The sequence below is a fragment of the Parasteatoda tepidariorum genome, chromosome 1, assembly GCF_982258835.1.
Source record: "Parasteatoda tepidariorum strain Cologne lab strain chromosome 1, Ptep-v5.0, whole genome shotgun sequence".
In the NCBI taxonomy this organism is placed as follows: Eukaryota; Metazoa; Arthropoda; class Arachnida; order Araneae; family Theridiidae; genus Parasteatoda; species Parasteatoda tepidariorum.
This window is the reverse complement of record NC_141755.1, coordinates 25,127,113-25,271,291: the sequence shown is the minus strand read 5'-3', so window position 1 is coordinate 25,271,291 and position 144,179 is coordinate 25,127,113. Positions and strand designations below refer to the sequence as shown.

The 144,179-nt window shown below is 30.2% G+C and overlaps 6 protein-coding genes and 1 pseudogene across 17 annotated transcripts in view; 3 read left to right on the top strand and 4 right to left on the bottom strand.

Moving 5' to 3' along the window:
• Asciz (ASCIZ zinc finger protein) overlaps positions 1–2,435 on the bottom strand; it is a 12,397-nt gene extending 9,962 nt beyond the window's left edge. Inside the window, exons 1-3 of one of the 5 annotated variants that reach the window (XM_087160423.1) lie at positions 2,036–2,353; positions 1,835–1,919; positions 125–170 (exon numbers count right to left, since the gene is read on the bottom strand). In XM_087160423.1, the coding sequence (XP_087016549.1) occupies positions 125–170; positions 1,835–1,884 (96 nt within the window). In that variant the 5' untranslated portion in view covers positions 1,885–1,919; positions 2,036–2,353. Of the gene's footprint in view, positions 1–124; positions 171–1,834; positions 1,920–2,035 lie in introns of all 5 variants that reach the window. The other 4 variants (XM_043041558.3, XM_016066049.5, XM_016066050.5 and 1 more) reach the window with 4 other exon arrangements.
• A 3,280-nt stretch (positions 2,436–5,715) lies between these two features.
• On the bottom strand, positions 5,716–8,605 carry LOC107450288 (F-box/LRR-repeat protein 6). The gene has a single exon (XM_016066046.4). The coding sequence runs from the start codon at positions 8,367–8,369 to the stop codon at positions 7,077–7,079; it is 1,293 nt and encodes a 430-aa protein (XP_015921532.3). The 5' UTR covers positions 8,370–8,605; the 3' UTR covers positions 5,716–7,076.
• Positions 8,606–18,190: 9,585 nt separating this feature from the next.
• Positions 18,191–19,105, bottom strand: LOC147816339 (uncharacterized). The gene has a single exon (XM_087150190.1). The coding sequence runs from the start codon at positions 19,103–19,105 to the stop codon at positions 18,191–18,193; it is 915 nt and encodes a 304-aa protein (XP_087006316.1).
• An 11,239-nt stretch (positions 19,106–30,344) lies between these two features.
• LOC107450277 (receptor-type tyrosine-protein phosphatase T) lies at positions 30,345–63,203 on the bottom strand. Of its 2 annotated transcripts, none has more exons than XM_087160413.1 (11): positions 62,691–63,203; positions 54,471–54,568; positions 48,252–48,339; positions 46,739–46,815; positions 45,696–45,732; positions 43,830–43,927; positions 42,384–42,506; positions 40,725–40,879; positions 38,716–38,851; positions 37,104–37,260; positions 30,345–30,437 (listed from the first exon to the last, which is right to left on the bottom strand). In XM_087160413.1, the coding sequence occupies exons 1-11, from the start codon at positions 62,806–62,808 to the stop codon at positions 30,433–30,435; spliced, it is 1,092 nt and encodes a 363-aa protein (XP_087016539.1). In that variant the 5' UTR covers positions 62,809–63,203; the 3' UTR covers positions 30,345–30,432. The 2 variants fall into 2 exon arrangements, with proteins under 2 accessions (XP_087016539.1, XP_087016541.1); XM_087160415.1 differs by lacking the exon at positions 62,691–63,203 and adding an exon at positions 57,825–57,984.
• Positions 63,204–63,448: 245 nt separating this feature from the next.
• On the top strand, positions 63,449–115,269 carry LOC107437870 (glucose dehydrogenase [FAD, quinone]). 6 transcript variants are annotated; one of them, XM_087160410.1, is made up of 12 exons: positions 63,449–63,470; positions 95,971–96,128; positions 97,036–97,238; positions 100,690–100,879; positions 100,962–101,093; positions 103,249–103,370; positions 104,445–104,612; positions 107,246–107,396; positions 107,541–107,689; positions 110,745–110,922; positions 111,801–112,023; positions 113,830–115,269. In XM_087160410.1, the coding sequence occupies exons 2-12, from the start codon at positions 95,978–95,980 to the stop codon at positions 113,972–113,974; spliced, it is 1,812 nt and encodes a 603-aa protein (XP_087016536.1). In that variant the 5' UTR covers positions 63,449–63,470; positions 95,971–95,977; the 3' UTR covers positions 113,975–115,269. The 6 variants fall into 6 exon arrangements, with proteins under 6 accessions (XP_087016536.1, XP_087016533.1, XP_071036493.2 ...); XM_087160407.1 differs by lacking the exon at positions 63,449–63,470 and adding an exon at positions 67,889–67,984; XM_071180392.2 differs by lacking the exon at positions 63,449–63,470 and adding an exon at positions 67,977–68,069.
• LOC122269275 (glucose dehydrogenase [FAD, quinone]-like) lies at positions 67,071–82,575 on the top strand (annotated as a pseudogene). The gene is made up of 10 exons (XR_015428701.1): positions 67,071–67,075; positions 69,348–69,595; positions 70,726–70,856; positions 72,612–72,779; positions 76,320–76,470; positions 76,612–76,760; positions 78,633–78,646; positions 79,291–79,529; positions 80,422–80,644; positions 82,422–82,575. The product of XR_015428701.1 is annotated as a glucose dehydrogenase [FAD, quinone]-like (transcript).
• A 5,497-nt stretch (positions 115,270–120,766) lies between the features above and the next one.
• On the top strand, positions 120,767–143,670 carry LOC147816338 (glucose dehydrogenase [FAD, quinone]-like). The gene is made up of 12 exons (XM_087160390.1): positions 120,767–120,933; positions 123,607–123,767; positions 124,804–125,006; positions 126,325–126,514; positions 127,936–128,067; positions 129,399–129,520; positions 132,267–132,434; positions 132,909–133,059; positions 136,004–136,152; positions 137,212–137,389; positions 141,723–141,945; positions 143,413–143,670. Exons 2-12 carry the CDS (start codon positions 123,614–123,616, stop codon positions 143,561–143,563), a joined length of 1,821 nt encoding a protein of 606 aa, XP_087016516.1. The 5' UTR covers positions 120,767–120,933; positions 123,607–123,613; the 3' UTR covers positions 143,564–143,670.
• Positions 143,671–144,179: the final 509 nt, after the last annotated feature.

Sequence of the window (144,179 nt, the reverse complement as noted above, 5' to 3'; positions counted from 1 at the left end):
AAAAATTCTAAATCTTGAAGAAAAAAAAACTCAACAAGGACAAAAACTTTAATATGAAGGGAAAAAAACTAAGTGATATGAACATAAGTTTTAAACAAAATAATTTTTTTAAATATTCACTCACCTCAAGAGGCATTTTTAAATTTCTCTCAGGGCATACATAGTTAATGCTATTTAAGAAATAAAAACAGAAAAATATCAGCACATGATTCAATCAAATCAATATAAATAAAAATATTTTAAAAGAGAGAGAGTATGCTTATGAACTAATTGAACTTAAACTTTAGCGACTGATTTTAAAGAAATTCAGTTTCACAAATGATCAATTTACTCTTTTACTACATATATTATTTTTAGCCTACCAGAACGAAACGAAGAGCAAACAGACATTACTATACAGTGCATAAACAAAAAATGGCACACCTTGAATAACTTTTGATCTAATGCTCAGATCTTCACACATGAAAACTCAATCTTAAAATAAATTAGTACAGACTTCATTTTAAGTTGCAAAATAAGACACAAAAATATGCTCTCTCTGAATAAACATACCATTTGAGAAGTTCTTGTGGAATTTACCTTTTAATGTAATGACTTTTTAAAAATTTCATAACTTAGAAACTACAAACCAATGATGCTAACATCGGTGTTTCAAGACTCTTTAAAATGATTAATGACACTTTTTAAAATGATTTAAAATCTTCTATACCTTAAAATTCAACTATTGTTAAACAAATATATATATACACACACATATATATATATATTAAAAATATTTTTTGCATGGAATTACCTTAAGACAAACAAATTAGCGTAAAGTCTTCGGAATTGGCAAAGTGCACAAAAAAAGTCAAATTAATATTAAGGGTTACAAGCCTTTAACCATTCTACAAAACAAATTATTGAGACCATATTTTCAAAATGGCATCTATCCTAATATTTTGTAGGGTCAGGAATCCAAATCCCTTGAAAAAATGGTAGTTTTGTTCAGAGAAAGAATTTTCCCATGTCTTATTTTGTAACTACCTAATATCATCAACACTAATTAACATATTTAGGGTGCAGCCTTCAAACCATTAAGATTTAATCTTAGTATGTGAAAATCTGATTGACAGATCAAAAGTTATCCAGGATATTCCATTATTTATTTTTTTGCACACAATACATTTTTAAATATAATTTACACCTCGTTTAAATCACAGCAATCATGGTTATTCCAGGAGATTTCCGTATCATGATCAGCGACAGAAAAATTGCTTAAACTTCTGGGTAGTGGCCCGCGAGAAACTAAAAAAATCATCACAGAAAGGGACCAACTTGAAAGATATAATTTATAGCCATGCTTAGGCAAGCATCTACATATCATTTTTGAAGAAAAAAAAATTTTGCAAGTTTTAAAATATATTTGGCAATTGCAGTTGGTGTGACAGATCACAATATGTAATATCCATGTCAATTCCACAATTTTTAAAATAGATTATTTAACTATTAACATACATGAATCAGGGGTCTGTCTAGGTTTTTCTGAGAGGTACCTATTTTGTGAAAATTTAGACACAATTTGTGAAAATTTAGGCATAGATAATTCATGAAAATTAAAAATTATATTAAAAAATCAGCATAAAAATATTGATTTATCATTTTACAAAAATTTTTTTTAAGAAAAAGTACTTTGTGAAACTACCGTTTTTCCTAAGTGTTTCAATGAGTTATCATACCGGGGATATTATCATACCTATGTATAAACTTCAATAAATATTGTTTTCCTAAAATAATAACAATATAGTAATTTTAAAATTTAAGCAGAAATAGAATAACGTTTTAATTGATTTACTTTGATAAGTTGCAATTTCCTATAACATCACAAAATAGCCCTGCAACCATACTTTTCTTCTGGGCGAAGCAATCATATTTCTTTTCTGAGCGAAGCAATCAATTATTATACATTATTTAAAATTGAAAAGTGTACTTGTAAGAACATAAAACTAGGTGAGAAACGAATAACATGCAATTAAGTTATAAATAAGATATTTACTTCTTATTATTAATTTGCTTCTTCCTTCAACAAACTATTTCACCTCGAAAAAAAAAAAGATTTATATCTTGACTAGTGTATAAGAGTTTGTGACACAGGTAAACTTTTGTTAAAACAAAAAGTGTGAAAAATATTAACAAATTACATCATAAAATATCCGGATATTCAATATAAGATAAACAAGGAACATAAATGTAACAAAATTCTTCAAGGCAAATTATTATAATTACCGCTTGTGTTTTTGAATTTCATAACAAATAAATCTTACTGCTTAAAACTCATACAACAACTTTATCCCATCTCCATCAATTATCGTCTGCAAAATTATCAACTGTTGCCAAATCAAATTGAAGATAACTGATATTTTCTGCTGCTTGCTTGCCTCAATTTTAAGGACCAGTCTTAGTGTATGTAATTCACGCACAACACAGCAATCACTTGCAGAGCGTCATCAAGCGAAAATGCAAACCTGATTGGTTGTGTACTTTCCAGCAACTCACCAATTAGGTTAGATGGGAGATTCTACATAGTTATGGAGAAGGCCGGTTCCATGTCTTAATCCTCCCCCCATCTCTCTCATTTACTCTGTTGTATGGGGATGCCCTGCGATAGTTTCGCTACCCCTATTCTTTTCGGTATGTGATTGCCGAAAATATTTTCCAAAATTTCCACGAAGCTTTATTTTAGTTGTTGTAGTTCATTTACGTCGTATTAGAGCTACACAATGGGCTATTGGCGACGGTCTGGGAAATATCCCTGAGAATGATCCGAAGACATGCCATCACAATTTTAATCCTCTGCAGAGGGGACGGCACCCCCACTTCGGTAGCCCGACGACCTGCACGCGAAGTCGAGCATTTTACGGTAGAACAGTTTAAAGAGGAGAGGACCACTACCGCACACCCTCGGTCCCTACGCAGACTGATCCAAGTGGTCACCCACCCGCACACTTACCGCAGCCAGTGACGCTTGACTTCGGTGATCTGCTTTGAACTGCGTCTTCACGATCAGTCCACACATGTGGACTGATCGTTAAGACTATATAGTTTCTAGTTTAAAAGTTTCTCATCTATATGAAAAATCAAGATAGAAACTAACGTACTTCCTTCTTTGTACGCCCATGGCCTACCCATTTCAACCCTTCGCTTAAGCGAAGGGTTGAAATGGGTAGGGAGTTCTACTCTAGACCACATGTAGACTATTTCACGAACTTCTACATTTTACAAGTGATAAACAAATGCAGAATATCATATGATATATCAAAACTACTAATTTTGAAAAAAAGGTTTGTTAGAATCTATGGTTAGAGTATACATTAACATTTTCCATTACTATAAAGATGTTCAGGCTCTTGGATCATAAAATTTTCTGTGGACGTTTTTTATCTGAGTTTTAGCATAGTGAATTTTTGTTTTTCGTTATATATTGGAACTATATTTTTGTAGTGATAGATGCACTACAGTACTCCTCCACCAAAATTATATTTGTGATAAAATTCGATGAACGGACACCACTAGTTGATTCTTTGCTGTTTCGTGAGAAGCCAGGAGAGCTGTATTAGCATCATCGTACTTTTTGAGTGATGATCGTGAGAGCTGTATGAAGTAAATTGTCGTGGTCGCTTTTAGCAGTCGAGTGTATACGTTGTACGTCGTGTGTGATCGAGACTAAAAAGCGACAGCGTGAGGAGGACAATGTTGCAGTACAAGTAGCTAATAGCTTATCAGTAAAGCTCTGGAGCAAATTTCACTCATCATTATAATTGGTACAACAGCCCGTGGAGGGATTTGGTGGCCTTCCCTAGAAAATTTCTTCTCGAAACCAGGTCTTGCTAGTTAAATTCAACAAATGTTTTGAAAATAGTTTTAATGGAGATCAGTAATCGAAGTTATGTAGTTCCTCTAGTTTTACTAGTTTGCGGATTTCAAGTGTCTGTGTGTGGTTAGTTGTATACAAAATAAACTCAATCGTTTCTACATCTATAGCAAGATGTAGAAACGATTTTTAAAACTTTATCCACAGTCAAAAATTTATATCTAGCAGTGAGTCTTACCTGCTTAACATTACGTGCTCTTACATATAAAAAAATTTGAATATGTTAAGATGAAAAAACAATAAAAGAAAAAAGAGAGTCGATTTCACTAACTAGAATGCTTTCAAAAGTAATTTTATCCTTTGAGATTGTTGCATTCCATTGTTTTTCCCCTTAGTTTTATATATTAAAATATTTATTTCTTAGTATAGTTTGTATATTCTTTTATAAATATTTTTATTTGATTTTTTATCTTTTCCTTTACGATAAGCAAACTCATCATCAGTGTATGGATTAGAGACAAGGTCATAGTGAAAAATAGACATTTATTAGTAATAATAATTTAATTAATTATGATATATTAATAGGAAGTGTGAACCATTGACTGGTTTGCATTTGACCAGTATTTCCTACGCTGATGTTTTATAAAATTATTTTATCATGAAATTATCTTTGAAACAATGTGTTTCATAAACAACTGCAAAGACATGGTAAATTACACAAAAAGTTAAATTAACATTAAAGAAAGCAAATTTTCATCTGCTCTTACGACAAAATTAGTGAGCCCGAAACCTTCAAGATTTGGGCTTCAAACTCCACTTCATCCCCGATATTATGTAGGTCAAAAACTTAAATCAATGAAAGAGTTGTATTCTCACTCTGAGAAAAAACGCTCACGTATCAGAACTAAAAAAATCATTGTCTACACAGACTATTAGCAAATTTAAGAATAGAGCTTTGAACCATTAAGAGGTCTCTTTATTTGTCTAGTACAATATTTGATTTTTGTTTTCTGGGTGTTTTTTTCCCAAGAAAATGTTAATGAGAGTATCATTTGACAACATTATACACTCTAAAAGACGAATAATAATAGAGACACTAATTTATCAGAATAGCAAATTCATAATTTTAGAACTTCTACAGATTTTTGTCACAAAAATGTAGGGCAACTAAATTATGCGGTTAATAATTCAGAGAAAGTAATATTGCCTATTTTAAGATTCTCTTAAATATTGTTTTAATTTCTGAAAACCTAATTTTCGGCTTAAATATTATTTTAACACTTGTGAAGCAAAAAGAAAGATATTCATCAAAAATTTAAAAACAGACAATATAAGCTATTTTTAAAAAAATGTCTTATGATAAATTGTATTGATACTTAGTGCTAAAAAATCTATTGAATTTCTACAATAAATTAAGCTATATTTTCCTCATTCTCATTATTTTAGTTTTTGTATTATTAAAATAGAAATATTTTGTTTTTGTTAAAATTTATTTAATATTGGTTATTCTTATTTAATAATCATTACATTTGAAATTTTTAAGTCTTACAACTATTTAAAACATTGGATAAATTTACTAACAAATTTGTAAAAAAAAAAAAAAAAAAAATTGTGAAATTTTTTTTGAAGGATCTGCGAAACTTTTGTAGAAGAATCTTTTCTTTTATAAAGTAATAAGACAATTTTTTTCCTTGTTTTATTATTTTATATGTACATATAAAAATATATATAAAAGTATAATTATAACATATATATAACACATATATATATATAAAAATAAAAACATAAAGAATAGATTTTTTTTTTCAGCATTGAAAAAACAAAACAAAAACATATTGGGCATTTAATCTGTTTTTTACCAGCCACTCTGCTCTTTTGCTTGCTTCTGGTACCAGCATTTCATTGCCACTATATTGTTCTACTGGTTTTTTAATCAGCACGAGTTCAGTATTTGTAGCATAATGTAATCTTTCATTCATATAATTAGTTAAAAAGAAAATTTCCAAAATTGAAAACAAATAATAAAAAAAATAACAACTCTAATTTGAAAAATCTAATTTCAAACATCAGATGAATCTGTTACAGCATTAGAACCATAAATTGTTTGGTAAATTTGTCACTATATTTATTTAAATAAAATACTTTAATTAGTTTATTTAACAAAGCTACACACAAGTAAAGTAATTTGATAAAAAATTGGTTATTTTGTTTTTATCCAAGATTACAACCAAAAAGTAACAAAATTCAAAAAATTGTTAATCCTGCTGAAAATAACAAAGAAAAATTGTAAATATCAGAATTGACACAATTTTATACTCCATTGCATGTTAAGAAAAGACCATTGCAGTATAGGATTTAAGTAATCATCTGCGACTGAATATAGTTCTGTTTTAATTTGTTATCAAATTATACAAATATGCTTCCATGCTAAAACATGAAAACTTTTGTGTTAAACGCGTCAGGCAGAAGTTTAATTTGTGCTATCTTTTAGGATATCAGAGAAATATTAAAAAAAGGTTCTAGTTTTATGACCTTACTGGAATTCAATACTTGGAAACTTATTTTGATAAAGGAGAAAATTAATTCTGAAAAAGAAACAACTATATCATGTTGTATCAGCGCTGGATTCGATTAGACTACTAAAAATAAGAGATTTCTGTAGTGTGATCTGTGAAAGAATAATCGCCAAGTCTTGGGAACTTCCAAACAACGGCCCGTAAGAAACTAAAAAAAAGAAAAAACATCCTGAAAAGAGACCAACTCCTAGTCACCCCCACGCAAACATCAACATGTTTTTTTTTTAAACAAAACATTTCTGTTTAAAATTTATTTGGCTTTTTGGAATCCATTTGGCATGTACTAGAAGTTAACAGGCTCTTTTCATAGAAATTTTTTTTTTTTAATAAAGAACTTGCAATAGAGTATAATACACAAAACTAAATTTAAATATTAAAATAAGCAATAATAATTGATTGCTTTAGTTTTAAAGTAAAACTCGGTTATTAAAAATACATTATATATAAAATAACTGCATCAAATGCAAAAACTGTTGACATAACTTGTTTAAATCATCAATTACATAAATTTTGAAAACAGGAAATTTTATCTGTTAAATAATTTAATATTATATCCATAAGAAACTAGAAAAGTTTTGAAAAATGAGAACCTAAAAATAATTAAAAATTTTACAAAATGTTGGATTAAAAAAAATTCATTTTAAAAGTTGTCAATCAAATGGATCAATTGAGTTAAGTAAAATCAAATCTCTATGCAACTTTTTAATTTTAGCTCTACCAAGATAATTTTGATTAAAACCCCGTCCCATACTACGACAGGAAGTCAAGTTCAAGGATGTAAGCTTATCACAATTTTCTAATATAATACACACTGTTTTTTCATTTATTCTTGTGTTACTTACATCTAAATATTCTAATTCAACCATTCTATCTTCTAAAACAAGTGAACTTAAAACTTGGTTAATGGAGTCTGAACTTGTTCTTGAAACATCAAGAGTACGAAGGCTTTTGACCCGTGTAGTCAATATATCCCTCAACCTTAAAGTTAAGTGAAGTTGAGTTCCAGATAAATATAAATTTTCTAACTGGGTGGCAGGCAGAGATAATACACCATAAATAGAGATAGATTTACAACCTCTTATATCTAAAGTTTTTAAACTTTGGGAATCAAATAAAATATTGTTTAAATCTTTGTCTGTGAAACTACTTTCTGCATTATTTGGAAGAGAAAATGTTTCCAGATGAGGAAAACCTGATAGGGATTTTATCTGATGTTGGGAAAAAGTAACAGGAAAACTTAACCGTAGATCTTTAATCTTCCTACAGTTTTTCTGAACAACATCAATAGGAAATGTAGATTTTCCAGCATGTTTGATGTTTTCAATAAAGAGTTTTTCAAGATTATGGCAACAATCTGCAATTAAAACTAACAATTTGGTAAATGATGAAATTTCGGAATGTGATAAGTCAATAACTATCATATTCTGACCCCGGATTGTCAGAAAATCATTTAACATTTCAGGAGAAATTTTATACATTTGAAATATCATGTCATGTCGCTTTTTAATGTTGTAACCTAATTTCTGAAGTTCGAAACTGTAATCTTCTTGAGAAAATTTTATTTCACGCAACATTTTACAATGTTTTGCAATGTATGTAACAGTTGATTCATCCAAATGACGTACTTTTGAGAAATCAATTCTCTTTAAGTTTGGCAGGTACTGAAAAATGGTTAATGCTTCTGCGGAGAATTTCTTTTTGGATAAACTATATACGAGTTCTTCTGTTTTCGACAAATAACCACTTTTACAAAGTTCATATAAATAATCTTCTGACAACGAACCGTCAAATTTTCGCCAAAAGATGTAGTCTTTACAAATGCTATTCCATTCCTCACAAACTTTAGAGATGCATAAATAAAAATTACTTTGCTTTTCAGTAGCAATATAATAAGCAAAAATTTTATCCATTATTTCTTTAGGAAAATCTATAATATTAACCATTTTCGATCACTTTGAATAATCTAATGATATAACGAAATTCGTTTATACAAACCTAACATAGAAAATGGTCAAGTAAAGAAATCCTGCAAGAGTATCATAATTTTGAAATATTTCAACTCAAATTTTATAAATTTGACTCAACTTAATTTTATAAATTGAATATATTCAATGTATTATTAGGTGAGAAGAAGATGATGATGATGATTGTTGGCGTTCTGTTTTGGAGCTTTATGCAGTTTTCAGCTTATAGCTCGCTTATGTCCAGGGTGGCGAGATAAGTGGGTGATTATAGTATGCGGATAGATTTTAGGTAATGCATAAAGTAGTGTAGCTTGCGTTTGTCTGTTGCTTGGCCACCAAAATATAGAGGCCCGCTCTTTCCCGTTCTAGCCTACAGTAAGTGTGGAAACAAAAATATAGTGCACCTCCAGCCTCCCTCCGCGAGGGTAATAATTCAAAGCTGTCAAATTGAAAACCCGTTTCACTGTCTCCCCTACTTTTTTGGTGGGTAAGGGGTGTTAAGTAACTCGAAACTAATTGACTGACCACTGTCTCTTGCAACCCGCGAGTGCCTTCCAAAAGATATCTGAAGAAACTCGCTCGACAACTCTTATTTTTCTTTTTCTCGTATTCTTTTTCTCGCTTCTTAGAAAAATTTTAGAAATATTTCTTTTTAACTCTAAAGCGGCTTTATTTACACAAATGTTTTATCATTTTATTTAACATGCACTTTTTCTAATTATATCTTGAATTGTTTATTATTTTGATTTCATTATTTTGGGATTTAATAATAACCCAAATATTTAAATTTATAAAATTTTACTATATAGTCATATAAAAGTAATTCATTTAATTTAATTATTCATTTAAAGTAATTATTCATTAAAAAATAAATCTGAAATTTTTCTATAAATAAAATAAAGTTTGTTAAAAAAAAATTTAAATTTATTTGATAACTTGTTTTAAAAATTTTAATGTTAAGAGTTTTATTTTTATTACTTTTTTTTCTTTCAATTACAAAGACAAATGTTTCTTTTTCTTTTTTTACAATTTTTTTAAGGATAGTTACACCGTTTTGAAGCTAATTAAATTCCGCCACTTTAAAAAAATATGTTGACATTTAATCCATTGTTTAAACAAATATGGTTGCTTGCTATGTAAATTCAATTTAGATCTAAAAATTTGAATTTTGCAATTTGAATGAACTAAATTCACCTTCACTAGAAACTAACTTCATTTTAATTATTACTTTTGTCTACTACATTTACTATTCTATAAATATCTCTAAACTAGAATTATGATTCGATCTTAAAAAATAAACACCAGGGATATTTGTTATTTATCACAAGCAAATTGTAACATCAAAATTAAAAATTAATCGATTAAATGATCGCAACATTTTAAATTATATTAATACATATCTGGTTTCCGATTATATCACTAAACTTATTCTAATACTTTAACTCGGATACTATAACAACTTTATCCACAAACTCATATTCGACATTTTTACTTGCATGATTTCTACTTTATTATTGTTACTTTAAAAACTTATCGCAAAAATATTATTTACAATAATACGTTTTTTTTTTTTTTTTTTTTACTGATCTAAAACAGTTATTTATTATAAATTTATTAAACTGCATATTTTGAGAGAGCATAGTCTTATATGAAGTCTATTTTTTAAAAAAAATATAACTTATTACTTTTTGTTGTTAAACGGTATTAATATTTTAATCAAATAGTACTAAATTATTAAGTAATGTCTTGTGATTACTTTATATAATGAAGGAACGTCATTTTTAATTTTAGGCCTTTAAGTTAAAATTATAATAACCATAATAATTATAACAGAGAATAATGCTAAAAGTGGGTAATAAAAACACTTTATTTGTAAATGCCGTTAAAAAAAGACATGATAAATAAATAACTTTCAAAGGAATAACTTATTTCGAAGAAGATCCTTAAAAGCTATCTTTGATAAGCTGTGTAATTTTCTAAACGTAAAAGTAAAATTATAGGAAAATTGATTTAAATCTTTCATTTCAGTCTTGCTGGTTCATAAAAAATATCATCGTTTCTGTTGTAAAAATAAATTATAACATTTTCAACTAATAAGCTGAAGTGACAGTTAGTTTAAATTTTCTTTTCTCTAATAGATCATTTCGAAGAATCCTGAAAAACAACAAAATAAAACAATTCTATGTTTTTTTTTTTATATTTCAAGATTCAGATTTATGAGGCTGCTCACTGTAATAAATATTAAGATTTATCAAAATAATCGATATAAATAAAATAAAAAATTACGATATCGAAATTTTGCGAAAGAAAAGGCATTTATTGATTTTCATTAAAACTAACAACAGATTGAGACAAGTTTCAGTTACAGAATTTTATCAAGTATCAAAATTATCATTATCATTATCAATTTTATACATTCAAAAAGACAGTATATAGATGTAAAAACAAATATAGTACATATAATATCGGTAATCAATATATCTGTAATGCAAAATAATAATTATCTGCAAAATAGTTGTATCAATATCGATGACTATACATGCAAAATTGAAACAAAAAATTAGATTATCTATCATACATACCATAATGAATAGTGCTCCGACCCGATTTCTGTTCGTAAAAATTAATTCAAAAGGGAGAAATCACGATTACCGGTAATAGGGTTTATATTTCAAGGTCAAGTTTTTTTATTAACTTAACGTAATTCTCAGATAATATAGCTATTTATAATTCTTGATGTTATTTATATTCATGATGTTGCTTATTCATTTCCCTCCCCCTATGTTGGTAATTAGTAATTTCATCACAGATTTTAAGACTTTATGCTGAGGTTTACAACTAATTTCATCTTATCATTTCATTTTTTCTGCTTTAGTTTCTCTGACAAATCTCAAATGCTTGTTTCTTGTTATTTCTTTATTCAAGATTGCTTGATCACTTTTCCTTCTTCTCACTGTTAATTTTGAATCAATTCTGAATCAATAATAATAATAATTTTGAATCAATAATGATGCATCTATTATTGAAAATTTATTTGTAATTATTCATGAGATCTCGTTCTAGAAACGTTTAAAATAGAATTAAAAAAAAAAAAAAAAACTACAAACTTATTTCAATAATAATTTTTATCTGAAAGATTTATGAGAATTGCGAAAAATATATTGTTTATTAGTAATTTAATCATGTAATTTTTAGGCGTAGAACGAATTAATAACTAAAAGAATGCAAATTTTTGTTTACTGTAATCCTATTTTTCTGTCACTTTTGCACGTTTCATGCGTTTGGTGCTCAATCGCCAAATCTTTTGTCAAAATTTCAAAAGTTATTTGACGTTCTAACAAAATATTTTACAGCTCATTTTATTTATATGTAACAAAAAGTCGAACGCTATACACTTAGAATGAATTAGAAATAAAAATATTTTTTTTAACTAAATTTATTGCAACACCTGGTTAAAAATTATAAGAATATCAAACATAGATAATCCTGAAAGCAAAAAATTTATGCTTCAAACAAATCATAAAGTAAATTTCGAATTTAGAACTCGTTGTAAGTATCTTGCACGATTGAAAATAAAGTATACAAAATTTATCTTTTGACAAAAAGGGAAAGTGACTATGAAAATTATTTCACTTATTAATTGGACGAAAAAGTTAACATTGTCCAATTAACTACTCTGAAAAATTGCTAACTAAAATTATAAACTTGGTTATTTTCTCTTAAATTGAAATTGTTGCAGTCGAGTTGAATGCAATTTTATCAAAGAATCATTAAATGGCTTTTAAGAAATATTATTTACGTAAAAGAGATTACCCAGATTTTATAATTAAACCATCTAAATTTTTTATTTTTATAAATAAAAATAATTTCATGAACAGAAATATGAGTTTCCAAGAGATTCATAAAAAGAAATGAGATTGAAAATATTGACACTTAGATTTGGAAAATAAAAAGATCCAAAACCAATTTCCATACTCATGAGTTCCTATCTGGTCTCTCCCCTCCTCCCTCTAAACGAAATAGTTTAATGGGCGCAATATGATACTGAAAGGAGTCGGATGACCAGCTTTCTTCCATGGTCGATTTTGAAAAGATGGTTTTACGATGACGTGTTGCAGATGTTCCCTTTTATAAATTGTCTCTCTTCGGTTTAACTTTTTTTTTTTTAATCGACAATCAAAGAAGACAAAAATTTAAATTTACAGAAGATGAATGAGGTGTTTCTTAATAATTTGATTAGATATTAATTAAATTGGTAAAATCTATAAGATTTGTTTTTATTTGTTTTTCTATTTATATTTATTCATCTATTTATTTATAATAATCAATTATTTGAATTCTAATGAGCATTAGTTTTTTTAATTATCAGTCTTCCTACTATATGCTAAGTATGTTTATTTGTTTAATGTCCCTGGTAGATTTTTAATCATTAACCTTTCATAGCATACATTAAAAATATTTCTGGAAGCTTAAAGTTTGAATCCGTGTAGATTGTCAATCATAAGAATGCTAGAGCACTAAACTTTTTATTTGCAAAAATGTTTCTAAGTTGGAGAGAAGAAGACATATTAGGCTAACTAAATTTATTCAATTAATATTATTAATGAAACATAACTTGTGTTTCTTTTTTTCTAAGTATATATATAAAGAGTTTTACTCACAATAGTTTACTCAAATCAACAGTACGACAATACTAATTGTATTGTCATCACTTTTTCTCTATAAAAGTTTTTGTGCTGTACTACTTTATTGTAGAAATTATAACAAACGAATGTTTTTATTGCCATTTCAGTGAAAATTCTTAGGATATTTCAGATTTACTTTTTAGAATGTGACTTTTGAAAATAATCTTTGATGCCTTACATAACATTACGCAAATTAATTAGCTGTCACATTCATACGAAAAAGTTCAGTGTTTTTTTTTCTGTAAATATTTAAAAAATTTTTTTAGCCTTTGTATACCAGCGGGACTTTTTAATCCCACTAACACCAATTCTGTAGCATTTAAACAGAACAAAATAACCCATCTGAACAAATATCTCCCTACAGAAATCTGATTTTCCGTTTATCACTAATTATTGACACCACGCGATTATTTGAAGTTGAACTTCATCTATGGTTATGGAACTATTTAGTTATTGATATTTCGTTCGAGGACGACATTTTATGGTTTTTAAATTTCATTCCTTAATTTTCAGCTTTCGATCTCGTTAAAATTTGCAAGTAGTACGTCTTTCATATTTTTTATTGATTTATTAACATTTTCAAACAGTTATAAGACAAAGTAATAAATTTTCTACTTTAATTAAAATTTTATAAAATGGTTTAAGTCCCAAATTGATTTTTTTTATAAAAAACGAGGAAGTAATATTGGATATTAAATATATATTTGTAGAAGTTTAAAATTGATATTATTTAGTGGGACAAAAGATATTCGCAATTTTTTGACAGTTTTTTAATAATATGGTAAATAAAAGGTTAATGTCTTTAGAAGCAGGGTTGGGTTTTTGACGTCAAAAAGTGGTTTTTGACATGACAAGGGTATAATACTGGTTTAAACCGTCAAAAACCCGTCAAAAATGTCAAAAACTAAAGTTTGCCAAAAAAATATATAAACTTCAAAACTACCAACAGTTGCCATGCATTATATTGAAATTTAATTATACTTTAGGTAATCAGCAGGTTTTAAAATATTTTTAATTAAAATTAAGGTAAAATAACAGATTTAAAATCTCAGAAATTTATATTCAAATGCATGTGCAGAAAAATTTTGCACAAAATTTTTTTAAATATTTATATTTTGAAAAAAAAAAATTTTTTTTTTGATACTTAAGAAAATTAAAAGTTTATTACTATGCATTTTTGACATATAAGGAACATATAACTAATATTTATAAGGAACTTACAAGTTATGTTGTATAAATACAAACTTGATACAAGTGTATGAAAAAAAATTTTAATGTTATACCGAATATCTTTATTATCCAGTATGTTAATTTGAATTTAAAAGTAGTTATATTTGTGAATAATGATAAATATAATTCATATTGTTTATTATATTTATTTATAATTATTACACTTATCATTTTAAAACAATTCTTACCTCTTAATTTTTTCCCCCTACTTGTATTAAGAATAAAAAATAATGCATATCTTGAAAGCAAGAAGTAATTATTCAACAGCTGAATATTTAGATATTCAACAAAACTATGTATATAGTATTCAGCAAAATGAAATTCGCAAGTATTTGGATAAACTAAATTTTCAGCATAGTAAATGAATAGGCTGAATATACTGTAAATCGACAGTAACTACTCTGTGTATTTAACAGAAAGCACTTAAATTTGTATTGTCTTATGTTAAAAGATTATTAAGAAGATTTAAAAGAATATTAAAAAGATTTTTCTTTAAAAGATGTCTAATGTGCAAAACTGCTAATGTTTATATTTAAAAATGTCTAATTTTTAGTATAATCTATACTATACACTAAATTTGGTTATAAATAAATTTCTTAATAATATCACTGCAGATTTTCAATAACACATGAAAATGAATACATAATATTACAAAAGATGTGAGCTTTCAAAAGTACAAGATTTTGGTTACTATTCAAAATATAAGTGTTCCTTCAAAATTTAAAATTTATTTTTTCTAGAACATATTTAGAAACACTATCCTTTATAAAAAATATATAAATTTTATGTATTAATTAAATTTCACATATGAATATAGGTTTTTGACATTTTCGACATTTTTGACAGTGAGGTTTTTGACGTGACGGTTTAAACCATGGTTTAAACTGTCAAAAACTGTCACATGTCAAAAACCTGCCAACCCTGTTTAGAAGTATTTATATTAATTAGAATTCCACTCTTTTTTATCGTATGAGTGGAATATTATACTATGTGGAGTGGAATATAATTATAGAAACTTTGAATTTTAATTTATAGAAAATAAGTCTAAAAGTAGATGGGAAATTTTTTAATGCAATAATTTGAACTTGTGAGTGGTTGTGCCCATTGATACCTTAAATAACTTATTATATACTAGCTGAAATAGGAGTTAATTTTGAAATGGAGAATAAGCACAAATAGTAGTGTCTTCAACTTTTGAGACACACATAGTTTTAATATCATTTTTATTTATCCTATGTTTCGCTTATTTTTTTTCCATGTTATTTCAAGGAATATATTAAATAAAAATAACCTATTTAAAGCTTTTTTTTTCATATCATTTTAAAGAAATAAAATCTATTGAAACATACCTAACTTCCAATGTGGTGAACCGGGATAGAATCCCAGTCATGACTGGTCGATGCGAATTCCTATCTAACATTGGGAGGTTTTCGTGTTTTTCCTCTCCTTGTAACCCAAATGCTGGTTAGTTTCCTTCAAAAAGTCTTTCACGAAGGTAAATTTTCTCCCAATACTTGATCGAAAAATTCCCTTGTCATTTGGATTGGATTCAAAATAAAAAGACTACGAAGTTAAGCATTAATATTCGTAATTGGGTCGGCAGTTTCACGACATTTATAAAAAAAAATTACAAAAAAGCATTCCTATCTGTAAGAATATTTAGTCCAAAGTTTGATACCAACATGTGGAGCGTTAAAACAAGAGTATTAAAATCATTTTAATAAATGTTCTACCAAATACACATCACACGCAATAATTTAATTTTTATACGGAAATTTTAATTCCACATCATTTTAAATTTTTTTTTCAATTTTTGAAGAACACTTTTCTGCATGTCCTAAAGTTTATAACATTTTGACGAAGGGCTAAGCAAAAAAATTTTTCTACAACAAGGACTGTAAATTCCTGTAATAAAAAAATTGGACTTTCTTATATTAATATCCTTTATTATATTTAACTTTCAAATTTTCAATTTAACTTTATTTAAAACTTCACTTTTTTAAATTTTGCTTTCTTAAATTTAGCTTTCTAATATTTTAATAAACTATAATTAGATTAATTAAAGTTAATTCCGTCATTGTTTGCAGTGCAAAAATTTTTTCTCAGAAAACACTTCTCTGGGAATGGCTAATAAGGGGCATGGAAGAGAAATTAAAATAACACATTGCTCACATACTTTATTCTACCAATGTAAAAGAACGAAAAAATGTGAAGAAAAATTATATTATACACTTTTAATGTGAATTTGAAAAATTTCTCGCTATTAAATACTTAAGTGATTGCATAATTACTACCCTTAATATATATTTTTAGAATCTTGCAAAAAAAAGTGTTAAAAAGTATACATTTGGAATGACAAATTAATGTTCAAGCAATAATAATAAAAAAAAAAAAAAAAAAAAAAAAAAGCAATAGTTTCAAAATCTAGTGAAATACAACAAAGGAATCAGGACTGAAAACATCAAAACGAATTTGATTGCCTGATGTAACAAAGAGAAGCTTAACTCTAAATATTACAACTTAATTTTTAAATTATCACGATGAAATTTCGTGGTGTTTATAATAATCACAGTTCGCATTCTTTCTATTTCCCCTGGCAATCAAACTGGTTTTAATATTTTCAGTCTTACCTTCTTCAGCAGTGATTCATTGTATTTTGATATCGTTTGTATTTTTCTCCCGTAAATATTATATGTGTCCACTAATGTTCTTTTACTTCATTTTTTTAAAAAATTTCTAAAAATTCAATAAAGGATTTTATTACTTAACACCTTACATATACATATGTTCATATTTTTCTTCGTTTACTGAATTGAATAGAAATTTCACAATACAGGGCTAAGTGCTTGGTCATGGTTGGAGGATGTGCGTTCTTGAGTACTAGCTTATTTTACTTTATTTTTTTTTACCGTGGAAAAACAAATTATCCCAGCCATTAGAGTATTTAAAACTATTTATAAGATGGAAAAATTGCACCACTTTACGTTTATATTTAATGTAAATGTTTTTTAAGACGACAAATGAGTGTACGACAGATTTTTTTTTTAAAAAAAAGGAAAAGAAAAGATTAGGTTTTTTTCATATTGTATATTGGTCTTTATAGTTTCGACTTTATAGTATAGTGGAAGATCTTTACGTCATTATCTTGATTTAATTAAACTCACTATTTCAAAAGCTAAATATTTTGATTCTAAAATATCTTTAAAAAACAAGAAGAAGAAAAAAATTACAAAAAAAGGGGAGGGAGATAATATATTTAAAAAATAAATTCCACTCTCAAAATTAGTAAAATGCAAGAAAAATATTACTTCTAAATAAATAAAATTTATACGAAAGGAACGAATTAACAGCGAATATATTTTTCATAAAACATTATAAGCTTATAAATGAAAAGTAAGCTATCGATTTTTAAAACGCCGTCCCCGTACCAGTTCTTCAAAAGGGCAGTGTGAGAAAAAGATTTCCAAAAGAATGTGAACAGAGTAAAAGTATTTCAGAGAGAGAGGGAGGAAGACCCCCAACAGAGAAGATTAGTCACGGTGAAACCGCAGTCGTATGAGCTTGGGGGAGAAAGTTGCTTCCCTCCCTTAGCCAAAGGTAGAAAGTGACTTGAGTTTCAAAGCCAATATTGCAAAAAGTAATAAAGATCAAAAAATTTGACCCACATTTTCGTGGATAGGAAAGATTGAAAAAATTATTAGTATTTTTTTTAAATTGATTACTCCGATTCTTAAACAAGAAAAATCGGTTCAAAGTGTGAGAAGCCCGCCATAGACTTTACATGTTAAAAGCAGAATTGAGGAGTCTGCTTGGTGCAACACTTTTCTCCCGGCAACCACGATTCTTGACCCTGATTTTCTGCTCTTTTGGGAATGCCGTTATATATCATTGTTTGCCAAGGTCTGTTGTATCCATAAGGTATGAAAACGACAAGGCACCAAGTCCTAGCTGTGTTTTTAAGGTGGTGCGCTGTTGATCGAAGAGCGGGCATTCTAGAATAGTGTGATCGATATCAGAGATAGAGCCGCAGTTGCATTTGTTGTCTGGAGCGAGTCCAAATCGGAATAGTTTTGCTTTGGTTGGATAGGATCTAGTGCGGATTCTAGAGAACGTAACGTCTTGGAGCCTGCTGGAGAAGGGTAGAAGTTCGTTTTTATTTTGGCCCAAATGACGAAACTCGGTATAGTATTTACTGTTCATGAAGGTTGATTTTCTGGATTGTTGGTGGATTCGTTTAATTGATTGGTAAATATCTTCCATGGTAAATCTATCGTAAATTCTCGGTCTGGAGAGCGCTGTCTTTGCCAGCTCGTCGGCGATTTCATTGCCGAGAATCCCGGAGTGGCCGGGTACCCATGCTATATCTATAGACTGGCATGAGGGTGGAAGCGCTTCCATCGAGGCTATTATTTGGTGTATGATCCCTTGTGAAAAGTCTGCAGCCGAATTTAGAGCTGTCAGAACAGAGAGTGAGTCTGTAAAAATTATAATTTGAGAACTTGTATGGCATTTTTGAAGTGCTAATAATATAGCTATTCCCTCAGCTGTGAAGACAGAACAAATGGATGGAACGGATCCGGATATCGCTGACCCGGAGCGGGTGTTGTATATTGCCACTCCTGCCTTGTCTGGTGTTCGGGAGGCGTCTGTATAGATCAGAGTGTGATGTGGCCAATTATTGCGGACAAAGTCCCAGAAGATGGTAGGTATTAAGTTCGGTGGTAGATTCTTGTTTTGATAGGGGAGATTTGTGAGGTGTATACGGACTTTTGAGAGTATTTTTGGAGTTCGATGGTGCATTTTAATCATATGATTGATGTTTATGCCGTGGTCGTTCAATCAGTTTCTTGCTTGTAGGGGAAGAGCTGATCTCCTATAGGTATTCGGAATGAGCAGATTCTGGTATGTAATTGCACTTAGTGACTGATAATGGATTTGTCTGACATAAAACCGCATGGAGATCATGTTATGGCGTTCTTCGAGGTTCGGATAGCCCGCCTCCTGATAAAGTAGCGGTAGTGGAGTCCACTTCGGGAGGCCCGTGGCTATCCGCAAGGCAGCATGGTACACCGTGTCGAGTATCTTGTGTTCACTTTTGCTGGCGAGAAAGTGCAGGTGACAGCCGAAATCTAGCGTAGGCGTAATGTATGACTGGACAATTCGGAGTAGGTGGAAGGAGCGTGCGCCCCAGGAGTTTCTGGATATACATTTTAGTATGTTAAGCTTTTTTAGTGTGGAGATTCTTTTTTCCTGAAAGTGATGGCGGTAGTTCAGGTTCGATGAAAAGTAAACCCCTAGAATGCGGATATGCGGCGTCCATATGATAGTTTCTCCCTGGAAATGCAGGGTGGGAGGGGATTCGATGGCTCTATAGGAGAAATCTATTGCTCGACATTTCCCAATGTCAGCAGAAAGATGCCATTCTGCTAACCACTTTTGGAGACGTAGAAGAGATAACTGAAGTTTGCGGGTTAGAGACGGCAGGTTCGGGGAATAGATCAGAAGGAAAATATCGTCTGCGTAGATGAAACAATTGACGCCGTCTGGAAGGATATCAAAGATGTCATTTATATATAAGATAAAGAGGAGAGGCGAGAGCACTGATCCTTGTGGAACGCCCATACTGCTGATAAAGGTATTTGAGTATGTATGTCTCCAGCGCACTCGGAAGGATCTATCCGTGACGAAGTCACATATCCACTTATGAGGGGAGCCCCTGATGTTATGTTGCAAAAGTTTGTATGCAAGGCCATCTGTCCAGACGTTGTCATAGGCCTGGGCGATGTCCAAGGAGATTCCGACAGTAAAGTAGTGGTTCGCTTTTGCAAAACGAATATGATGATCTAGAGTCGAGAGGAGACTGTCGCATCCACGACGGGGAAGGAATCTGTGTAGATAAGGGTGAAGAGAGTTTTGATGTTCGAGGTGTGCAACCAAGCGCTTGAGTATTATCCTTTCCATAGTTTTGCAAAGAATGCTGGTTAAAGATATAGGCCTGTAGGAAGAGGTTTTGAGGCGTGATTTCCCGGGTTTGGCGAAAGGGAGCACCGTGGAAGTTTTCCACTCCATCGGAAGCGATCCTGAAGACCAAGATTTGTTGAATAAGGACAGCAGTATATTGAGGGATTCGTCATCGAGCCCCTTTAGCATACGGGTTGAAATTCTGTCCGGACCTGGTGTAGTTGATTTGGCAAGGGATATGGCTGTTTTGAGTTCCACGAGTTGGAAAGGCTTTGAAAGAGCTGGGTATGTGTCTAATTCGCTGGAGTCGTAAGGGATGGTCATTAAAATAGGTTCCCTGGCGTAAAACTGACCAAAAAGGTCGGCTTGTTGTTTTACGTCAAAGACGTGTTGATTTCCCCACAATAGGATAAGATTTGAGTCAGACACGTGAGATTGCGTGCGTTGAAGATTTTTGAGTAACCTAAAGATGTTTGGGGAGGAGCCTAAGGAGCAACAAAGTTGAGACCAGTATTTATTGGATTCCTTTTTTATCGTGAGTCGAAGGTGAGCAGCAGTTCTCTTAAACTTGATCCATAAGGCCGTGTCACCTGAGCGTTTGGCCCTCCTCCATGCTTGTCTTTTTCTTCCAAGCAGGTGAGAAAGGTAGGAAGACCACCATGGGGGGTATTTTGCCTTCGGAAATTTTTGCCAGCTGCGATTTGCTTGTAGTGTGCTAGTGCACATCGATGTGAATTCTGCCAATGTGTTACAGTCGCTATTTTTTAAGGAAGCGTTTATTTGATTATAAAAGGCTTTCCAAAGAATTCGGGGACGGGAGTAATCCTGATCATTGCCGTACCCCAGATTGATGGACGTTTTTATGGGCGCGTGGTCACTGTCGAAGCTGTCCGCATGGACCTCATGCGAGCAAAGTAGATATAAGTCTGGAGATACAAGAGCCACGTCTAGCAGCGACGGTCTATGGTGCTGATCAAAACGGGTTGGGGTTGATAAATTGAGCATGCAAAGGTTTTCTGATATTACATAGTCGAGGAATTGAGCTGACCCTGGTGAGTCACTGGAGCTGCCCAAAGCCCGATGGCGGACGTTGAGATCGCCTACTATCAGATATGGTGGTTTTGATTGGTGGACAATTTGTTCAATCCAATGTAGATCCAGCCTGCCTGGGGGGGGAGTAGATGTTAATAATAGTTAGTACGTGTGGTCCGACACCCGTCTCAACGATAATGCATTCATGTTCAATGGAGGGGGTAGGAGGAGGTTGTATTAGTCTGGAGGGATAACGACTATTTACTGCAGTGATGAGGCCACCGCCTCGATGTCCATCACGATCCTGGCGATAAATAGAGAATGGTGGCAGGTTAAAAGCGTCTGAGTGCTTTAAAAAGGTCTCTTGGATACATAAGCATTCTGCGTGGTTAAAATACGATGTTCTCAACCATTGCCGTTTATTTGATAGACTTCTAGCGTTCCAAGAAACTATCTGAAACATGAAATTAATAAAAGGTAAATAGGCAGAGCGGTTATAGGTCACTGGTTGGTGGTTACGAGCGTTTCGGGATTTTAGCATGGCGTTTGTCCAGCTTCACGGTATCACTGATTGAGACATTTGGGACGGTTTGCAGATTTTTATTGGTGGTGTTTTTGGAGGAGGAGTTCTGTGTTGTTGCGCATGATGTTTGAGATGATACGGGAGAAGTGGTTTCACGTCGTGGATGAGCAGAAGATTTGTTGTTCGGAGGAGTTGGTTCGATTGCTGAATTAGTTGAGGGAGAGGACACGGGTTCAAGTGCAGTTTGTGTCGGCAGATGGTTATCTTGGTCGCTCAAGGGGCGGAATTTCTTCCTTGATGGGTGTGATTCGGGAACTGAGGTATCGAGACGAGAAGTGAGTTTATCCATCACTGAAAAAAGTTTTTCAAACAGGATATCTTGACGTTTGGCGAGTGCTTCAAGTTTAGCGTCGAAGGTTGTAACAACCTCTGATATGACGCTCCTGACAATTGTCTTTATGTCCTCAACTTTGGTATGTTCTGATCTGGATATAGTTGCGTAGGTGGGTTGGGAATTTGCAAGCTTATATTGTCGTCTAGCTTCGGAGAAGGTTAGCTGTCTGTTGCATTTAAATTCCAGGAAATTCACTTCTTCCACCCAAGATGGACAAGTCTGAGTGTTCACTGGATGATTCCCTGTGCAATTAGAACAGTGTGGAATTTTACTGTCGCATTCTGAAAAAGTATGTTGTCCTCCACAATATGAGCATATTTGGGATTTAGATGTACATTTTTTCACAGAGTGATTAAATTTGTAACATTTAGAACATTGACGCGGGCGATCACAAAAGATAGTAGGCTCCACAAGATTGTACCAGAATTTAACCTCTGTTGGAATTGACGTGACGTAGATGGTTATTAAGCAGGTTTCTGATAACTCTGAGGATTTCCTCTTAGTGAATCTTCGAATACTGTGCACAAATAGGTTGTTATACGCGAGTTCTGAAGCTAAAGCAGATAGTGAATGATCGGTGGGAATTTCTTGAAGAAGAAATCTCGTTGTAATGTTTTCAGGAAAAACGTATGGCTGAGTTGGGATTCCCATTAAATTAGTAATTTTACTTATTTCGATTGCAGTCGTCGAGTCATTTGTCTTAATTAACAATTTTCCTTGACGTGTGTGCATGCACGAAATGATTTTTCCGGGACAGCTTACTGTGTTGTTTAGGCTTTCTTTTAACAGGATCGGTTTTTTCGGAAATGAATTTTGGTCATTAGGAGAGAAGAGGATAGCGTATGTTGATAATCCACCAGCCGTTGCATATTCGAGTTTCTCGGCAACTGAGTGATCAAATTCCAGTATTGTTGAAGTTGATATTTTAGCAGGTCTTTCCAAATGCGAGTCGAAGTCCATTTCATCTTCCCTCATATTGAGATATGGAACATGAATCAATCCTCAAGCTGTACTACGGTAGTGAACTGCGGCAAGCCAAGCCGCACCGGTGGGCGGTGCCCGGGTTGATAATTCAGGTAGTTTTGCAATATTATTTGAAAGGCGATATTGCAATGCGAATATAGTAATTAGTTAACTACTATATAAGTACAATAGAATAAGAATATTTAACTCACCGCCTACTTGTCAATAATTCAAAGTCGAATCGTAAACAAAATCTCTCACCTACTCGTGGGAAGGCGATTGGATCAGGTGAGAAGAAGGTATAGTACATTGTAAAAGAGTGCGACAAGCTTTTTGTATTAGCTTAGAGCTTTGTATTTCCATTAATGTAGCTCAGAGTTTAGGCTTGACAGATAGCAGATTACTTTATTACATCGCGCTAGAGCGGCGCGACGGTCTGGAAAAGACGGTCCTCTACAGACCGCTTGATCCTCTACAGAGGGGTTGGCGATAGATAACAGGAGGTTGCAGTAAAAAGTCAAGCAATTAGTTGCTTTGGAGAATTTTTAGAGGGATTGAAGTTTGGTCCGAGGATTGAAAGACAAGGTCACGATGTCGGTAAATGCTGGATTCTGAAGAGATAAGGATCAGAAAAGTTCTTTACGAGCATTCTAGAATGACGGACATTCTAGGAGAAAGTGATCGTTCGTGTCGACAATTCCACAGTACCGACAGTTTAGGTTCTGTACCAATTTGTATTTGTGTAAAATCGAATTTGGGGGAAGAGATGTAGTTCTGATCCTGGCAATTAGTACATCATGATTTCGAGAGCTGATTAAATGGACTATGATCTTGAGATCCATCAAGTTGAGGGAAGGAAATGAAGCATTTGCAACCCTTCCATACACAGAGTTCTTTATTGAGCTTTTCGCTAAGGAAATCAGAAAGGAAAGCTAAGGAAGTGTCAAAAGTAGAATCTTGAATTCTTGAGAAGGAGTGGATTGGAATGATCATCGAGACAAACCAGTTGCCATATGAAGTGCAGCATTGTATGGATGGTGTTTTCAATATAAATGTAAACAACAACAATCTCGAGCTCAATACCTGGTCTAGTTCCGGTCAGAAAGTTTGCAACTGCTTACTACAGCTTACTTTGCGAGGCGATATTTTTAAACGGATAATTTTGTTTTCAATAAAAGAAGTAAATTAAATAATTTATGAGCTCAAATATGCCGTATTTCATTAGATAATAATGTTATTAGTGTAGAAAGCACCATCCATAGTACGCTGAAAGTTCTGAGACCGGTTTGGCTGGAGATGGAAACTAATGCGACTTCCAAAGTCAGGGACACTCGAGTCAGAATCCTGATAGAAGAGTTGACAATTCTGAGCAATTGATCTGATTGAGTACCCCAACGTGTGCTTGATATGCAATGAAACGCAGAGAGTTTCTTTGAGATTTTCTATTTTAACACTCTGAAGAGATAGTGAAAAGTCATGTAGCTAGAGAAATGTAGACCGACTATTCGAAGATTTTTTACCCAGAGGATGGGTTTGTTAAAAATGTTGAAACTAGAATTATCGGCCGTCAGTCTTCTAGAGAAGTTAATGGTGGTACTTTCCCCTTGAACAATTTCAAGATTCCAAGAACAATTTCGAGAATTGCATCTTGCATATCACTTCTTAACTAGATTCTTGTTGCTGTTGTTCATTCACGTCGCACTAGAACTACACAATGGGCCATTGGTGACTGTCTGGGAAACATCCCTGAGGATGATCCGAAGACATGCCATCACAATTTTGATTCTCTGCAGAGGGGATGGAACCCCCGCTTCGATAGCCCGACGACCTGCACGCGAAATCGAGCACTTTACGGTAGAGCAGTTTAACGAAGAACAATACCGCACACCCTCGGTCCCTACGCAGACTGATACAAGTGGTCACCTATCCGCACACTGACTGCAGCCAAGGCATAATATATCACCAGGGAGACCCAGATGTAGGTCAGATATGTAAATAATGAAGAGGAAAGGAGAAAGAACTGACCCCAGTAGAAGATCTCTTCTTATTGGAAAATTGGCTGTTTGCGAATTCCGCCATCATACGGTAATATTTTTGAGTTTGTAAAAATTGTGTAAGAAGAGGCCTGCTGTGCCTGTGATGCCGAATTTTAAGAGTTTGAGGATTAGGCTTCCTGCTTGAAATTGTCGCAAGATTGTCAAGTGAGCAGCAGACTACGTATTTCTTTTCATGTCGAGCTCGAAGGACTTCGTTATGAAGGATGGTGAGAACTGAATCTACTTCTTTAAATGAAAGGAATCCGTAATGGAAAGAGTGAAAAACAGTCTTTAGGGAGAAATCAGTGAGGCGTTCGAGAGTTTTGTTCAGAGTGGATGTAAGCGATATTGGGCTATAAAAGGACACCAGATCAGTAGGTTTTCTTTCTTCGTGGATTGGAATGACGTGGGCCAGTTTCTAGGACTCTGGGATTTGTCCAGAAGTCTAGATAGAACTTAACTCATCAAGAAGTTTCTGAAGATATGCTTTCGAGAAAGAGAGCAGTACTTTTATGGGTAATTTTATCTGCCCTAGTGATTTGCATAGGGAGGATGAGAGAGCATCATGATGTTCCTGTAAAGTGAAAAGTTGATTGAATTCCTGATCTGCTGCACTGAAGTCCAGGAGGAGACAATTTTTGGTTGGTGGTTTAGAGAAGAAGGCTATAAATGAGTTTGCTTGTGCTTAGGCACTATGAAGTTCAATATTCTTCATTGTGATATTGCCCTATCTGCCCTAGTGATTTACATAGGGAGGATGAGAGAGCATCATGATGTTCCTGTAAAGTGAAAATTGCTTGTGCTAAGGCACTATGAAGTTCAATGTCCTTCATTGTGATATTGCTTCAGAGTGCATTAAGGAGCTTAGGGTGATTTAATATTGAGAGCAGTATTTTATAGATGGATTTAGATTGATAAACGCTGATGCAGAATTCATTGCAGTATTTCTTACGGGCTGAGTTGATTGTCTTCTGCAACTCTGCTGCAGTCTTTCCATACATTTTCCACAAATCTGGATTTTGAGTACGGCATGCAATTCTAGAGTATTTGCGATTCCACCCAATAGAAAAAAAAACACTGACTGTTCGAGGAAGGTGGAAAGCGTGGGTCAAGAGCCGGTCTAATTTAGCTCTGTTTTTTTTAGTTTTTTCTGATACATTAGTTTTCTAAGTCTGAGATTAAGTTGTTCCAATGTACTTGAATTTGTTTAATTAAGGGATGATTGTTGTTGGAGATCGCCGGAGGGATTTTTATCGGAGTGTAGTCACGTTTCAAATGTATCAGAGGATACAACAAAGTGCGTTTTGGAAAAAAGTCAGTGTGATGATAAGATCAGAAAGTGGCATCCAACACTTTGGGAATTTTGTATTTAGTATATCGTGCTTCAAGAAGGCTCTCGAGAAATTTTTTTGCATCTTTTGGCGATGACTGGGCTTCTAAAGCAACGTGGTGTAGGTTGAAGTTCCCCAGTTAATTAGCGATCGGCTAAGGGATTGTAACCAGTCGACTGAAAATTGGCCCATTGGGGAGTAGAGGCTCACAAGAGAGAAAGTGTTGTCTGAGGTGGTAATCTGAACTGCTAGAGCTCCGTTAACGGATTTTGGTAGGTTAGATATGGGTATAACTTTCGTTGATAAATCATGGATAACTGCAAGTAATAGTTCGCCATCGTGGCCATTTGTTCTTTTCTGTCGAAATATTGTTTTGGTGGGAACATGAGAAGTGTCTTTTTTAGTTAATAATGTTTCTCGAAGAGCTATCTTGAAGAATGCATCATTTTTACTTGCTTTTTATGAATAATAGTTATGAATAATGAATTTCGTGAGCATTTCTTAAAGAAAAATAGCTTGAACAGCTTTTCGTATAGATGATTGACCGAGTAAAGCTGAGATCAGATGGCGGTGGTGCTATGGGCTAAAATTCGTCCTCCCGGGTTTTTACTTCAGATTGATTTTCACGTGTAAGTTTGGAAAAGCATGCTATGGAATATTAGTCGTTCTTTCAACTTAACATTTAACAAAACAAATAACAAATGAATTCAGAAGACCCCATTAGCTACACAATCATGCTACCCCCCTCAAAAAAAAAAGATAAACAGGCTATATTTTTCACGAATGTAGCCAAAAAAGGGATAACACTCAAAACGTAGAAACCTTACATTTAATTTATATAGTGATATTAATTTTTTTTAAAAATTTATTTTTGGTTGACTGCCTGTTAGAATTTATGAACTACAGAAAACTCTCAAGATGGGTAAAATTTGGCTTAAATTTGAACAAAAATTGCTATGATGAATCTTTTTAGAATATTAAGCTTGTTCACACATTGCCATGTAAGCATACATAAGCGGAGGGATACACCGAAAGTTTTTAAAATTCTTGCCGGCCTTAGAAAGCTTGCTATGGATGGTTAACTGAATGGATGTTGCTTAGCTACCGCACTTTATAATTAAATACACCTGTTTGATTGGCTGTTGCCATCAACGTTTTCATCGTTATTGCTGAATCATTGCTTCTAGTTCATAACACCTGGCATTTCTATCCTTTGTTGGCGGACAAAAATTTTTTTTCTCCCTAATTTGTTTTTTTCAGCGTTCCTGAATATCTTGTTTGACAATGGGGAGGGGGGGGGAAGAGAATGAGAATGATACTCAGGGGGAAGGTTTTTAAAGATTTATATCGTAGTGTCATTACGAGAAATTTTCTGTCGATTCGTTTTTTCTTCTTTTTTATTTTTTGAAGTTAAATTTGTTTATGTGCAATTATTCAGATTAATTTATTAGTATTTGCATCTAATATATATTTCTGGATATCATTATTTTCCTAGTAAAATTAAATGATAAGTATTAAGAATTCTTTTCTTTCTCCTCAATATATGACTATCATAAGCTTTAAAATTTAAATTGCAAGTTTAAAACTGCTTGACAAAAGTTTTGAAAGTTTTTTTAATTAATCATTATCCCAAAAATAATGTTATTAACAGAGGCGTCGTGAACTTATTTTTTTTAGAAAGGGGGAATTTCTATTTTGCAGAATGAAATTTCGAGTTTGATCAAATCATAAATAACTATGAAATTTATTTGCTTTAATTGAAAAATATTTTGTGGCCAACACATTCACTATATGGTAAATTTTTCAATTAATGTATTATTGAGTTAATGATATTATAATTAATCATTTTTATCAACGAGCCATGATTGGTCAGTAGTTAAGGCACTGTTATGAAGAACTGAAATCCAATCTGCAATAGCTGTTTAAAGCCCGTCCAGCTTGTCTGGAAAGTAAAGACGGTCCACGCGCAATGTTGAGTTAAAGTCTCAAAATTCAGTAAAATTAAAAAAATTAACGAAATGTCCATTCTAGTGTTTTTTTTATGCATACACTGGAAATTGAACGTTTCAGACTGAATAAAACTATTTCAAAAATATACTGTAAATTATTTCTGACATATATGGGTATATTTTTCTGATAATATGATGCAAATATTTTAATATGAATTCAGGTTTTAAAAAAACCAGGTAATCAAAAAAATTTTAAAAAATTCTCAAACAGTCCATTTTAATGATACTTTGATATATAAACTGGAAATTGTGTGATTCGGACCAAAAAAAAAATTTTTTTTTTTGAAAATTATTTTGTAAGTATTTTTAGAAATATATAAGAATTTTCAGATAATATGACACACATATTTTATTACAAAACTAGCTTTAGAAAAAAACCGTTATTCAAAAATATTCAAAAAATTCACACCGGGTCCATTTTAAGTTTTTTTTTGTTGATATATACACAAGAAATTGTGTCTATCGTAAAAAAAATCTATTTAAAAACATTCTTAAAAGATCTTCAGGCATATACGGGTATTTTCCGTGAATATGATGGACGCACATATTTTAATATGAAGCCAATTCCGGCAATTCAAAAAAATTTCTAACATTTACGAAATTTCCATTTTAGTGTTACAGTGGAAATTGCGTGTTTCGTAATAAATAAAACTCTTTTAAAAATATCTTTAAAGTAATTTTAGAACGCATATTGGTATTTTCCAAGACAATGATGAGCATATTTTAATATGAAATTAGTTTTAAAAGAATCCCGCAATTCAAAAAAATTTAGCATAATAAAATTCACAAACTGTCCATTTACGCTTATTTGATACATATACTTTAAATTAAGGCTATTATAATAAATAAAACAATCTCAAAAATTTTTTTTAAGTATTTTTAGAGATTTTTTGGTATTATCAGACAATATGACTTCGGTACTTAATTTGAAACCAGTTTTAAAGAAACCCCTCTGTACAAAAAAATTTAAAAAATTCACAAAACGTCCATTTTTATGTTACTTTATATTCCCTGGAAATTACGTCTTTCGGACAAAATGTAACTATTTCAAATACTATTTGGTAAAAAAAGCTTTGGTATATATTACGTAATATTAACGGAGTAGGTTTTACCTACTACGCTCCGATAAGATTGATTTCGTTTATTTTAGGAAATATTGACGTAGGAATATTTACTATTTAGATTTCGGTAAATTTCGGTTCGAATTTATTTACGCAAATTTTCCGTTTTTTCGATAACCACTTTGTTTTATAATTTGACGTTTCAACTTCCGTACATTTTGACGTAAATGATATGCAAATATAACGTACTAATTTTTACCTAGTAAAAAATGGTTAGTAAAATATTCTTAAAATAAACGAATTTGTTTACGTAAAATTTTCCGTTTTTGAATAATCATTTTTTGCTATAATTCGAAGTTTCAGTTTTAAGTAAATTTTACAAATACTTAGTGAAATTTAAAGGTGAAAGATACGTATTTTTAACGTAAAATTGATGGTTTTCTGTTAACTGGAATATGAGTTAATTATATTTGTATAATTTTTTTTTTATTGCACTCACTTCGAATTAAAGCTTTCATACCTTATGGACAAGTTTTGTCACACTCTTTGCAAGAATAAGATTTATTTTTAATCTAAACAAAAAATGTTTATTTGTTTGGACTAGGAATATGCATATGTATTAAAGTGGGTATATTATTTCGGAATTGGCGACGAAGAGGTTAACTGTGCCTGAGAAAATGAATTTGATAAAATTTAAAAAATATCGCTTAATCAAAACTGTAAAGATCAGTCTCTTGAAAAACACTTTATTAATAAAAAGGATTTTCTTTACAAATTTTCTTAAGATCTTCCAATGTCAAGCTGTATTGATCTTCAGTTATCCTAAAAGTGCGAAAGTGTTTCATTGAAATTATATCACTGAAAATATGTCACTGCTTCAATACAAATAACATTAAAACACTGATATCTTTGTATCACTAACACAATCGTAAAACTCATTGATTCAAAAGACAAAATTACATAAGATTAAATAACTAACATTAAACTAAGGACTAGTATAACTATCGTGTAAAAAAAATCAACGTAAGCGACATAAAATTCAGAATTGCGATTTTTATATAAGTAGCATTTTTGTATAATAAGCTACTCATTGGAATTTTAAAAAAAATACAAAATTAAATTTCGTTTCATCACTTTTTGAAAATTATATTTTAGCGTTCATAGTATTAAAAAGAAAGAAGTCGTCAAGACATTTTTCTCGAAATCTACTGTGAGGCACTTATATCGTTTTTGCATTTGCAGGGCAGATTACATATCATTAATTTTTTCGAACAGATAATACCTGATTTAAATAAGACCATATTCCATATATAAAATTAACCTCTTTAAAATAAAATAACGTCGTTAAAGATTATGCAAAAAATATTACACATTGATTCACAATTTTTCAATCGTTCTTAAATAAGTAATATAATAATTATTAAATGTGAAAGATACGAAATTTGTTTGCATTTATTTTTATAATTGCAATATAGTGAACGAGCATTCAGAGTTTTAAATAAAGAAACATTTTGGGCTTTGGGTATTTTTTGTTAGGTCACCATATATATTTTTTAAAACAGTTATCAAAATATTTAAATAGAATTATACAGTCAAAGCAGTTTTATACTTTTTTAAGATTGTTTTTGAATGTATTTTATCATAATACTCCCGATTCCAGAGTATCCCAGTTATGACCAGTTAAATTTAAAATTTAAATTAAATACAATAATAGATTTAATTAAATTAGTGTTTTGCTTTTTCTTCAAAAAAAAAAAAAAACTAAGTCTATTCGCACGAGAATTTGAAACTAGTTGCTAAGTTTCTCAACAGATGGCGCCATCATTAAAAACTCTAAAAAATATTTTTGAAATAACTGCCATTTGCAGCAACAGCGTTGAGCAGCCGAGTTCAAAATTCTGAATAGTCTGACATGCAGCAAAATGCATAGTTTTATAGATTTATCAGTCAGCTATACTGACTAACTTTGTAACTAAGTTTAAAATTTGGTGAGACTTAGTCGCATTTTTTTAAGAAGCATTGCCTTGTCTGCGTTTAGTTTTTGTTTAATTGATTCTCCGAATCATCAGTCATTTTTTGCACTATCCAGTATTCTATTGTACAGTCGGCAAAAAAAAAAAGATATCACCCTGAATAACTTTTGTTCTAATGATCGGATTTTCACGATTTAAGTGTCAATCTTAATGGTTCCTGGGGGTGACCTCAAATATGCTAATTAATTAGTGCTAACTATTAATTAAGTTACGAAATCAGACACAAAAACGTACTTTCTCTGAATAAACATGCATTTTTTTTTACATATTTGGAATCCTGACTCTTAAAATAGGGGGGGTAGACAAAATTTCGAAAAAAATGGGTTGTAAATTAGGTCGCAATAAAGATTTATATATCTGGCGATGGTTTAAAAATATGCCAAATTACCTCGCCATAGAAGGGGAAATAATTTATAACAACCATAAAGAAACTGAATGAATGACAAGATGGGAAAAGATAGTGCTTCTCGTTGCTAAGCAACCAAAAGAATTTTTCGCGTTGCTTTCTGGGCTTTTTTTTTTTTTTTTTTTTTTTTAAATCTCCTTTAAAAAGGAAATTTAAATAAATTAATAAATTATTTTTGATTCTCCAAGATTATAGAATCTTTGACTTTTTATCTGACATTATTTATTTTTTTAAAGCTGTTTTAATGTAATTTGTAGGACAGTTTTGAATTAAAACCAATTTTCATAAGTTATCATAAATTTATGAAAAGTTGTAGGGTTAAATGCTTTTGCCCCTCACTTCGAGTTTCTTAGGAAAGGAAAAAAAAGTGATCAAGCAAAGGTGGACCTGAAAAAAGATAGCTATTCTGATGCATAATCGCAAAATTTTATAGAAATCACGGTATTTATTTTCGATAAAATTGTAAAACTTAATAAATTTTATATGGCATTTTAAAAGCATTTTGAGATATATATATATATATATATATATATATATATATATATATATATATATATATATATATATATATATATATATCAATATTATAATAAATAAAAACAAAAAAAAAACACGACGAAAATTACGAGTGGATGTTATTTACACACTCCTTTCGTTAGTTCTTTAAAAAACATGATTAAAAGAAAATTAGGTTTATAATACCCTTAATTAAACAAGAGTAACAATTGTTACAGTTTTTACAATACTTTTTCAACTCTGACACTCTTTTCATGAGATAACTTCTTTTGCCAACGATTTTGTCCCTTTTTTTTGTTAATTGAAACCAGCTTACGCATTCTTGTAATTTTTACATTTTATCTTTGAAATTTCAATCTCGAAAGACATGCATGAAGTGACGCCTAGTCCAAAGAATCTAAGTTAAATAGTTGTAAGGCCGATTATTACGAAAACAATTAACTACTCTGGTTCAATGAAACAATTACAGTAAAACTTGTGTAAGTTGATCACTTCATGTGCATTGTTTTAGTGGCCAACGTAGACAAGTGGTCAACTTATAGAAGGGGTGGGACATTGTTTACTTTTTCGTTTCCTACATGTTGCTATACATTTAAATTTTTTTTTTACTTGACTTAAAAATTTGATTTAGCAAATGGCCAAATGAATATCTCAAGAAATGTGTTTAAACCTAAACGAACTTCAATTTGTTACACAGAAATAATTTTAATATTTAACTAACTTTTTAAAAAAAATTATTTTGTTAGTTATGCATGTGAAGTGTTTAATAAAAATAATTTCTTAAAATATCAGAACACGAAAACATTGAAAACTTTAACAAAACAAAATTATTTTAACACTTCAAAATTTATTCTGTTATTACTACACATATAAGCCTATTTGCTCACTATTGCAACTGGAAGAGCAACTTTTCAACTAACACACCTGTTTTCAATGAATGGTCAAAAGCTGAGTCCCTACAGTTTCCCCAGATGGTCAACTCACAAAAGGGTTTAGATTAGCTTTTTACACTATTTCACCAAACAAGTGAAATATTAACATACATTGCAAAATGACAGAAACTTTTCTGAATTTTTTTTTCTGGTCAACTTATGAGGGTTTTAGAATAGAATTTCAAATACTCCTAGACAAAATTAACTTATTTCAGTGGTCAACATACAAGATAGACAGGTGGTCAAGTTACAAAGGTTTTGCTTCTTTATTATGTAGGAAAATTTCCGTTCTTGATAATTGAGGTCAACTTATTCAGATGTAAAACTTACAAGTGTGGTCAACTTGGCAGGTTTCACTGTATAAATAAATCATTAATATTCTTGTTTTTTTATTACGAAATATTAGGAATTTGTTTACATAATTTCTTCAAAACGTGTGTTAAAACTATGATTATAAGTTATTTAAGAAGAAGAAAGTCAAATGGAGTAAAAGAACAATTTTTGAGATGATGATTCTAAAAATAGCACGTTTTTCTAATCTTTTTACAATTTTTTATTTTAGTAGTTGTTTAACAAAACAAGGCATATCAAACATTTTCCTGATATAGCAATATTTTTTTGAACTGTGCAAAAGTTGAGAAATCATACAAACAACTTTTAAAGCAAATATTTTCAAATTCTTAAGACAAAAGGGTTAGCGCACAAGATTTTCTTTGAATGTTGAATTAAAATTGCATGCCCATAGTTTTTTTGTTCATTTAAAAAACAAAACAATCTGTTAAATTTTTCCCCTGTGCGCACATACGCATTTACTTTTCATTACTCGAATAAATAAGAAGCAATAAAAAAAATAAAATTAATAATTTATCTTCATTTTTCGTAAACAATAATATTTTTAGTAAATAGTCAGCTGTTCTGCTTCGAATGATATTGTGTGTGATCAGTAGAATATTTTTAATTTCTTAACAAGATTTAATTCTCAGATAGCTGGCAATAATTCTAAGTTTTCTTTCAATAAGAACTTAGCAATAATTTAAAAAGTAATTTTATTTTAAAGAAAAACATAAATTAAAGTACTTAAACGATTGATTAATATATTATTGGACAAAAATATACATAATAGAATTTTAAAAAAATTGCATTAAAATTCAATAAAAAAGTTAGAAAAATAATTCTGCGAAACACGCACAGACAGGTAATTTACAAATTTATTTTAAGATTAAGGCGATATATAAGATGTAAAGAAGTTTTAAAAAACTCTACTCTAAACTCAGCTGCACGACAGCCCATGGAGGGCCAAGGCCTACTGTGCCCATCTCAGTTTTCTGGACCTAGGGCTCTGGGATGCAGGAGCAGATGTTCCGTTCAGGTGGTCAGCCGAACGCGGAACCCCCAGTGTTTAGTTCCCAATCATGCTTGGTACTTATTTATCCACCCACTGAAGGGATGAAAGGCTGAGTCAGCCTTGCCCGGCCCGAGGAACGACAGCGCGAAGCGCTACCGCTCAGCCACCGGGCAAAGTTTTAAGATGATTAAAAATGTTGACTACGCATTCGTATTAATAATTATAAAATATATATTCAAGAAATTGATAAATATATTATTCCAAATCTATGCATACGTATGTATATTATTGAAATTGTATCAGTTATTGAAAAAGAAAATCAAAAATTAAAAAATAATCACATTAAGTAAGCACAATCTGGTGCATAATCATATTCTATCAGAAGCACGCCTTTATAAAACTAGACATTCGTTGAATAAAGTGTTTTTTATTCAAAATGCTTTATTTATAATTTCTTTACTAAATTACAAATAAATTATTAAATGACTAAAAAGAAACATCGTATTTTATAGTTTGAAAGAAATAAAAATAAAAGGATTAGCAAACGATTATTAGCGAAAAAAATATGAATGAAATTTTACACTACGCGCGAGAAGTCAAGTTCCTCGCAAGTTTATCACATTTTAATATTAATCGCCCCATTTAATCATTTTTTTATTGTCGCCAAATTATTTTTTCAAAAATAATTAATTTTAATTTTTTTCAGCTTCTAATAAATAAAAACAGTTGAAACTTTAGATTTTTGTATTGAAAAATATGTAGATTATTATGGTATAAAAAAATTCATACCTTATAATTCAAAATGTTTTCATCCTCAATTTAATTAAATAATAAAAAATAATTAATAATTACTGAAAATTATTTTTTTCATGAAATTATCTTTGGGTAAATGAGTTTTATGAGTGGGCGCAATTTTCTTCAAATTGCTTCATTAGTTTTGAAAATATGACTAAAAACGTAAAAAGTGAAATTAACATTAACGGGTACGAACTTTGGATCGCTCTCCTGACCAAACTATGGGGACCATATTTCCCAGATTGCGGCTACCCCCTATATTTTGAAGCTTAGAAATCCAAATATGTAAAAAAAAATACATGTTTATTCAGAGAAAGTACGTTTTTGTGTCTGATTTTATAACTTAATTAATAGTTAGCACTAATTAATTAGCATATTTGAGGTCACCCCCGGGAACCATTAAGATCGACGCTTAGATCGTGAAAATCCGATCATTAGAACAAAAGTTATTCAGGGTGATATCTTTTTTTTTTTGCGGACTGTACACTTTCTTGTATCAAACAAATATACAAGGATCACCCGGAAAGTAAGGATCCCATGATCCATAAAAAGGAGCAAAATCTTATCCGGAAGGATTTATTGCAGAAGTTAACGCAATATTTCATCGACTTCTCATCATTAGAACCAGCGAAATAGTAACACTGTGGGATAACCATGGGATAAGTTTTTCTTGTCCAGTATCATAAGAGTTCTTGGGAAAAGAGTATAGCTACTTGGATGCCTGCGAGAAAGTGATTGTAGGAATTTATTTCTGTAGTACAAGATCCGGCAGAAGTTGCAAGGAGCTTCAGAAATCTAACTCGAGTGTTTAATAATTCATACCATATTCCCGATCTTGATTTCCCAGCGATTTCCATTTGTTCCAATTGGTGAAAAAATAGTTGATCTAGTTTCCTTTTCCATCAGATGTGCAGACGGATGTGACACTCTGGGATACATTTCCAGGCGTCAGCCCTCTTTTATATTGGACAGACTACAAAAAATAACGTCATGGCAAGCGCCTTAGTTCCAGTAGTTCTTATGGTGGGAAGCATCTGAAATGTTGCTTTTCTTTTTGCAAGAAATCTTTCCAGTTAATTATGTTTTATTTTCAAGGGTCCTGGGAAACTTACTTTCTGGGTGAACATTGTAGCTATCTACAGTTTTTAAAATAAAGAAAAATTATTGATGTGAGTATTGTACATGTTGTGAGGAATAAAAATAAACTCCTTTTTGAATCTTCACAATTAATAAAATATGGTTATTAGAAGATTCCTTTTGCTGACATAATGTTAAAACAGTATTGCTCATTATAATACAATTACCTTGTGGAGATCTATAGCTGTTTTCCTCTGTGGATTCAGTATCTGTTGCGGATTGATAAATTATTTTGTATTCTTCATTTACATTGCTCATTATAATACAATTACTCATTCATATAATACAATTACTATAATACATTGCTCATTATAATACAATTACCTTGTGGAGATCTATAGCTGTTTTCCTCTGTGGATTCAGTATCTGTTGCGGATTGATCAATTATTTTGTATTCTTCATTTACATTTCTCAAATAATCATCAGTATCACCTCCAGCAAAGAAGTCATATACAGCTTGATGAGCAAAAATGTATTGTTCCTGTTAAAAATGGTACAATAATATTTTAGCTACCGATCCCGGCTTACTCGGGGAAAAAATATAGTTATGATTAAATGATTTACACAAAAAGTAAAGGTGAGTAATAGGCAGATTTAAGCAATTAATTTTTTATATGCATAAAGTAATGAAAATAATCTAGAAATAATCTATAAATAAAGTAATGAAAATAATCTAGTAATGAAAATAATCCATACAATAAATTTAATAATAGGAAAAGGTAGTTTCTCATATTAATAAAAATATAATGAATCACTTTAGCCGAGAGCATTCAAAACGTGCTGGACCACCGAAAAAATGGAGAAGTAAAAGGCTATTATTATAAAAACACCTCCAAGTGCTACCGGGCAATCACAATGGTTTTGAAACTGTTCACCCCACATTCTCCTATATATAAAAACTGTGTTGTGTCTTCGAGTTTGGAGTTAAACAATCTAATTCTAAAGGATTGTGTTAAGGAACACTTTATTTCAAGTTAACTCCTAATTAAACATTCATATACGAGGTCAAATCTAAAGACTAATATTGGAGAAATCACACACCAAACTTAGCGCATCCCACCATTTGTGAATTATTTTTGCTTACAGAAATACAAAGTATGGGAAATTTAAGATATTGCTAGTTGATTGTTTACAGTCGAGATCGTGAGATCATAAATTAGTTTATCTCATACATACTGTTAAACATCCCCAGAAATAATAGTTCGCTTTTAAAAATGCATGCATGTTTTTAGTTATACAATAAGGATAATTAAATTTTAAATATCTTTCAATCGTATTAAATACTTTTATAGCATATAATCTCTGTTCGCGGCATTTTTGTTAAGCTTAATTTAAATTCATCTTCGTATTTTGTATGTGCTGTTTGTGTTATTTGTAAATTTAATAAACAAATTAATTTTAATTTCAAAATTAGTGCAAAGATGCATCCTAAACTAATGATTCGTACTTTATGTTGTATCATAAATATAACTCTACTGACTCTTGTGTATCAAATCTTACTATAATTATAAATTTTAATAGTGGTGAATTCTGGATAATAGAATTCTGGTGATAGGAGAATTCTATAAATGGTGGCAGCTACTATACGCCAAGTGGTTAAAACATTCTTTGTGTTTCACTACATTAGGAATTATCCTTGATTCTAGGGTAAGTGAAACATCAAAAAGAAAAAGCTATCTGTGGTGTTTCATTAGACTATGTTGGTGTAAAAAAGTTGTTATCATTTTTGGCGTGAAGATACTCTGAAATTTTTTTAAGTGTAAAAAATAGGTGTAGGGATTTTGTAGTTTCGATAGCTTCCTTTTTCTTCTTAACACAAATATCACTTTGAGATCCCTAATATGCGTACCTTTTAGATTTTAGCTTCGGCAGGTATTCAAAAAATATCTAATTATTATGGATGTGTAACAAATTTCATTGATTAAAGGAGGAATACCTTCTTTTCAACAACATCAACTCTTTGTACTCTCATATGATCCAGTTTTGCAGGAAAATCAACGATTCCTTCAGCTTCTGCTTTTTGCATCATGGAATCAGTCAAGATTACAGTTCCAGTTCTTCCTACTCCAGCACTTAAAAGATAAATGAAATAAGAGAAAAGAATTATTTTTTTACTAAAGATTGTGCAATTATTACTTATGACTTTTACTAATAATTAAGCAATTCCTACATATTGCTTTTACTAATAATTATGAAATTACTGCCAATTACTTTTACTAATAACTATGCAACTTAATTAATAATTAGTTTTAAGTGTGCGATTTTGATATAATTATACCAAAGTTGGGTTTATTGACGTCAAAAAATGGCTAAAACCGTCAAACGCTGGTTGAAACCGTCAAAAAATCTAGTATTGTAATCGTAATGCCATAATACAAGTTATTTTTTTTTGTATATTTGAAACTTTGATTTAAAATATTGATATATTCTTATAAATTTAAATTTATGAATAAATATGTTCTATTATGTAAGTATTAATAAATAATTAACAATAATTAAAGTTGATATGTTTAAAGTAGAGTAGATAATAATTGAAGAAGTTTAGAGAAGAAACAAATTTTCATTTTATCTTCATATTTTCTTTTATTGCTTAATTTTGTTCTGAAGTTTTTATTTTCTCTAAGAATTTTAGATTGTTTCGTTAAAACCTTTACGTAAGGCAATATTATTTTAGTTTTTTATCATTGAAATGGAAATACTTTGTTTCATTGTTATAATTTGCAATTTTTTTCAACCTAAACGTTGAAACAGAATTGCATCAAATCCAAATTATAACTTTCTAATAATTCATAAATGGAACTAACAAAACATAAAAAAAGACTTAATAAAAGTTTAAAAATTTTGATAACATAAGTTTTAATAATGTACATAAATGTTATTAAAAATAACAGGAATCTGCATTTCCAGTAACTTAAATTTTAAACTTAAAGTTTCGTATTACCTTACGTATTACTTTTCGCATTTCTTTTTATAACAGGGAATGATGATTTAAATAACTAGTGAACTGTTTCTAACTATATATTTTCTTTTCCGATTATGAAACTTTCAGAAAACTTTTAAAAGTTCTTTTTCGATTATTAGAACGTCTTCTATTTATTCCATAACATAAAGGCTATATTCTTTTTTGTTGATGAATGATTTCGATACATGGGGTTTGAAGCGACTGTTCTATCTACGGTTTAAAACCGTCAAAAACACCACATGTCTGAATAATGCTAACACTTTTTATAAGAATAGTTACATCAAATCACATACATAGTGAATGGCTACTTTATACTATCTCCATGATAGTTAATACATAATAATATGATGTAATTTGATAGCAAATGAGCTAAGGTTCATTTTTAATCTGAAAAGCCTATCATTAATATTTCCTGCTTTACTGGTCTAAATTTCATAAAACTGACAAAAAAATGGGCCGAAGTTGGTTAACAATGTCTAAAATTGCTAAGGTTTTAAATTTGTTTTAGTCACTTTGCATTCAATTTGACTCCTTTGCCCTAGCGTGAACAGTAAATCAATGTAAATCAATCTTAAAAAGTACTTCATAAACTATGGTACGAAGTTACAATGTATAGCTTTGTATTTAATCTTTAGATGAGCTACCCAGGCAGTATGGTGGTATGAGTCTTCGTCTACCTCGATATGGAGCAGGTTTCCCAGTGCTAGAGACTGAATGTCTTTTTGGAATACACTTACTACGATCCTGTATTTGTGACTGGGATTCCACTCTAACGTCCTCGGCGGTTTCAGAGTAAGAAAAGTTCACGAAAAGTTACCCGGTTCGAGAGTGGGTTGCGGAGATGAGAGGATTACTACCATTTGGCATGCTCTCTAAATTGTGGTTGGGTAGTGTGTACATATGCCTGTATTGTTTTCCCATCATCTTTAAGGATGAATCTCAGACTGCCGCAAATAGACCATTAGTATTGCTTTAGTGCGTACCTGCAGTGTAGAACAATCGGAACTTTGTTGTCCGGTTTGTATTTCCGAGTTTGCTGAATAAGAGCGACAACTGACAGTCGATCCACGGGAACACTGAGATCCGGCCAACCAGTGTAATGGAAGTGACGTATAATTCGAGTAGTGTTTTCACCTTCCTAAAAAGACATTATTTTATTATTATTTTTGTTATACATTTTTCAAAATAAAAAGTCTACTTATAAAAATGGATTCCAATAGTCAAAATCAATAGAATTCTTAAGCGCAAAAATATTTAATTATGCATTAAGAAATTTGCAGCAATCTTTAAAACAGCCCATAATTGTTTTCAAAAAAATAAATAATATAGACTTGATTGCATAATCGTTAAGGTTTCCTTCAAGATGCATTCCTTTGCGAAAATGAGGTTTTTCGAAAAAACGAATGATTTTCTTAAGGAAAAATTTATTCTTTATAATGTCCCTATGCCTAAAGAATGAAATAATTACTTAATTGTATATTAGTTTCAAAAGAAAGAAGAAGAAGAAAGAGGGAAACAAATTTACTAACTCTAAGCAAAATAAAAATACGTTGAGAATAGATCGACTTATTTAACATTAAAAAACTTTTTAAAATGAAGAAAGAGTGAGCTTTTTGTTGGCATGGTATCAGATTAATAAAATTGGAAGAAAAAATTTAGTGCTACCATTTATGTATGGAAGAATATTAAAACCATTTTCCCAGAATGAGAAATGAAGTTCATATAAATAAAAAAACGTATTTTAATTAATAATTAATAAAGTAAAGTAAAGCTTATTTGTTTAAGCAATCTAAAAGCTTTTAAACACATTTAAACTAATAAAAATATTTTTATTTTTATTTAAAATTTTAAAGTAAATAAAAACCCTTCATGTTACTGATATTTGTAGGACTTTGCAAACAGACAAGGAAAAACCATTTTACTGGTTTTTCTTTTTTCATAGAATATGATATATGAATATACTATAAGCTTGTACGCACATAACTAAAAGGCATAAAGCGGCAAAATTGAGAAAACTAAATTAATTCCATTTTTCTTTATTGGTAACTTTATGATACTATATTAAGCAAAACACAATTTTAGAAGTTCATCTCATCAAAATAAAGATGAACTATATTCAGCAAAAATGCTACTACTTGCAACAAACTCATAATAGTCAAAATTTAACTCAATCAAGAACTCTTTTCTGGTATTTATCCATGTTGAGAATCGTAAAAGACTTGTTAGCACAATACATACATTATATAACTTGATGCCAACATTAAATACCTTTATTAATATATTTAATATTTATTGAATTAGCACCTATTTGCACAATAACAGTAGTACCTCAATAATGATATGGCGATTTCCTACAGTCCCCCGAAGCGAATAAATATCTTCTACCCATTAATTTTTCTTGTTGGTATATGGCTAACTTTTAGATCAACTTCTGTTCATTTTTAATAGTTGATTTTTATATAGAAATATGTTTCAAAAGCGCAACTTTAAATAAAATAAAGACGTAGTCTCAGATAACTTAAGAAATACAAATTCAGTGACGTAATCCGTTACTACGTTCACGGTGACCATTTTACATGACACAATAAACTGTGAAAGAGATTAATAGGGATAATTTTTAATTATAATCAATAGTCAAATACCTTTTCTACTGAAAATGTTCGCACAACATGATGTATTTTCAGAAATTCATGTTGAGAAATCAAAGTCACTGTGATATTGCCGTACTTGTCAGTTTCTTCCGGCCAATATTTTTCAACTTTTCTCTAGAAAAATGAAATAAACGCATTTAAATAGTTTTAGAAATGACTGTTATAACCAAAACTTAGTTTCATTGTTTTACAGCGTGGTTGTAATTAAAGTTATTTTTAGACACAGATAGAATTTGTTTGGGTTGACACATGCTGGTGAAACTTGGTACATATCTTATATGAACCATAGGGAAATGAAATTGCCGATAGATTATTTAGTTCAAATTTCAACCAACCGATGGTGTTTTTCAAATGCGACTATGTAGTTTGGTTCAGTTTTCAGAAGTAAATGCCGAAACTATCATTCTCCATCATGCCATTGCAGAGAAAAGAATAGGTGTTTATGGTTACGGTGTTTTGTCAGAATGATAGTAATATGCCATTTGCATGGTGAGAAAACCGATGTCATGTTGCCGCAATGGATCGAAAGCCCCTAAGCGCTACAGACAAATATACTATTACATGTGCTTTTATTTTTTTATAACTAGCTTCTGACTACCTAGCCATTTTTTGGTTTACGGGCAATTAATGTTAAACTGCGTATACACTTAATTTCGAACCCGATCCAGAAGACAAGAGAACTTCTAGATTAAGTATTGGCGCAAACTAGTCTGTAGAGGACTTTTTGATGCATCTAACCCACTTGACATGATTAGTCCGACGGCAAGGGGATTCTAACCCAAGATCCGTCTTCCCCTGACGATATTTTATGTCGGCACTGTGATCATTGCGAGCCAGGGGCAAAATCTGTGTCAACCAGTCATCGCTTGGATTTGAACCTGGGTCCTTCCCTTCGGGAGACGAGAGCTTTATTCCCTTTCTAAGTCACTGTGGCTCTGAACATGTGTGAGAGAAAAATGAAATGTCCATTGAGCTTATGACACGATTCAAAAAAGTTTTGCATTCTCAAATTCTGTTCTGTTTCTTAAGTGCGCCATTTTTTTTCTTCGCCAAGTGGTAGAAAACTATATCTTTTATTATACCACTTGTTTGTACAGAATCACACAGTTTTTCAGATTTTTCGCTATTTCTGTACAGTGTTCTCACATTTAAATAATTTTTGTCCTGTTTTAAATGTGATTTTTAAAAACTTTTTAAATTGCATAGTTTTATAGTGTAGTTACGTCTATCAACGCAATAAAATCTAAAATGTCGAGTGTTGAAGTATGAAAAATGCTGATTGCGGTGGTTTGCTTAATTTTTAGAGCAAACATGAAAAAAGTCGATGATATTGAATTTATTATGAACGCAAATTAAACTCGACATCCAAAATAATATATATATAATATTTAAAAAAAAATGGATTGAAAGTTTTTTTGCAAGACAAGAAATAAATACCTCTCCATGCTCGACGAGATTCGTTAACATTACAATTTTTGTAGAATTCAATTGCCATATCATTCTCCAAAAATCATTAATGGTATTAGGTAAGGGACCTATAAATGAAAAAAATGTAATTCAATTCATCGTTTATTATATTTTTAAAAATCTTTTTACCACGTAAAGCACTTTAAAAAAAAATACATATTCCTAATTTTAACGAAACAGTGTTTTTATAATAAATAAAATTGTTTCATAATATGAACAATCCTATAATTAAGTTCACACACTGATCAATGAATAAGAAACCAGTGATATTTTCTATTAATTGTTAGCTAGGGGCGAAGTGGGCAAAACCTGTTTGTGATGTAAGGGAAACCTCATCAGATAGTTTGTATAAGAAAACTGTTTTTTATTTTATAACTGTCTTTGAATAGCCGACACAATTTTTGGGTTTACAACTACTAATGTTCAACTCCATAGCCTTGTAATTTTGAACCCAATCCAGAAGACAAGGGAACTTCTGGATAAAGCATTGGGAGAAATTTGCTTTCGTCGAGGACTTTTGATGGAACTTACCCACATCTGCGTTACATGAAGAGGAAGACCACGAGAACCTCCCACGGTAAGTCTGAAGGCAGAGGGACTCTAACCTATGATTCGCTTACGACTGAGAATATTTCATGTCAGAATGTGGTCGGTGCAAGCCTGATGCAGATTCGTATCGGGGATTCGAACCCGGTTCATCTGATTGGAAGACGAACGCTTTAGCCTCTGAGACATCGCGTGTTTGAACGCATTTCACGATAAACCTAGTTGAAAGAAGAAAAAAAACACCAGCTTATTTGCCATTCTAAAAAGCTTTTACTGTTTACTGCCGTTAAGCAAGAGCCACAGTTGTGAAGACAGCTGAACTCAGGGGTCTTAAAAGCAGCCACGTCTATGGTTTTCAAAAGTTGGAAACAGAACCTACAATCGTTGTTTACAAGACGTAGCTGTGGTTCGATGAAAAAAATTAACTAAAGCTGTGATTGGCATCATCTCTGACGAGTTCTGCTGCAAAAGACTGACTCAACTGACAAAAACCTTTGACACAGATTCTTCCCAAGGCATTTTGATTCGAACAAAGACCGGAGAATTGTGGAGGGTTTGAATACGTAACTGGATGCCCGTGAGGAGACTTCTTACTTCTGCCAGAAATGCCAGAATTCACTTGGAAAGACAACACTGAATATTTGATGACCGGAAACGGCTTATGTAGACAGATGAAGCACTCTTCCTCTTGTTTTGTATTAAAAAAACGTAGAATTGGGCAAGAGCTCCAAGAAGCTATGAATCTATCTTACCTTTTTTGTAATGTGTAAGGATCTGGTGAGTCTCATAATGAGGGATATGTTCGGTTGGCAAGAAGGTGATGCCTTGATTTTCCTTGAGGATAAACAAAAAAAATTCGTGCAGTACCAGGACAGTGTCAGATAAAGTGCATCCTGCTTGTTGCATTTTTACTCTGAAGATGTGGTATACATCATGAACAATAATGCGACTATACATAGTGCTAAACGCGTTCAAATTTGGTTCAGTAAACATTAATCTGGTTTGCAGCACCTTCCCTGTCCCCAGCGAAGTCTGGATCATGGAGTTTTAATCCAATAGAAAATGCATTTACTTGTTGAAAAGGCATAGCTGGCAGCTATCTTTTCTTCCCTCTAACTTACTGGATCTTTAAAGAGGTGCAGTGAAACTATTATCTAAGATTTTATGATCCGTTTTTTTAAATAAAAAATAAAATAAATATTTCTTTACAATTTCACTCGTATTCAATTCAAGATATAACGAGGCTGGAGTTATGATGTCACTTTAATGAACTTAGTAATAACATTTTACCTTGTGTAGCAACATATTCCGTCTTGCTGTTCTGACCCTAAAATAAAAGTGACATTCATTATTGTTTTTGTGACAGGTAAAATTGAAATATTAAAAATGAAGGAAAGATGCAATAATTAGTTTAAACTACAATAATAAGGAACTTTTTGGTAGAAAGGTGAAATTTGAGGGTGTGAATTTAGTCAAAAGCCTTTAGCTTGATGAATCCCATTGAGTGACACAAAATACAATAAAATAAAAAGAACATGACCGAAAGAGTACCCTGTCAATGCCAGGAATCGAACCCATGAAATTCGCTTGTCATTCTAGTGCACCAAATTCTGTACTGTCCCGTTAAACAGAACAAATATTTTCAAAATCAGATTTAAATAATGTTGGAGAGTTCCCGAAATACTTTGAGATGATATATGGGAGAAGAAGCTATTTCGTTAAGTATTTAAAAGTACATGCTTTATTAAAAATCATTTCATTTAGTAAAAGAGTGACTGTCAAAAACAACGAAATACATTTCAAGTTTTGCTGATTTGTCAATTTTATGACTGAGAAAGCACGTAAAAGGGTTTGTGTTGGAACACTCTAAGTGACACGTAAATGTCCGTTAGGGCAACTGATTCGAAAGTGTTTTTTAATAATACTTTCGATATTTTTTTTGTCGATTAAATTTGTTGGCAATTACTTGTATTGAAAAAACAAAAAAGTTAATCGCAGATAAATTTTATTAGTATACAATAATGAACATTTTGGTAAAAATCTACTCTGATGTTGACATACATTACTAACAATATTTACATACCTGTCTTTTTTTCTAATACATTTTTTAGGCTTAATGCCACTTTAATAAAAAATTTTCTATCTGTATCGATATCTTAATGCAAAGCGAATTCCTATCACATGTCTATGTGAATGAGGATATTTGGTATCGTATAAGCATATTTTAAAAAAGAATTTGATGTATTTAAAAAATATTTTATGACTGAACAAATAAATAAATTTTTGTTCACAAAGAAATATAATTCAGAAAACTCGAAAAGACTCAAACTTACATCTATATAATTGGCATTAATATAATCTGAGTATGGTTCACCTGGAAGAGTTTCCAGCACAACTCTTGTGTCATCATCTGAAAAATAAGAACTCAAATGTAAACTTTTGAATGGATATTTAAAAACATAACATTAGGCTAAAAAACAAATAGAAAACCTTTTTCACTCAAACGTATAGAAGGAGTAACAAAACTATTGATCATAATTTCAAGGGGTGAAGGAACTTTCCCTATACAATATAGGGTCGGAGAGAAAAGGGGAAATTACTTGTTGAAAATTGAGTATTTGACGCTTTTTATATGTCTCCCGAGAAATGAATATAGCCAAGACATATCGGGAGTTCTGGGAGGCTGAAAGACCGGCTCACCAAGGCAAACATAGTTGTTTGAAAACGAAATGTCCACGTAGTTAAACTTAGCAAGCTCCCAATCGTGGCTTGCTCTTTGCTTTCTGACTTTACATTGCATGGTGAAATAGAATAATTGCATGGTGAATAGTTCCCGAGAAATGAATATAGCCAAGACATATCGGGAGTTCTGGGAGGCTAAAAGACCGGCTCACCAAGGCAAACACAGTTGTTTGAAAACGAAATGTCCACGTAGTTTAACTTAGCAAGCTCCCAATCTTGGCTTGCTCTTTGCTTTCTGACTTTACATTGCATGGTGAAATAGCATTGTTCCCGAGAAATGAATATAGCCAAGACATATCGGGAGATCTGGGAGGCTGAAAGACCGGCTCACCAAGGCAAACATAGTTGTTTGAAAACGAAATGTCCACGTAGTTTAACTTAGCAAGCTCCCAATCTTGGCTTGCTCTTTGCTTTCTGACTTTACATTGCACGGGGAAATTGCATTGCATTGCATTGCTCCCGAGAAATGAATATAGCCAAGACATATCGGGAGATCTGGGAGGCTGAAAGACCGGCTCACCAAGGCAAACATAGTTGTTTGAAAACGAAATGTCCATGTAGTTAAACTTAGCAAGCTCCCAATCGTGGCTTGCTCTTTGCTTTCTGACTTTACACTGCATGGTGAAATTCGTTTGTTTTAACAACACCTTATAGTTTTGACCACTAATTTTGCTACTTCCTCTGTAGTAATGTCTACTAAAACGTATTGTGACGTATCCAACAAAGGACAGGGTAATAGTTTGTGCTATGCAGACCAGAACAGAAAACGACGTGAATAAAGCCCAAATGAAACTACATAATTTTCATTTGTGCGTGATACACGTTGTTTTTTGCTTTAGTCATATTGTGACGTAATGTAACTACTAACACTGTATCTAAATGTTTTAATTATCTGTCTAAGTGTACAGTTTTAATTATCTGTCTCGTCAAAGCTTAAGGCTCACAGATAAATCCCCTCTTGGCATATTTGCTGGGTTAAGTATCGATGCGGATGTGTGCCTGCAACATTATGGTGCTTGTTTGTTCAAGAAAAAAATATTTCATTCTGATGAAAACATCTCTAATATAACGAAGAATTTATTTAACATCCGGAAAAATACTTACAAGCAAGAAGATCGTTGTAACGATTTTTCTCGATATTTTCGGGTAATTCAGCTATTGTCCAAGGTCTTCTTTTCCCTGCTGTGATTCCCTAAGGGAAAAAGGAAATTGAAATTTGAAGTTTTTATGAGGTTTACTATAAATCTATTTGAAATGTATTGTACTCCAGCAACAACGAGGGTTATTAGTACACTCCAGTGGTAGGATTATTAGTACACTCCACAAATCAAGGACTAGGACCCTTTTGTTATGGCACTGAGTTATTATCCTTATTTTCCTTTAAATGCAATGCAATACTAGCACGGATATTGAAAAAGTGGTATAGAAAAGAGATTTATACTCGAAACTTGATTCAAGTTTTTTTTAGTCTTTTGGCTTGGGTTCATATTTACAAAAACACTGCTGGTTATATTTATTTTATTTAATAACCGTCGTTGAACAACCGACCCACGCTTTGGGTTTACGACTACTTATGTTCACCTCCGTAGCCTTGCAATTCTGAACCCAATCCACAAGACAAGGGAACTCCTGGATCATGCATAGGAAGAAATTTGCCTTCGTGGAGGACTTTTGATGGAACTAACCAGCATTTGCGTTACATGAAGAGGAAGACCACGAGAACCTGCCACAGTTATCCTGATGGCAAAATGATAGTTATATTTATTGGAAATATTTTCTGCATAAACTTTCCCCTTATCCCACCCAGTGGATAAATTTTATGACGCAATGATTCTCATTACTTCGGTTGTTAGTGCCACAGTTTTTAAGTTAAGAGTTATGAATGCGATCCACTTAAGCTAATTTTAATACATCATATAAATATTTTTCAGATTAAAAAGGAATAAAACATTTCTACAATTCTATTGTATTCATATTTCTATTGAAATGTTTTTTGAAATTCAGTATAGATATGTTTCTTTTTTATTACTCCGAATTATTTAAATTTTAAAGGGGATATTTCACGTAAATGATTACAATAAAACAAATAATTCGCAGTAATAGGCTGAGATGGCTGGGCCATCTATGGAAAAGCCCTGAAAATAGCGCCATGAGAATAGTCACCTTTAAGAACCCCGTGGGGTCACGTCACAGAGGCAGACCCCCTACTAGATGGTTCAACGACATCGAAAATGATTTGAAAACCCTAAAGAATAGAAATTGGAAGGGAGTTGCCATGGATAGGTGGCGCTGGCGTTTGTCAGCTGTTGAGGCAGCCAAGGCCTGCAAGGGGCTGTTGCGCTGACAAAGAAGAAGATTCCAATAAAATGTAATGTTTCTTTTCTATAATTTTTTTAAAATTTCTAATTAATTTTGACATTTTTAGAAAAATTGGTTTATCTTCAAACTATAATATCGGTATATCGAATAATAATACGGTGTAACAACGGTACGGTAATTCTTATAAGGTGTAACACGCTTTGAATCAAGTTGAAGCATTATTTTGTATATTTACAAGAGTAGTACAAAATATGATTCCACTTATAATCATTCAAATTAAGATTGCAGTAAATTTGAACCATATTACCGATCAAAAGTTCCGCAATCTCCAAAATGTCTAATTTTATAGGTAAGGAACAAATATGTATTAAAAATAATAATCATAATAGCTAAATTTTTGAAAAGTTAATGAGCTTGTTTTTCATTTTCGGTTTTCCCCTCATTCATTCATCAATGAATATTCATTTTTACATTTTGTTTTATCAAGGTTTTATTCGTTAAGTTGTTTAAAGCTGTTTTTTGTAACAATGGATATAAGGAGACTTGCTCATTAATAGGAAAAAATTATTTTGTTTCACTAAAAACATTTGGCAATAATTATTTTGCATTGTTACTTTCATAATGTGCATTATTCTTTACAAATTGCTTGAATTAAATATTAGTCAAATTTCCATTCACTCTAAACATGAAACACATGTTCGTTTGTTTAAAAAATTCGTCATGCATTTTAGCAACACCTGACTAGAAATGTAACAAAGGAGGCAAATGTTACAAATTTATGTAATCGAAGCAATAATATCGGAGTATTGTACTATACATTCTTTCACGTTAATGGCTTTTTATTAGTAGATATTTGGGAAAAGATTTAACGATACATGTCGCTGAGTATTCTAAATAATTTGAAACATAAAATTTGAAACTTCTTTCAAAAAGAATTTATTAAAAAAATGCAATTTAAAATGGTTCGTTATTTTAGAATTTGCTTAATTAACCTTTAAGAAATAATTTTGTAATATTTTCTAAAAACATTTGCGCAATGTATGGGGTTAATTTTCTATCAAAAATAAAATAACTATATGTTGAATACTCTATGAAAGTTGCGAAACTTGCTAAATTATTTTTAATCAGCAATGTAGTAATTAATGATTAAATATTTAAATTTCTTTATTGCAGCATTTGTTTGATCTTTTTTTTGCATTATATTTTGTTTTGATGCACATTTATCAAGTAAAGATTTAATTATTTTCTTTAAGATTCTTACGGTTTCTAGACGGTTCTTTTGACATTCTAGAACGAAATCAACAATTTCAAATTATGTAAGTAAATTGCAAATGAAATTAATTGCGAATATAGAAGGTAAATATTTTTTAAATTGTCTGGTTACAGTCTTCTGGCAGTAATTGTTTAGTGGATTGAACCATAATATCGTTCGAATTCTTTGAATCGAAATACGGGGCATAGTTGAACCGTAATATAGTATAAAATAGTTCACACAATTACGCGATAATATGATTCAATTTCATAGAAAGTTCAAGTTCAATTCAACACTTTATAAAAAATATAGCAAGTTTGAAGGTTATTAGAGAGATTTTGCACAGCGTTACGCTTTCTCGCTATTGCTATTTAAGTTTGAACAAAGCATGCGCGAAAACTTCCCTACAAATCGTAGTAATCTTTGAGAGGTGGAAAATTAGTTTTGCGTTGTGGTTTAAGCAAGACAAACTCTGTACAAAATCTCTCTATTATTATTAAAAAAGAACGCATTTTATGTTCTAACATTTAACGTTTTTAAAGTATATATTAAGCAAATATATATATGTATAAATATATAAATTTCAATGGTTCAAGGTATAGGGCTTAAATTTACTAATTTATGACTATATAGGTATTTAATATGAAATCAGTCACAAAACCATACTTTTCCTAAATAAAAATATTTTCTTCCGACATATTTGAATTCCTAACCATTAAAATGCAGTATGCTAAATAATTTCAAGACAGTTAAATATGAAGAGTGGTCGAAATTTTTGGCTCCTTACTTTTTGCGAACCAGAATTCTCCAGAACTGATTAAGCAAATCGAATAAATTTTTCATATAATTATAAAATTTGTTTTTTTCAAAAATAATTTATTTAATAATTATTTTCTATTATTTTGTTCAATATTGATCAATGTCTCAATTGTAAGGTACACATTTGAAACTATGTAAATTTAGATAACAAAATCAAAAATTTGAAAGAAATCTACTGATATTTTTTTAAATGAGAACTTAAAAACACGACTTATCTTGAAACTTTATAACTCATTTAAAATTGCGTAATTTAAAATGATGTAAACATTTGTATCTCTTAAAATTAAAAATTTTTTCCACCATTATTATTACATAAAATAATAAATAAAATTATTTCTCACATGGAATTACTTTAAATAAACGAATTTTATTGTGTTCATTAGTTTTTTTTATTCCCTTTAAAAACTCTAGAGTTATGAAAAAATACACAAAAAGTGAGATAAAAAGAGACCAAAATTCCTTAGGACCTTAATTTAACGATAGTAACAATTTATGCAATGTTTTTACTTACCGTATATTTTTGCCTTACGAGCATTTCCTAATCATTTATTATACTTTCATTATAAAATGTATTATTATTAATTTTTATTATACAAATGTCAGAAAAAATAAAGTGATTAATTTAAAAAAAGTTTAGAGTTCAAATGTTTATTAACATTAGTATTTCTTATATATATCGGGCTGTCTTAATGAAACAAAATCATATTTTTTGAGAGTTAAAACTTATTTCATTGCATTATCACAATGTAAAATGATATCAGAAAATTATAGTTATATTTTGAATGAAAAACCTACTTTTCATATTTACTTAAGAGCAAGCAAAATCCTAGCTTTTTCACAACTTCCAATGAGTTCATTATAACATTATGCAGTATTAATTGAATTGCTCTTTTAATAAAGCAATTTAAAATTTCTTTATTAAGGTTCATTAAAAATAGCATGAACTTGAAGTAAATATAAAAACGAACGCATAGAGGTTTCTAAAATTTGTATTGATTCTATATTTAGAGCAAGAAAGGAATTTTTTAGAATTACATTTTGCCGTGACTACAGATTATATCGATTAAGGAATGCAGTTTTTTTCATAATTTTCTTAAATACATATTCCAAGAATTTTTTATCGAATGACTTGAAAAAATATTTACAAATAGACAAATAGGGGTTGTAAATTTATTTTGAAATAAAAATGAAAACTGCATTATATTTTGATGAAAATAATGAAATCAAATGGAGCAATGGAAAGATTAAAACCATCAAGAACCAGTTTATTGCTCAAGTGGATCTGGATTGCGCTCACCTTCTGAAAGAAGCCACCTATCACCTTTTTGTTAAATAATCCGAGTTTTAAAGATTCATATTTTGCTTTTATTCTTCATTTGCTTGATAATGTTTGTTCAAAGTTCGGTACATTCATTAATTTAACACTAAATTTTGGTAGGTGTCCCATAACTTTAAGTAGATTTGAGTGTAAGGTACACTTGGGTAAGTAAACGGTACCTCAGTTTCATTAAAACAAACAAAAGCATATCAACAAATGGATAATTATTATTTAGTGAGAAAAGGAAACTGATTTATTTAAGAAAATAATAGATAAGTATAATAAAAAAGTCAGTGTTCCCTTTAATAAAATATTTTCATTACATATATTCAATATCAGCCCTTAATATACACATTTTTTGATTTTATTTCTTACAAAGATTTTAAAAATATACATTAAGCGTTGTTATTATGAAACACTCTGAATAATAAAATGACTTCATATATTGAGGAAGATTAAATGGTATGCTATTTACACCTTAATTCTTTTTTTTCCTTGGTAATTTAGGATACATACATACATACATATATATATATATATATATATATATATATATATATATATATATATATATATATATATATATATATATATATATATATATATATATATATATATATATATATATATATATATATATATATATATATATATATATATATATATATATATATATATATATATATATATATGAAAAAATGTTATAAAGATTTATGAAAAGAGAAGAAGAATTAAGAATAAAAACGAAATTTTTTTTATTAAAACAAAAATATTATATATTTAAGAAGACGAAAGCAAAATAGTGAAAAGATATAATCTCGTCATCAGCTCACACGATTGCATCCGCCAAAAAGAGTGCTTTATAATATTGCATTCATATTGCTTTGGCTAAATGAATACAATATTAAAAATCACTCTTTTTTGCGGATATAATCGTATGAGCTGACGATGAGATTATATCTTTTCATTACTTTAATTATTTTTTTACTCTCTTTTCATAAATTTTCATTATATTTTTCTCAAATACTTTTAATTTATTCTATGAGTTCTACATACTTACAGCTTATGCGCAGTAGATAAAACTAAGTATTTTTCTTAATTTTCTTTGTTTTGCTTTCTTTTCATTATAACTAGAGTTATTTATTTACAATTAATTATAGCCTAAATAAGCATGTTATTAAAAAGTAACTCAGTTAAGTTTAAAAAATGAGAATAAATGCTTAGAGAATTTCCTAGTGAGGAATTGCGTGTGGATTCATAGAGTATTTCCTTGAAATCTCTATTCGTGGCACACTGTAATTAAATACAGAAGCGATGTCTTAAAAAATTAATTCTAAATCATAAATTTTAAGAGTCTTTGTGCAAATGATAAACATTTTTAAGTATTTCCTTCAAATATTTCTTTTTAAATACTCCTTATAATGCACACATTTCAAAAATGAAATAGAATCAAGCGTTTCATATATGTTCTTAATTATGGAAGAAGTTTTTGACAAATTAGAACCGATTTTTAATTTCATAATTATTATATGATTAACTTGAGACAATCATTATATTTTCAGATAAACAGGTATTTTAATTTTAAAATAAACAAATTTTAATCGACAAAACTTACTTCAAACTCTTTTTCCAAGATGGCTTTTCCTTCATCAGTATTAGCATAGTAATCTAATTCAGAAATTGTCAGTCTTCTGCTATGAGTAGTCGAGGGTACTGCATATAAACAAATAATTTGATTACTAAAAGTGCTTTTGATGATATTTAATGACTTTTATTGCTGTTTTAGATTCAGCCTAACTTTTAAATATATAAAGAAATTATGTTGAAAATATAATAGAGTATTGGTGAATATGAATCGCCCATCGTGATTCGTATTCACGTGAAAAATTATGCGCAGCGATTTAGGAATCAGTCGCTATTTAATGCCAATTATGATTATATATTCACCCTTATTAGATAAAAATTAATTAAATCCTAAAAACTAAATAAAGTTGCAAAAGCACTTGCAAATCAGAAGGGATGTTTAATATTTGAGTGGGTCGTATAACTGAGTTTTTACTTATTGGGAAACATGTTTTGTTGGAAGAAACAATATTGGAAGTTTAATTATTTATTAACTATTAAACATTTATTTAGCATAAGATTGCATAATGACATAAGCAGCATCTCGTGTTGTTTCTGTTTATTAGGCATTTATAAGTGAAATTGCAGGAAAATCCCATATAATATGATTTTCATCTGGAAAAGTGTGTTATTTTCATACAAGTTCTTCGCTCCTGTACTGTGCATCATTGACAAACATAGAAAAAGTTTTTTTAATGTATTTAGAGGAATATTCAGAAACCCTGTATACCTATTGCTTATTTTTTTGTATAATACATTTTTAGAAAATACATTTATAATATGCATATACATTTACATTTATACATTTATATTATACATATATTATACATATACATATACATTTATACATTTATAAAAGGAGGATAGACCCATCTTACCAAATCAAGGTTTTAGACGGATATCCATGCCAAACCGAAAATCGTTAAGAGGCATAACACGAAAAAAAAAAAAATGAAGATGATACCGCAAAATATTAAGAAGACAAATAAAAGAAAGCGCATATTTAAATCTCTTAAGGATACTTTAATTTGCCGGACAAAATTCATTTAGCAATTTCAACTCCAATTAGTCGCTTTTTGTCATCGAATAAATATTTGATATTTCTTTAGACAAAATTATTGCTTCATACATGTTATTTTATATTGATTATAATTACTGCTATAGACGACTAGCAATTGCTGTTATGGTATTAATAAATCTTTACATTTAAGTCATTCAAATCACCCTCAATGCTTGTCAAACCACCATTAGGCAAGGAAATTTGTTCATGTCTTATACTCTAAAAAAATAATTAATAAAAAGGTTTATAATTCAAGTAAAAAATAATAATGAAAAGAAATGATACATATTCTATAATATCAACTTAAATTTGAGTAAAAAAGATATTTTTGCTAAAAATAGGCCTAATTTAAAATGTTTTTCATGCATTATATCTCTTAACGTTTATGATATTTTGCAAAATCCAATGCAATATTTTTAATAAGTACAGTAATGACAGTTTATTTTAAATTTCAGAAAACATAAACCTTACTAGAATGTGAAAAAAACCGTTAAAATTTCCTTTTTTAGATTTATTACTCTTGTCATGATTACGTGTGAGCTAGAATAATTGAATGAAGCACTATTCATAAATTATTTTTATTCTTCACTGCAATATTATCTCTAAAATTGTAATCTTTAAGGAAGTATTAGAGGAATTTTATCAGCAAATAAGTGTCAATAAGCAAATATTGTAAGCTTTTGAGCATATATTAAGTTTTCGTCTCATGGAAGTAAAATATATACAAAATATATTCAAATATATACGGAAAAAATGTAGAATATAAATATATGCAGTATAAATATATACGAATGAAATATATGCTAATCTATACAACAAAATATTTGAATGAAACATAAACTTAAATGCCTTTATGAAACATGTTATCAATTTTAACAATTGATGATATGTTTTAAAATACGACGATTCAAGGAAACATAGTCTTTAACTATGTTTTAGTTAATTAATAAGTTTTTTAATTGATAGTTTGCTAAACAAAAGCAATATCTCAATAAACATATTCTTGAACTGTTATTTTAATTCAATAGTCAGTTTGAAGTCGTAATACTTTTCTTTATATATAAAGATAATATTTGAATGAAACACTAGCTTAAACTATTTATAAAAAATGACTTTTCGATGTGGCATTAAGTTTCACTTATGAGCTAGCTAATCGGTTTTGATTGTTGTTAGTCCAATATATAAATAAAATTATATCTAAATGAAACTTTAATTGCTACGAGTTGACTAAATCAGTTTTAATTTTCTATGATACAAAAATGATGTCTCAATGTAGCATTAAATTTTATTGTTTATGAGGTAACAAATCGGTTTAAATTGCTGTTTGTTTACTACGTAAATCAAATCATATCTGAATGAAAGTTTTAATTGTTATGGGTTGACTAATCAGTTTTAATTTTAAATTATCTATTATACAAAAATGATGTTTTGATGTAGCAATAAATTTTATTTTTTATGAGTCGAATAATTGGTCACAGGCTGTTGTCATAAGTCATTATACAAATAAAATTATGTATGTGAATAGAACTTTACTTGTTTATGAATTAATTAGTTTGTAAACCACGATGCAAAAGTTATGTCTCGATGTTACATTAAATTTTACTTATGAGTCAACTAATCGGTTTTGTCTGTTGTTCGTCTACTATATAAATAAAATGATATCGGAATGAAATTCCGATATCATTTTAACTGTCTGTGAGTGAACTAATTTGCTTTAACTTTTAATAATCTATTATACAAAAATGATGTCTCGATATAACATTAAATATTATTGTTTATGAATTAATGAATTTGTTTTTATACTTTTATGTACTTATTTTGCTGTTATTGATGTAATTATAATTCGATTTAATTATATTATATTTGATTTAATTATAATATATTCGACATAATTATAATACTTTCATCAATTTAACTATCGATTTAATAGTTGATACATTTTAATTGTTAATAAACTATTTAAAAACACGAAATTTAATTCTTTATAAGTTGAAATGGCTAGGCAGTTCTACAAAACTTACCTTTGTGAATCATTGTAAAATATAAACCATAATTGTTTATGTATTGTCTGAATAAATTTTTTTCTTGTATTTCTATCACTTTTATTTCTTACTAAAATGACATAATTGAAGTAAAAATATTGAGCTCAAAACTGTATAGAATATTTTTTTGAATTGAAGTAGTGATATGTTTTAATCAAGAAATTTCTTCAGAACACATTGAAAACTGTATTAAAATTAGAGGTTTTGCATAATTTTTCTTCAAATTTAAAAAACATAAACTCACTTGAATTTCCATATAGAGATTGGATTAAAAAAGCTACGAGAACAGTAACTGATTGAGCAGCCTTCATTTTCGTGGTCGGGGAAATTATGCCACGACTTTCTATAGTCTAAAAAGGAATGTTTTTAACCCTTCTTTTAATGTAATTTGTTTATATGACAGTTTCCTCCCACTAAATGTCACACTTGTATTTTGTGACTTCCTTGTAAAAAAAAACAAAGGGTTCCAGACGCACAGATTTTTACAAAGGAAGCTAGTTTTTCAGTTTCAAAATAATCAAGGTCTGGGAAAAAATCACATCTATATTTTAAGACAAATTCTCACGCTGAAGATGAATTATATTCCTTCAGATAACGCTGTAAACTGGCTTCTACAGACCGTCGGGTTTCATAATATTTAAACAAGAGTAGCTCTAGTAATGTATTTCAACAATCACAATAGTTCGAAATCATATTTATGTGTGTTATAAAGGGAAGAATATAAAATCTGTTGATTTTCATACAATATCATTGTTTAGTTTGAATTGCCGGTTAATTTTAAATCTTAAAAATACTAGCATACTGTGATGCCACAATAGGCATTACATATTTCTTAGCTCTTAAAAATTCTTAAACTTACTTCCTTAAACATTTTTAATCGAATTTTAATTAAATTAAACCAATTATTACATTTTTTAAAAAGCGAATATACAAGGTGTTTATAAAGTCCCGGACCCATTTTTATATTTAATAACTCACAAAATAATAAAGATAGATTAAAATTAATAGCATAAATGGTTAGATAGACTCAAAAAGTTTCATGACCTTTGTCAATGAACTTCCACGTGTACCCCTTCGTCGCACGGAGAATATCAAGTCGATAGTCAACTTCACGTCAGGTAGCGGCAAGCATGTCGGCATCCACAGAGACTATTGCGGTTGTAATTCTGGCTTTCAGGTCATCAATGTTCAACACGATCCTCCTGTAAACATTGTCCTTTATAAATCCCCAAAGAAAAAAATCCAACGGCGTTATATCAGGTGATCTGGGTGGCCAAGGAATTGGACCTCCTCACCCAATCCATCTTCCTGGAAAATGGTCATTCAAAGAACTACGAACGATGATACCCCAATGAGGTGGTGCACCATCTTGTTGCAGAAAGACATGTTGCTGAAGCTCTTCTAGTTGTGGAAATACGAAGTTTTCCAACATGTCTAAGTATACGACTGATGAGACCATCTTTTCTGTAAAAAAGAAAGACCCAATGACTCGGTCGTGCATTAGTGCACACCACACATTAACCTTTGGGGAATCCCTTTGTGTCTCACGGTATTCATGGGGGTTTTTAGATCCCCATATGCGCACATTATGGCGATTAACAATGCCAGAAACACCCATTTTGATGTTTCATAACTCATAACGCTTGCCGCTACCTGGCGTGAAATTGACAATCAAGTTGATATTCTCCGTGCGACGAGGCGGGCACACGTGGAAGTTCATTGACAAGGGTCATAAAACTTTCTGAGTCTATCTAACCATTTATGTTATTAATTTTAATCTATCTTTATTATTTTATGAGTTATAAAATATCAAAATGGGTCTTTATGGTATGGTACTTTATAAATACCCTGTATTTTATTTTTTTCTATCTTAACAACCAATGTAAAGGCTAACTTTTTATTTCTTACAAATGTAAGAGTCATCAATTCACTGTCACGACTAAATCGAAAACAAAAATGTATTTATAACTATTTATTCTTTACTTCTTACCACATAAATGTTTCAGTTACATGGTTATATAATTCTCACAGTCTTTTTGCGATTCGCTTTCGCCAAATTATTTTCAAGTTTAATATTGATTATGGGGGGTTGGCTTTATTTTTGGTTGTTTTATCTTTCAATAAATTGCCAACCATGGATCTCTTCCCATGTTCTTAACTGTCCTTTGTCATAACCGTTGAATACCTATCTTAACAGAAATTCTCGATGTTAAAAGAATGATTTGTTTTGTTCCCTTTAAGGGTCTTCTCTGCTTTATTTTTATAATTTTGGAATGTGACTATGTTCAATTTAAGTTTTACATAATAAATCAATTTTTCTTAAACGTACATCATATCCAAATTAAGATGCCTCTTAAGCAGCCATAACACTTTAATTCTGCAAGGAAACTACCGCCCACTAACCACTATGGACTAAGAATTTGGACTGAAATTTCTACCAAACAAACAGAAATTTACAATATGTAAAAATGAGAATTATCTTTAATAATCTAAAATATATGTGTAATATTTATGATAAAATGAAATAAAAAATTTAAAATCTAACCTTTTCCAGTTGAGTTAGATCTTGAACGACAAGCGAAGGGCGCAATATTTTCGAAAGGCATAAGGGAGGGGGTAATTTTCTTTCATTTTGGCAAATTAAATTTGTATTGTTTTGTTTTCGTCTTTTTTTTGTTATCCGTTTTTTGGTTTGTGTATACATTGAAAAATTATCCAAATTACGATAGACAATAAAATTTGTTTGCATGATTCAGGAAACAATTGTAACTTTGTAATCTTTTAACTGTAACAGTAAATTGTAATTGTAATTTGTATTGCCGTTCAGCACACAGCTCCAGTTCAATATTAAGCACTCTAATTAGTTAGAAAGAGATTCAAATTTGCGTTCGTGATTATTTCTTTTTTTCGTTGATAATTGCAACTGACATTTCCTCCAAATATCAAACTCCAGTATCGATTTGTGAGTCAGTCGAAAAAGAGTTGACATTTTTATTTTAAGATTAAACTCACACACACAAAAAATAGCAAAACTTTTGCGTATTTTCTTGTAAAATATAAAAATAAATTTGTATATATTATTTTTAATTATTGCTTGTAAAATATAATACAGTTTAGTTTTAACAGTATTTACAAATTTTAGAATACTTTTATGGATGTATTCCTTTTTGTTTTGGTTATAAAACAAAATACACTTTACTAAATAATCCCATATTTTTATGCCAGAAAATTATACTAAAGATTGATTGATTGTTGTTTACTTTTCTTATAATATTTTATTGTAATTAAACATCTGTAATTACAATAAATTACAATAATTAAATACTACATAATTACAATAATAATATATATTATTGCAATTAAACATTTTGACTAACAAGAGTAAAAGCAACTATATTTTTACAAAAATAATCGTTTCATAAAAAAAACAAAAAAAAAAAAAAAAAAATTGAAGAAAAACATTTTTTAAGAGTTTTAATTATACCAAATATAGTGCAATTTGTTAGATGCTGACTTTAAGGAGGTTTAAGGGCTGCAAGTTGACTAAAAATATTCTTTACAAAAGATAAGCCTGAAACAGTCCTAATTCCGTTAAAATCCATTATCCGTCACATCACAAAAATTTTAAGTGAAAAGAAAATGTTTTTCATTACATCTCAAAGTAATAAAATGCACACAAATTAATCTACATGCACATCAAGATTCCCTGTTGTATATTTGTGCTAAGCATTTGGTCTCTTTCTGTAATTGAAGGCATACATTAAAAAGATGCATAAAAAACATGCGTTAAAGAGGGTGCATATTTTCTATTCGAATTAGTCTATTTTCATCTAACCAACTAATTAATAGTCAGTGGCATAGGGTAAGGGTCAAAGGGGCAACATCCAACAAAAGGAAGCATCAAATCGACGACTTACATATAATTACTCTTCGCAAACTACTATTACAAAAATTATTATTTTACTTATTTTTTACAAACAGTAAAAATGTAATTTTCAAAAATGCGCCAACCGAATTAGGGATAAAAAAGGATCATTTTATGATTTATTGAAAATTATGAAGTAATCGATCGGTAGAAAAAAAAAATTAGTCTGTTATTAAACCATTTTTTCGCTCTTTTATTTCTACTATTTATGGTGAGGGAGAGAACTTTTAACTGAAAAAAAATAATAATGAAAGTTACTTTATATATTAAGCAAGAGATACACGTAACTTCTAAGTTATAATTTTTCTATTATTCTTATTTTGCAACTGAAATTAAAATTTTTTAAGTGGGAAATATTTGCTCGAGGAAAATATTTTAAAATGAATAAATCTGATTTTCAAGCAAATTTAATAATGAAGTTTATGTGCAATAAAATACTGGGGTGAAAGATGTCGAATTGAAATAATTTTTTACCATGAAACAATTTCCGTTGCATAAAAATATATTAAAACATACATACTTACATAAAAATAAATTTAAAATATGTATTTATATTTCAATTAATTCATGTTTTTCCAATGTATGCATGTTCATTGGAAACAAACAGTTCCTTTTAAACAGTTAATTTAAACAGTTCCTTTCTAATGATTATACCACTCTTTTATGGGCCAAAGTGTTTGCCTCAGACTTCTAATCTTTGCTGGCCACTGTAAGTAGTGTATAGTCTACAGCCACTAGAAAAAACACAAGACCATAAAAAAAAAATTATTTTTTTAAGATTTCTAACTTGACTTTTTCGCAACTTCAAAATGTAGCTCTTTTTGTTTTATGTTTTTTTTTTTCATATTGAAAAATTATTGTAGGGGAAAAAAATTTCTTTCCCTCGACCATGCCTTTTTTTTAATTAAAACTATTTTAGTCGCATCATAAAAAATTAAAATAAAAATAAATTTTCGGATATTTTTCAATAATATTAATCCCCAGTTAATCGTATTGTATTATTACCAAATTAACGTTTTGATAATTTTTCACGTTTAATTGAAAATTCAAATATATATTAGAAGTTTCTTATAGAAATTCATTCTCTCAATGACTCAACTTTACTTTAACTTTAGTAATCTACGCTAAAAATCACAATGGAAAGAAACAAAAATATCACTTGCTTTAAAACAGAAAAATTTTTACCTGAATATGAACGTTTTACTTGAATGTAGAAAGGTTTTTTACAAAAAGAATCATAGCAGTAGTATTTCCTTAAATGGGAAAGAAAAAAACTGCGTCGAATTAAATTCAGGCTTTTCATTTAGAAAAAGAAAAATATGTCAGTACGTATTCTTGTTAAATCGTCATTTTTGAAGCACGGAGAAGGTGAAAAACATTCCAACACTCAAGATTTCATTCACTATCATTGAAATGAGCCACAGGCACTTCAATTAACTAAAAAGAAAAGATTAATCTTCATTCTAGTTAAATTATCATTTCCGAAGAACGAAACAGCTAAAAAACATTCAATCCCCGAATTCTCTATCCAGACAAATTCTCTATCCATCAATATATATTTTTAATATAAATATATTTTTCATATGTATTTATGATTAACCGGAAGTGAAAAAAAAAATTCCTAACAACTAATTCTTCAGAGTTAAAAAAAGAAAAATGTCTACTTCTTTGATACACTTTTTCTTCATTGCCAAAACGATCAAGGTTATTTTGCTCCAGATCAAGGCCAGGCAATAATTTCTTCTGAAAGGTGACGGTAAACACACGATAAACATAAAAGATTAGATTTTATATCTTTTAACGCCGGAAGTGGAAAACTTGGGCAGAATTCACCTGTTTATTTACGAAGCGAAAATTAGAGGAGAATTATAGATTTTGTTCTGGAGTTTAAGTTATAGACGAAATTTTAATGCATACTTTCAAGTATTTATGTGTTGGTCTTCATCCGACGCAAAATTCTTAAAGGTTTTATATTTTGATTCAAATAGAAATGGAACAAGTGGATAGGATTCATTGCTTTGATTAATAACATAGGTCAATGGCATTGAAAGAAATATCGAGACTTGCATAAGTAGTTATTATAATAAAATAAAACGAAAATTCTAGGAACTACATTTTTCAAGTGGATTAAAAAAGGGAAAATAGTTTCATTTTTGCTAGACCAACAACGTAGACATCACATTTAAAAGAAGTGGAGGGAATTTTCAGTGGCGATGAAGATTTGAATACTTAAGTGATGCGACCCTAGGTATTTTTGGTTTAAATCTTGCAAAGAGAAAATTATTTTCTCCGTTTTAGTTCACTTGAACAAAATATTTTTTAAAACTTTATTTTATTTTATTAGGTTTTTTTCTTTTAGTTTTTACACTGTTAGTTTATAATAGAAAACGGTCGACATTTGGAGCGATGATAGAATTGAGATAAAACTTTCTTGTATAAATTAGGAAACATTTACTACTTGCATTATTCAAAAGTTCCTGTTGCGATTCAAGCACTCTATCTAGTAGGAATGTGGTCAAAATTTTAATTTTTTAAATTTCCCAGCTTGTAGTGGTTAGAAATCAATTACAAGTTGTATTGCAATACAGCATATAGCAGATCCAGTCAGCCTATTCAAATGAGATTTGTTTACTGTAGATGGTAAATTTTTCTTTACCATCAACTGATTATTTATTTATTGATGAATAATTAATTTTTTCTGTAAAATCGAGATGAATTCACTTAGAGTGGTTCAAGAAAAAAAATTTAACTTAACTTATTAAGCAAGAAGCTGCAGCTTATATTTGAGCATTTAGCTATTTGAAAAAAGGGTCAAAATTTTGATTAACTGAGAATTCTCTCTGGTGATAATATGACGATAAATTCTACTTTGTAATGATCGGAAAACAATTGTAAATTATATTTTCATTCAGTACCTAGTTCAGGGAAAACTTAAGAGCACAAGTTAGTCGGAAGGAGATAGGAATTTCATTTGTATTCAAATTTTCTTTGTTAGTAATATCGCGATAAATTGTAATTGTTTTGCTCAGCAATTGATAAAAAATTTCATCGTCATTTTAATGAAAAGGTTTTATTTGAGATTTGAGTTGTCTCGCTTATCAGAAAATCGTCAGGATTTTGAATGCGAAATTCAACTTCACGTTCTCAGAACTCCAAAGCCAGATAATAAAAATTATATTAGCAGTAAAAAGTTTTTTGCGTTTGAATTGTTGCTTTTGCCTGTTTATATTTTTGCTGATATTTATTTTTTACCTTGCGTCATTTGTAATTTTATCTCTATTAAAGATATAATAATTTAAAGTTTCAAGCTTAAGTATTTATGAATGATATTTTTTATTAAGAATGATCGACACACGAAGAAGAAAGAAAGTTTAGTGAACCTTAGTCTAAAAAATGAGACATTATGAAACATTTTATTATGGAGCTGATATATTTGTTAGAATCTTTTAATGTATAGATCATGATAAAAGATGATAAATGTATGCGTTTTAAACTTACTTTCAAAGAAATAAATACTCAAAAGTTATTTCAATGCATTTTTTTCTTCTAATAGAGTTCAGATATTTTACAAAACACTTTTTCACTGTGGTAAATATTATCATTTTTGATTAATGTGATAAAAATTTAGTGAACAGGGAAATGTATGGGGATAACTTTTCAATTGGAAAAGTCATTAAATTATACTAAATCAGTAATGAGTTAAATTGATTATTAATAGCTATTAAAAGTTTTTCAATAATATTTACTGTAGCAGGTTTTCAAAATTAATTTATTGTCAGATAGTTCTTTTTTTAAAATTATAACGTAGTTTTTTAACACGACCATGTTGGAAAAGTGGTCACAACCCACATAGCACAGTTATACGAAATAGCGGAAAATATGTGAAACTCATGGTGACTCCTTTGTAAAGTCACGTGTGGATTTTACGATGAATAGGTTAAAAAAGGTTTCTATGTCCGTCTTTGGACGTCAATATGAGACTACAATGAAACATTTAACCGCCCAGTAATGTCACTGTGTGACAAAGATGTGACATAGTCACGTCTTAACTTCACGTCTTAGCAGGGGTCATACGGTGACCCTGAGAAGACACGTCAACAGGTTGAGAAGATGTCACAGGTTGTTAAATGGAAAGTACAAGCAATCCGAGTGGATCCGCTATTAAGCTAGCTCACGTTGCAATATTGATTTAAATAATAATTTTTCGATCTTCATAAATTAGATCAGTTTGTTAACGCAGCACTTTAGCTACATTCATAGCATGGATAAATTTAGCTAATGGAAAAACTTCACACTAAAAATAGGTCCCATCAACGCAACTTTTAAGATCTGCTTTTGGATCTCCATATGCCAACTTTTCTGGAGTTAACTTGTTTTTGCAACTGGATTAATTCTGTATTTCAGGTAAATTAATTATTAGATTTGAATTTTCTTGCACAGAGCCAAAAAAAAAAAAAAAATATAAATTAAAAATAACTAAAAATATATTAGCTTTAAACTCTTAGTGTGGAACGAAGTATATTTTCAAGTTCAGAAAGTTCAAAAATGCTAATACTTAAAGGTGCCTGGGTGTCCATATGCCATGTTAAACTTTAAAAAATTATGTATTCCAATTCTCCTTTTGTGATGTTATTATTCAATATTTTGGTATATTTTTCTCTCATTTTTTATAAGTTATAAAATTTAAAGTTGGAAGAAGTTTTAGAATTTTATCAAAACTTATCAAAGCTTCTATAATAGCTTTTATTAAATTTTACATATGAATAAAGTATCATGCAAAAAAGTATCGTGTCAAAGCTACCCAATATTATCCCATTTACAAAATTTTAAGGCATATTATAAAACAATATTTTATTGTTAATTTTATAAAAATTACTATTAAAGCGCTTTGGTATAAATTACGGAGCTTCTATTCTTCCATAAAGTCAGAAACACGATATATTTTGCCAAATTCAAGTAAAATTCCAACATTGTTATGCTCTACCCTACTGTATAATCTTTACAACTAATAATAGCTTTTTCATATGTGTCAATAGAAAAGAAAATGAAGTATTTGCATTAAAAGTTTGATATTTCGTTTCAGTTTATTGGAATGATTTACTTCAATGTTGATTTAGACTAAAATTTCCTAAAGCAAAAAATTGCTCTTTAACATATTTTACTCATTATTAATTGTCCACAAATTTAAATAAAAGTGCTTTTCTCACTGAAATAATCTTTTCAATTCATTTGTTTTAATAAAATATTCAATGAGAAAGTATTTTTCAAGAAAGCACTTGAAGACTTCAATCGTGGCAGTCAAGAAGGCATTTGCTTATGTTTACTCGTATAAGTTATTAAATAAGTAACTTTCCTTTAATTTTTTCTTCTAAATATAATATTCATTATTTCGGAAATTTAGTTATTATGGAATTAAAAAAGTTTAAAATCTATTTAAAATTATAGTTTTTTTCAATTGTTATAAAATGTGTAGAAAAAATTATAAATATTTAAGATTTTTTAAAGGTTTATTGTTTTAGTATTGTTTAAAAGATAGATTAATTAGTGCTGAGTTAAAGCGCTAAAATGAGGTAACTAGTTTCAAATATTCATGCCAGTTTCTTTACAGTATTAGAACACGTAAAAATTAATGTACTATTTATTATATTTCCTGTTAAAATAATTATTAATTGATAAAAATATTGTATGTTTATTATTGATATACAATATTTACTATGAGAGAAACTGTTAGGACTATTGATTGCTTTGTTTATTAAAACAGCTTTGTAAATTTATAACTTTTATCATCACGTAGTTTGACACTCTTTACTTCCAATAAATAGAAAATTATAAAGTTTAGTTGAGTTTAAAAAATAGCGAAATAAATGATTAACTATTTTTTTTTAATGGCGGGAAATTGGGACATTGGCCCATTGACCTCAGGAATGCCAAAACTGCTACTCTCTTCTCGATACCCAGTAGGCACCCGTGGCAAAGCCACGGCGGTGGAGCAGCGTCACCCACGTCGCACAACCACAAACCCGTTTATAGGGCGGGTCACATTCACACACAATCACACACACACAAAGGAGAAAGGACATAGAACACAGAGAGAGAAACAAACATTCATGCTCTGAGCGGGATTCGAACCCGCAACCATTGGCTCCGCAGTCAGGCACTCTAACCACTTGGCCACCTGGTCGGCAAATAAATAATTATAGATTTAATCGTTTGTAACTTAGTCTGCATTAGATTAGTATGCATTCAACTTCATATGCAAGTTATGCATTTTATTTACGTGAATATTTAAAATACTTCGGAATGCTTAAAATGCAACATTTTGTAATATGAATACTTAGGAAATTCTGGATATGTCAAGATGTTCACAGTTAAATGCATTTTAGCGCAATATGAAACAATAAATTATATTTCACTGCGGAATAAATAACAATACATCAATTAATATTTGCAATATATTTATACAGATGTCCTGTTCTAAGGTATGCATAGTCTAAGGGAAATTATTCTGATTTTAACTACATTTAGTTTGGTTAAACTTGTTTCTAGCGGTAAGGTAAAACGTTGGTAAATAAATTTTCCTTATTTTTAAATGTTCATCAAATTTATTTCAAAATAAGTTTATTTTTTTCATGATCGAATTAAAATTAATAAGAAATCTAGCAGGAAATAATTGTTCTAAATCCTATTTTTTATAATATAGAAATGTCTTAGGATAAAGTTCTGAATAAAAATTTTTTCGCCTAATAAATTGAGTGAGAGAAACTGTATGCATCTTAAAAAATATAAAGAAATATTTGAAGTCAACCAGAGAAAGAACAGAAGAAACTAGGAAATTTGCATTACGCAGCAAAATATTAAATAATTTTTAATTTTTTCGAAAATGTTTTTTGCTGAATATATATTTTTTATAGTTACAATATTTTTTCTAGTTATGTTTCATTTTTAAGTTTTTAAAATAAAAGAATACTTTTTCTGCATTTTAAAAATGCAATATTATTAATCTCATAACCTTTTAATTTTTACTTTTTAATTACTGCAAAGCATGTTTTTTACCTATACCTTTCCTAATGATCAGTATCCTTCTGTATTAAAAAATCGTAAGGACCAAATCCTTTTTCTTCGCCACGTATTGGGTATTTAATTTAGCGGCAACTATACAAGAAAAGTTTTAATAGTGTCATAGAAACCGTTTTGGAGTTAAAATTTTCTTAGTGTAAGAAGGAAAAATAGATTCATTTTTTATACTTATTGTTTTTTCTTCTTTTTTTTCGCAGTTTAAGATTTCCAACTTTGGTGTTTGAAATAAATGCATATTTTTATGACTTCGCCAGTAATTTATGGAGACTTCTCAAACGTAAAGAATTCATTTCTAATCTTTATTTATGAAACTTAAGCAACCTTTTTGAAAAAATCTGAACATCATCTTGTGTATAAGATTTTCGTGCTCAGAATCTTATGAATATGTTACAAAAACGTTATTAAAATCTGACGAAACGTTGTCAAGGTCTATCAATTTTTTTAAAAACAAAAACTATACATAAAAAATAAACAATGTTTTTCAATAATTGAGTTAAATAATCAGGGGAATGTGAGATGCTACGGAAAAGACGTTCACCTTTCGATTGAAACAACTTTTTATTTAATATATTTAATTTTTATAATTTAAATAAAAATTTTCTGTGATTGTCTAGAAATATGTTTTCATGTCTTAAAAGATTATCGGCACTTACTAATAAGAATATGTAATGTCCACCTCTCCAATCATTACGATTGTATATTTGTACGTAATACTTGTGGCGTAACTACCACTATAAATATTAAATACCAAATCACACATGTCAGGGCTTTTACCGATGGATCTTCTGACTCCACTTTCACCAACGGAGGTGCGGGAGTGGTACTGCTCCTACCTGATGATCAAAAACGAGAGATCGCAACTGGTGCTGGAAAAATCGCATCTAATTTTACGGCAGAATTGATAGCCATTTCTACGGCAATCGAAACGTACATCAATCTTGAACCTTCGGAGCAGCTTAGTGGTATCACCATCTTCAGCGACTGCAGGTCTGCCTTACAGGCCCTCAGCAAAGGTACCTCAAGCCTAATCCTGAATATCATAGAACAACTTGGACAACTTCAGCGTCTCCGGAAAAAATGCTTCTTGCAGTGGATTCCCGCCCATGTGAACCTAGAGCTCAATGAAATAGCTGATTCCTTGGCTAAAAATGCCGGAGATCTCAATCAAAATTATATCCCAACCACGTTGGCAGATGCAAATGCTTTTGCAAAGTCAAGACTATTCACCCCTTTAAAAATCAAAGCCCACGATCAAATAACTAATCTTGACATTGATAGGAAGACAGCCTCTACTCTCATCAGACTAAGAACAAAACATCATAAAAACATGAAAATTTCTACAGATGAGACTAGAAAATATCAAAACTGTGGCAACTTTCTTAATGTGGAACTGACACCATATCATGTTTTTAACTGCCCTGCAGTCGCTGCAGGCCTTCACCTCTTAAACTACCCCACAGAAGTGGATTTGTATTCTTTTAATGCCATAGAAATACCAAAAACTATTCAAGCACACCATGAAATATGATTCAATAGAGGATACGACACCAATCAACCAACCAAATCACTTGTATATAGGACATGTTAACTTGATTCTATCACGAGGTACCTTTTGATAGATGAAGGTTGACATGGTCTGTAATATATAATCCCCACATTGGTGACCTGCGGACGTGATAAGAACTTGCTAATATCGAAGGATGGTCCACATTAAACAGTTGATTTGCTTAAAAATATACTGCTCAAAGAAAGAGAAAAAAGTCCGGTGAAGTAATAAAGTCTCCCGGTCAATAAACAATATTGAAAAAAAAAATGAGCGAAATGATATGAAGATAAAATATAATGAGCAAAATGGATAAAAATAAATTGACAGCATGAATCAACTAGTGGTATTCGTTCATCGAATTCTATCGCAGATAAAATTCTGGAAGGGAAGTAATGTGGCGTAACTACCACTATAAATATTAAATACCAAATCACTAGTATATAAGACATGTTAACTTGATTCTATCACGAGGAACCTTTTGATAGATGAAGGTTGACATAATCTATAATATATAATCCCCACATACTCATCGATTAGATTTCTGTCATCGATTAGATTTGCCCATTATACACAGCATATAATAAAAATATTAAAATTTATTTATAGGTTTTTATGATCCTCAAGCCACTATACGCAATCAACAGCGTTGCAGCACAGCCAAGGCTTATTTAGTACCTGCTGAAAAAAGGACTAATCTACATATTTTGCCAAACGCCTTCGTCAAAAAGGTATAATGATGCTGATAACTTTTTATTTTACTGAGAAAAAAAAGTATGGTTAAACTATGGCTTTATGAGAAAGTCAGAAAGTACGATGTTCTTACTGATGTGCTTTGAGAATTACTTTTGATAAAATTAACCATAATTGGTTAATTTTACCAAAATCGTTTTATTACCATTTCGTTTGGTAGGAAAGGAATTTAAATTTAGTAATTTTATCATGATACCTTAGAGCAGTGTTCCCCAACCTTTTTATCACCGCGGACCTGTCAACGTTTGATAATTTTACCGCGGCCCTCTAGGGGGTTGATTGTTTATATTTTTGATTATTTTGACTTATTAATTTTAATTAAATTGTATTCAAACATGCCTTCAAAATAAAATACAGTTGCACCAAAAAATAAATATGAAGTGATGTAACATTTTAACTTACTAGAACCTTAAATCAATGAGAACCCTTTGCAATGAGACTGTTCCATCTGGGGGGTAATCGGTAACAATGACACCTGAAGTGTGTTGCTTAAGTCCAGTTTATTCCGATGCTTTCTTTTGGTTGCTGTTACTGCCGAAAATCCCGCTTCATACAGATAGGTTGTTGGAAATGGCAACAAGGATTTAAGTGCTGTAGTGACAATCTCGGGGTATTCTGCCATGTCTTTAATCCAGAACACCGGCAGAACGTAGTTTTAAGGCCGCCGTCATTTGCAATCTCCAGCAGTTGACCTTCTTCCTGCACAAACATGCTAGATTCGCCCGATTTGTTGACAAATGGGTCGCAGATCCATTCCTTACCAGATATTTTTAATTTTGGGTATAAACCAAGGAATTTAAAGTCAGTTTCAATGAAATGGGCGGCCCGGTACCATTTGATCCACGGACCGGTACCGGTCCGCTGACCGTCGGTTGTGGAACACTGCCTTAGAGCATTATATAATAGCCATTTATTTGGTAAAATTTACATTTCAGATTCGTATTTAAATTAAATGTCTAGTAGTAAGAACTATTATTGTGAAAACCAGAATATTCTATTTCTTTGTCCCAAGAATGAAAGAATTAGCTAATTTTTATGGTTTAATGATGTTTCATTCTAATTTTTATGATTAACGAATTTTACGTTCGATGGTCAATAACAGAAAGAAAACATCATTACTTTTTTGGTCCTCTATTTTGTCATTTTATAAATTATTTAGTATACGCGACTGTAATAATAATTAAAAAAAAGATATGTGTTCTTATTTTAAGTGTATTTTTTAAAAGCAAGGTGTACGGATTAAATTTATTTCATATATATCTTTCTTAAAAAAGGGATTTAACGGTACATATGTAATAAATGCTTTTAATTTTTAAAAATTATCTAAGGAAATGTCTCTTTCACAGTCAGAAATGGGACTTTTTTTTCCATCTTAACCATATTCTTCCATGCATGTATTTTTTTTAAATATTTTTTTCTTTCTATTTACTGATATGTGTTTTATTGAACCATGCTACGAAATTTTAATTTTTTCAGCCGTAAATATTTTTGTAAATTTAAACTTTAAACACTTTGAAAGTGGAAAAAAGTAATCAAAGTTATTTTTAAAATTAAACTCTGTTTATTAAGTTCAACAAAATATATTTTATAGAATCAAAAAGTATTCAAAAATGTTTATTAGTTGCTTCATAAATAAGGAAATTGCGTTTATATAATTTCAACATGGAGAAAATCGAATCTCTTTTTTTTGTTAGTAGAAAACTTATAAGCCTTTCTTTTCGTCTCATTTGTAGATCCTCATCGAGAATAACAAAGTTGTGGGTGTTTCGTATGATGTAAGTGGCACAACTTATTCCGTGAAGGCTAAGAAAGAAGTTATAATGTCAGCTGGTTCAACGAATACTGCTCAATTGCTAATGTTGTCAGGAATTGGTCCAAGGGAAGAGCTCGAAAAACATGGTGTGAGTAGCGAAATCGGATTAAAATGCAATTATTTTAGGCAAAGGTGCCTTTTGTTAATTTTGAAAAATCTCTAAGAAACAAACAAAAATTCGAACATAAACACACACATTAGAATTGCAAAGGAAGAAAAGCAAATTATATATTTCAATATTTCATTAAAATAAAATTTCGATAGTGCTTTTAAATAACCTTTTCTAGAGTCGAGATGCTTTTAATTATTTAATTTTATTTAATAAAGAAATCTCTAAGAAACAAACGAAAATTCGAACTTAAACACACACATTAGAATTGAAAAGGAAGAAAAACAAATTATATATTTCAATATTTCATTAAAATAAAATTTCGATAGTGCTTTTAAATAACCTTTTCTAGAGTCGAGATGCTTTTAATTATTTAATTTTATTTAATAAAGAATATTTTTGAGATTCTCGAAGATTTTGAGAAGAAGCAGGTAAGCGGGGCGTTTTAGTTGTGCATAGTTCCAGAACAATGCTATCTCTTGAATAGTATATATTTTTTATTTTTTTATTTTTTTTTAAATGGAGACATATTAATGGCGAATTACTGTTGCTGACTAACTTTATCAAGCAAAATCGCTTGAAAGAAATAAGATATTCTCATAAATATAACAGGAACAGTTAAATAATTTTGTCTGCGAGAGTTGCTAGAAACGTTGGGAAAATATAAAAACAAAAATAATGCGATTCACGTAAAAAAAAAGTTAAATATACGACGCGTTTTCGAAAAGCAAAGATACAATGCTGCATTACTCACTTGAGGAAACTTTAATTGATTAAATGTGCATTACAATTTCTTTATTGCTACATGCCTTATTTGAGATAGTTGCCGCCATTAAAAAAGAATTTATTAATTCTGGGTACGAGATTTTGTATAACACAGTCATAGAATTTAGCCGCCACATTTCAACTTCAGTTTTGTTCTCAGCACCGTAGTGAAAGTTTTGTCCTGGTGGATGGTTTTTCAGGTAAAAGAATAAATCCGGGCTGTATGGCGGATGGTCCGAAATTTTCTATTTGAAACTTTTGAGTAATGCTTAGGTTTGAAGTGCTATGTGAGGACGGAGCGCTGTCATTCAACAAGCAAACTCCGATTGTCAGCAAGCTTCCACTGAATTTTTATAATTTGTTATTTGTTTTGAATTGTATGCCATTCTTATACCATTTCATGGCTTTTTGCAAATGTAAACTTTGTATTGTGAGACATACTTTACATCTGGCGGGATACTGAATTGTTGCATGCTTTATAAAGACGCGCTGCTGAAACAAGGGCTCACCATAAAAATAACGAATGATCTGGAGGGAAAAGTGAAATATTGAAGGTTGCAGTCCATTGTCAACGGACTCACATAAACTTTTTTTTTGCAGTTATCGAAGAAGAATCAAAAACGCGTTGTATTAAATAAAATTTTAAAAAGTAGGAAATTAAGCCTGTAAATAAATTGCGTAACACTTGAAGAGACTATAAAAATGAAAAACTTAATACGATGTATGCGGGCAGTTCTAAAAATGCAGCATAACACTGATACAAATTTCAATCTCAATTCAGTACTTAGTATAAATTAAGTTTGAATTTAATTCATATTTGATAAATTGATTGATTGATGTTGACAAAATTGATTGATAGATGTTTGGCGCAAGAGCCATGTTTTGGCTACAATGTTATAATTATTATTAAAAATTATAGCGCACTAAATTAGTAGGTAAAAGTTTAATTCTTTGTAAAATGTTTAGGGTGAGTTTATAATTCTGCCTAGAGAGAGGAATTAACATAAATTCTTGCGAAAATTTTAAATTTTTACCTTAAAATTACTTATTCTAACCAAAAAATTCCATTTTTGACACTCATGATTTTAGCTGATCCAACTTAACCAAAATTTATTTATTTTTTTTTTTTTTTAAAATTTCCAGTCATGAAAATAGAAGAATAAAAATTAACTGTCTGAGTACTTTAAATATCCTTAAAACATAACAATACTTGATCAGTTACAAATCACTTGTATGATATCTTTTTCCGATATCGCATAAGAAAGTACTATACAAAAAATAGAATTGAGAGAAAAATGGCATGTATTTATGGTATTGTAATATAATTATAATATATATATTTTCTTATATTATCTGAATATAGTAATATATTACCGTCATTCGGGGCTACTTTGTGCAGCGGGGGCTACTTTGTGCAAATTGGAATTTGGCATTTCTCAAGTGCTGCTATTCAGTATTATGTTTATTTCACGTTAAAAATGTGTGGAATTTGAAGATAGAAGTCTCTTCTATTACTACAAACATTTTTTCGAATTTTAAAACAATCCCAGAGTGTGTTTCATTCATCCAATGCCAGCAACTTTCCGAGGACGTCGGATGTCGAAAAGTGTGCATGGAAACTTTAGCTGTGAAATGCAAAGACGTTGATAAAAAAATTGTCGTAGGTGCAAAATTTTTTATTTATATATTAATAAACAATTATAACATGTTAGCGTTAAAAAAATTTGAAAATTAATAACAAATAAATGGAAAATGAAAAAAAATGCATTTTGGGGCTACTTTGTGCAAAGTTTCATTCGTTTCTTTTTTCGACAGAAAAATGGTCAGACGTTATAAAAAAATACCTGGAACGAGAAACTACCGTGATTACACTTTAGAAAAGCTGCAACAATGTTTGCAAGCAGTTATTGGTGGTATATCGATTGCAGAAGCTTCTCGGAAGTACAAAATCCACAGAAATACTATCTCTAATAAAATTCACAAGAAACACGTGAAACTTCCTGGTAAACTATTATTTTTCTTCTACAAAGATTTTTCTAATGACTTAATCAAACGATTTAACACATAAAAATATATTTTATAGGACATCGGGTAATTTTGACAGAAACTGAAGAGCAAGTTCTGTCACGTTCATTCAAGCATGTTATGTTCAAATTTAACAATATTATAAATGTTAATGAATATGTAATAATTATTATTTTTAAAATTTCATCCATTTCAATGTTTAAAAATGTATATGGTTTTCTTTTGTTTAAACTCAAATGTTTTGAAATAAACATTCTTTTTAAGAAAAAAATTCTTCAAAAAAATGGTTTTTTAAGGCTGAAAATTATTTTCAAACTAATATCTTTACATATCTTGATGTTTTTGTCTTTAAAAATGTCAACAATTAACTTTTTTAACAATTTTATATCAATATTTTACTAAAAACATGATTATTAAACTGAATTCCTATCGCTGCACAAAGTAGCCCCATTTGGGGGCTACTTTGTGCAAGGTATGTTTTGACTTATTACTCGTAAATATTACATACAAATAATGCCAATATTTATCAAATTCACTCGTCTGAGTCCAGTTATGAATATAATATCGATAAATTTTACTAAAGTTTGAATTAACATAGTTTTTTTACATGTCAAAGTTCAAAAACTGCGAAATACTGCACAAAGTAGCCCCGAATGACGGTACTAATTTTTAAAAGTGGTGTGGCATTTAATTGTATAACCTGAAGTTTAAAAAGCACTCGATTTTCAGATACCAGTAGTTGCTGATTTGCCGGTCGGAAAAAATTTGCAAGAACATTGTGGAGCTATGTTAAATTTTGAACTGGATTCAAGTATTCAGAATGCAGCGGAGAAGCTATCTAACACTACTAATATTATTGATTACATTAATAATAGAAAAGGTTTGTGTATTATCAGGAATTTAAAATTAAATTTTTTTTTTGTACAGAATAAGAATATTTTTTAGATTATTTCTTAAAATATCGTAGTGCAGTACGTATTGCATCGAAATGGCAATTTTTATTTTCAATAACTTTTTTCAGGTCCTCTCTCTTCCATAGAATTCGTGTCAGTGATGGGATTTTAAAATAGCAAATCTATACGACCACAAGTAGATGATCCTACTTTTGAAATTTATGTCATAGAATTTCCGGCTTCTATGGCTCAGTCGCAGTTTGGATTGACTACTGAGGTACATTTAATTGTTTCACATTTTTAAGCAGTATAATAACACTTTAATATAAATATGACAGTGTAAATAATAACTGTTTTTATTTTAAAACTAGGAGTTCAGCTCGTTAACCCTAGTAATTGCTTCTCATTCATGATTGTTTTTTTTCCTTAGACGTCTATATTTGCCACTAAAATAACCCAGAAAATTTTATTTTAAAAATAATACGAAATTTGAAGCAATGTATTGTAAAATATGTTAATCGTAACGAAATAAAGAATTAACTAGATTCGCAAAATATTCATCTGTACTTGAAAAAAAAATGTCTTTAACTAAGGAATACAGATTGTGTTATTCAAAGAGAAGAAATAAACATGAAGTAATTTTTTTTTTAGGAGACTCACTACAATTCAATTAAATAACGTTTTTTTAATCGTTCTATATTAATTATTTTTATTTTTAAAAAAGATCTTCATAAATGTTGAGATTTATATGTGGTAACTTTCGACCTCTCTCTATCTCGCTCTTCTTTTGCTACTTTTGACTCGAGCGCGAGTTTGTAAAATAAAAATCTTGTAAAGAAAATATAAATTCTCTACAACAACGAATAAGAAGTGAATATTAAGAAAAAAAAACTGGGAAAAATTCCCATAAAAGTATTTACATTTGTTATAACTTTAGAACAATTCTCAAAACTAATTTAAATTTTTTTTAAAATTTCATTGTCTGTAATTTCAATTTACTTCGTAATTTTAAGCTTCCAAGTCTTATAGTTTTTCCCCAGCGAACAAAAATGTAACATTGAATCTAACAAACCAAAAACTGGGGGATCGGCAGCTCTTGCAATTTTTTAATATTGACAATGTGGAAAATGAAATATTTTAAATTTATGCGATTTAAAGGAATTAAAACATAAAAGTAAACAATCAAAAATAGTAGATATATACTCATTGTATTAGATATTACTTTCTAATGGTTTTTGCCACTCTCAAATAACGATAGCCACTTTAGAATTATTTCGCATCTTTTATATACTTATAAAAAATAAATTCAAAGTTTAACAGTTGTATAGGAGCTTGACACGAGTAGGATTGGTATGGGATAAAAATTTTCCCATTTATTTTTAGCAATCATATAAATCCTGATAGTTTTCGTCTTTAAATCTGATAGTTTTGATCTCCTGACTGTTATTTAACAACTGTTAACAATTTTTGTTACTTAACAACTCTTAATGCAACTGTTGCGTCAAGTTTAGCCTATCTAAACCCAGCGCTGTCTACGCTTATTTTGAAAATGCCGCAAAACGTCAATATGGAGAAAAGCTGCAGCTTAGTGAAAATGAAAAGAGTTTGTGGTCTAACTTTTTAATATTTAAAAAACTTACTCCTATGATGCATTACCAGGGCTCATAAAAATTTGCAAAAATTGAGAATACGGCAGTAGTTTTGATAATTTTTATTTAGATCGAAAAACGTCATCAAATTGGCGAATTTTAAAAAAGCTTAATATCTTTTAACATATTCAAGTTATTTGTCTGTTCTAAAGTACAGATAATTCTTCACGGCAAGATTATATATATAGTTTAAAATCATCACATTGCTTCAAGTGCAAGGCACTTAAACTATGGCGTTTTTATTTTCCTTGGAGACAGATCTTCGAAAAATAGGGTTAGTATCTTCTTTGAATGTCGGAATACTTTTAGTTCATTTTTCAAAATAAGACGAAAAGATGAATCTGCTTAGACCTGGTACTGGTAATTAAGAAATTAGAACAAAAATCCTATAAAGTTTAATTTTTCTATTGTTTAAAGCACTTTTTTCTATATTTAGAAAAACATAAGCGTCACCTCTACTGCAGTGTTTGGTCTTTACTATTATATTATGTTTTTTTTAGGCGAAAGTTATAAGGCACAGAAATTTGAAATTACGAAAGAGTGTAGAAAAATGTACAGATAATGCGATTGAATAAAAAAAAATAACATTCGATAACTAGTTTGTGAATCTTGTGGTGAAAATACTTCGTGAGCCACTCTGCAAACAAAAATACAGAGTTGAAATTTGGTAAAATCAAATGACTTTTTCGCTTTTTTTTTTTTTTTTTTTTTTTTTTTTTACGTTATTTTTTATTTTGCTATGCTAGAAGATAAGACTTAGATTCTCGAAAATGCGAAGGTCTAGAGAAAAATGTATGAGAAGTAAAGAGGGATTTGATAATCAGTTGGAGAATTATCAACTGGTTGGTTTACCCTATATATATCACAATTTTTTAAATTCAAAAGACTAAAAAAATGATAAAAGCTGTTTTTGGCATGGCTATTATTATTTATTGCCAACAAGTAAAATTACTTTTCATTCATCACTTACTGTGCGATCACGCACAATTAGCATTTTCTTCAAATCTAAATAATCAATAATTTCAGTCACGTTTTACTCAATTACAAAATGCTCTGAAATAAATTAAATAATTCTCTTTTATAAGCAATGTGATCCCCTTTTTTGTTTGAAATATGTCGATGAATAAGAGGCAATTACGGGAGTTAGTGAGCTAAAAGCGAACAAAACTGTAGCCTCTTCGTTATACATAAAATGAATCTAACGGAGAGTTACACTTTCAGGCTTATGAGCAGATATATGGTCCCTATAGTGACAAACCAGCGTATTTTTGTCTTTCTCAACTTTGTCTTTCTCAGTAGAGGAACCGTCACACTCCAATCAGCCAACCCATTTGATCCCCCTCTTATAGATCCAAATTATTTCGCTGATCCTAGTGACTTGGATGCTGTGGTTGAAGGTAATCTGCTATTGAAAAATAAAACTTCAAAATACAATAAAATGTGTCTAATTGAACACTCTTGTAAATTGACCTCTATCCAAGAGCCGAAGTTATCTATATAATAAAAAGATAACCTTTATAATTTAACCACCTGCCTATCTTGTGCGCTGACCACTGAATTAAAGCAAATTTGCTGAATAATAATGAATGCTATTCTAAACTCCTGACTCCCCCCAATTTGTTTTTCTTCTGGAAATTTATTAGTGCAACGAAGGAATTTGTAAATTTATATCAAAGATATTTGCAAGAGCAAAAAAGTACTCAAAATTGATTGAATGAATAAAACGTTAATTAAATGAATAAAATGTTAATTCTTTTTAATTACATAAGTTCTTGTGTAATGACGTTTGAAGAAATTATGCATACATGCAACAAATAACTTGTATGCAAGACTAATAAAATTTTTTTGTTGGATTTTCCTTAAAAAGACAAATCAGCTCAATATGTAACGAATTGTAAATCATTCTGATAGTTAATTTCCTTTCTTAAGATTTATGGAGTATTTGCTAAATAAAACTTATGCGCATGTTTACAAAAAATCTGATTTTAATTTTCTTTAATTCGGTTGACAATATGTAAGAATAAGAAGATATGAGAAATTATAAAAAAGAACGATGACTCATTATCTTCTATAAACTGACCACCAGTGTAAATTTATCCTAAAGCAGTGCACCTCAAGTGATTAGCTAACACGGGTTTCACTGTACCACCAAAAGGTGGACAAAAAATAGAATAGAAATATATAAATATACAAAATACGTGTTTGAGCACATATAAATCTTTAAAAAGTTTCTATAGTTTTATGCACACTTTGCAGTTTTCTTACTATTCTCAATTTTTGGCTGATTAGGAATGAAGTTATGCTATAAAATTGGGACGAGTAAATCAATGGAGAAAGTAGGATCAAAGCCATTCAGCACAACATATCCAGGTTGTGAACAGTTTGAAATAAATGGAGATGATTATTTCAGGTGTGTTGCTCAATCCGTAGCAATTACAACGGGTCATCCAGTGAGTACTACTAAAATGGGAGATCCAAAAGATCCTAGTACCGTTGTGGATCCACTATTAAGGTAATAAACATTTTGAACTAATGAAATTCAGAATAATAATTTGTGTTTCCTTGGCAATACATTTTTATCATTTTAATTTTATCCAAATGCATCTTAAGTAGAATACGAATGCTTGAATTTCGTCGGATGAAATGCTTTGCGTATAACTTTTATTGTAGTCATTATGTATTAAAAAAGCAGAATGTTTATATTTCAGAAGGTACCTGCTGCAAATTCACAATTCTGAACCTATCTACAAAATATTTAGTGTACAGTGAGCAAAATAAAGAAAAGGGCAACCCTGAATTACTTTTGATCTAATGATCGGATCTTCACGTTCCAGGACTCAATCTTAATAGCTCGAGGGGGTAACTTCAAATATGCTAATTAAGAAGTGCAGGCTATATTTCAATTTACGAAATCAGACACAAAAACGTACTATCGCTGAATAAACATACCCTCTCTTTGACGGGTTAGGATATTTGACCCCCAAAATATAGGAAGTAGCCGCAATTTGGAAATATGGTCGCAGTAGTTTTTCAGGAGTACTCTCCAAAGTTTTGATCCCTTAATGTTAATCCTATTTTTCGCGTATTTCACTATATCTCGAGAGCTTTTTAAGCGAATTGAAAATTTTTGCACACAATTATAAAATTTGGTTATCCAGAGATATTGATTTGCAAAAAAGAAATCTTAGTTAATATTTACTATATATCCTTTTTTTTAATAATGGTCAAGTTTTGTAAAGGTATAAAATTTTTTGAAGAATTTACAAAAATATAATTTTACATGGCAAAATACAAAATTTGTGAGAAATCAGTCGAATTTTAAGTATTTAACTTTTTTTTTGAAATTTAATTTCTCAGGAACTTTTTGATTTTGCAAACCTATTTATATAATGGTGAACAATTTCGCGCAATTTGATAAAAATTTATTTTGCTTATTTTTCGCTCGTTGTGTTTTTCTAAAATTATTATTTTTATTTTTGCTAATGGTTCTGAAATTACTTATTAACAAAAGATTACGTATTACTTTAACAATTTTCATTTCTTTAAAAAATGGTTTTTATTTATTTGTCATTAATGTTTTTTTTGTAACTCGTTAGCAGTTTTCTTCTCCACCTCTATATTTCAATCCTCCCTTCCATGCACTCACATTGACGAAGATTTTCTTCCTTACTGGACAGAATCTATAATGTGTCTTTTTTGTGGCTTTATTTGTGCTTTTATCTTGCTTTTTATGTATATCAGCTAAATTAAACAATATAAAATTGTGAAAATTTACGTTATATATATTTGTCTAAATGTTACTTATTAAATACTTAAAATTTCAATCCATATTTTCACAAAATGGAGCAACTAGTATTTCTTGTATGCATATTTTAATTCCTATTTTAGTTACTTTATAAACTTAAAACAAAAATATTGGTAAAATAGCATGGTGTTCCCTTAATATGCATTTTTAGAACCACTAGCAAAAATGAAAAAGGAAATATACACATGAAGGGTCGAATACTAATAATTAAGCTAAGGGAAAAACATTATCAAAATCTTACAAATCGCATTAGAGGAAGACGAATGTATTAAACATTAAAATAGGTTTAATTGAAGATCGAAACTTAAAAGATGATTCTAATAATCATCTTTCTAAATTTCTCAGATTCCTTCTGCTATCAATCTTGTTTTGTTGGTCGATGAAATTAAATCTTAGAACTTAATTTATAGTTTGCAATTGCACAGGTAAAGCAATCATTTTTTACTTCAGCTAATAGCATAATTTCTATTTTATTTGTTTTTAGGGTGAAAGGAATTCAAGGTCTTCGTGTTGTTGATGCCTCAATCATGCCTATCATTCCTTCAGGAAACACTAACGCTCCAGTCATCATGGTGGCTGAAAAGGCAGCAGATATTATAAAATCTAGCATTAACTATTGTAAAGCTTAAGCTTAATTTTTTTTTTATCTTACAAGGTACCTTTTTTCAAAACATATTTTTGAGGACAGTAATACTAAAAGTAATAATTGCTTTTTTCCTATTATACTAGTTAGAGTTTCAGAAGAAAAAAACAATGTATCACTTTAAAAGCTATAAATTAAAAATACCAGTGAAAAATTATAAAATTTGAAGTTTTTTTTAAACTTTTCAAAATTACTTAATATTTAATATTCTTTAAGTTTTTCAAATGATTCACATTTCTTGATATTTGATGAGCGAAAGTTTGTGCGGTCTCTGGTTCGTTGCTGAACTTTAAATATCTTTGTAGCTAAGATCGCCAAACTAAAAATAAAAAATTCTAAATACATTAGTTTACTTTGTTTTTTTAAAAAATACACAGAACACACAAATCCATACACATAATCAAACGCATTCATATTAAATATTTTAAATCACTTATGAAAATATCTACAAAAATTACAAAGCTCTATCTTAAACAGAGAAAAAAAGTCTCAATCGAAAACACTGACAACATAGAAAATAAAAGATCTTTAAGCATTATGTACAGAACGTTTTAGGATAAATTAGGAAGTTATTTTCATATGGAAGTCTATGCAGAAGCATAAAGTTGCTGTGTACTTGCGTTAAGCTTTTATTCAAATTAATCAGCTACACAAGTCTTTAATACAATTTTCGAATATCCGGAATAAAGACTTAGTTAAACTAAAGTTGTGCGAAGAATATTAAATACATTAAGTAATTTTAATTTTGTTACGTTCTACTCTTTTCCTTACTAGTTAACTATTGTTTGATGCTTGAAATAGCACTCTGTCTAAAACGTCATGTAATTGGATAAATCGTACCACGTGTGCAGTTCTAATTCGCACCGGTATGATTTAGGAAACAACGTATTAACTTCAAACTACTGAATAGGTTGAGTTTTAAGCAATTTAAACAGTACTTTATTTACGTCGCCCTAGAGCTGCACAATAGGATATGGGCGATGGTCTGGGAAACATACTTTAGGATGATCTGAAGACATGGCATCACAATTATGATCGGAAATAAGATGGAAATTTTGAGACTGCTTTCACTTAAATAATTTCAAATATTTTCAACACTATTTAAATTTTAGATTCAAAACTTATAGCCAAATATTTAAAGGCAATTTATTATCGTAAAATATGAAAGATAAAAGATAAAAGAAAGCAGAAAATAATTTAACAGTTAACAAAAATTCGCCAAGAAAAAAAAAAAAAAAAAAAAAACAGTTCTTATAGCTTAAATCATACCAAATAATTTTAAAAACATATTTGGTCAAAAATATCTAAAGAAAATTACATTTCAGTGCTGCCCAACTATAAGAAAAATCTTGTTACTAAAATTTTATTTTTAAAATTTAATTAACAAAACCCTTAATAGGAAGAAAATTTAATTAATTATAGAAATAAATAAATAAAAATTTGAAATTAAATTGCAAAAAAACAACAACATTCAATTAAGTAATCGTTGTAGAGTTTAAATTACAGACTTAAATTAGGAACAAACCATTTAATTAATATTGCTTCCTTCATAGTGTTGACTTTATGAACCAGAGCCCATTCCATTCTATTCCTTCAAAAAAAAGGTAATAGTAGTATGTATATATATATATATATATATATATATATATATATATATATATATATATATATATATATATATATATATATATATATATATATATATATATATATATATATATATATATATATATATATATATATATATATATATATATATATATATACATATATATACATATGTTTTTATATATATATATATATATATATATATATATATACTAGTAGCCATTAGAATTGCTACTCCAGGAAGGAATGCAAATAACAGAAAGATATTTATTGGGCACATAATACATTACAGTTGGAAAAACAAGTGATCAAATTTTCAGGACATTTGGATGTATATATAGTAATTAAAAACGTCATTAAAGAAGGTTTTATTTGAGTATCATTGGGGGGTATAATAAATTAATAATGAGTTAAATTGATTGTTATTAGGTATTAAAAGTTTTTCAATAATATTTACTGTAGCAGTTTTCGAAAATTAATTTAATGACAGATAGTTTTTTTTTTTAAAATTATAACGTAGCTTTTTTGTACGACCATGTTGGATTAGTGACCATAACCCACACAGCACCGTTACCAAATAGCAGAAAATATGTGAAACTCATGGTGACTCCCTTGTGAAGTCACGTGTGGATTTTACGAATAGGTTAAAAAAGGTTCTTGGGATGCCAATACGAAACCACAATGAACCATTTAATTGCCCAGTAATGTCACTGTATGACAAAGATGTGACATATTCACGTCCTAACTTTGCGTCTTAGCAGGGTCATTCGGTGACCCTTATAAGACGTAAATATATCACAGGTTGCTAAAATGGAATGTACAAGTGATCCGAGTGGATCCGCTATTAAGGTAACTTACGTTGCATTATTGATTTAAATAATAATTTTTCTATCTTCATAAATGAAGTCAGTTTGTTAATGCATCACTTTAGCTGCATTCATAGCATGGATAAATTTGGATAATGAAAAGACTTCACACTAAAAATAGGTTCAATCAACTCAACTTTTAAGATCTGCTTTTCAATCGCAATCTTCTTATACGTCAACTTTTCTGGCATTAACTGATTTTTGCCGCTGGATTAATTCTGTATTCCCGGTAAAATAATGTCATTAGATTTAAATTTTCTTGCACAAAGCAAAAAAAAAATAAATGAATAAATAAATAAATAAATGAATGAATAAATAAATAAATGAATGAATAAATAAATAAAAAAATTATGAAAAATAATCATAACTTACTATATATTAGCCTTAAGCTCTTAGTGCGGACCGAAGCATATTTTAAAGTTCAGGAAGTTCGAATATGCGAATACTTATAGGTGTCAATGCATCAGATGCTATATTTTCCATATGCCATGTTAAACTTTAGAAAATTAGGTATTCCAATTCTCCTTTTGTGATGCTATTATTTAATATTTTGGTATATTTTTCTTTTATTTAAGTTACATAAGTTAACAAATTTAAAGTTTTAAGAATTTTTAGAACCTTATCAAAACTTATCAAGGCTTCCATAGTAGCTTTTATTAAATTTTATATATGTATAAAGTATCATGCAATAAAGTATCATGTCAAAAAGCTATCAAATACTATCCCATTTGCAAAATTTTAAGACATATTATAAAGCAATATCTTATTGTCAATTTTATAAAAATTACTTTTAAAGTGTTTTGGTATAAATAACTGAGCTTTTGGTCTTCCCATGAAGCCGGAAACGTGGTAAATTTTACCAAATTCAAATAAAATTCCAACATTGTTTTTGCTCCACCCTACTCTTTACAACTAATAATAGCTATTTTAGAATATAATTGGCAGTATAAAAGAAAATGAAGTATTTGCATTAAAAGTTTGACATTTCGTTTCAATTTATTGGAATTCTTTATTTCAATGTCGATTTAGACTAAAACTTCATAAAGCAAAAAATTGCTCTTTAACGTATTTTACTCATGATTAATTTTCCAAAAATGTAAATAAAAGTGCTTTTATAACTGAAATAATCGTTTCAATTCATTTGTTTTCATAAAATATTCCATGAGAAAGTATTTTTCAAGAAAGCATTTGAGGACTGCTTATGTTTACTCGTATAAGTTACTCGTATTAGTTATAATTTAGAAGATGAGTTATTGTGGAATCACAATCGTTTAAAATTAATTTAAAATTATGGTTTATTTCAATTGTTATAAAATGTGTAGAAAAAATTATAAATATTTAAGATTTTTTAAAACTTTATTGTTTTATTATTGTTTAATAGATAAATTAATTAGTGCTGAGTTAAAGAGCTAAAATAAGGTAACTAAAATAATTTCAAATATTCATGTTTTTTTATAGTATTAGAACTGTACCGTTACCCCTCTAGCTGTGATCTCTAAATTTAACTTTAGTAACGGTTACCCAGGTTATACAGTAGGCAAGTATCGAATGAATTACAGGAAACTCTTAACATTTAAAACTCATTTTTATTGCAACTCTAAATCTTCAAAAAACATAATTCCACACACTTCCAAATGCTAACATGGGAATAAACACTTCCCTTTATACATGAATGAAAACAACATGCAATCTTAAAACACTTAAGCATAACCTTCAATTCATACAGTTTAAAAAAGACATTTAAGAAATAAAAACTGCATTTGACATTACTAAAAGCAATAAAGACTTGGTTTATGATGTCTATAAATCACACTTAAATACTCATTGTTCTCCTGTACAAAAAATAAAACACAGCATAAACAGTTCAGAATTTACGGTATATGATTCCTCTAAAACGTTAACGAAATAAAATTTAAAGTTTTATATGTACCCAAAAGAATTTACTGTTCGCCCTCTGGAAACGCCCACCGGAATGGTAGATGAGCTCGTGGGCAAACTCCTCGGCTAGGATCACAAAATTTCTCCAAATATTCTAACTTCATTAGGCTTAGGCATGTAGAAGGGGAACATCGGACTTCCAGCATAGATACGTTCGGACTTGGCCCACCGTCTCGAAGATATCGGCTTTCGGCTAATCACGGTCGTTCTTCCCGCTAGAGACTTCAGTTTAGCTTTCCTTAAGTTCCCGATCCACCATCTCCGAGGTGCTGTCACGGACCACCTTTCCTGCGGACAAGCTCCGTATCCTCCGGGTTACTGCCTTTAGCCTTGAACTTGAACTGGAGTAGAGAACAGAGTGCCTGTCCGCGAAGCGGACAATTGACTCCTTCATCTGAGGTGATGCCCGTGGGCGCCTGTAATGATGTCGATGGAGAGCAGGGTAGAGTGGCGAGCGAAAACGCAGAGGCGGAAGTCACAAATTAGTTTAAACTAAGAGTGAAGAGTCCTAATATATGGTGGTTACTAAGTAGTAAGAGTGGCAATATAAAAGTTAGGTAAAAGACTAGGGGTGGTATGCTCGCGAGTCAAGGATCACCCTTCTGGTCATTTCACCTCTCTGTGAGCATCCATATGCCTTTAGCCACACTCTTCACTTCTCTTTTATCTTCCCTTCAGCAAGGCGAAAGAATCTAGATTGACCTGTTTACCAAATCTAGAGTCATCCCGCATCCGGCGGACGTCAGAACCAAAAAAAAAAAAAAAAAAAGATCCCTGAGAAAAAACAGTCATAAACCCACTAATACCCTATAGAAGTTATAATACCATCCTCAATAAATATTAATAAATTTAGTTCCCCAGATTTCACCCCAAAAATCTCATTTTAAAAGACTAATTCAAAATTTCTAAAAAAAATATCATTATTATGATTGAATTTAAACTTTACCATAGTGGTGCCTTCTACAGAAAAATAATCTATCTTTAAAAGTATTGAAAAAAAACTATAATAAATTTCTATTTATTACAGAACACGTAAAAATTAATATACTATTTATTAGATTTTCTGTTAAAATTATTATTAATTAATAAAAAATAATATATGTTTATTATTGATATACAATATTTATTATGAGAAAAACTGATAGAACTATTGATTATTCTGTTTATTGAAACAACTTTGTAAATTTATGACTGTTATCATCAAGTAGTTGTCACTCTATACTTCCAATAACTAGAAAATTATGTTTAGTTGAGTTTAAAAAAATAGGAAAATAAATTATTATAGATTTAATCGTTTGTTTTGCTTACTTTACGTACGTTTTTTTAAAAACTTAGTCTGCATTAGATTAGTATGAAAACTTCATATGCAAGTTATGCTTTTTATTTATATAAATATTTGAAATACTTCAGAATACTTAAAATGAAACATTATATGATATGAATACGAAAGAAACTTTGGTTATGTCAAGATGTTCACAAATAAATGTATTTTAATGCAATATGAAGAAATAAATTAGATTTTACTGCTGAATAAGTAAAAATAAATCAAATGATTTTTGCTGTTTATTAAGACAGATGTTCAGTTCTGAGGTATGCATCGTCTTATAAAAATTATTCTGATTTTAACTACATTTAGTTTAGTTAAATTTAGTAACTAGAGGAAAAGGTGAAACTTAGGTAAATAAATTTCCCTTATTTTTAAATGTTCATCAAATTTATTTCAAAATAAGTTTAATAATTTATTTTTAAATTTTAGAAGGATTTTTTTTTGCTGACGATATATATTTTTACAGCTACAATATTATTATTCGTTCTGTTTCATTATTGAGTTTTTAAAATTTAAGAATTTTTTTATGCATTTTAAAAATGCAATACTATTAATCTTATAACTTTTTAGTTTTTAATAGCTATAAAACATATTTATTTTCTATAGCTTTCCTCTATCTCTCATATCTCTCTATAACTCAAAATGAAATTTCAAAAAACTGTAAAAAATTTACATTAAGTACAACGGAATAAAAAAATTATTATTCAATAATTAGTTTGATAATTATTAACTGTTAAACTTGATATAAAAAATACTATGCGGGTCAACCTACAGAGTTGAAATTAAACATGCTGTAATGCTCTTACAGCATGTTCTTTCTTAAAACATGCTCTTTTCAAAATTCCAATTTATTCAAAAGTTATTGCTATTTAAAGTACTTTTTTCGTGAATTTTTTCCAATATTTTTAGCTTTAATTGTAGATTATTTATGCCTTTTTTAGAAAATTCTTTTTCCTAACGAGATCGGTATTTTTTTTATTCAATAGCTAGCGCTCGAGTAGATAGAATTCAATCAAAAGTAGTTAAAGTGAACGAGAACAGTGAACGAACATATTGCCAGATATAAATCTTGACATCTATATTGAAATTTTTAAAAATAAAAAAATGAACTAAATATAGAGCAGTAAAACCGTTTCGTATTTGTATTCTTAAGAATATAGTCAATGGCTAAAATTACTTCTCCTTTATTTCGTATTATTGAGTCATAATCAGTATTCCTTAGGTTAATTTTTTACAAGTGCAGATGGCTATTTTTCAAATCCAGGTGATTGTGTATCTCGTTCTAATTAACATATTAAATAAAGGTTCTTACATGAAGCTACAGCATTATTATATTTTGAAAACAAAATATTCCTTGTTTTTGAGGTAATATTGATGCTTCAGAAAAAAAAATGAGGAACTAAAAACTATTTCGAGGGTTGGAGAGCGGAGAGAGTAGGGGATGGAGTCTCCTAGTAAAATTAAAAAAGGTTACTGAACTGCTGCGTCATACATTAAGAATAAGTGGCATCATAAATTTTACTATGAGTAGTGTGATAAATTTGTTTCAGTCTTTTAATTTAAGAGCTATGATAAAGAAATGTGCATTTCCTGATTTTCATTCAAATAAAAAATTCCATGATAAGGAAAAGTACATTTCCTAGTTTTCATTCTTTTGCTAAACATTTATCATTAAACAGATTTAGGTATTCATAGTTTGCAAGCTATCGTTTTTTTACATTTCTCTTATTTTAAACTTTGGTAAATATAAAATTTTCTTTTGTGATTTTCTAAATAATCAATATTTATTTTATCTCGTTGACTGAATTGGTGGTTAAAACATATTATTAATGTTCATTTTTCAATGTTTGTTAAAGCTGGAAAAATTTTCTTTGAAGAAAATTCGAAATAGAATATAACAAGCACTCGTGATTATTGAAATTAATCAATTTTTTAAATAAAATTAGAGCGAAAAATTTGTTTTAGTCTTTTAATGTAAGAGTTATGATAAAGAAATGGGATTTTCCTGATTTTATTTCAAATACGAAATTCCATGATTTTGTTTCCATTATAAAAAAAGGTACATTTCCTAATTTTCATTCATATACTAAGCATTTATCATTAAGCAGATTTATTTATTCATATATTGCAAGTTATTGTTTTTGCGTTTCACTTACTTTAATCTTTAGTAAATGTACTTTCTTATAAGAATTTCTGAACAATAAATTATTATTTATTTTATCTTGTTGATCAAATTGGGGATTAAAACATATCATTAATGTTCAATTTTCAATGCTTTTTAATACTGGTAAAAGTTTCTTTGAAGAAAATTAGAAATAGAATTGAGCAAGTACTTGTGATTATTGAAATTAACATATTTCCCGTTGACTTAGCGTTCGTGCAACACATTGATGCAATGTTAGAAATCAGAACTGCTGAGTCGGTAATTGAAATATTCGTATGTTTCAAACTTATCGACTTCTAATTTCAATTCAAATTTATATTCTATTAAATTTTTTACCAAATTATCGCAAAATATTAATTTTCACTTAATAAATATTAATTTAAAATGATATATTTGTATTTTTTTCACGTACGATTAGAACTGTGTTTACTTTTAAATTATATTTCTTATTACAACATAAAATAAGAAAAAATAATATCATTATTTTGTACAAATTCCCAGACTGTCACCAATAGCCCATTGTGCAGCTTTAATATAACATTTAGTGCAACGTAAATAAAGTTACTACCTACCAAAATTCAAATCAAGCGAACGAAGAAATCGTTATTATTCGTTCAAAAGTAAAATCAAAGTAGTTAAATATGCCATACTGGAATTTAAAGTAAAGATTTATTTAAAATTAAAATGTATATAAAATTAAAATTTAAAAGTATTTGTTTTAACATTCAAATCAATCATTTTAGTCATTCTAAAGTGCTAAATAATAATATGTGCTATATAAATTTATTAAATTTGAAAAAAGGGATATTTTTCATTCAAAACTAATTATGCCCTCACATTTCATAAAAATTTATTGTTTAATAATTTACGCCTAATATGTAATAATTAGCGGGTTTCATGTAATTTATATACTTTATCAAAATGTATGCAACAATTGATGTTTATTACTTTACTAGCCGCCTAAGGCGGCCAGCTGTCCGCCACGCTGAAGGTTTTCACAAATAAAGTTTTTTAAAACATAGCAGGAAATCTGAAGATTAGTGGACAATTAAAGTGTTCCTGTCCAGCAAGTTTGTCTTCATATCCAGTTCTGCTGCAGATGTGTTATAGCTCTTGAGGATGTTTGAAATTATATAGCTACAACGCTTAAGAAAAAAAAAAACAAACTAAAATGCTAAATACATGAAAAGAACACGAAAACGAATAAATTTTTTATGGTATCAATTTCTATTTCTATATAATTTTTTATGGTATCAAATTCTATTTCTATATCTGTTACGTCAAGCACTCAGGTATTATAATTTGATCTAGTTGTGCTTGTATAATTTTGATCTAGTTGCGCTTTCTACGTCATTTTGTTAACATCGTTTGGTTTGTTATTTAACATCATTTGGTTTGTTATTTCTAAGTTAACTTTCAAAAAATTGGCTGTCATCAGCATTTTTATTCTTTAAGTTGTTTATTTTTTCTTTTGGAATTCGTTCCTTTTTAGCGAAATGTTTTTCAACCTAATCGAATTCTTTGCCGACTGTTCTCTGTATATATAAAGAAAATAAAGTAAATATTTTTAAAGTGTTGTGAAAAGAATTTTTAGTTGTACAAAGTACTACAATATCGCTATAAAAATTATCGTCTTCGCTTAAGAAAAAAAAATAGAGCGTGAAAAGAAGAAGAAAAACTTATTATAACAATTGGGTATAATATGAAAAAAACACAACTACTTCGATTTAGTAGGAACAACATATGACGCAATGCTAAACGAATGGAATTTAGTTGTTGTTTATTTAGTTATTGTTATTAGTAGTTGTTGTTATTTGTTTTAGTTGTTGTTGTTTATTTAGTTGTATTTAGTTTCAATAACTTTTCTTTATAATGCAATAAAATCTGGCGAGCAGCTATTTATTATTCTGGCGAGCGGCTATATTATACCCAATTGGGTATAAGCCTACGTCACAGGTTGTGTTGTTCCTACTAAATTTAACCCATGAACGGCATTTTCTGCGAGCCTAACTTCAAGCCACAAATAAGCAAACGAAGTGTTCGATCGTTTAAATAGCTGCTCGCCAGATTTTATCGCATTATAAAGAAAAGGTATTGAAACTAAATACAACTAAATAAGCAACAACAACTAAAACAAATAACAACAACTACTAATAACAATAACTAAATAAACAACAACTAAATTCCATTCGTTTAGCATTGCGTCATATGTTGTTCCTACTAAATCGAAGTAGTTGTGTTTTTTATTGTTTAAGTTATTGTTTAAGTTATTACTTAGGTTATTACTAAAGAGAATCTAAAAAATGGAATCAAAGAAGATACTTAACATTTAACTACTTACTTAACGCTACTCAAATTATTAAAGACAGCCTAACAAAAGGAATTTGTAAATTGTGTTGTTTATTGATATTTTTTAATCTTTTTTTCTCTTCAGAGTTGGTAAAAAGTTTTACACATTTCATAACTAGGGAAATTTAAGTCCTTTTTTTTAAACGAAATTGATTAAATAATTGATTTGATATAGTGCCGACAATAAAAAAATAACTTTTCCGTTTAAAACTATGTATTAAAATAACTACTTTGACACAATAATAAAAGTAACCTATCAGAAATAAAATTATTTAAATACGGAAAGGTAATGTCCTGATTTAGGTGTTCACAGTTGAAAATGTTCCTATTTCAGACAGTAGGGGAAGGTATAAATTTAGAATGTTCATTTTAAAGGGCTAGTTTGGCTTCAAAATTAACTTCAAATTATTATTTATACGCCAAATGCAGTTCAACATTAAATTTAATAACAATACATTCCTTAATTTTTTTTTAAAATTTCGCTCCTTTTTAGTTAATGAGGTAGATTAGTGAAAACATCAGAGTACGATCAGTGTATCAGTTAGCATAGTGTATCATGGTACGATTGCTATTAACAATTATTACAGTGTTAATTTTTGAAGTTAGAGGTTCATTGCTGGGTATGTTCTTTTCCCTTACCCTGATGTAAGGTGAAGTGTCACTGCTTTGTGTACATACAACCGGAATTCCCAAAACTGATTTTTTTTTAGGATTTAAGACATTGTACGATATTTTTTACAATGATTTGTATAATAAATAGTTTTTTTTATTACAATAACCATCAATAATCAATAATTACCAAATAAGTCATTCAAAGTGAAATTTGTGTTTCATAAAAACATTGACTTATTGAATAATGAAAAAAAAATTTTTTTTGTCTTTTTTTTCCCCTTTGATTGCTCCTTTTCTTGGAATAATTTTTTTTTCTTTGATTTTCCTTTTCTTAGAATAATTTTTTTTCCCTTTGATTTTTCTTTTTCTTAGAATATTTTTTCTTCCTTGATTTTTCCTTTTCTTAGTATAATTTAAAATAAAAATAGAAGAAAGTGCGATTTTAAGTTAATAATTGAAATCTCAAGAGTTACCGGCTGAAATAGGACAGATCAGCAGTCAAATCCACTCTCACTACCTCCAATGGCGAGTGCTGAAAAAGGTTAAATTTCCTTTGCATGAAATTATTTTTCAATAAATTAATTTGATAACTGAGGGAAAACAATTTCCAATTCGCTTTAAAACTTTATAAGGTATGGGTTCTTAATCTTAGGATAATAAGTGAAAACTAAAATTAACATTAAGGGATCCAAACTGCGGACCACTCTCTTGACTAAACTATTGAGTCCATATTTACTAAATTGCTGCTAAATTCTATAAAGAGAAAGAAATGCAAATCCGTCGGGAAAAAAGGAAAAATTATTCAAAGAAATTATGCTTTTGTGGCTGCTTTGGAAATTTAAAATATCACCTGCACAGCTAATTTTATTTTATTTTACAACCGTCGTTGAATGGCCGACCGAATTTTTAGTTTGCGGCTACGATTGTTCAACCTCCGTATCCTTGCAATTTTGAACCCAATCCAGAAGACAAGGGAACTCCTGGATCATGTATTGGGAGATATTTGCCTTCGTGGAAGATCTTTTGATGCAACTGACCCACATTTGCGTTACATGGAGAGGAAAACCACGAAAACCTACTACGGTTAGCCTGACGGCAAGGGGACTTTAACCCACGATACATCCACCACTGAGGATATTTCATGTTGGCACTGCGGTCGGTGCGAGCCCGGTGCGGAATCGACCAGCCATCACCGCGATTCGAACCAGGTTACCTCATTGGTAGGCGTGCTCTCTATTCTCTCTATTCTCTAATTTGCATATTTGAGGTTCCCATTTTTGAACCATTAAAATCCGATCATCAGATCAAAATTTAATCAGAGTTATTCATTCTTTTTCTTGTGTTCTGTATATTTCATTAATTTTCTTTTGTAATAATATTCCAATGTATAAATATAAATGGCATAAGGTGGAAGTTTAAAAATTAAAACGAATGACTCAGTACTTTTTCGGGATATTGTTAGAATAAAGATAGATTTTGTAATACTTCATTTTGAGGCATCATAAAAGTAAGTGAACTGTAGTTTTGGAGTGCATAAAATATTTTATTAGCCTATTTTAGTCTTTGATATTGTTTATTAATACTGGAATTATTTATTTGCTTATAGCACGCAAACATTTGTTGTGATTCTCTAAGCATAAAGCTTCTACGCACTTCTTACAAAAAATAAATCAATGAAGAAATAAATAAATGAAAAAATAAATAAATTGTAATAATAGAAAATAAAAATTTCTTTGACAAAGCAGTTTTTATTTATATTGGGGAAGAGCATGTTAAACAAAAATTAATATTTTAAAAAATATTCTCCTGAAATCGAAGCTTACCTTAATGGTAAAAAACGGGATTTTTATTTAGAAATAGGTAGCTTAGAAGACAGTAAACTGTAAATGTAATCGGAGATTTTGATTAAAGAAATTTAAGAAAACTTGATTAAGGTCTTTTAAATCTTTTTAATTATTACACAAAAATAATAAACTTTATTATTTTGCATTTTTTGAAATATTGTGAGATATTTTAATAGTGTATTTCGTTGACCATTTTTCCACTTTTTTCGACTTTCTTTATCTTCGTTCTTAAAATATTAAGCTCTTACATAACGATGAGTCTAATGCAACTAAATACTCTGAAGTGACTTTCAAAATCATTAACAACGCATTATTAAAGTATTTACAATAACTTGTTTTAACGTTTTTTTTCAAAATCTTAAACTTTTAAGTAAAAATGAATCTATTAACTAGATTAATAAGTGCTCCTAAAGTGATTGCATTGGATTCATGTCATTGTTTTCAACTTTAATGAAATTGAATTCTAAGCTTACCGAGAAGTTCTTAAAAAACTTAAAGCCAAGAAACTTAAAATGAAATATCAGTACTCGAATTATTTTAAGAAAATGTTTAAGAAGGTCTATGTTTGCGAAAAAAATAGATTTTGTCTCAAAATGTTCTTTTAAACAGTATTCATAAAAGCAAAATAAAAAATATTTATGATTATTTTAGTATAAAATTAGAAATTGTTTTTTCTTGTCAGAAAGACGATGGATATAGCTAGAGAAAGGGGGTACATGACACCCCTGGCCAATTCAACACTTCTTCCATTAATGCTTTTGTCTTTGGCTACACAAAAAAACTCGCCATCGCCAACTCAGTCGCCATCAACAGTCAACTCTGAATATGATTATATCATAGGTAAGCTAGACCTGAAAATAATCACTCGCCACCCACCATTTTCTGGTCATAAACTATTGTATTCTGGAAATTAATAAATTTGTTCTTTCTGATCTTTTGCATAAATTTTCAAACATAGCAATTTTTTTTGCAAAATTTTTTATTTCACAGTTAAAAGACAGCATTTTGTAGAATATATATACATTTTTTAATTAAACATTTGCTCTCTAACTAAAAAAAAAAGCTTATTCTTTTTTTTGTTTCTCTAGAACGACTTAATTTTTTTTTAGAAATTTTGAGCTTGTTTTGCATGTAGTTATTGGTAAAACGAATTGCATACCCTGAAAAATAAAATAAAATAAAATAATAAGAAATTCGATTCGATACAATCAACCAATTTAATTTTAGTTTTCTCTAAAATTAAATTAAATGCAAAAATTAACTTAAAAAATAAATTTTGCACTTAATTACATTTAATTTCAGGAGAAACAAATGTTTTAAAAAATGTTGTGTTTATTTTATTACATTTGTTTACACATTTTTGAGAAATTTGAATCAAAAGTTGTTCAGTTACGGGAAGGATTTGACTTTGTAAGCAAAAAAAAAAAAAAAAAAAATTTTTTTTTAGAATATTTCATTTTATTTGGTTTCAAATACAATAATAGTTGACACCGTTTAGGAGTTTTTTTAAATTTATCCTTTAATTCCTTTCTGTGTTCAGAAAGTTAAATGTATTAAAATTTTCTGAATTCATGCTAGAAAGAAGATATTTTCCTACGCGTTTAAATCTTTAAACTTGGAAAATCTGCGTAAAAATAAAAGTGAAATTTAGCCACGGCGAAGAGTAACAACTAAAAATATTGAATTGTTTGTTTAAGGAATACATCTAATCAAATGAATGAATAAATCCTATTTTAAAATATTCTAGTTGGAGCTGGATCTGGAGGTTCAACACTTGCAGGACGGCTATCCGAGTTACCATGCGTTAGTATTTTGTTGTTGGAAGCAGGAGGGATACCACCTATACTGAATGATGTACCTAGCTTTGGCAGAAATTTCTGGTTTTCAGACATTGACTGGGCTTACAAGACTGTTCCACAAAACCATACAGGAAGACTTCTCACCAACAGAGTAAATATTGGGTTTGGAAATTGAGTTGCTGCCATTTTCTAATGTCATTAAATAGTTTTAGCGTAATGATTTGGATAGTTCAAACGAAGATGTTTAGTTAGAACGAAATCTATATTACATAATTTTTTGTTCAAGAAAATATATATTAATTTTCAGATCCTTAACATGGAAGGTCAAATTGAAAAAAAAAAATTAGCATTTTCGGCACATCCTTTTTTGCTTTTAATTTAGGTTTTATAACCTCAAAAGTTGTTCGTGACATTTGTGTTGTGTGTTGAGAGGGTGGCATGATTGGTATACCAAGTTTAGAAAGGGACATTTTTACCTTAAAGATGCACACAGTTAAAAGTTCCAGATCAAATTACGGAAAAAAGTACTGGGCACCCTAAGTGCAGCATTCATAAAATTTTATCCGTACTTATTTTATCGTAAAACCCATTTTGTCCCTAAAATTTTATACTGCAATTTTGCAGCAATAATTATTTACTTACAGTGATCCAATAATTTTACAGTAAATATTAATGTATGCAAAATTGCGGTATATCAGAGTTCATTTTAGATTGCAGTACAATTTACGGTACCCTGAGAGACGGTACTTTTTACCATATTTTAATCTGTAATTATTAACCGTACCCCTCGCTCTGGCCACGCAGCAGAATTCTATATATGTGATTAAACATATTTTTGCACGAAAATTCGTGATAAACGATAAAGCAATCCTCTTTGTAGCAGAGAAAATTTAACACTCCCTCACTCTAAATTTTTAAAAAGTTAAAAAACTGCTTGAATTTAATTGCGAATCTTAGATTAAGCAAACTTACTTATATTCCTTTTCACTAGGTAACATTTTGTTTTTTCATTGCCGATAGTCAAAAAGCAGAACTAGAGCGGTAAGTCGGTGAATGCCATAGATTAATTAAAGCAAAAATAAAATAACCATTCGTTGTAAAAAATTTTTACTTGCATTTTGCAGACAAAATTAATGGAAACTAAATTGAACGATCTTTTGTGTATTATTCTTGTTTTGTCATCTCGCAAAGTTTGCGCTAACGAAAAGTTTTCATTCAACCAAAATTTGTTAATTGTTGGTTGACGGTATAAGGAAAAATTTGGAAGCTTTCCATACTTTCTGATTTAGCTTTTAGAACATAATATGAAAGGCAAAGTAATATTATTTCAGGTAGAATTTTGAATTCCTCAAGTTTTAGTATGTTTTAATCTATATTCATATACAAAATTTTTAGTTTACCCGGTGTTTAGTTAATTTTTTTTAAAAATTTGTTTTTAATGTTGATTTATTTCAATGAACTGAAGTTATTGAAATCAAAAATATTTTTCATTTTAATTTTACTGTTACAGAATCTATCTTTTCACAATTAATAGGCTTCAAACTAATAACGTTCCAATTGATTTATTTTAAGTAATTTAAAATGGTAGTGCAGCTACCCTCACTAAAAATATTTTAAGAATTTCTTCAGCAAAAAAAAAAAAAAAAACGATTTTTAAAGATTTCCTTAAGAAATCTAAAGACATTTTGAAGATTTAATTTTTTCTTTAAAATATCTGCAGATTTTTTCGTACACATTACGCATAGACGTTTTGAAAACTTTAAATTTTCTTTTAAATGTCTGCAGAATTTTTGAAGAGATTTCACAGACATTATTAATTAACAAAAGAGAGGAAAACTTATCTTCAAATATTCTTTAGATAAAATAGAACTAAAATATTTGAAAAAAATATTTTTTTCAATATGTTATTGTATGTTAAGTTTCTTTTACTTGACTTCTCAGTAGAAAAATATAGATGTAATTAACACGAGTGAAAAGATTGAACTTTCTATATTAGATTATGATAAAACTGATGATATTAAAATTGGACTATTTTTTTCGGAGTTATTGAAAAATATACATATTTTTGGTGCATTTAACTTTACCAAAAAACATAACATAAAAATTAACATGGCAAATAATTGCATATTTTAATACATAATGCGATGTATTGAACATGTATATGCACAAACGCACGTGAATACACAAATTTCGCATAAAAAAATAATTCCCAATTTTTTTTCCATACTTACTAAGGGAAATAAATTCTGAAGGTATTTATCTTTCTTTTCAAGTCTATATTTTGCAGAGAGTTAAAAAAATTAATTTCTAAGGTTCTCAAACAACTTCAGAGGCAAAATTTTGAAATTTCAATTCAAAAATCGTTTATTTAGATTTCTTTGTATATTATACACTAAAACATGGTAATAAAAACAAAAAAAAGCAACGAATATTTTCTTAAAAAAAGTATCGGGGGAAAATTGGTAAAAAAAAGATCAAAAATCGACCTTCTTTCAAAATCACATAGCATTGTCAAAAATTATTGTATTTTCCTTCTTCATGCTTTATAATTTTCATAAAAACTCAACTTAATAAATAGACTATGCATTAGACATAAAATTAATACTTAGATATTTTGCAGCTAGTATCGAAACTTATCTGGCAAAAAAAAAGGCCCAAATTGCACTTAGTTGCTTTTTAAAATAATAGTTTATTCAACAAGTCTCTAGACATATATGTAGAAAATATTCATACTTCAAGTCATTTGAACTAATATTTTTCAAGACATTGCATTTAAAATGAAGAAAAATAACCGAAAAATTACTTTTGAGGAAAAAAAAAAAAAAAAGACATAATCATATGTAATAACCAAAAAACCTGTTCGATTTGGCGTAGAAACAAAACTCAAACGGTTTCAGAAACATAAAATTTTAAAGTTTTATTTTGCATAAAAAGCAGAAAAAGGATTTTTTTTTTGCCTTTTCAAAGTCGGCTTGAAAAGGTAGTCGGGTACCTTAGATTCATTTATTCATTATCCACCATTGCAGTTTTAATACGTGAAATTTTCGGATAATTTATGTTAGATCAACATATAAATTAATGTATAGTTTATCTTTAGATCATCCATTAAATGATTTTGTTCATGCATTATTTCTGCATGTTATTACAGCATAGAGCAGTACTTCCACAAGAGTCGGTTGTCGGCTTAATGCCTTAATAACTGTGCCAGTACCTTGCATTTTTCAATATATTAAAGCTCCACGATTTAGAGACCACGATTCTATCTCATTTGGTTCTACACGATGGCAGTTTTGTGCCTTAATCTTTTGCCATCGTGGTTCATCACTGTCTTGCTCTCCATAATAATTTCAGGCTTCACAATTTCGTGACATTTCGTCATCGCTGCTTCACCAGTTGCCTCTTACTTTCCAGATAAGTTGGTGGCTTAAATTTAGGTGCAACCGAAGGAGGGGATAAACTATGGTCAAAAACAATAAATTTTGAATGCCTTAAACACTTATTGCGGTTCATCAGTGTCTTAAACTTCATAATAAATCAAAATTGTCAGATTAATTTTCATGAAATGTATTTTTGAATTATAAAATGAACTCTGTCATTTGCAGCAACTGATATGGCCCAGCGGTAAGGGACTTGGAGGATCAAGTTTGTTAAATGGCATGCTGTACGTGCGAGGAAATAAACGTAATTATGATGACTGGGCAGCACAAGGTGCTGAAGGATGGAGCTATGAGGATGTGCTACCTTATTTTAAAAAAATGGAGAGCAACAAGAATCCAGAATATTACGGAAATGGTATTATAAGTTACAATTTGTACATAAGTAAAGTTTCTAGCTCATTTTCTGATAATGAATACATATTTAATGTATTTTACAGGGTATCATGGATTAAAGGGTCCAGTAACAGTTGAAAAGTCAAATTATCAAGCAGAATTTAAAAATCCCATTCTTGAAGCTGCTCGTGAACTTGGTTACCAAGTGATTGATGTAAACGGAGCTAGGCAAACAGGTACAAATATATTCGTCAATAGTCATTAAATACTTTTTTTCGCATAAATGAAGGACTTATAATGCAAACCACATTTTTAATTTGTCCTGGAGAGTATTTTCTGTGAATAAAGAGAAGAGTTTCATGTAGATAAGATATTTCTATATATAATGCTGCCATGTCGTAGAAACATCAGAAATCTGGAAATAAAGGGAACAGTCTGATAAAAATATCACATTTGTAAAAAAAGAGTGATTTACTACAGATGTGATTTTTTTAAGAGGTCCGAAACTGTTGAAAAATTCAATCTTGAATTTCTTCAAATACTAATTTTATTCAAGGTACCAGACAAATATAATTACATTTAATTTTTTTGATAAAATCAGAATATTTCAATTAAGTCGCGAATTTGAAAAGTTCCTAAAAATATGCATTATTATCGGAAAATAAGTACATAACTTAAGTAACTAAATTTCAAAAACTGTAGAAAAATATCTCTCCGAATATGACATTGGCCAACTAAAAAAATTGTGTGAAAAAACACTTTATTTCCAGTTAACACCAAATTGTGCTTTCCTAAGCAATTGAAAGGGTATAATTTGAATGTAAACACTTAAAATGTAATAAACTTGCACCAAACCCTCGCTCATTCACACCAAAGGAGAATTATTTTCATTCCCTAAAACACCGATGTTGGTGATCTTTGAATATCGCTAGCAAATTTTTACAATCGAGAATGATTTGGCGTTAGTTGGCAGTCGAAACAGAACGAACGATTTGACGTGAGTACATCAACCAAAACAAAAGTTTACTGTTTAAATATGTATGTTTTTAGCTGTGTAATAAGGATATTTATATTTTAATTTTTAAATCTCTGTGAATAACTCTATGAAATCATTGTTGTTAGTAAGTAATTTTATCATGTATAATTTCTATCCACTTCTGTTCTGGTAACTCTCTTTCGATTTCGTCTTTATATTCTCCTTGTGTTACGCGAATATTTGATTTGCAAAAAAATTTTATCTTAAGAATTATTACGGATATGCATCCTGAATTGATGATTCTTAGTTTTTATTGTAGCGTAAAATTAACTTTACTGACTCTGTGTATATTTTATCCTACTGCAATTACTTTGAGGCCCTGCCCTGCTCGCTACTGCAATTTTAAATTTATTGCGACAGAATACAAGAAAAAAACTGTGGCTGCTACTTAACACCAAGTAGTGTAAAAAGAATTCTTGGTGTAATGGAGCACAAGCTTTGGTATAGATTTCATTGTAAAACATTTTAGTTTATAGTTGCCATCCTTTTTGGTGTTGGCATAAACTAAATACTATTTTAAATATAGAACAATAGTTATCATGCAACAAATTAACTAAAATAAAAATTATATACAAAATAGCAATTGTTAAAAAGAATCAGAGCAAATATATTACTAAAAATGTGGTTGTTTTTAGAGGCCAGAAATTGATTCGAATGCGCGTGAAAATATGTGCTGCCAATAAGCAAACAAAAAAAAAATGAATAAATAAAAATTATAACAGTTATAAAGTAAATGAAAAATGTGATATGTTAAGATACAGGAAAATTTTTTTATGGTGTGAGAAGGAAAAATAGATTTCACTTTTTTTTAACTTATCGCTTTTTTCCTTTTTTTGCTGTTTAAGATTTCTGAGTTCTGTGTTTTAAAAATATGCATATTTTTGTGACTACGTGAATAATTTATGGAGACTAATCAAATTCAAAAACAATCTTATGAAAATGTTAAAAAATGGCATTAAAATAATACGAAATGTTATCAAGGTCAATCAATTTTTTTAAAATTAAAAATGTAAATCAAAAATAAACACTGTTTATTTATCAAAGCGCTAAATAATCATTTTAAATGTTGGATGCGACGGAAGAGGCGTTCAACTTACGATTGAAACCTTTTTTTAGTTAATGTATTTAATTTTTTATGATTTAAATTATTTTTACTGTGATTGTCCAAAAACATGTTTTAATGCCTTAAAATATTATTTGCACTTACTAATAAGAATATGTAATATCCACCTCTCCAATCATTGTGATTGCATATTTGTACGTAATATTCATTGATTAGAGCAGAAATCTGTCATTATTAAATTAGCCTATTATGCCGAGCAAATAATAAGGATGTTTTAAATAATTTTTTAAAGGTTTTTATGATCCTCAAGCCACTATACGAAATCAACAGCGTTGCAGCACAGCCAAGGCTTATTTAGTACCTGCTGAAAATAAGACTAATCTACATATTCTGCCAAACGCCTTCGTCAAAAAGGTATAATGTTGCTGATAACTATTTATTTTACTGAGAAAAAAGAAGTATGGTTAAAACTACCAGAATAGGGTGAAATTTATTGTGTTTATGGGTTTATGGATGAGCGAAAAATGCTGTGTTCTTACTGAAGTGCTTTGGAAATTACTTTTGGTAAAATAACCATAAAATATGGTTTTATTACCATGTCGTTTGATAGTAAATTAATTAAAATTTGGTAATTTCTTCATGATAGCTTAGAGCATTATATGATAACTATTTATTCGGTAAAATTTACATTTCAGTTTCGTATTTTAATTAAATGTCTAATAATAAGAACTATTATTTTGAAAATCAGAATATTCTATTTCTTTTTTCCAAGAATGACCTGCGGTTTAAAAAAATGCAAAACTAAATGATATTTTTATGATTAACGAATTAATTAGTTAATTTTTATGATTTAATGATTCGAATTTTTATAATTGACGAATTTTGCGTTAGATGGTCAATAATAGAAAATAGAAAATATTTATTTTTTTGTTCTCTATTTTGTCATTTTTTTAAACTTATTTAGTGTAAGCGACTATGACCAAAACAAGATATGCGTTTTTATTTTAAGTGTATTTCGTGAAAACAAGACGCACGGATTAGATTTATTTCATTTATATCTCTCATAAAAAGGAATTTAACTGCAGATATGTAATAAATGCTTTTAATTTTTTAAATAATCTTCTAAGGAAATATTCCCTTTAGTCAGAAATGGGATTTTTGTTCCTATGCTAACCATATTCTTCCATGTATGTAATTTTATTTTTATTTATTGAAATGTGTTAACCATGCTACGAAATTTTAATTTTTTATGCCTTAAATATTTTTGTAAATTTTAACTTCAAACGTTTTGAACTTTTAAGAAAGCAATCAAAGTTATTTTTAAAATTAAAATCTGTTTATTAAGTTCAATAAATTATACTTTGGAGAATAAAACGCAGGAAAAAGCATTTAAAAATGTTAATTAGTTGCATAATAAATAAGGAAATTGCGCTTATATATTTCTGTTCGCAGAAAACTCATTAGTATTTCTTTTCGTCTCATTTGTAGGTCCTCATCGAGAATAACACAGTTGTGGGTGTTTCGTATGATGTAAATGGCACAACTTATTCCGTGAAGGCTAAAAAAGAAGTTATAATGTCAGCTGGCTCCACGAATACTGCTCAATTGCTAATGCTGTCAGGAATTGGTCCAAGGGAAGAGCTCGAAAAACATGGTGTGAGTAGCGAAATCAGATTAAAATGCAATAATTTTAGGCAAGAGTACCTTTTGTTCATTTTAAAAATCTCTAAGAAACGAACAAAAATTCGAGCGTAAGCACGCACATTAGAATTGAAAAGGAAGAAGAACAAATTATACATTTCAATATTTCAACAAATTAAATTTCAATCGTGTTTTTAAATTACTTTTTTTCGGTTCTAGATGCTTTTAATTATTTAATTTTTTTTAGATTCTTGAAGATTTTGAGAAGAAGCAGTTAAGCGGGACATTTTAGTTGTGCGTAGTTAATGAACAATGCTAGCTCTTGAATAGTCTAGCTATGTTTTTTTAAATGAAGACATATAAATAGCGAATTACAATTACTGACTAACTTTATCACGCGAAATCACTTGAAAGAAATAAGATATTCTCACAAATATAACAGGAACCATTTAATAATTTTGTCTGCGAGAGTTGCAAGTAACGTTGGGAAAATATAAGAATGAAAATAATGCGATTCACGTAAAAAAAAGTTAAATATACGACGCGTTTTCGAAAAGCAACGATACAACGCTGCATACTCACTTGAAAAAACTATAATTGATTAAATGTACATTACAACTTCTTTATTGGTACATGCCTTATTTGAGATAGTTGTAGCCATTTTAAAAGAATTTGTTAATTTTGGGTATGAGATTTTGTATTACACAGTCATCGAATTTTGCCGTCTGTTGCCGGAACCACATTTCAACTTCAGTTTTGTTCTCAGCATCGTAGTGAAAGTCTTGCCCTGCTAGATGTTTATTCAGGTAAAAGAGTAATCCGAGCTGTAAGGTGGATGATCTAAAATTTTCCATTTGAAACTTTTGAGTAGTGCTTAGGTTTGAAGTGCTATGTGAGGACGAGCGTTGTCATCCGACAAGCAAACTTCGATTATCAGCAAGCTCCCGCTGAGTTTTTATAATTTGTTATTTGTTTTGAATTGTATGCCATTCGTATACCGTTTCATAGCTTTTCGTAAACGTAAACTTTTGCATAAGGCAACACTGCATAACACTGACACGAATTTCAATCTCAGTTCAGTACAGTAAAGATGTCCATGTGTTTAAATATTCTTTTCCTTGTCTGATGGAATTTTTTGAGATTTTTTAATAAAACATTTCTTTACTTTATGATATTTTAGAAAAATGACTTCAATTGTTCACATATGCCCCTATAGGGGGGCACATATGAACAAGATTAAAAACACAAAACAATCATCATATTTAAAAGAAAAAAAATATTTAATATAACAGATATAGAAACACATTATAGTAATGGGGTTGTAGCCTTACTAAGTGAATTTATTGGGCTTATTTGTTTATGTGAATTTATTGGGTTAATTTCGTCAATTTGGTTTTTCGCAACTTCATGTTCCTTAGGAGTTGTAAAGGGCCTTTTTCTTTCTTCTCTGATACTCTTTCATGCTTTTTTTTCATTTTTTCTATCTTTTCATTTTTAGCTTTAGCAATTCTATCTTTCTCAGGTGTATCAGTTAATATGCGTGATTTTTCCTTTTCGCGTTTTCGTTTCTTTAAGTTACTTACTTGGGCTGTTGGAAATGGTGGGATTGATTCTGGTATAAGACAAGTACTGATGGCACTACTGTTAAGATCATTGTCAACATTTTCTGCCTGACCATTAGTAATAATGAATTTTCAAAAGAAAAAATAAACAATTAATTAATTATTTATGGAAAATTAAATAATAATAATTTTAAATGCTAATTAAATAATAATATTTTTTAAACTTATAATATCATGAGGATAATTATCTGAATACTATGTAGGGGCACATGTGAACTGTTCACACCTGTCCCACATGTTTTGTTTATAAGTGCCCCATCATCTTTCTTAAACCTAACTTGAAAAATAAAGAATTTTTAATCAAGTAAAAAAACATAGTACTTGTCATAAACTTACCTGAATGTTCATATAATGGTCTGCAATAGTTAATTTTAGCTTATAAGTTGATTTATACTATGTTTTCACTTGAAGAAGCGAGTGATAAAAGTATATACAACACCAGCTGATACAAAGAAATTGTCAGAATAGAATAACAAAATGGCTCATTGTTCTGAAAGTTTGGCAGAAAGGTAGGGCTGGAACTGTCACCTATTGACAATTTTTCAAGATTTTTTATTTCAAATCATATTGGTAAAACATACCATGTTCACGTGTGCCCCATGTTCACAATTCCCCCCCTTTCCCCTACCTTAAAATTATTTATCCTAACCACAAATGTCAATTTTTGACGCGCATGATTTTAACTGATTCAATTTAACAAAAAAAAAGTCTTTTTCTCTAATTTCCAGTCATAAAAATAGAAGAATAAAAAGTAACTGCCTGAGTACTTTAAATATCATTAAAACATGGCAACACTTGATTAGTTACAGATCACTATGTGATACACTTACCTTTTTCTGATATCGTATACTGATAGTAGAGCATAAAATATAAAATTGGGAGGAAAATGGAATGTATTTATGGTTATGTAATATATTTTTAGTATACATATTTTCTCATATTATCTGTAGTAATATATTTTTAATTTTAAAAGTGATGTGTCATTTAATTGTATAACCTGAAGTTTAAAAAGCATTCGATTTTCAGATACCAGTAGTTGCTGATTTGCCGGTCGGAAAAAATTTGCAAGATCACTGCGGAGCTATTTTAAATTTTGAACTAGATTCAAGTATTCCGAATGCAGCGGAGAAGCTATCTAACACTACTAATATTGTTGATTACATTAACAATAGAAGAGGTTTGTGCATTATCAGGAATTAAAAAAAAATTTTTTTTTTTACAGAATAACAATGTTTTCTAAAATATCGCAGTGCAGTATATATTGCATCGAAATGCACTGTTGGCAAAAAGTTTTATTTTTATTTTTAATAAATTTTTTCAGGTCCACTCTCTTCCACAGAATTCGTTTCAGTGATGGGATTTTTAAATAGCAAATCTATAAGACCAAAAGTAGATGATCCTACTTATGAAATTTATTTCATTGAAATTCCTGCTTTTATGGCCAAGTCGCAGTTTGGATTGACTCCAGAGGTACACTTAATTGTCTCGCATTTATAAACAGTATAATAGCACTGTAGTATAGATATCACAGTGTAAATAGTAATTTTTCTTTACTTTAAAACTAGGAGGCTCAGTTCGCCAACCCTCGTAATTGCTACTCATTCATCATTGCTTTTGTTCCCCCTCAAACGTCCATATTTACCGCTAAAAAAATCTAGAATATTTTGCTTTCAAAATAATACAATTATTGAAGCAATGTATTGAAAAATATGTTAATCGTAACAAAATAGAGGATTACATAGATTTGAAAAATAATCATTTGTACTGGAAATGTTTTTACATAAGGAATAGAGTTTGTGTCATTCAAAGAGAAGAAATAAATATGAAGTAATTTTTTTTCTTTGACGAGACTCATAACAATTAAATTAGGAAACGTTTCTTTATTTTTAAAAAATTTCTTCATAAATGTTAAGATTTATATGTGGTGGCATGTAATCTTTCGACCTTTCTCTATCTCTCTCTTCTTTTGCTACTTTCGACTGACTCGAGGGCGAGTTTATAAAAAAAAATCCTGTAAAGAAAAAATAAATTTTCTGCAAAAATGAATAATAAGTGAATAGAAAAAAGAACTGGGAAAATTCCCCCAAAAGTATTTAAATTTGCTATAACTTTAGAACAAATTGCAATTTCGAAACGAATTAGCATTAAGTTCCCAAATAAAAATGGCTCTTTCAGAAAGTCATATTTTTACACCGTGGTTTCATTTCAGTGGGCAACAAATCAACCAAACAAGATTTATTTTCCCTACAAGTTTAATAGTTAATAATTCTCAAAATAATTTTCAATGCTAAGTTTTTCTAAGAAGTTTCCTTGTCTGTAATTTCAAGTTATTTCGTAATTTCAAGCTTCCAATTCATAGTTTTTCCGCAGAGAACAAAAATGTAACATTAAGTCGAAGAAACCAAAAACTGTGGCGTCGGTAGCTCTTTCAATTTTTTAATATTTACAATGTGGAAAATGAAATATTTTAAATTTATGCGATTTAAAAGAATTAAACGATGAAAATAAGCATTCAAAAATAGTAGATATATGCTCATTACATTAAATACTATTTTCTAATGTTTTTTTTTCATTTTCAAATAACGATAGCCGTTTTAGAATTATTTCGTATCGTTTATATACTTACAAAAAATCAATTTAAAGTTTAATAGTAGTATGGGAGTTTGACATGAGTAGGGTTGGTAGGATAAAAATTCCCCACTTATTTTTAGCAGTAATATAAATTCTGATAGTTTTCGTCTTTAAATCTGATAGTTTTGATCTCCTGACTGCTACTTAACAACTGTTAACAATTTTTGTCTTACTACAACTGTTACTTATGTCAAGTTTTGACTATCTAAAGCTAGCGCTGTCTACGCTTATTTTGAAAATGCCGCAAAACGTCAATATGGAGAAAAGCTACAGCTTAGTGAAAATGAAAAGAGTTTGTGGTCTAAATTTTTAATATTTAAAAAACTTACTTCTATGATGCATTACCAGGGCTCATTAAAATTTGCGAAAATTGAGAATACGGCAGTAACTTTGATAATTTTCATCTAGGTTGAAAAATGTCATCAAATTGGCGAATTTTAAAAAAGTTTAATATCTTTTAAAATATTTCAGTTATTTGTCTGTTCTAAAGTACAGATAATTCTTCACGGCAAGATTATATAGATAGCTTGAAATCACATTGCTTCAAGTGCAAGGCACTTAAACTACGGCGTTTTTATTTTCCTTGGAGACAGAACTTCTCAAAATAGGGTTAGTATCTTTTTTGAATGTCGGAATACTTTTAGTTCATTTCTCAAAATAAGACAAAAAGATGAATCAGCCTAGAACTGATACTGGTAATTAATAAATCGGAACAAAAATGAAATTCCAATAAGTTTAATTTTTCTTCCTGTATTTTTTTATTGTTTTCCGCACTTCTTTCTATATTTAGAAAACCTTAAGCTTCGCCTCTACTGCTATTTTAGATCTTTAATATTACATTATGTTTTGTCAGGCCAATAATATAAAGTATGGAAATATGAAGTTTCGTACGAGTGTAGAAAAATGTACAGAGAGTACGATTGAGTAAAAAAAAACATTCGATAACTCGCTTGTGAATTATTAATTATTAAACATGTGATGAAAATACTACGTGAGCCACTCTGTGAACAGAAATACATAGTTGTAAAGTTATTAGAATTTTAGGTACTGTTTTTACGAATTTTTTAGCTTTACGTTACATTTTATTTTGTTGTGCAAAAAGATAAGACTTAGAAACTTGAAGTTACGATGGTCTTGAGAAAAATGTACAAGAAGTAACGGGGGATTTGATCATCAGTTCGAGAATTATCAACTGTCAAATTTACTGTAAAAAACTCCATGCTTGCAGTATAGAATTTTTTACAACACAAAAATGTTTTTGTCTACTAATATGCAACTGCAGACTTGAAATTTGGCGTGTTATAAGGGGCATTTCTATTTATAAATTAAGCACGAATTTTTTCAAAGTTCTAATTTTTTTAAAGTTATTGCAATTTTAAGTGCTGTTTTGCTATTTGTTCTGCTTTAACAACTGACTAATTATGTAATGCTGTAAAAAATATTGATCTCTCTCAAGATCCTCATTTTATAAACTCGTGGGGATTGATGTCAAAAGAAACAAAAAAAGAACAAATAAAATTAAAAAAAACAGAGAGATATTGCCTGATAATAATCTTAACATATGTATCACCATTTTTTAAATTCAAAAGAATAAAAAAATGATAAAAGTCGTTTCTAACATGGGTAGAGGTTATTATTATTTATTGCCAACAAGTAAAATTACTTTTTTTTTTCAAATCCAAATAATCTCTAATCTTGGTCACATTTAACTCAATTGCAAAATGTTCCGAAATAAATTAAATAATTCTCTTTTATAAGCAACGTGATCCTTTCTTTTGTTTGAAAAATGTCGATGAATAGGAGGCAATTACGGGAGTTAGTGAGCTAAAAGCGAGCAAAACTTTAGCCTCCTCGTCATATATAAAAGAAATCTAACAGAGAGTTACATTTTCAGGCTTATGAGCAAATATATGGTCCCTATAATGACAAACCAGTGTATGTTTGCCTTTCTCAACTGCTCCAACCTAAAAGTAGAGGAACCGTCACACTCCAATCAGCCAACCCATTCGATCCCCCTCTTATAGATCCAAATTATTTCGCTGATCCTAGTGACTTGGATGCTGTGGTTGAAGGTAAGCTGCTATTGGAAAATAAAGTTTTAAAATACAATCAAATGTGTCTAATTGAACACCCTTGTATGTTGACCTATATCCAAGAACCGAATTTATCTATATAATAACGAGATAATCTTTATAATTTGACTACCAGCTTATCTTGAGCGCTGACCACTGAATTAAGACAAATTTGTTGAATAATACTAATGAATGCTATTCTAAACTCTTAAAATATTTACTCCTTCCTTTTTTTCCTTTGGAAATTCATTAGTGCAACAAAGGAATTTTTAAATTTATAACAAAGATATTTTCAAGAGCAAAAAGAACTTAAAAATGATTAAATGAATAAAACGTTCATTCTTTTTAATTACATAAGTTCTTGTGTAATGACGTTTGAAGAAATTATGCAACCACACAATAATTAATAAGTATACAAGACTAATGCAACTTGTATGTTGGATTTTCCTTAAAAAACAAATCTGTTTAATATGTAATAAATTGTAAGTCATTCTGATTGTTAATCTCATTTCTTAAGATTTAATAATATTTGCTAAATAAAACTTATACTCGTGTTTACAAAAAAACTGATTTCAATTTTCCTTAATCTGGTTGACAATATGTAAGAATAACATTATATAAGAAATTATAAAAAAGAATGATAAATCATTATCTTAGATAAACTGACCACCAGTCTAAATTTACCCTAAAGCAGTAAACCACAAGTGATTAGCTAACACGGGTTTCACTGTACTACTAAATGGTGGACGAAAAAATAGAATAGAAATATACAAATATACAAAATACATGCTTGAACGTATATAAATCTTTAAAAAGTATTCTATAGTTTTATGCACACTTTGCAGTTTTCTTACTATTCTCAAATTTTGGTTGATTAGGAATGAAGCTATGCCATAAAATTGGGACGAGTAATTCAACTCGGAAAGTTGGATCAAAGCCATTCAACACAACATATCCAGGTTGTGAACAATCTGAAATAAATGGAGATGATTATTTCAGGTGCGTTGCTCAATCCGTAGTAGTTACAACGAGTCATCAAGTGAGTACTACTAAAATGGGCGATCCAAAAGATCCTAGTACCGTTGTGGATCCACTATTAAGGTAATAAACATTTTGAGCACTTTGCAAATTAAATTCACAATAATAATTTATGTTTCCTTGGCAACATATTTTTATAATTTCAATTTTATCAAATACATCTACGAATACAAATGCTTGAATTTTGTGGGATGAAACGCTTTGCATATAACTTTTATTATAGTCATTATGTATAAGAATAAAGCAGAATGTTTATATTTACGCGAAGGTACCTGCTACAAATTCACAATTCTGAACTTATCTGCACAAAATGTAGCGTACAGTGAGCAAAATGAAAAAAAAAAAAGACAACCCTGAATAACTTTTGATCTAATAATCGCACGTTCTAGGACTCAATCTTAATGGCTTGAGGGGGTAACTTCAAACATGCTAATTAAGAAGTGCAGGTGATAATTTAAGATACGAAATCAGTCACAAAAACGTACTTTCGCTGAATAAACATACCCTCTCTTTGACGGGTCAGGATTTTTGACCCCCAAAATATAGGGGTTATCGCAATTTGGGAAAGATGGTAAGTTTAGTCGCGTTTTGGTCACGATAGTTTGGTCACGAGAACGCTCGAATGTTCAGACCCCTTAATGTTAATTTCACTTTTTGCGTATTTCACTATATTTCGAGAGCTTTTTAAGCGAATTGAAATTTTTTGGAACACAATTATAAAATTCGTTTATCCAGAGATATTGATTTACAAAAAGGAAATTTTAATATAGATTTAATAAATATTATTTTTTTAAATAATGGTCTAGTTTTTAATTGTGAGGTATGCAATTTTTTGCAGCATTTTAAAAAATATAATTTTACACCGCAAAATACGAAATTTGAGAGAAATCAGTCGAATAGTTCCTTGAATTTTAAATATCTAACTTTTTTGAAATTTAATTTCTCAGGAACTTTTTGCTTTTGCAAACCTAGTCAATGGTGTGCAATTGCATTCAGTTAGATAAAAATGTATTTTATTTATTTTTCGCTCATTGTGTTTCTTGAAAATGGTTATTTTCATTTTTGGTAATGGTTCTAAAATTACTTATTAACCAAAAATTATGTATTACTTTAGCAATTTTCATTTCTTTAAAACATTTTTATTTATTTATCATTAATGTTTTTTTGTAGCTTGTTTGTAATTTTCTTCTACACTTCTATATTTTAATCTTTCCTTCTATACTCGCACATTGACGAAGGTTTACTTCCTTACTAGGCCGAATCTATAATATGTCTTTTTTGTGGCTTCGTTTGTGCTTTTATCTTGCTTTTAAAGTACATTAGTTTAATTAAACAATATAAAATTGTTAAAATTTACGTTAAATATATTTGTTGGAATTTTAATTATTAAATACTTAAAATTTCAAAGCATGTTTTCATAAAATGGAGCAACACGCATTTCTTGTATGCATATTTTAATTCCTATTTTAGTTACTTTATTAACTCGAAAGAAAAATATTGGAAAAAGAACATGGTGTTCCCTTAATATGCCTTTTTAGAACCACTAGCAAAGATGAAAAAAAATATACGCATGAATGGTCGAAATCTAATAATTAAGGTAGGGGTAAAACATTAATCAAAATCTTACAAATAACTTTAGAAGACGACAAATGTATAAAAAATTAAAATAGGTTTAATTGAAGATCGAAACTTAAAGGTCTTTCTAATAATAACTTTTCTAATTTTCACAGACTTCTCCTGCTGTCAATCTTGTTTCGCTGGCTGACGAAATTAAATCTTAGAACTTAATCTATAGTTTGTAATTGCACATATAAGAAAATAATTATTTATTTCAACTAATTGCATAATTTCTATTTTATTTGTTTTTAGGGTAAAAGGAATTCAAGGTCTTCGTGTTGTTGATGCCTCAATTATGCCCATCATTCCCTCAGGGAACACCAACGTTCCAGTCATCATGGTGGCTGAAAAGGCAGCAGATATTATAAAATCTAGCATTCACTATTGTAAAGCTTAAGCTTAATTTTTTTTCATCTTACAAGGTGCCTTTTTTCAAAACATATTTTTGAGGACAGTAACACTAAAAGTAATCATTGTTTTTTTCCTATTATATTAGTTAGAATTTGAGAGGAAAAAAACAATGTATTAATTTAAAAGCTATGAATTAAAAATTCTAATAGAAAATTATAAAATTTGAAGTTTCTTTAAACTTTTAAAAATTACTTAATACTTAATGTTCTTTAAATTTTTCAAATGATTCTCATTTCTTGATATTTGCTGAGTGAAAGTTTGTGTGGTTTCTGATTTTTTGTTGAACTTTAAATATCTTTGTAGCAAGCTCCCCAAAATGAAATATGACAATTCTAAATGCATTAGTTCATTTTTTAACAACATTACACAAATCCATGCACATAATCAAACGCTTTTATATTGAATTTTTTAAATCACTTACGAAATATCTACAAAAATTACAAAGCTCTAACTTAAATAGAGAAAAAAGGACTTAATCGAAAACACTGACAACATAAAAATGGAAAGGTCTTTAAGCATTGTGTACAGAACGTTTTAGGATAAGTTAGGAAGTTATTTTCATATGGAAATCTATGCAGAAGAATAAAGTTGTTGTGTACTTGCGTTAAGTTTTCATTCAAATTAATCAGCTGCACAAGTCTTCAATACAATTTTCGAATATCCGGAGTAAAGATTTAGCTGAACTAAAGTTGTGCAAAGAATATTAAATACATTATGTAATTTTTATTTTGTTACGCTCTACTCTTTTCCTTGCTAGTTAACCATTGTTTGATGCTTGAAATAGCACTCTGTCTTATACGTCACGTAATTGGATAAATCGTACCACGTGTGCAGTTCTAATTCGCTCAGGTACGATTTAGGAAACAGCGTATTAACTTCAAACTACTGAATAGGTTGAGTTTTAAGCAATTTAAACAGAACCCTACCCAAATTGTCTGTATACAATAAAATTATTTCTGGACTAACTTTCATCTAATGGCAAATTTCCTTGCCGGGATAGCCTGGTTGGTAGAGCGCTGGATTCACGTTCGTGAGACTGAAAGTTCGAATCCTGACTGCCGAAGACTCCCCGTGCAGTAACTGGTGCACGTTAAATTGGTTGGGTCACAAAATCCTCCATGTTCCCATAACAAATTATACCTCGGGGTGGGGGGTACTAGGTTTAGAAATTTATAGTTTTCTGGTTCAGGTCAAAATCATGATCTGTGGATGAATGAATGGTTGAATGAATTAATCGAACCAGTTTCTTCATTTCTAAAATCAAAGAAGAAGAAAGTTGGTTATTTATCCGAAAAAGATCCTGTCTTAAGCAGCACTTACAAAAGTCAGGCTTGAACATTGCAGAACGATCATTATGTTCTATTAACATTTAGTTGGTTTATAGTTTTGCTACTGCTTTTGTAAAGTTCAAAAATTTAATATTTATGCTATTAAATAGTTGCTTTGTGTTACACATGGTCTACTTATTTACGTAATCATGATTACTCCATATTTTTGAGATCGGTACCACGAAAAAAAATTAATTTTTAGTACTTATTGAATGAATATTACACTGCTGGACAATTTCTAAGGACGGATAACACTATCATCCATGGCAACCATAAAATTAAAGGAAGCAAAATGTGGAAAATTAGAATAAGTGCGGGATATAGTAAGAAGAGGTATGCGTATGCAAATTTTTTTTCCCACGTCTGTTCATCACGTGATAGCGCTGATAAGAGCTTTAAAGGTTTTGACGCGTGTGGAGAGTTGTTGTTTCAAGTCAAAGTTTTACAATAAAGATTTAGTTGACAAACTTGAAATTTTCGGCATGTCTTCCCGATATCACTTAGATGATTTTAAGCGTGGCAGAATTATTGGAAAGATCGAAGAAGGGCGAAAAATAACAGATGTTGCCAGGGAGTTCGACATCGCTCATAGCGTTGTTTCACGGCTGTGGAAATCATTCAAAACTACTGGAATGTGTAGTAGGCGGCACGGGGGAGGTCGTGTTAGAAGTACGACGCCTGCAGAAGACAGATACATCGCCCTATCAGCAAAAAGGAACAGGCGCACCACAGCTCAGCAGGTGGAAAATCAGTTTCTTGCTGCCACAGGAAAGCAGATCTCCCGAAAATCTGTTGCCAGAGGTTTGAGGGGAGGAGGACTATATGCTCGCAGACCTGTTGTGTGTGTCCCATTTACCAGACAGCACCATACTGCCCGTTTACAATGGTGTCGTGAGCATCACAATTGGACTGAACAGGACTGGGCATGCGTGCTATTCTCAGATGAGAGTAGGTTCAGTCTGTCATCGGATTGTAGACGCCAACTGATCTGGCGCGAGAGTGGTACTGGTTATCGTCCAGAAAATATCCAGGAAAGGGACCGATATCCGACATGCAGTGTCATGGTGTGAGCCGGCATAATGATCAATGGCCGCACGCGCCTACATGTGGTTGAGAATGGGACTATGACGGGCCAACGATACATTGATAAAGTTCTATTTCCTCATGTTCGTCTTTTCCGTGGTGCTGTAGGTGATAAATTCATTTTTATGGACGACAACGCAACATGTCATCGAATACTCGCTGTTCAGGATTGTCTAGACAGCGAGGGTATTCAACGCCTCCTATGGCCATCACGTTCTCCAGATCTGAAACCCATTGAAAATGTTTGGGATGCTTTGGGGAGGCAACTTGCTGGTCGAAACTATCCTCCGACAAACAAGAACACCCTCATCCGTGCACTGACGGAGGAATGGGATAAATTGCCTCAACAGCTGCTGGATAATGTTGTGCAAAGTATGATACGACGTGTAGAATGTTGCATCACACTACATGGAGGACAAATCCCGTACTGACACCTTTATTCAAGTTGCCTGCTGACATTTTGATGCATTGTTCCATTTTTCCGGACGCAGCATCAAATGAACATTCTTTTTCTTTCAGATGTTTCATAGCTTTTGTACTTTCCAGAACAATGAATATTCTTTATTCTAATGTCTGAACAGTGTGTCAACTATATTTTATCCTACTAGGCCACATGTCTGGCTTAATGTTATGCTACATTACAATTTGTGATCCGTCCTTAGCAATTGTCCATCAGTGTATTATAAGAAAAATAATATAAATAATATAGGTAGCTGTAAAACTATATTTACTTATTAAAATATTTTAAATGTTTTTGTCAGTGGTTTGTAGCAGATAAAAATTAAAATGGGAGAAGTGGTTCTATTTGGGCAACTTTTCTATAAAATAATAGTTGAAGTTGATGAGCTTTGGATGTGAAAAATCAATTTATTATAAAAAAATTAAAATTTTGTTAAAAAATAATAGATACTTTATTTACGTCGCCCTAGAGCTGCACAATAGGCTATGGGCGATGGTCTGGGAAACATACCTGAGGATGATCCGAAGACATGGCTTCACAATTATGACCAGAAAGAAGATGGATCCCTCCTCATCTGTCACATTTTGAGACTACTTTCACTCAAAAAATTTCAAATATTTTTAAAACTATTTAAATTTTAGATAAACATATAGCCAAATATTTAAATTCGTCTCATTATCGAAAAATACAAAAGATAAAAGAAAGCAAAAAATAAACTTACCGACGTGGAACAAAAGTGAAAAATGTTTTTAAAAATAGATATACTAATTTAACAGTTAACAAAAATTCACTAAGAAAAAAAGAAGAAAAAGAAGAGAAGGCAGTGCTTATAGCTTAAATCATACAAAATAGTTTTAAAAACATACTTGGTCAAAAATATCTAAAGAAAATTATATTTCAGTGCTGCCAACTATGAGAAAAATCTTGTTAATAAAATTTTATTTTTAAAATTTAGTTAACAAAACCTTTAATAGGAAGAAAATTTAATTAATAATATAAATAAATAAATAAATAAGTAAATGAATAAATAAGTAAATAAATAAATAAATAAATAAATAAATAAATAAAAATTTCAAATTAAATTGCAAAAAAGACAGCATTGGAATAAGTAATCGTTGCAGAATTTAAATTACGGACTTAAATTAGGAATAAACCATTCCATTGATATTCCTTCTTTCACAGTGTTGACTGTCTATAAACTAAAGCGCATTCCATTTTATTCTTACTAAAAAGGGTAACAGTAGTAGTAGTAGTAGTATTATATATATATATATATATATATATATATATATATATATATATATATATATATATATATATATATATATATATATATATATATATATATATATATATATATATATATATAGCACAATAAAAACAAAGAGAAAAACGAAGAAAATTAATAAGTTTTATTCACTGCCCATAAGCTGCAAGTATATAGAACTCATAAAATAAGCTAATATAACTAAACTAACCTCTCGGCGACAGCCCGTAGAGGTCCAAGGCCTACTGTGACCATCTCAGTTTTCTTGATCTTTGAGCTCTGGGGTGCAGGAGCAAATGTTCCGGTTAGATGGTCAGCCCAACGTGGAACCCCCAGTGTTTTGTTCCCAAGCATGCTTGGTACTCATTGGTACTCCATTAAAATTGCTACATCAGGAAAGAATGCAAATAACAGAAAGATATTTATTGGGCACATACATTACAGTTGGAAGAACAAGTGATTAAATTTTAAGGATATTTGGATGTATACATAGATCCTGAGGAACCAGTACTCAGAGCAGCCTCTCTCTGCAGCAATAACAGCAGTTATTCTCCTGGGCATCGAGTCGAACAGATATTGGATAGCATTGACGGGTATAGCATTCCATGCAGCTTCAACATTATGCCACAATTCATCGACCGTAGTGACTGACGAGTGGTGGAGTGCCAATCGTTCGGCAATCATTGACCAGACGTTTTCAATTGGTGAGAGATGAGGAGAATGTGCTTCCTAGGGCAGCAGGCGAACATGTTCTGTGTAAAGGAAGGTCAGGACAGTGCGGGCAACATGCGGTCATGCATTGTCCCACTGAAACGTAATGCCATGGAGGCCTCGAAGATAAGGCAGAGCAACTGGCCCTAACACATCAGAAATGTAACTGCTGCTGTAAAAAGTGCCGGTAATGCGAACAAGAAGTGATCGAGACGTGTATCCAATGGCATCCCATACCATTACTTCAGGTGATGGGCCATCATGATGCTGTATACAGAACCTGAAGTCGTCTGAAAAGACGATGTCATGCCATTCCTGCTTCCAGGTTTGTCGTTGATCACACCATTGGAGGCACTCCTGTGGTGCAGCGTCAAAAGTAGCCGAAACCATGGTTGCCGTGTTGACGGTCCATGCTGCAGCAAAGATCGTCGAACTGTTCGTGCAGACACTTGTTGTCTTGCAAATGAACCCATTTGTTGACTCAGGGTTCGTGACGTAGTTGTACGATCCCTTAAGGACATGTGGATAACTATCTTCTCGGCTGTTAGTGATGGGGGCTGCTGAGATCCAGCATGGCGTTCCATATGACCGTCATGAACCTATTGATTCCATTCCATATTTTGCAAACAGTCATGGGATCTCGATCAACGTGAGCAGCAATACTTCGGCATGTTAAACCGCAATTCCGGTAGGACACAATTCGACCCTCAGACACGTGCAGGTAGACAGCCCCATATGGTATTTTTCCTAACAAGTTTAACAGTTAATAATTTTCGAGCTAATTATTGAATGTAAATTTCCTTTATTCTATTGTAATGCCTGTTCATTTTTCTATTCTGTATTTTCTAGTTTCTAAGTCTTTTAAGTAAATGTAAGTTAAGTTGTGCACATAAAACAGCGGTGGTGGTGGATGCCCTTACGAATTTTTTAATATCAGGAAAAGCATATACTAGATCCGGAAATTGTACAACGACTGAATCAAAAGTTTAGCTATATTGAATTATGCTTCGGAAAAAATAATTAAAAACGTATTTGTATAACTTTAAAAAACAAGCAAACATTATTAGTAAATTAACCTAGTGATCCTGGATTGCTGCGTAGATGTAACCTTCAAAAGAGATGAGAGCATGCAAAATTGACATTTTTTTACTAAATCATATTTGAAACACCGAATATTGGGCATCAGCTATGCAATGTAATTGAATTTTGTCGAAATATTGAATTCTTTAGTTTTAATTATTTTACATATCTTGATCTTAGAAATGCAGTTTTTCCTTTTAGCAAGATTTCTCTGAGTTATAATAGGAAAACTTATCATTTTTACAAACATTACACTTGCTGCAGTTTAGATAACAATCAGGACTCTCTGTCACACTGACTTGCTCGTCTGCTTAAACTATTTACTAAGAAAACTATTATTTAAATAATAGTTTTCTTATCATGTACATAAGTCATTGTATTGTGACATTAGCTATCAATGGTGTAAACTTACAAATAAGAAAAGATTTAATTTTGAAATCATTAAAATCAATGAAAATGATGAAAAAAGTAAAGCTTCTAGTAAACGTTATAGATTTAACAATGAAATTGATTGACTTTATGGGTTTCACAAATCCTAAGTCTGTAACAATCCATGAATATGATATGATTTATATGAAGAAATTTACTTTTCTTTTAGACATGCGCACTCAAATAATTTTAAAATGCATTTTTGGAATAAGTTTAAAGCTACAAATGAGAACATTAATAATAGGTATGGTGTTCTAGCAATTGATTTAAAGTATTTTATACAATAATTGACTAATATAACTGTTCAATGTACAAAGCAGACAATTGCGAAATGCTTTAATTTGAGTCTCGAATTACATAATGGCATAAAATATTTTTCAGCATTGTTTAACAAGCGAAAAAAATAATTTTTGTAACTTAATCAAAGAGCTGAATGCATTTGCTTAGTTGGGATAATTTAGGAAAGAGGAGAAGTTATAAATATATTTCCCTTTATATCTTTATGCTTGAATGTAAATTTCCTCACTGAAAACAGTTTTCATTTGAAAGTTTATAGACTATTTTAAATTGACCGTTTAACTTTTATGGTAAGTAGAAACAGTTTTGTATTTCGCAGTAGCTAGATATAGTTGGATTTTTATACAGACTAAGTGACGTCACTTCCTGTTCATTTTGGTTACCATTGCAATTTTACTAACAAACTGATTTCATAAATTCTAGTTTAATTTTTTTGCTGTAAAATTCGTTTAATACTTTTCGCCGAAAGATTATTTAGAAATGATGCGAAAAGTTATATCGTAGTATTACTTTAGAATTTTAAGTAGAGTAAACGTCCGTTTTAACAACAATTCATAATAGCAGATGAAATTGTCTTTATAGCGAGCTTTTCATTCTAAGCAAATGCACATATTTAATGATGAAACTGTTCATTACATTCTTTAAAAAACAATTCTACAAAAATGTAAAAGTCATATAAACTTTTTTTATTTTGAGCATAAATAATAGATCTAAAATACAGAAAAAAATTAGGTATCAAGAAAAATAATTAAATATCGAAATAATTAAAAAAAAAAATGCTGAAAAATAATAACTATCTAAAATACATAAGAACAGAACATAAACGAATCTAAAATACATTTCTACAGTAAACTACTTTTATCTACAGACTGTAGACCGAATTACGTAGCTCTGTACTTTATGAAAGGCAGACATTTTTACAATGTTCGAACAGCAAGTTTCTATATTGTAACAAGGTTTTGCATGAAGAAAATGAAATGTAGAGCAATGCCTTTTGATGTCATTGATAACAGTGAATCACTCGAATAAGAAAACATGATTAGATACATTGTCAACGAAAGGTGCATTCGTTTGAAGTGCGTGGAAGCATTTTTAAAGCAGCAGATTAACTTTACTTTTGTCAGGAGGAAGATAACTTAGCCAGTGATCGCAGATAAATTATTTAATAAAAGCAATAGATTAAAATTGTAAAAATAAGAGAACAATGTTTGGTTTTTGCGCTTTTGTATTGATAGAGTCATAAATGAACAAAAATGTCTTCTATTTAGATATTTTTTGTATAAAATTGCTCACATAAATAGCAAAGAAATGTATTTCCCTAAAAACTTTTTATGTCGTAATAGCATAAGGCTATACGTTTATAACTCGCTATAAACATAAATTTTTTTGTATCTTTAAAAGATGGTAACTTCGAAATTTGTCGTAATAGTTGACTTCTACGAATAAATTCTTTTTATATCAAAATTTTACTGTAATATTTTCATATTAATATTTCTAATTGGAAAAATTAAATCAACAGAGTTTTACTTAAAATTTATTATGAACTTAAATATAATTTATGAAAAAAACAGTACTTTACTGTTTAATATTTGTAAAATTATAATTAAATATTTTTAACGCAAGAAGTTGCATAAAAAAGTTCACGCGATAATTTCATCATATTATTAAAGAACAACATGTTTAGTTTTAAACCTTTAATTTTGAATGCTGGAAAAAAAATGAAGAGGACAGAGAATAAAATTAATAAGGGTTTATAAATAATCATAGCAGGGTAATACCGTTAACTAAGGAATAAATAAATAATGTTTAGATATCTACCATTATAACTTTTATTGATATTTTGTCAGGATCAGCTGTGCTTATTAATGATCATATCATGTGATTTTTCTGCGCAAAGAAAACTATATGGTAAGACTAAAAATTTTATGATATGCAGAGACATACACTTAGTTCCATTTGTTTGATTTTGAGTTCTAAATATTTTTTTAAACATTATTTTGAAGTCGCGTGGTTTAACTAACGATAGCATTGGTTAAAAGGATGAAAGAAACAAAAACTAAATACCATATCAACCAGTCTCACTCTCCCTTGATTTTAAGTACTCACAAATTCTTTAAACAATCATTTCACTATAAAAAACTATTGTCTTTAGAAATTTTGAAGGAACAGAATGAAAATATTTCTTTGGTTAGTAGTTCTTATAATATCTGGTTTCACCACCATTGGTAATTTAAAATTTAAATTATGGAAAATGCGAGTTAAGATGTGCACAGAGTAAACTATAAAGTTTCAATATCTTGATTTGTTTTTTAAATAATAAAGTGTAAACAAATTATGGTTTACTTCTCCACTGTGTAATCCTGTAGTAATTTGTTCATATTTGGATATTTTGAAAGCAAAACTTTCAGCATTTGAAAAGTTATAGTTTAATCTGGATGTTCCTAAACTAATTGTTTCCTCTCTTTCAAATTTCTAATACAGTCGAAATCGAATTTGCCATGATGCATTTTTCCTGCAATATAACGTTCTTTGCGGTAGGGGAAACCTTTCGTGGCAAATCTTGTTTCTCCTGCACTTTCATCTTAAAGTTACGAGAGAAGTGAATTCAGTTAAACCCAGATTAAACCATGACGTTTCAAATACTGAAAAACCTTTTTTCAAACTATCCAAATGCAAACAAATTGTTGCAGGATAACTGCCCACTGCCTAATCATACATAATCCCGCCACAATTCGTTTGGATTTGGATACTTTGAAAAAAATTTCATCAATTAAAACTTCATGATTTACTCTAGGTTTACCTGAGTATTCTTTTTTGATATTTGAATACTTATGAAGGGGATAGAGAATTTGAAATGAAGTATTTGTCCCTCAGTATAGCATTCTCTTTAGAATTTTTTTCAATTTCCCTGTAGCTCAATAAAACAATTATTAGCTAATAAGGTTCCATTTCTCTTGTTTAAGCCTTAGGATGATAGACATAGCCAGGGAAAGGACATACTTTACACCGCTCGCTGCATCTCCGTTGCTTCCAATTATGCTCATATCTCTGGCATCGCAGAAGAACTCACCTTCACCCACAAAGACTCCTTCAACAATTGATTCAGAATATGATTTTATTATTGGTAAGTGATGCTCTTATATCTGGATTCGAAAAAATTGTTATAATTATATTATATAATATATATTAATACCCACAAATTGTAGCTATAACACTTAAAAAAATCTCATGCAAGTTGCTTTTTTGATCTTAGTTGCCAAGTCAAATTGCTTTTGTGCTGAGTTGATCATGATTCCTTATAACATACAATAATGAAAAGTTAAATCTTAAGAAATATATTTCAAAAACTGACTCAGTTCTAAAAGGGGGCATGCTTAATGTTGAAAATCGATAACTTTTTATGTTATATGAAGTCTTGTGTCTATTTATCATTGTCAATTTAGATACTTACATTATGACGTGTTGATATGCTATATCGTTTCAGGAAATGTTAAAAATCTATTTTGATAATTTTTAATTTGTCTTGACATTGATGTGTCGTGAGTCTTATCATGTAACTTATTAATGTAAATCTAGAATTTTATAATAATGAGCCACGAATCAATCTAACCATCACGCAAATCAAAAAAATATATTTAGGCATATATTTCTTGTTAAAAACAGAATGTCATGTTAATAACAGAATGACTTTATCATTTAATTATTGTAGTGCTCTACAATAAAGTAGAACAAAACGAACAAAAAAAAATCTCTTTTTGTGAAAGTTTATCCTTTATGTTTTCGCGTGATTTGTTCCTCTATTTTACAAAATATTTTCTTAAACGCAATGAATATGAGTGTCCAATGATACTCTCTAACTAGTAGTAAGAGACATTTAAATGTTGTGCAATCTCAGTGAGACTATCAAAAATTAAAATTTCACACTTGTTATTTTGAGTAAATATGAATAAAACTATTTTTATACATTCCCATTTGATGATTAGTTATTTCAAGCAAAGACACATATTAACAATTTTTTTAATCATATATATTGACTGCATAGTGGACAAAAAACAATCAGCATAAGGCTGTGGCAAAAATATTTCTTAACATAGTAAAATAAATTTATTGTGCAAAAAACCTTGATTTAAAATTATTTTTTCTTTATTATTGGCTTTTAGTGGGTGCTGGATCAGCTGGTTCAACTGTTGCAAGCCGTTTGTCTGAAATACCATGCGTCAAAATTTTACTGCTGGAAGCCGGAGGGGTGCCACCTTTACTGAATGATATTCCTGCATTTGGAAGAAATTTTTGGTTTACAGACATTGACTGGGCTTATAAAACTGTCCCTCAAAATCACACCGGGAGACTTCTAATTAACAGAGTAAGGTTTTTTCTGTAAATATCTCTATCATGAAAACCTATTATATATTGTAAACATTAGCGTCTTTTGGTTAGCCAAGCGCAAGCGAAAGACGCCAAATTACAAAATTATTAGTATTAGATATGTGCTAAAATAGAGTAAAAAGAACATATATTAAATAGTGAAGGTCATTTTGTTTTGGTTACACGTAAAAAGCAGCCTTAAAGCTTCGCCTAAGAAAGAGATTCAGAGCAGTAGGTTACAAACTTGGATGGTGGTATTACATATCATAAGAATATATTTATGAAGAATTTCTTAGCAACAAATTGCTGGAAATGTCAAGGGCAAGGGGCTTTCCTATTTTCTGTAACTGTTAGGGTGCATTTCAAGCATTGATTTTATTTATCTAAACTATCTTTAATATGCCTAAAATTGATGTTTTATCTTAATTTGACTGTGTTATGACTTACTCTTCAATCTTACAAGCTGGTCACTACCTACGTTAATGCAGCTATTTCTCTGCCTATATGAAGCCTATTTAAATTCAATATTTTAAGTAACTACTAGAAAACGCAAATTTAACGTAAATGAGGCAATTTAGGTAAACAAAGTACCCTTTTGAATGAGTAAAAACGGCCAGTTCATTAAACAGAGGGACACCTCAAGAGGCTCCAATAACCTAGCGATGCTCTGAATTTTGAGAGTGAGAACGCATTTCAGACTGCAATGTCATGACTTTCAAGTTGTCAATTAAAGTGTTTTACATTTAGCCAAGGTAAAAAGATTTTCTCCATCTGTGGAAAATGCAATATCTCGAATTTCGCACCCGATCATCACCTCTCCTGCCTGAGAATTGAGAGGGCAGATTTGAAACAAAGGCCTTTTCGTATTTTCTGAACATATACTGACCCATGAAGCTCATAAAGGCCATTAACTAGACCAGTTAGGATAAGTAACAACAGTAACAATAACCTATCTTCAATTACAATATGCACTTTTTTAATACGAGGGTTAGGAATAAAGACGTATCAACACTGTCATGAAATGAAACCAAAAACTCTTTCGTATACCTCACCTTAGTTACAGATTTATTCTATCTCAGAGTATCAGATTTTCGCTTCCAACTCATCACGCAAGCGCACCTTCATAGGCCGCGAAAATATAACTATCAACGAAACAGGTGCTGCTTAGGTAAAAATAGTGGTTCTCAGTGTAGGTCTCTATATTGAAAGACATCAAAACATAGTAAAATATGTCCCTTTTGCATCAGTTGTAAATAAATACATAAATGAAATTCTGAATCTTCCTCTAAACCTCGTACAAGTATTTTTTCTTTTAGCAAGTGATATGGCCAAGTGGGAAAGGTCTAGGAGGTTCAAGCTTACTAAATGCCATGTTATATACAAGGGGTAACAGGCACGATTACGATGATTGGGCCGCGCAGGGTGCAGATGGATGGAGTTATGACGATGTACTTCCATATTTTTTAAAACTTGAGGACAACAAAAACATAGCATATTTGCTAAATGGTGAGACATTGATATCTTTGATTCATAAATCTGATGAGCATATATGTATATATATGGGTCATTCTCATGAAAACTGTCATTTTTCAGTTCATAAAATCCCAAAAAAGTAAAGTGAATAAAAAGCTCTGAAATTTTTCATATTAATAGAAATATGTAATGGCATTATAAAGAAAGTATATATCCTATAAATTATACTTAATATTTAAAATAATTAATTTTTTAAATAATTAATTTATAATTAATTAATTTATAATAATTAATAATTAATTAATTAATTTAATAAATAAATTAACTAATTTAATAAACTAATTTATTAATTTTTTAATTTATTTTTCAAATTAATTAATAAGTAAATTAATTATTTTCACTATTTAAAAAGTGAGGGAATGACACTAATAGTGAGGGAATGATATTTTATTTTATTTTAATACATGTTTTTATCTAAGTTACATCTACCTAAGGTTTGAAAATGATAACATACTAAGTATATCTAATATTTATTATAATTTAGTCTTATATATTTAATAGTTTTTACAGGTTTGGGAAATAAAATTGGCTGGCACGATTGAACAAAAAAAATTGATAATATACTCATCTTGAATCATTCCCTCACTTCAGCGTCATTCCCTCACTTTATACACTAGTGAGGGAATGACGAATTCAATAAAATTTAAAAATAACAGATAGGCCTAATTAATTTCTGAAGTCAATCACATACAATTATATTCATACAAGAAAGCAACATATAATTATCCACTTTCTCGATGAAGTTGTATTTTATTTTACTCTAAAAAATGACATGAGGGAATGACAAATGTAAAAAATTTTACCTGGTTTGATTCATTCAAATTTATTCCACAGCAAAGCTTCTTTAAGTTGAGAATGGAAACATACTGCAATTTTGTTCTACGATGCCAGTTGTTAACTTCTGAAGTTTTTATTAAAATATTTTTATTCTAAGAAGATTGCAGGTGATAAGAACATTGTTGTGAGGGAATGACGCGAAACACTGGGGACAAAGTTTAAAATAGTGCTGTGTTAATATTTTTATCAGAAATTAAATTTAAAATTGATTTTCTGAATTCTATATTTCAGTATTCTGAAATAAAAAACACGAATTTGTAAAAAAAAAATATTATTTCAGAAACAATTTTTTTCCTTTTTTAAATCAGCAGCGGGGACAAGTGAGGGAATGACACATTGGTATATTTTAATTACCTAAAATAGATAAAAAATAAAAATTGATAATTTTATTTTTATTCTCTTGTTAGCTTGCATTCTGAAGGACACTTTCCCTGAATTTTTTTTTCGTAAGCTGTAAAACAAACATAAAATATACTGGGGACATGAAAATGACTGTTTTTGTGAGAATGACCCATATAATGGAAATGCATTTATGCTAATAAGACTTTATTTCATAGGCTATCATGGCATAGGTGGTCCTATAACAGTGGAAAAGCCAAATTTTGCAACAGAAATAAAAAATCCAATTTACAAAACAGGGCTGAACCTTGGTTATGAAATACTTGATTCTAATGGTCCCAGACAAACAGGTATTCTAGTTAAGCAATTACCTTAATTTTTATTTAAAGTGTATTGTAAGTTATTTGATTTCACGTTTTTTTTCTTTTTTGTTCAAGAGCACACTACAATTTTTAACTAAATATATTTGTGTTCCTCTTTGTTCCATTATAAGTAGTACTTTTTGATGTATGGAATAGACAATTAGACTGGCCATTTTCTGAAATTTAAGAATGGAAAATAGTTAAGGTTTAAAAAAAAAAAACAATTCTTTCCACAAATTTGTGTACTGAGTATAAATTATACACGAAGTTCCTAATTTTAAGCTTAAAATGTTTTTATAGATAGTGTGGTAAACTTTTTATACTGTTTTTTCCTAATTTTATACTACGATTATAACATGTGTTTGCGGCTTATCTGGTGGAAAAAATCCTCTTTATTGCAATTTGTAGCTGAAATTCATATCACAGTTTCTTTTGTTTTGATTTATAAGTTAACTATTTACCAGTGTTTCCAGCCAATAAAGTTTTGAATTCTGATAGGAAAGGCTTACGCCTTGAAGTATTAAATTGTTGTCGTTGTTGTTGACGCCCGCCTGTTTAGGCTGAGGGAGTGCGATTGGTCTTGATTTCCAGCGGCGTCATCTATTGCCAAGAATTCGACCTCTGCCACAAGAAACGTCACACCCGTTTATAGATCGGACCCATTCATTCATCCACAGATCGTAATTTTGATCTGATTCAGAGAACGATCGATCTCCAATCCAGTACCCCCAGAGGTATTGATTTGTTATGGGAACATGGAGGACTTTTGCGACTCAACAGATTTAACGTGCATCAGTCACTTTACTACACGGGGAGTCTTCGGCCGGCGGGGTTCGAACCCACGAACTCTCGGACATGGGCAAAGGGCCTTACCGACCAGACTATCCCGGTCGCCGTAAGTATTAAATTAATTAAGTTAATTGAATCGAATATTGGAATTCTGATAGAAAAACTTTATGCCTTGGCATATGAATTTATTGGAAGAATTTATGAGCCTTAACTGGTTTCAAGGTATAAATTTTAGAGAACCATTTGTTTAATTTAGGATGCACGAATGAGCAGCAGAACTGCTGCTGATTTAAACAGCTGTTTATTTTGCCAACAAATCCTTCAATTAGACTTTTGGATAATTGAGTTGAAATCGATATAATAGAATGCAAAATATTTAACCATAATTTTGTGTAAAATTCTAACTTTATTATTTCGAAAATGGTAGAGTGGCATGTGCCACGCTTATATTTATCATTAAATAAGTTTCATAATATGATACGTACATAGAATGCATAAATTCTAATTAACTCTGAAAATGCATATTTCAGGTTTTTATGATTTTCAAGCAACCGTAAGACGACAACAACGATGTAGTACAGCCAAAGGTTATTTAGTACCAGCTGAGAATCGAACAAATTTACACATACTGCCGAAAGCTCATGTGAAGAAAGTAAATTTGATATTATCATCCTTATTATTATTATTTTATATTATAAATTATTTTATATTATAAATTATTTTACCAGAATAGATTTAAAATTTCAAGAACACTTTAACGGAAGACAGTTTAAAAAACACTTTTTCCTACTATCTTTTTACACCGAAGAGTCATTACATTATGACCATCCTGCTAATAACAAGTAGGACCACCTGTAGCCCTCAAAACTGCCAGCACCCGCGGTGGCATTGATTCCACAAGGTGCTGATAGGTAGTCTGAGGTATCTGGTACCAAGCGCTCACCAACTGGTCCTGCAATTCCCTCTCATTGCTAGGGTGTAGTGAGGCAGCACGAATTTGGTTTTCTAAGTAGGGCCACAAATGCTCTATTAGATTAAGGTCAGGTGAATTTGGGGGCCAAGACATGACTTGAAAGTCACTGGAATGTTCCTCGACGATTCGACCCTTATGACAGGGTGCATTATCTTGATGGTAAACACCATCCTCGCTGGAAAAACTGTTGCCATGAATGGGTGAACCTGGTCTGAAACTATGTTCAAGTAGCTTACAGACGTCAGGGATTATTCTATGAGGATTATGGGTCCTAATGTGGCTGTTGAGATTGTACAAAAAGCAATTTGAACTGAGTATTGTCCCAATTTTTTTTATTATCTCCTTTTTTAATGAGAGAAGTTATACCTAATTGTTTTTTTTTAAAGTTTTTTTTTTCGTTCTTTCTTTTATTTTACTTTTCGGATAATCAATATAACGATAATAGGTTCAATAATATAAAAAACTAGGAGACTTCGCCCCCTGCTCGCTGACGCTCGTCAACCCCCGGAACTGCTTTCGCAGTTCATTTCGGATTGATTCGCAATCCAATGCTCGCTTTGCTCGCTCATTGGATACGTTCTTAACGTCTAGCTTTTGCATACTTTTTTGAATACTGAAGTTCCGAAAACTTTTCACTGTAGAAAATTCTAAACCTGTACATTTCAATATTAATTTGAAATTGCAAACAGTTCACATATTTTGCTTAATCACACTATTCTAAATTTCAGCTGTTGAGAAAAGTAACTGTTGTAAGTTTTGTTTTAAAGTCTTTACCACCAGAGGGCTAAAGCCATGTGTTGTAAAACAATATGAAATAGTAGTCTGCCACTGAACACCGGATGTAAAGCATCGGCTTCGATGAAGATAATTTTGTATTTTTAATTCCCTGAAGGGCGCCACCCTAATAATATGGAATTTGTAAAATAAATGTATATATTTCTGATTGTTGATGAAGCCCATCATTTTGTGTTTTCATCAGTGTTCAGAAGCAGAACAACTATAAATTTTTTATTTTATCACAAAAATATAAAATGTATAAAAAGCAAAGAAAAGAGTAAGAAAATGAGTATAGTCATAGAAAAAGTTAAAATTATAATATAGTATTTGTCAGTTAAAATAAAATTTTTTGTATAAGTCATTGTTAACAATTCAAATTTCACCGAGGCAATTCTAAACCTTAATTTTGTTCTAAATGTCAGTATTCAGACACACAACAGAAGTTTAATATGAAGTTGTAAAATGCATATATATATATATATATATATATATATATATATATATATATATATATATATATATATATATATATATATATATATATATATATATATATATATATATATATATATATATATATATATATATATATATATATATATATATATATATATATATATATATAAAAGGATAGTAATTATATAAGTAAAAATTAAGGTAGTATTGTTTAGTTGAAACACAATATTTTTAGTTTTGATGTCAGCAATACAATTCAATTTTTCACAAAAACGATTGTTTCCATTATTAAATTCAGTGTCAACAATTCAAGTTTTTCTAAGGCAACTCTTAATCTCTAAATATTATTTTTTTTATGTACACATTTCTAAATGTCAGTATTTATCTACAAAACAACTTAAAGTCCTCAAATTTAGCATGAAGTTGTAAAATGTAAGGAAAGAGGGTCATAGCAATAATGTAAGTAGAAGTAAAGTTAGTACTGTAAAATTAAAACAATATTTTTAATCAATGAGCCAAGTTCTTCAAGAAGCAGTTGTAGAAGTAGCTGGATAGAAGTTTTTTTATTTAAAACTTTTTATAGAATTTCTTTAAAAACACAATTGTTAATCTGGGCATTTGGCGATACAACACTTATAGAATTGAAGGATTTGTTACGTCGAGTGTTAAGGTATCATAATTTTGATCTAGTTGCGCTTCTATGTCATTTTGATTTATGTTGCTAAGAAAACTTTCAAAAAATTCTATGGCTGGCAACAGCATTTATATTTTTTAAGTTGTTTATTTTTATTTCTTTTAGAATTCGTTCTTTTTTTAGCGAATTGTTTTTTAGCCTAACAGAATTCTTTGCCGACTGTTCTCTGTATATATGAAGAAAATAAAGTAAATATTTAAGTGTTGTGAAAAGAATCTTATTTAGTTGTACAAAGTACTTCTTTAAAAATGAAAACTGTTGCCACCAGCGGAAAAGAAATACAGCCAAAATTTGGGAGCCACGTAAGAGAATTATATATAGATGATTTGAGAACCAAAAGGTATACAAAATTATGAATTATGAATCGTTCTTTACTTTCTCGACGGCTAATTTAGTGAGAATTTAATTTACAAATTAATGCTAGAATTCATTCATAAACTATTTCAAAGATTTTGCAATATTTCATTTTTTAACATTTCTAATTTTACTTCCATGTAGGTAATAATTGAAAATTATAGAGCAGTAGGAGTATCATTTGACGTTAATGGCAAAACATTCAACGTAAAAGCCAGGAAGGAAGTAATAATGTCTGCTGGTACCACGAATACTGCGCAAATGTTGATGCTTTCCGGCATAGGACCGAAGAAAGAACTTCAAAAACATGGTGTAAGTGTGCCAGTCATTCATTAAACTAATAAACACATCATAATGTTATTAATAGTTATAAATATAATTAATTATTTCTGGTTCTTAAGGCTACATTGATTGGTTCAGAAGAAAGTTACACCAGGAATTAGAAGCCTATTGTATATTTACAATAAATATAGAAATAAATGCTTATGCATTGAGTTTTGATAAATTAGTGCGATTATGTGATCGCGAAATTATGTGGCAATAAAAAAATCCAAAAAATAGAGTGCAGAAATCAATCACACTAGTTTTGCTTTGTGACTTATCAAATTTTTGACAGAAGTGAAGTATTGTGTGATTAAAATATTATCTTGAATGTCCATATTCAAGGATAGTTGAAAATAATAGAAAGTTAAAAGTTTTCAGTAACTAACTGAAAGAAAAACTGTTTTTACTGATTGTACCAATTAACCTAACTTTTGTCAATACAAAATAATTGTTACTTTGCAGATCAATGTTGTTGCTGATTTAAGAGTTGGGGAAAATTTTCAAGAACATTGCTCAGCTGTTGTTAACTTTGAGTTAGATCCAAGTATTCCCGATGCTCTTCAGAAGGTATCAGATGAAAACAATATCATCGATTATATCCTCAATCGTCGAGGTATGTGATTTATTTATTTACGAATATTTAGTTTTTAAAAATAGTCAAAACTTCTGTACTTAGTACTCTTGTTTTATTTTATATTTTTTATTTTATAAACGTCGTTGAACAGCCGACCCAATTTTTGGATTTACGACTACTAATGTTCAACTTCGCATCCTTGTAATTTTGAACCCAATCCAGAAAACAAGGGAGCTTGTGGATCAAGTATTGAGAGAAATGTTGCCTTGGACTTTGATGGAACTAACCCGCATTTGCGTTACATGGAGAGAAAGACCACGAGGTTAGCCTGACGTCAAGGGGGCTCTAACACATGATCCGTCTACCACTGAGGATAATTCGTGTCAGCACTGTCGGAATTGTATCAACCAGCCTTCGTTGGGATTCGATCCCGGTTCACCTCATTGGAAGGCGAACGCTCTATCCCCTGAGCCATCGCTGCTCTAGTACACTGGTTATCATTAATTGATGAAAAATTACAAAAATGACTAGAAATCAAAAAGTTACACATAGAATTTAATGTGACTGACACATATTATGGTGCACATAATAATGTATAAAATAAGATCAAAAGTATAAACCTGGCAATTATGGTGTTACAGAAATTTGCATATGTATAAAATGAATAAATCAGATGTGTCACTTTGGAAAAGAAAAAGCATCTTCAGTATGGATTATGAGCATGTCTAGCAGCAACACAGTACATACAGTGATGCATGATGCTTTAAATTATGTTGTCTACCAGTTCCGTTAAAAGTGCGAACCATTGTTCTTGTAAAGAAGTTTCAAGCGGAGATAGGGTCTGAGGAGAAGGATTGAGGCATGTCTTTCTAAAGCATCCCAAACATACTCGATATAATTCAAATCCGGTAATCGAACGGGCCACTCAATGCGCTGAATTGTTTGCTGACGATAATCCTATAGTGGTATATTGGTATTGGTATATTGGTATTGGTATATTGGTATTGGTATATTGGTATTGGTATATTGGTATTGGTATATTGGTATTGGTATATTGGTATTGGTATATTGGTATTGGTATATTGGTATTGGTATATTGGTATTGGTATATTGGTATTGGTATATTGGTATTGGTATATTGGTATTGGTATATTGGTATTGGTATATTGGTATTGGTATATTGGTATTGGTATATTGGTATTGGTATATTGGTATTGGTATATTGGTATTGGTATATTGGTATTGGTATATTGGTATTGGTATATTGGTATTGGTATATTGGTATTGGCATATTGGTATTGGCATATTGGTATTGGTATATTGGTATTGGTACATTGGTACATTCGAATTGTTATATTGGAATTGGTACATTAGAATTGTTATATTGGTATTGGTATATTGGTATTGGTACATTCGAATTGTTATATTGGTATTGGTACATTAGAATTGTTATATTGGTATTGGTATATTGGTATTGGTACATTGGTACATGCGAATTGTTATATTGGTATTGGTACATTAGAATTGTTATATTGGTATTGGTACATTAGAATTGTTATATTGGTGTTGGTACACTGGTATACAGGTATTGGTATAATTCGGCGAGGTTACGCAAATTCTTGATCGACCAGAGCAGCCTCTATGTTGATTAAAACTGGATAACTAAAAGTACCCTGTCATTATAACCACATTCTATGTACTTCATATGTAAACTGAATTAAAAACTAATAAAATGTCTGTATTCCATTGAACATAACAAACAGTGCGAATCAATGTGATTTATAAGAGTTTTGAGTTAGGTGAAATATATAAAATCAATTAAATTTCAGAATAAAAACTTAGGTGTGAGAGAAGTGGATAAAATCACTTTTAAGACCACTTTGTCAACAAAGCAAGTAAAAGAAATTGATCCCAAATAGAAGTAAAGAGCTAATTGAACAAAAATTTTGTGACACTTTAATTCAGATTATTTGTTACATTAAAACCTACATTTTAAAAGATACCGATTGTTGAAAAATGCCAATTTGAAATTACGATATGCTATTAAAACTCTTCCTTTTTCCTCAATTTGTTGGTCCCGCTGTGGACTGATCATAAAGACAGGGTCCCAATGGAACACCAAAGTTAAGCATCACTGGCTGAAATCAGTAAGCGGGTGGGTGACCACTTTGATCAGCCAGTGTATAGGGCTCGAAGTAGAGGGGTATGGGTCCTCGTTAAAATGTTCTACCGTAAAAGTGCTCGACTCCGCGCGTAGGTTACCGGGCTACCAAAGCGCAGGAACCATACACTCTGCAGAGGATCAAAATTGTGATGTCTTCGGATTATCCTCAGGGATGTTTCCATGACTGTCTTCGATAGCCCATTGTGCAACTCTAGTGCAGCGCAAATAAAGTACCTAACTATCTTTAATTCTTTGGAGGTTTTGAAATTGGACAAATAAGAAGGATTGTTTTTCTCAAATGCATACGTTTTTTTGAATAATATCAAGCAGAAACACTAGTTATGCAACGGGGCTCATGTGTTGCTTTTTACGTGCAAATCCGGCTGAGTACTTTTCTTCAGTTGCATTTTATCAACATGGTTATCTCTTGAAAAATGATAAACCAAATTTTTTAAACTTTCAGATTTTACTTGAGTGGAAAAGTATTTTAGGTTAATTATAGCTAGATTAGGATTTTTAGTGATTTGGAATTGAAATTATATAATTGTAGAATAACAAAGGGATTAAGCTAAAATCTTTCCCTATTTTCTTACTGCAGTATCATAAGAAAAAAAGGAAAACAAATATTCAGGATCTCACATGAATTTCAAAAATCATTAGACTTCATGTGCTTGATGCCATGATACTTTTATTTCCCTAGAAGTTTCAGTAATATATTAACATGTGATTTCAGCAAGTTTTCAAATCATTAACTTATTTAGTAAAATTAAAATAATGTCTACGTGTGATATCAAGATTTGATATAGCTCGTTTTTGTAGGTCCGCTTACAGGTCCAGAACTTGTATCAGTTATGACCTTTTTGAACAGTAAATCACCTCGACCTATTGTGGATGATCCAAATTTCGAAAACTATTTTGTAGAAATTCCTACATTAATACCAAAGCTCCAATTTGGTCTAATGCCCTCAGTGAGTATGAGTTTATTCTAGTTAAATATCTATTAAGTACAATCGTCTGTAAGGGGGAGTGTTGTACCAGAGATTGCATGTACCAATTGGACCAGTGTAATTATATGCACTAACCAATGGATAAATTTTGCATTCAGTATATGTAGTCGACATCTGTAATAACTTGTAAAATCTGCTGCACCACTCTCCATTTCACATTTTTAAAGCCTGAGCTTTTTGATTTTCTTAGTTGTTTGAGTAAAACCCTATAATACTTAACAGAGCTATAGTAGACACTATTCTAATGCAGATAAAGTACTATAAAAATTTTTATTCAAACTTCACACACTAATTTACTAATAAAACTTTTTTAGAAGAAAAGTATTTTTGATTTTTGTCAAAATTTTTCGTGTTGTAAAAAATTATTTAATTGAAAAAATCACATTTATAACATTTAAGGGTTTTTTTGCTACAGAAATCTGAAATAAAATGATAAATTTTTCTTAGCTGGGAAAATAGATTAACCAATCTTATTTTAATGTAAATGACGAGTGTTCTACCCTAAGGGAGGATTAAGAAAAAAGCATTATAGCTTGTTTGACTGTCGAAAATTTCCAATACCTGTTTTAACTACTCTCTGTTTTTACCCGATTAAAAACTTCATTCACTTCAGAAAAAAACAAGCAGTCGACATGTTTCAAGCGCATCAGAAATAGGCTCCCAGTTTTAAGACTTGCCAGACGTGAATGTAGAGAAGCAAAAATGACTTAAAATAAAAGCGTAAATTTGCCTACAAAACATAAAAAAGTAAAAATGAGAAAAAAACATGAAAATTCACAGAAACAGTGATAGGAAAGTAATTAAAAACAGAACAAAAAAAAGCAATCCCAGGAGCCAGAGAGGCAATTCAGGGTTTTGTTTATTTCTGAAGTGAATGAAGTTTTCAATCCTATAACATCTTACCAATTTCTTAGGATTATTTATCTAGTACTCTCAGTTTTAGTTTCTACAGCAGTAAAACAGGTTTCAATATTTTCAGTTCCATCTTCCTCAATAGTATTTTAATTATTTTTATTTTAGGCATATAAACAGATATATGGACCCTATGAGAAGAAACCATTTTATATTTGCTTGTCTCAAATTTTGAAAGTAAGAAGTAAAGGGTTTGTAAAATTGAAATCAACCAATCCGTTTGACTCACCGCTCATCAATCCTAACTATTTAGCTAATCCTCAAGATTTAAGAGACATGATTGAAGGTACGTATTTATTCATATTTAGTCATTTTTCGCGATAAGCCGTTGAATATTTTCTAAGCATTTCCTTTTTAAGCAGTATATCTTAGTCTTCGTTGAAATTACCAATTTCAATTAAATTATAGGTTCTCTTTTCTTTCTTTATTCATGCATTTTTAAAAATAGGAGACTCTTTAATTTTTTAAAACATTCAAAGTGATATCTTATACTATCAGAAGAGACGGTACGTTCGCTGTCAACCTCAAATATCAGAAACTACAAGAGATATATACCCTGGACAACTTTCCATGCTTAACTCGAAGCTGATTTTATCTAGGGACCTAAACTTTGTAAAATAATAAAAAAATATCATAGGAAAATATCGGTAAAAAGAAATTTTTTATCTAGGATTGAAAACAACAGAAAAAAATTTATTGAGCCACCGTACCGATCATAGAGTTCAAATTAGTTTAATGCATAAAAATGGTGAAAATAGTTAAAATAAATCATAGTTTAATTAAGTAATCATAAGAAACTTAATGGAAGATATTATTTAATTAAAAACCTTATTCGCTTAATAATTCAAAATACACTGGTTATCATAAATTAAGGAAAAATCACAAAAATAGCGATAACTCTTTCAAAAGTAAGCCAAACCGTGCAAAATTTGCATATGTTGTCCACTAAGAGTAGCTGAGTAAAATTGCAATATGCAAATTAGTGGCGCTGCACTCGGCTTACGTCATCTGCCTGGAGCATAAAAGTCCAAGTTTGAGAGAAAGCACACAAATTTTACTGTGATTGCGACATTGAAAATCTGAGATAGCCAATTCGTAATAATGACCTCTAGGCATCATTTGCCTGAAGAACTACGATGGAGAGCCATCGGGAGACTAGAGGCAGGGCAGAGTCAATCAGAAGTGGCCAGATGGCTAAATGTGAGTCCATCTGTGGTTCATAGACTTTGGAGGCAATTTCAAACCACAGATTCGGCATCTAGGAGGTTCAGTCAAGGACGGCCAACTGTTACGACCAGTGCCGATGACCGATATTTGACATTAAGTGCACGCAGGAATAGAACCGCTACTCCGACACATCTTAGATCCTCTCTTGCTGCAGCCACCGGAAGGTTGGTGTCAACGTCAACTGTGCGCAGAAGGCTCCACGAAGGTGGTCTGTATGCGAGACGACCAGCCATTTGCATGCCGCTCACATCACGCCATAGGAGAGACCGTTTGCAGTGGGCCCGACAACATGTCCACTGGACGTCAGATCAATGGAGGCCTGTTCTCTTTACGGATGAGTCCAGGTTTAGTCTAGAAAGTGACAGTAGACGTTATTTGATATGGAGTGAACCTGGGACCCGTTATCATCCATCAAACATCCGTGAAAGAGATGCATACGGAAGAGGCAGTGTCTGTGTTTGGGGAGGCATATCCTTAGGAGTGCGCACATACCTCCATGTCTTTCCAAGGGGAACCGTGAATGCTCAGGTTTATCGAGACAACATCCTTGATGCTTATGTGCGCCCATATGCCGGGGCAATTGGTGATTGCTTCCTGTTACAGGACGATAATGCAAGACCACACAGAGCTCGCATTGTTGATGATTATCTTCAACAGGAAACAATTACTCGCATGGAGTGGCCAGCTCGATCCCCGGACTTGAATCCTATCGAGCACGTTTGGGATGCTCTAGGGAGGCGTGTATCTGCCATCAATCCGCCCCCTCAGACCCTTGCCACGCTTGCAACTGCTTTACAAGAGCAATGGCTCTCACTTCCTATTGAACTGATAGACCGCATAATTGAAAGCATCACACATCGCTGTTTGTGCTGTATTGCTTCTAGAGGCAATCATATTCCATATTAAAGGTACTTTTTCTATTGCAAACCGATACTTCCAATTTGTTTATTTTATACATGTGCTAATTTCTATACTACTATTAATGTCTGATAATTTCTTTTTATGTTGTTTAATACCTTACTATGTGTTGTATATTGTGGGTAAGTTTCATAAAATTCCATGTGTAATTTCTTGAGTTATCGCGATTTTTGTGAATTTTCCTTAATTTATGATAACCAGTGTATACAGCCGACTTATTTCGAGCGCTCAAAAACAGATGCCCATTTTCAGAAGTGAATGAGAAAAAACAAAAGTGGTTTGAAACATAAACGAAAAGTTGTGAACGATAAATGGAATAATTAAAGGTATGAAATGAAACTAGAAAAACCACAGTAGCCGAGAGAAAAAAAGATGCAAAACAGAGCAGAAAAAAGCTAAGTGGCTGAAGGGGGGGGGGTGAATCAGGATAAAATATATTTCTACGCGCTATGATGGAAGTAGTAAGGCACTAATGCCATTAACAAGAGAATTAGCATTCACATGAGTAAAATAAGATTCCAGGGTATGCAGATGAGCTGAAGTGACTGGGGGGGATATTTTTGGCGTTGTCGAAATGTTCTCTGGACTTTCTTACGACATTAAATTATTAGATGTATGTATATTTATCTAACGAAAAAGTGGAAAAGTAGAAGTTCCTTTTAATAAAAAGTAGCAAAGCCGCCGACCTCAAAACTATTATCCAAAAAAAAAAAAAAAATAAATAAAAGAAATACACTTGTAAGTTGCTTTGTAAAGAAAAAAAATTATAATGTTTCTTAATCATAATGAACAAAAATTAGAATGAGGAACTAAAATATAGCGAAGATGTCTGAGAATGCCATTTTTAAGTCAACAAATTCTTCAAATAATTAATTTCTGCACTCCAACTAATTAAAATTATATACCTTCATTTCTGTTTTAATTTCAAGTTCCATTTCTCTTTTAACCTCGTGATTTAAGTTTGAAGTACGTTTAATTCCTCATCACAAAACTTTCAAATCCTCCACAATAGCAAATTTTGAATAAATATTATCTGAATAAAAATCTAACCACACACAAATGAGTTTCCTTCAATAGAAGGTCCTTAAATAAAAACTTCGAAACCAACATCGCAGAGTAGGTGAAGCTCTTAGTATTTGATCTCTTTCTTAATTATTCCGAATTTTTAGGACAACTTTATTTGAACATTAAAATATCTATGTATTTAAATATGATTTGATTCTGGTAAAGGTAAAAAAAATGTTGATTTGTAATCAACAAAAACTAAGCATGTAATTTGTAGATAATAGGTATTACTCACTTATAAAAGTTTTGTTTCCAAGTAAATAATTTTTTTTATCCTGATTTAAAGACATTTACTTTTATTGTATTCTGATTATTATTCAAAATTTTAAGGCTTAAAACTTAAGAGCAAAGTTATTAACTATTCCACCATTATTAAAGGCCGGGACAGCTTGGTTTGCATTGCGCTGGAGTTCGAATCCAGAAGGCCGAAGATTATCTCCATCTAGTAAATGGTGACTGGTGCACGTTAAATCTGTCCAGTTTGTTCCCATAACAAATTATACCTCTGAGGGATTGGAGATTGATGGTCGTTCCTTGGTCCAGGTCAAAACTACGACCTGTGGATGAAAGAATGGACCTTTAAATAGGTTCGCTCTTTAAGCGGGTGTGACGTATGGGTGTGGCAAAATTCGAATTCTTTGCCATAGATGACGCCAATGAAAAACAGGAACAATCGCACCACTTGCCTTAATGACTTATGAAAACAACAACTACAATCGCAAAAAGTTATAGTTTTCTTTATTATTATTGAGTCTTGTGTAACTCGGTGTTCAGTCAACAAATGCAATTAAAATAATGTACAATATTGGAAACGTAAATAGTTTTTAAATAAGAAAATGCCAATGTTGTTGTCTAGAGAGTTCTAATGACTTGAAGTTGTGTTTAATTAACGACTATAACACAATATCGTAGGTGACGGAATAGCGTAGTTGGTAGGACGTTGGATTAGTGTTCGTGAGAACGGGAGTTCAAAGAAACCCCTTGTTATTATTCGAAGAAACCTCTTGTATTAAATGGTGACTGGTGCTCGTTAAATCTGTTGGTGTCATTAAGTCATCCAACTTCCCATAACAAATCAAATCCTTGGGGGCACTGATTGATCATTTTCTAGTTCAGGGGAAAATCGCGATCTGTAGATGAATGAATGGATGTAGGAATGGATCCGCCCAGGGAAAGATACTGGTACGTGTGTGTGACTGAAATTGTATTCTTGGCCATAGATGATGCCACTTATAAATAAGAAATGCACCCTCAGTCTTGGTTTCCCAAGCATGCTTTGGGAATGGCAAGTAGGCAATAAAAACAAAAACAACAACGCAATATCGCTTTATTATCGAAAATCATTATGTAGGACACAATATTCTAAAGAACTTAAACTTCATTTCAATCTCTGTGTTTTTGTTCTCAAGGCATGAAAATGTGTTTGAAAATCGGAACTAGTAAAGAACTGCAGAGAGTTGGTTCCAAACCATTTAATACAACTGTTCCTGGATGTGAAGAATTCCTAGAGGACATGGACAAGTATTTGGAGTGTGTTGCAAGATCTGTTATCATAACAATGAGTCATCAAGTGGGAACAGCTAAAATGGGAAATCCCCGAGATCCCACCACTGTTGTTGATCCACTGTTAAGGTATTGCCATTTTTAACCTGTTAAAATCAATGCATTAAAGTTTATGGTTAGAATTTTAAAAATTATTAATCAAATATAATGGTAATATTGACTTTACTATAGATAAATATTAATAGTCTTCTAAATCTAAAATAGCAAAGAAAATTTAGGTTTCGATTTTTTTTATTTAATTATTATTGATGTCGAATGAAAGTTTTTACTATATATATTTTAACAAAAATAAATTTTCAAAGTGAAAAACATCGTAAATAAAGCACAAATCATGCACAGAAATGGATATGCTATATCTCATAGTATGTCCATTTCTGTTCCTGATTTGTGCTTCATTCATGTTTTTTTTCACTTTAGTCTACGTAGCTCAAAGTATGTCCTATTTATTTGGATATTCTGTTTTATAAAAATTTTTGCTTACGAAAACGCCGAAAATATTTTTTTGTACTTTGTTTTTGTTGTACACTTATTAAAGTTTTTATTATCGATATTTTAAGAAAAAAATATTTTTAAATGAAAAACATCGTGGATAAAGCACAAACCAAGCACAGAAATGAACATATTTAATAGTATGTCTGTTATAGTATGTCCATTTCTGTACTTGATTTATGTTTTATTCGGGTTTTGTTTTTAACTTTTGCATACGTAGCACAAATTATACCCTATCCATTTGAATATTCTTGTTTAAATAAATTTTTGTTTATTAAAACACAGAATATTTTTTTACTAATTATTTCGTTTAACACTTAACAAAAGCAATTTTGATATCTCAATGCTAATTACATGAGAATTCAAACGAGTGTTCTTCTATTTGAAATGTGATTCAACAAATGTTGAAGCATTGAAATGTCCTAATGAAGAACGGGATTCATTTCCCGTTGGTGGATTGACACTTATTCAAATTCAGCTCGATGTGTTCGAATTTGTCAATGATAACCAAGCAATGTGCATGATTTTGCACATTGCCATCGTCATGATTCACTTCAATGATTGTATGAAAATAGTTTTAAATTTATTTTTATATTACGATTTTGACAACTTAAATCTCAACGCTGCACAGTAGATACAAATATTATTCATTCCTCCAAAAGAGATTGATTTGTTGTTTATATAATATAAGTTGACTACATAACTCAGAAATGAATAATTCTTCTAAATAATTTCTGTCAATATGTTCCTCGTGGGTATATTTTTTTTTATGTAGACGTACACTTAGTTAATAGTAATTTCTTGAATTAAGCAACAAAAAAAAATAAATAAAATAAAACGTGAATTAACCACAAATGAATATGCAAAAACCAACATACTATAATTTTAGCTCTAGAAACAAGAACCTTTTTTATGTGTGTGTTTAGAAACTAAAGAAGGTTTATGTTTATCGAATCGAAACTTTAAATGTCTATTTTTATACCTTTATTTATACATGTGTAACCCAATGTTTCTGTACATGTGAACAAATTTCTTGTTTCGTTTTAGGGTCAAAGGTGTACAAGGACTTCGTGTAGTGGATGCATCAATCATGCCCATTATTCCTTCTGGAAATACAAATATCCCTACAATTATGGTCGCTGAAAAAGCATCGGATATAATAAAAGATAGTATTGATTGTGAATATTTCAAAAAATAAGCTACTTACTGCTTGTGATTTTATAGTAATAAGACTTTCATTTTTTTTGATGACTAATTTTAAAATAGTTTCCTTGCCATAGTTCAAAAATAAATTTAATATATGCATGTAATGGCTTCTTTTCTAAGTGAAGTTGAAATTATACTATTTCAGTTTTTTTACATTGACTTATTTACTAGAACCAAAAGTTTGTTAAAAAATATTTGACATTTAAAACTTAAATAAAGAAAAATCCTTTTGAAACCCTAAAAAAATCTTTTAAATCCCTAAAAAATGTCAATATAATGAGTAGTTTTTATGAATTTTTGTAAATGGAGGGCAAAAAATTCTGGATTTTCTTTTTTTTCGTGAATTTTTTTCATTGGGGCGCGGGGGAAGAGAAGGACTTTTCGTTTGATTCGTAGATTTTATTCTACGATTCCGTATATCCTTAGTGTATATTACAGGCAATTCTCATAACAGATGTTTACAAAAACTACATAAAAGTGGGACGTTGTATTTGTGGAGACTTGTTATTATTTGTGGTGTAATGTTCGCACATTTATTCTTGAAGGATTTGTATCTGCGGACTCTTAATGAAATTAAAAAAAAGTTATAAAAAGTCTCAGCTTTTGCA

What these genes read in the sequence shown, in the direction of transcription:
- LOC107437870 (XM_087160410.1), top strand. Translation starts at nt 95,978, where the DNA reads ATGGATATAGCTAGAGAAAGGGGGTACATGACACCCCTGGCCAATTCA. An exon ending in AAGAGCTCGAAAAACATGGT is followed by an intron (nt 104,613 to 107,245) that starts GTGAGTAGCGAA and finishes TTCGATTTTCAG; the next exon opens with ATACCAGTAGTTGCTGATTT. An exon ending in GTTGTGGATCCACTATTAAG is followed by an intron (nt 112,024 to 113,829) that starts GTAATAAACATT and finishes ATTTGTTTTTAG; the next exon opens with GGTAAAAGGAATTCAAGGTC.
- LOC107450277 (XM_087160413.1), bottom strand. Translation starts at nt 62,808, where the DNA reads ATGAAAAGCCTGAATTTAATTCGACGCAGTTTTTTTCTTTCCCATTTA. An exon ending in CCGATTGTTCTACACTGCAG is followed by an intron (nt 38,852 to 40,724) that starts GTACGCACTAAA and finishes TTATCTTTTAAG; the next exon opens with TGCTGGAGTAGGAAGAACTG. An exon ending in TTGATGTTGTTGAAAAGAAG is followed by an intron (nt 37,261 to 38,715) that starts GTATTCCTCCTT and finishes CATTTTTAACAG; the next exon opens with GAACAATACATTTTTGCTCA.
- LOC147816338 (XM_087160390.1), top strand. Translation starts at nt 123,614, where the DNA reads ATGATAGACATAGCCAGGGAAAGGACATACTTTACACCGCTCGCTGCA. An exon ending in TAATGGTCCCAGACAAACAG is followed by an intron (nt 128,068 to 129,398) that starts GTATTCTAGTTA and finishes TGCATATTTCAG; the next exon opens with GTTTTTATGATTTTCAAGCA. An exon ending in TTATATCCTCAATCGTCGAG is followed by an intron (nt 133,060 to 136,003) that starts GTATGTGATTTA and finishes TCGTTTTTGTAG; the next exon opens with GTCCGCTTACAGGTCCAGAA.
- LOC147816339 (XM_087150190.1), bottom strand. Translation starts at nt 19,105, where the DNA reads ATGCACCATCGAACTCCAAAAATACTCTCAAAAGTCCGTATACACCTC.
- LOC107450288 (XM_016066046.4), bottom strand. Translation starts at nt 8,369, where the DNA reads ATGGTTAATATTATAGATTTTCCTAAAGAAATAATGGATAAAATTTTT.